This window comes from Coregonus clupeaformis, unplaced genomic scaffold (assembly GCF_020615455.1).
Source record: "Coregonus clupeaformis isolate EN_2021a unplaced genomic scaffold, ASM2061545v1 scaf0043, whole genome shotgun sequence".
Taxonomy (NCBI): domain Eukaryota; kingdom Metazoa; phylum Chordata; class Actinopteri; order Salmoniformes; family Salmonidae; genus Coregonus; species Coregonus clupeaformis.
This window is the reverse complement of record NW_025533498.1, coordinates 917674-1061852: the sequence shown is the minus strand read 5'-3', so window position 1 is coordinate 1061852 and position 144179 is coordinate 917674. Positions and strand designations below refer to the sequence as shown.

The following is a 144179-nucleotide window of genomic DNA, read 5'->3' as shown; positions in this document are numbered from 1 at the left end:
TTGAAAACCCCAATTAAAAAACAACAACCAAACAGCCAGGTCATGAGGACTCCTGATTTCTCTCTTCCCCTTCTGCCTACAGTTTCTTAACTGGTGCCCTTTCCTTGCACAGTAACTACACGGTTCCTCACATTCTCTAGCAAAATGTCCCGTTTTGTCACAATTGTAACACTTCCACTCACTCCTGTCTCCACTATTACCATTTCCTTCTTGTCTGTCTTTGCTACCGTAACCTCTCTTCTCTCCTAGGTATTGACTAATAGTCTCACTGTCTCTAATTCAACACAAAACCCCATCATCCAATGTACTCCCAGCAGAACTGAAAAAAACAAAACAGACTGTGATTTCCAGGACACTGCACCTTTGTTTCTGGCCTCACTATCTCCCCCGGGAATTGGCCCTCCCTCAAGGTCCCTCCCAATCTGCTCTTGGTAAACTGCAAACCTTTTATTGCTTCTGGTTTCATAGGGTATTGCTTCTGATATGGCCTATGATTAGATTTGGGTATCACCTGTACTGGAATTACCCCTTTTATTAATCCTACGTCTGCTGGACCCCGGGACCACAAATGCTCTGGAACTTCTTTTAAGTCTGACTCCTGTTGTTCTGTCAACAGGTATTCCTCTCCTCAGCATCTGCTATTCTCATCTAAATGTACTATCTGTGGATGGGCTGTGTTGATCGCCACTCACAATATTGACCCAATCAGTGATCCTCTTACCCTTGGATACCCACTGGCCCATGTCTTTCCAGTCCTCTGCTGGCTCCTTTGCTGGCTCCTTTGCTAGGGACACATGTGGGCTCCATATTTCCCTGAACAGTCTCTGACTTTGGGGCCCTAGTTCCACCTCCACTACTGCGTGGGTGTTGTCATAATGAAACCATTTCAAGGCTATAGTCCTTTCTGTGGTTTTAAATAATGCTTTCTCATAGATTGCATCTGGACCTGGGTGTTTGTTATACCAGAGAGTACAGTGTAGGTCATCGGGGGACATTTTAGTGGGGCCTGGTACTACATCATCAGCAAGTTCCATCAAGGTTCGGGGAATATCAGTTATTCCCCCCTAAACAAATCTTGCCTATACCAATAACATGGCTCCCCTTCCCCACAGACCACCATATTGTCTCTGACTATGTGTACTTTCATTCCCCTCTCAGCGGAAATGACAGCCACATTCAATTTAGTCATTACATCACGTCCTAGTAAATTTACCCGACACAGCTTAGATATCAGGATGGGTATGGATGCCTCTCATCCTGATTGGTCATGTTTTAGGGTTATTGGGGCTGATAACCTTTCAATAAATTGATGACCAGAGGCAGATCGCACTATGGTTTTCTCCCCATCAATCCTGACTCCATCTGGCTTTGTCTGTTGCACAGATTGCTGTCCTGCAGGCTCCCGTATCACAAAGGAATTTAATTTTCATACCCATTACTGTCAATGTCAAATAAGGTTTCTGTTCCTGTTGAAGTGCTAAGTCAATAGTAGCCAATTCAAACACCTCACAATTTGGATCAAAGGGTTTCTTAGTCTTCCCCCCACTAGTCTACTATTTCTCCCTCAAGGACTAGTCACGCCTTATCTTCCTCTTCCTCACGCTCAAAGCTGGGGGATGGACTTCTCTCTCTCTCTTTTCTCTCTTTTCTCTCCTGTCTGACTTTCTCTGCCCTTGTCCTGTACTCCTCTACCTCTGGCTCTTCCTCACCTTCATCTTCCCTTCCTCCTCCAGCCCCTTCTTCCTCATAGGGAGGTGGGGCCAGTGGGGGGGCAACATTATTCCCCTGCACTCTCCTTCTCCTCCCTACGTATTCATCATCTGGATTTTCTCTCCATGCCTGGTCTGCCAAGTTTGGATATAACCTTTCTGCCCTCTGCTCTGGGGGAGGCACGGAGACCTCAACCTTCACTTCTCTTTCCCTCTCACTCACTTCTCTTTTCTTCCTGCTCTCCGCTCCATCTTCCTCTTCTTTCTTGGCTCTGTCCTGTCTGTTATTCTGCTCATGATGGATTGCATGTCTCTCTGAGGCTATTACACAATTCAGTTATTTTCCCAACATACTCTCCGTGATCGGCCCATGGCAAAAGTGTCCTCTGGGCATCCCCTGAAACCCACTGCCCTCCAACGGCAGCCCAAACCTTACTATTCCTGTTTTGGGGTGGGTCATTCCTTCTACCGCTCTGGCCACGTCCTCTGTGTTCATGGCCTGTCTGCTAAATGGCATATTATTATTATTACTGTATACATCTAAGGTTGCTGGGGCCCCTTTCATTCCCCGCCAATAGATTAGGTAAGGCTATCAGTGGGTACTGGGTCCCTCCTACTCTCTCTCTCTCTCACTGCTTATTTCTCCTTTACACACCTTATGTATCTGTTTAAGCATGGATTCGAGTTTATCTGTGTCCAGACGTCCCTCAAAACCATACCTCTCCCTCCACCTGGTTACATAATGGAGATTTCTTCTATCCCTGGATTCCATTTTAATTACATCAAGTATTTCTCGTCCCCAGTAAATTCTGGGACCTCTTGTGAGGATTTGCCCCCCCCATGGTTGGTACTGTTAAAAATCCCTTAGCCACCTCTTCTATTTAACAAGTCAATTTAACAAGTAATTCAAAATAGCTTCACACAACAACACCTTGAATCACCCCTTCCTGTATATGTAATCTTGACTAGTCCCCCAGAATTATCTCATATTTTACAGAGGGATTGATCCCCACAATGTAATCTTGATAATTCCTGACAGTCTCATACAACAGGAATGGGTTCTCCCCTCCTCTATACAACCACCTGGAACCACCCCTCCCTGTATATGTAGTCTTGACTAGTCCCCCAGAATTATCTCATACTTTTACAGAGGGATTGATCCCCACAATGTAATCTTGATAATTCCTGACAGTCTCATACAACAGGAATGGGTTCTCCCTCCTCTATACAACCACCTGGAATTATTCATGTGACTCTTGAGCAAACATTAGGTCTCACACGTATACAACCTTACATGATTATTGGTGTTATATCGGTAACCTGGAGTTTATAAGGCTCCAGAACGGATAGAGTTACAGCAAAATCTACAGTTGTTTGTGACTTTTGACTTTACTAATATTCTATTTCTCACACATGCTATTTTAATTCCTTCTGGTGTACTTTTTGTATTTGTTTAACCCAGATTATTTGTTGACTGTTCAATAATCTCTTACAGGTTCCATCCCATAGGTGTACTTTTAATAGTTACTTCTATTTCAACACCGGGTAGTTTCTTTTGGTAATGGCCTATTACCGTGAATCATTACGGACCCACCACCAGGTTTACTAGTCCCCCAGAATTATCTCCTACTCTACGGAGGAGTCTATCCTCACAATGTAATCTTGATAATTCCTGACAGTCAACCCCACATTTCACTTAAAATGGCCACGCATTGATCAATTTGCTACTTTTCAATATTTTAGCAAGTTCTCAAATCAATTTCACCAAGTAATGAATAAAGACTACTGACCTTATCCTTGCAGCCGAGATTCAATGTAGGTTTGGATTCCGTCACCATCTCTGTCATTAATCAGGTGTCCTCTGGCCTGTTTTAACCCTTAATGTCAAAGGGCAGGACTTTCTATTTACGAATGTATCATTCGCCCGTCGACGGTTTTCAGAGTTACCTGGAATGACAGAAACAGGGTATTGAAGTCCGGCTCAGAAGGACCAAGCTGTTATGTGAATTATTTAACAAACTATTTTAGTGTCTCTGTGCGTCTCCCAAAAGGTTGTAAGTCTTTTGGGATTTAAGTAACGGCCAGAGTCCCGGTCTGCATAGTCAGAGATATTTATTCATTGAGAATTCTGCCATCACAATTTCAGAGTCCATCTTTTATACTCATACGTCATACAAAAATAAATCCCTCCCCTCTGTAGGCGGGCTGTAGTTTTCCACTCTAAAACTGCTCTACTGACCTTCAGTTCACACACACACACATGCATTCACACATACATACATACACACACACACACATATCCTACTCCCTGCATTACTCAGTTATTGCCGTTCTCACAATATTATGCACCATGTTTTCATAACAGTTTCTCCCCTCCCTAAATTGGGAGGCCTCTTTATCTTAGTTTCTCAGTTGTCTTTGTTGTCTGGCCTAACTCTTACTCACATTGCTAAATAGTGGCTCAATGCCATAGCCTTTACTGGTCCTACACTCACACATTTCTAACACATTATACACAGTTTCAGGGTGTAATAATTAGTCATTAATAATTAATCTATCACCATCACTCCCCTGAATGGGGGCGGGGTCCGATGGAATTGGATGGCATAACCCTTCTGCAGCGTCTGGTCTAGCCAGCGTGAGAGGGTACAGCTTCGCCGCCACTCCCAGCAATGCAGAGAAAGCGGGCGAGCGCGAAGCTGTGGTACATTCAGTAGGAAGGACCTGTATTCCTCGATGGCCCTTGCCGCCACTGTTCCCCAGCACTGAGGTGGTGGAACAGCCCAAGGCGGGCCTCCCGTGAAAGGGAGAGGAAACATCAGCGTGTTCTGAGAGAGACGGGGGCGCCAATACGTTGGTTAAACCCGTAACCGTAGTATTCCGGCCCTCCGTGAACGCAGCACAGGCCTGAACTGCACTGACTGAGGCATTAGCCTGAGGCAGAGCGCCATCCCCGAATAGCGGTTGCGCCATCATGCCATTATCTGGCTGAGACTGCATCCTGCTATGTGAGACACTCACTACAGTACTCCTAGGAGTCTGTAAGGTGAGGTCTTTATGAGGTAACACAAGGCGGCGCCTTGATACCTTCTTAATACCTACCTTATGTGTGTGCTCAGCAACGCACCCATGGTGGGCTGAGCTACACACAGAGTGGTGAGAGAGAGAGAGAGAGAGAGAGACGGTGAAGGGAACCGAACGCTCTCGGGTGCATTATGGAAGAAGGGCTCTTTTGTGACAAAGTCAGGTGGAGCCAACTCTTTATTACATGCAACAACAACAAGAACATCCTCTTCAACACCCTTCGCAGAAGGGTGGGGGGAAATAGTGGGCACAGTCGACCTCGTCGCCGCGCCATCTCCTATTTTCTCCCCCACATCCCGTCATGTACGACGTCTCTTTTGGCTACCCTTGGGTTGCCATGTCGATGTCCTGATGACTTCCCTCGCCGGCGGTATCACAGGGGGCTCAGGTGCTGCTGGGGGGCGGGGCCCTCTCGCCTGCTGCTTGAAGCCGCCGTCTGGCGCCGTGCATGCCGCCTCGCAGTAGAGCCTGCTCTACTAGAGGCGGTGGGGTTCGATAGCCTCTGCGTCACGTGGCCTGCTCTCCCTGCCAATGGCAGGTGTCTGGCCAGCTGTTTCCTCTCCTCATCTAACTTGGAAAAACGCTCCGTCGCTTCCTTGACGGCTACTCCGAAGAGTCCGTCTCTAGAGAAGGGGGCGTTCAAGAGCGACGCTCTATCAGCTTCCTTCATGGTCGTCAATGTCAACCATAGGTGTCGTTCCACAGCCACCAAAGTGGCCATGGACCTCCCCGCACAGACAGCCGACGCTTGCGTCAGATGGAGAATAGCGCCAGAAATTCTGGCCGCTTCTTCCACTTCCTCCCTGCCGAGCTCAGTCTTACCCGTCGTTAGACGGGACAGAGAGGCCGCTAGGAGGGCAATGTTATTGGCTGCTGCTACAGCCTGGGCTCCCAACGTGAAAGACTTCTCTACCAGCCGTGCTGTGAGTCGGTCTTTTTGCGTTGGTAGAGTGGCCTTCTTGGAAGAGGGCCAGGGACTCGAACCGGCACGAGATACGCCGCTAGGGCGCTCTCTAGCCTGGGGATTCCCTCCGTGAGGCCCTGTTGCCTTCCCTCTACTCTGGTAAATGGGAGATATGCCCTGGCCGGCGAACACGCCTCCATAGGCGCCTCCCATGAGCCCTCTGCGTATTTAGCCAATGAGGGCATTGCTGGAGCCAAAGAGTCAGCCGCCCTTCTTGGTCTGGAATACGGGCCACCCTCCATCATATCCACTTCTGGTACGGCAGGAATGGGGGGCAGGGCTATTTCTAGCCGTGTAGCAGCCCTCTCAATAAGCCCAGGGAAATCTGAGCGTAGAGAGGCCGCTGCGAAAGACAGGGCTTCTGACATCTCAGAGCCCTTGTCTTCATCGCCCAGGGAAGAATAAGACCTCTCACTCTCCAGAGGAAAGGGGGTCTTAAAAGTCTGGGTCTTGAGACTGGACTGTTCCATAGGAATGTCCATCTCTTCACCAACAGCCCTGTCATCCCCAGAGTCAGCCTCTCCAGATGACGCCTCAGAAGCTGAGGCCAGAACTGAGAGCACGTCCTCTAGGGGAATATCCTCCCTAAAAAAATTGCACCGCTGCTTCCTCTGCTTCAAAGGAAGGAGGGCGCAGCTGGCGCATTTAGGGGGAACGCTGATGCCATCCTTGGCGTGCTGTGGACCCAAACACACGAAACATAGGTCGTGGGGGTCCGCAGCTGTCAAGGAGGCACAGCGTCATTGAGCTCTGAAAATAGCTTTTGGGGGTGAAAAATCTCCTGGTGTGCTCATTTAGGACGACGTCGATGAACTGGAAAATCGACGGCGTTTCTTTGTCCTGAGTCTTCTCTTCGTCTCTTCTTGGCTTCTTCAGTCTAGTCCAGTCGCTGAAGATAAAGGGAGGCTGATTGAGGGGAAGCGTCCCCTCTTATAGGGACACCTGTACTCCTATTGGCTGCAGGTGTGTGCATAATTTTGTCTCAGGCTGTTGCTGCCTTAGGGCAGTGGGTAAACCAATAGGAGCAGAGCTCCCCTATGGGGCGGAGCTCCACGATATAGAACCACTGTGGTTATTATTTTGATGTAAAAAGGGCTTTTGTAAAATACATTGGATTGATTGATTGTTTGCTGTGCTGCATGCTGTGTATTCACTAACTGCCTGAGTGATGGGACATTTTTATAGTATCTAAAAAATGTTGGTGTTTATTTAATCTGCATCTTAACTTCTTAAAGTGGCAATCAGCAATAGAAACAATAACAAAGTGTACTCCCTGTTCCTCTTTCGGTAAAAAGCTGAGGGATGGGGCTGGAGAAATGTAACCACTCTCAAATTCATAGACAGAGCTATAGATGCAAGGACTGACCATCCATGATATCAAAATTATAGTTTTAACCATGTTTTGAGGCTATATTGTGTTTGTTTACATTTTCTTTGTTTACAAACTGAGTAAAACAAGCTTATATTTTGGGTTCTGATGGGGTACGACAATTAAACTAAGCTCAGGCATTTATAAGTTAGATTCTTCAAGAATCAATGGTTACATATAATTAATTTATAACTGCAAAAATTGATGTAGCAACTGCTGATTGCCCCTTTAACATTTACATTTACATTTACGTCATTTAGCAGACGCTCTTATCCAGAGCGACTTACAAATTTATTATTTAAGGTATACTACTGTTGTTTGTCTATTGATCTTGTGCATGAGGGAAAGACTTGCAATCACAAGCCTTTCATGTGAATCCTCTTCTTGTTTCATTGGAACTTGTAAAAACACCTTAATAACCCTGTAATTGACTATGTATTTTTGTAATCCTGTTTCAATGAACTGTTTCCACTACCATGTACCCAGTTTGCTTTGGATAAAGGCGTCTGCTTAATGGCATATATTATTAAAGTCTCCTTTGACTCTGCCAACTAGCTGCCAAGTGTAGTTACCATTCCTTTCCAATAGAAAGCAGCCAACGCTAGTTGAAGTCACTACTCTAGCAACAGGGACAAGGGGTTAGTGCGTGTTGAAAGTAGGATTATCTTCAAAGCAAGTTTATCTGGTTATGCTTGAACCTGTTGTTGTAGTGGACAAGCTTTAGGCATTAGGTCTATGTCTTGAAAATTTTTACTGCAGGCTAGATTTACTAAATTAACTGGTTTTATTCAAACTCAAACCCTATGTAAATGCCTCGTGCTTCTGGGTATGCGCGCCCTATGGAAGAAACGACACACGCAGGGATGACACCCCATACACCTCGTCCAACTCTCCCTTGTGCCCATAGGGTGAACTGGCGATAAACTGCCAGCCTGTATGCTCTGCAAACAAAATCATAAGAAAAGTTAGTCTGATACCGAAACTAAATCACAATGTATTTATAATGTGCACGCCCCATTATTGGTTCGAATGAGATTTCATGAATCATGATGCTGTCTGCTATTCGAAGGGTGAATGTGTTACCGTCGCGCCAAACATCGCTGGTGATAAATATTGTTATAGGATACTGATTATATATATTGAGCACCTACCCACTACTGATATTAACCTCAAAAATGTATAATCAAGCACCATTTGAGCAATTATTTAACTGGCATACTGGCTGCTGACTAGTGACACTTCCAATAAATACATCGCCATCCAGACAGACTGACAGGAGCCTCTGACTGGATGTAATACAGCCACCATCCGCTGGGATTTTGTGCTGTATCGGCACCATCTCTCTACAACACACACACTCATACTCTAGCCATTATCTGGTAGCATCCGGACTCACACCAGTTTGTGTCACCGCTACGCCGACACTCTAGCTGAGGTGTTTCAGGCGGCATATCTGTGTTGTTACTGCTACGAGAACGAACTCTGATCTGGGGCAAAGATCGGCTCAAACATGAACGGCTTCAGTAGGTTTATTGGCTCCCTAACTAACATTATTTCATTCTCTGTAATAAACCAATTCTCAGACTCGGAGCTACTCGGTAAATTCAGCCATTTTTGGGAGTTCCACATTTTCTCTCCTGCCAGTGACGCAACAATGACAATATGGCGATTTACAGTTACAGTTAGCTGGCATTCTAAATCCTAGTGTTTCCATTCCCCTTTAACAGTATTGTAATGACCCAGCTGGGTCATAAAGTAAAAGAGAGACGGGCACCAGGTGTACAGGCAGAACACAGGTTTATTCCTGAATGGGCTATTGTTCAGGCCACAGCCCACGCCGCTAAACCTCGAACATTGTCAAAGTCGCGTCAATTCAAATCTGGTATTAGGAACAAAAGAGGTCAACACGACTTCTAAGATATACTAGTTATTTTAATTAATGCAAAAACCTTCAATGGTAAATATGATGTTTCGTATATACGGGCTCTCTGAGATACCTCGCAGGGCCCCCCAGAGAACTAAAACATTGTTCCAGATTCAATACTCAAATACTCTGACAGAGGGAATTTCCCACTTCTCTGCTGGCCAATTAGAGTAGAGACTTGAGCGTGGTTTAAACTTACTCAGCCAATCCATTGATGCACCCCTGTTGCCAGCCTCTTCTGTTACCAGGCATACGTTCATCATAAAAACCTGTCATAGTGAGAAGAGCCAGCTCCCTTAGCTCCCTTAGACATCATTCCTACGTCCAAGGAAGGTTCACAGATCACAAAGAACCAGTATAGTCTAGCATTTGGAGACACAATCCTTATCTCATTTTACCCCCTAAAACAGCTCTTCACATCAATCACAGCCTTGCCAGGTGTCACAACCTACATTAGCCCAGTCAAGAATGCATTCTTTCTAAGTTAGTCATCCCATCAATTTAGGAGAATAATTAATCCCCAATAATCCCCCTTTTCACACCTAATAAGGTGTGATTCAAAAAATAAGAAAACACAGATTGTCATTCATTATAATACAATACAAACAAAAAGAAAACACTTTTATTAATAGGCCATAATGATACTAAAAAATTTAAACCCTCAGTCCATCTACACCCAACTTGCAAATTGTTACCAGTCATCAAAGAACTTCCAACCATCACATAAGGAAAGACAAACATTCACATGGTTAACTTGATTAATAAAGCATAAAACACAGGATTAATAGAACACAAAACATAAGACTATTAAAACATAAAACACAAACAGAGAAGTATATTTTGGCCCCCTTTAGAAACCCTCTAGTGTCACTCCACCAAGCCTGGTAGGTCATATCCTTAATTCCTTAGGTCGGAGTCCAGGATTGGGCCGTATCTCACCATCTGTTGGGAAACCACCTTCTCCATCTCCTTTCTCACCAAACCTCAGACACAGGAAATAAGACAACATCCACAAAGAACAAGTATACCCATAGAAGCTATAACTTCACCCAGAATAGTTACAACAATAGTTTTCCATTTATCAAATATGTTATCAAACCAACCGTTTATGGAGCTATCAATACCAGAGTTCTCAGCCAGTTCGTTCACCAGCGTAGTTACTCCCCTGAAGCTCTTTTGTCACTGACCCGTCCGGTGCTATATTGTTTGAGGATGAAAATACAGCACATAGATCCAAACAGAACACAAACTCCGCCCCGCTCAGCCAAAAGCATATCTAAAGCTATTCTATTCTGCCATGTCATTAAGCTAGTTGCCGCTGTCTGCTCAGCTAATCCCTTTATTGCATCACGAGTGTGGTTTATAAATCTTTGCTGGTTATAGTAAATATAATTCATCCAATCTACGTTTTTATTAATTGTTGACCATCAGAAAATACTTGATTCAAACCCAGCTACGATCTGATTCCTAGCTTTGAATTGTTCTGGAACCCCTCGAGTTACTCCTATCCCATCACAGGATCCTTTCATCAAAGGATCCCGGGAGGAGGTCTTACTTTCTACGTGACAACTCACCAGTCTCTGACACGTTTGATTGTTTACATATGTAGTTGAGTTCACAATCAGTTATCACCACACAACCATCAGATGTCAGCACGGGCCTGGTTTTGGTTCCTAAAATCCTCTGGCTGCAACAAAGAGGAGAGATTAGTCATGTTCTCTTTCAGTTGTGATATTCTCTGTGTAGGAGCAGAGCTAAGATGCCCTACTCTGTATCCTATCTTACTAGTCCTAAAAAACAATTAGAATCCCCTGAGACTTCAAACGTAGGCAACCTAGGTCGGAATGACTTTGTTATCGGGGGATACAGATAGTTCAAGTTACTACAAGACTCTTTCACCACATTCCCAGGTGGCTTGCATGGAGGATAAACCTGTTTTTGCGTACTTCAGACTTTCAGACAGTACCTACCCTTCTATGGGTCACACTGCCATTTCTGGTAATTCCCTACTTTCACTATACTACACCTGTCCCTAAACTGTGTATGGAGATTTACATATCCCCCACGCTCTCGATATGAGCAACTACATAGTCCCAGGATGTACATGGTGACATACATATGGTGATGTCCTCCCCTAAAGTCCCTAAACTTCCCCTTTCCCTACGTCTAGCTGTCTCCTATGCCTTCGTAGACTGTGCTCAGGTATTATTTTATCAACTTGTTTTAGGTTAACTACTACTTTTGGCTGATCAGAAGGGTTTGAGTGTGTTAGGAATATGGCCCCCACAATCAGACAGCTACCTACCGTCAGGAGACCTGTGAATCCCCACCCTCGCCCTGAGAACATGTCAGACGCCAACCCATTGCTTCACCTTCTACCAAACTCACACAGGGATGATCAGACAGGGTAAGGGAATCTTCGTTAAGGAGCCAACCCCCGAGCCCTAGTGGTGATCGGTTCTTTCTCCTAACTCTATGTTTGTTCATCAGGTGTAACTGGGTTTACCTTTTTGCAGTGTGTGACATGCACCCAGGTAGATCTAATAGGACTTGATAGGGCCCTTCCCAACAGGCCTGCTTCCAGTTTTTCTTCTTTTAGGGACTGGATCCACACCCAGTCTCCTGGTGAGATAGAGTGGGTCACCTTCTCCTTTAGTTCACCTGTGGGGCACAAAACCTCTGACATACAGGTGTGGTTAATAAACTATCTTCACACATACATGTTGAGCTCTCAATTTCTATTTTTTTATTTATTTATTTTTAAGTATCATTATTATTTAATCCTATCATTATTATTTAATCCTATCACTCCCCCTTTTTGACACATGATTTGCCCATGTGTCAATATTACCACCTTTCTAAACCATCCCTTAGGTAATTTATCATCCAATTGCCATGCCTTTCAATTTTTGAGATTGTCTTTTGCTTCTTTATTGCTCCTCCCACTTCCTTTTTCTTTTATGGCAGCTAAATTCAACTTTCATCCAGTTCAGAATCAATTAGTAATCCAATCTTCAATCTCTTATCTTGTAAAAACACTCATGTTTAGTTCAAACTCTGTTCTACCCAGGTTCTCCCGGGCTTGACCTGAAGACTGATTGTTGGACATGACAAGTCCATTCTTAGGTCACCTAAGTCTTCTGTCTAGTAACAAAGAATAAAAATCTCTATGTTCATGATTAACCCAGTTATATCTAATAGCCCACCAAAAAAACCCTCATCATCTTTAAATCACGACCAATGTCATATCCCTCGTTACTCTCTACCATTTGGATAACATCCCTGATGTATGAATGCCTCCTTAGAGTTCCAAATTATTTTACCATGGGCTGCCATTGCCTTCCCATAGATAAGATCACTTAATTTACCTGTATGCAGTACATAATGGAGTACCCAAGCTTTACAGCAGTTTATCATTACCAAAAAGCTCATCATTTGTTTTTTGTTTTGGCGCTTCAAGTATAGCAGTTTTCCTGGATGAGTTTAACATTCGCCCCTCCTGTGTTATAGTGTGTCCTAGGTAAATGACCTCGCTCTGCCAAGGAAGTTTATTTTTTGCCCACTTTGTGTCCCTGTTCTGCCAGGAAGGTTAACAATTGGATTGTATCCTTCTTACATCCCTCCTGAGTGGGATTAGCCAATAGAATATCATCTAGATAAACTAACATTTGGCTTCCTTCCCTAGGTTCAAACTTTCCCAAATTCTTAGTTATAGCCTGGACAAAGATTGTAAGACTTTCCGAGTAGCCTTGAGGTATCCTAGCCTAAGTCCATTTCCTTCCCTGAAAATTAAAGCCAAACCACCCCTGACTATCCGGATGAACTGGGATACTAAAGAAAGCATTAGCTAAATCTATCACTGTAAAATAGGAGTTCTCTGGTTTCAATTGGTTCAGCAATGTATGTGGATCTGGTACTCATGGAACTCTGGGAATTATATTCCTATTAACCCCCTGCAAGTCCATGACCATCCTCCAGTCGGCGCTAGGTGCCTCCTTTCTAACAGGAAATACTGGAGAGTTGCATTGTACCTCATCTCCAGGAATTATCCCCCCTCCCTTAAGTAAATGCTCAAATGTAGGTGTTATCCCTTTTATTGCTTCTGGTTTCATAGTATATTGCTTTTGGTATGGTCTATTATCGGATCGAGGAATCACTTGTACTGGAGCTACCCCCTTAATTAGTCCTACATCTGCTGGTCCTTGTGACCATAATTTGAACGGAATTGCTGCTAACTCAGCCTCCTGTTCCTGAGTTAAGAAAATCTCTTCCTGTCATCCGTTAAAACTTATCTCCAGGTGGACCCCGGGCAGGGTTTTTGCTCTCCAATTTAACTTTCTTCTATATCTCCCAGTGTAGTGGCCATACTGATCCCCATTTGGTGTATTCTGCCAGTCAGTAATGTTTTTCCCCTGTTTTATCCAGTTACCTAGTGATAACCATTCCTTTGATTACTGCATCTTATTCCATTAATTTATGTTCAAATATCCCCCAACAAACCGTTCCATCCTATAGCATAGTAAACACCACCCATGATCTGTTGAAAATCCCCCTAAATTCAACATAACAACCCTTTATAAACATCATGCTGGGTGTTTTTTTTATTTATTTGAAAAACCCAATTGAAAAATAACAATCAGAGATAGTTAGGCTCAACTTAATTTGGTAGCTCCCTCTTTTGACCTAAATACTGCCTAACTGAGATGAGCTAATCTCTTTCTCCTGGTTATAATCTAAAGATGGTAATACACACAAAACATGATATCCCCAGTCTTAACCCATCAATAATTGTTTGTATCAATCTAATTCCTCCTAACTAATCCATTAAACCACTCAAAATTCCTCGAGTATACAATGATTATTTAATTGATTACCCTAACTCTGCTACATGTGATCTCATCTCAAATGATCCATTATCAATTATTTGTTCAACCCCCTAGGAAAATCTGTCTCCCCTTCTATTGTTCCTGTCCCCCCTGTAAATGTCATATTTGAGTTTTAGGCAATACAATCACGGTTACATCAAATGTTCCCTCATTTAATGGTATTTTCTTCCTAATATAACTTCCCTAATGAGATTAAATCCCCTGCCTTCCTCTACTATCCTTATATCATTACTGGATCAATGATAATAACTGTAATAACTATCAATAATCATTGTAATAACTATTTCACATTAAATTGTGTCTTTTTTCTGATAATGTTAATTGTAGCCTATTCCATCACTTTAGTTTAAAATATAAGTTTATGTAACAAATCCATAACCCACCACAGGCTGGCGCTATTCCCCCATCACAACAGCCAATATCACTTGCATCCACTTAACCAAAATACATTATCGTTCTAAAATGTACCAAAATTTATATTTTCCCGCTAAACCATTTCAGTTCGCTATTCAATTTATTTAACTGTTCTCTCTGATTATGCCCTAATTAATAAAACAAATACTTGCTATCGTTGATTAGCATACATTTAATGATGTTCCTACCATCTGAACTGTACTGTCTCTCACCCTCCCCTTGCTCCTTCGGGGAGAGCGCATGGTAACCTTATAACATATTTTCATAGACTTTTCTAGAATACTTCTATTTAAGCTATCTAATTCAACCTTTCACATTTCTCAATCCACATAGTAATCTAGGTATATAGCCCCACTGCGAAAGCTTTGTCTACTGTCCCTACCTGTGTTCGAACCAGGGACATCGCCAGTCACTCCACACCATCTGCGATGCTCTCAAAGTAACTACTCCCAGTTCATAGAGCAAGTGACGTCACCAAATGAAAATCGCAGTAGCTTTCACCTCAGCAAAAAACTCTCTCTCCCTTTGATTCCCTATTCCCTATTCCCTATTCCCTATTGAATAAGTTAGTTTTTCTATTTAACCCCAAAACACGCTACAAATAGTCCATTCAACATTACCAAACTAAATACTCCATCGTACTCATTCAATCAACACATCAGCAGTGGAATTTACACTCATAAATGCAGATTGTTACTCCATGCCTTGAAATTATGAATAGATTTCCACCAATAGTACCATTAATGATCTCATCTTACCCTCTGACACAAAATGAAGTTCCCTCACTGTAATACGTTAGCTCTACCATGATAATTAGTTCAATTTAACCCTCTATTTGCTTTGTACTATATTATACATTACGTCTAAAACAACATTTACTTAGTTTATTCCACCATCACATGATCCAACAACGCCACAACCTTAAACTCATATGGGGCGGCAGGCAGTTTAGTGACCAATAGCGCCGCGCCAACAACCGAGAGGTCGCCGGTTCCAATCCCCGAGCCGACCAGGCGAAAAATCTGCCGATGTGCCCTCGAGCAAGGCACTCAACCCCAATTGCTCCCATAAATCGCTCTGGACAAGAGCGTCTGCCAAATTACCAAAAATGCAAATGTAAATATTCTCTACTTTCTCACCCATGACGCACGTCTGCGTTCGGTGAGCAAGTTTAGAACATTCTCTCGTCAGATACCCACATGCGTTCCCAGCCAACTGCCAGTCTTTTCTGGCTCCAAAAGCCACACTTTCGCTCTCTCCAGCCCCTCCCCTCGCAACTCTACTTTTTGAGGAGCTGTGAGGAGCTGCTTCTCGTCCCAGCACGCCTCCAATATTCCGCCGTTACTCAAAGCACTCTAGTCTACCCACTTAAATCAAATAATTCCCACCTAACTAGTTAAAGTTGGTGCACGCCACATCCAAACGACAAACCGAATCATTTCAGTCCAATTGTTCAACCAGCACTTTGCACGGTCAAACATCAAATGCCAAATCAAACAACAAACCAAATAGCCCAAACCAAGCACCCAAAACCAGTACTATGCTATGTCAAACATCAAACATCAAATCAAATACTAAACCGAATTGCTTCGACACAACTATTCAAAAGCAGTATTATGATATGTCAAACATCAAATCAAATACTAAACCGAATTGCTTCGACACAACTATTCAAAAGCAGTATTATGCTATGTCAAACATCAAACATCAAATCAAATACTAAACCGAATTGCTTCGACACAACTATTCAAAAGCAGTATTATGCTATGTCAAACACCAAATGTTATATTTCAAATATATCAATTCAAACGTTTTAGTTCAGTCACACTCATTCATCACTTTTCATTTCATGTTTTCGATTGTCACTGACGGGTTATATGGTTTGAGTAACCACAAATCCAGCATTTATTCCCAAATTATACAGTTTGGACAGTCACAGACGTCTTAATATACAGGTTTATTATTTTTAATAACCCCTATTCACTATTTTATTTCGTCTGTGATCATTCGCGCACTCATGCATACAACAACACCCAGTGTCCCCCTGACTCTAACCGTATCTAGCCTTCTGATACGTGTCAGTAGCGTAACACTATCTAAAATGTAAGTGCCCGTTATGATCCTAGCCATATCTCAGTGGATATGTGCCACAACGTTACACTTTGATCAATTAATCCCTGTATCTCACAGTTCCACCATTTGTGGTCCAGAGACTTCAGTATCTTCCTTGATCCTAGCCATATTTCTCTGAATATGTGTCAAAGGAACAATACTCAACTAAAATTTTGGCGCTCCTCTGATCCTAGCCATATCTCGATGGATATGTGTCAGTAGCCAACGCCCTTAGCCAATAATTCCCTGTATCTCTCCGAACCTTAGCCGTATCCTCGCAGTTACGGACCTTGCCGGTAGATGTCAGCATTGTCTCCTGAACCTAGCCGTATCCATAGTTACGGACCTTGCCGGTAGATCAATACTCTCTGGTACCATGGTTTAAACATCACATTTATCACAGGTTTGCATGTCACAATATTGTGCTTATCTACTCATAATAGTTTCATAATTTAGTTCACTTACATCAGACAGGTGTTTCACAAAATTAATTTGGATAAAGCCAATGTGCAGATCTTTAGTTATTTAACAATAGGTATCTGCTTACCTTTTTAGAAGCCCGGGCAGTTTGTGAAACACACGGTTCGATGAAAGAGGTGACCAAATGGGCCGGACATTTACCCAGCGAAGTCCCTTCTACCAGATCGCGTCGGGTGTCACCAATTGTCAAAGTCGCGTCAATTCAAATCTGGTATTAGGAACAAAAGAGGTCAACACGACTTCTAAGATATACTAGTTATTTTAATTAATGCAAAAACCTTCAATGGTAAATATGATGTTTTGTATATACGGGCTCTCTGAGATACCTCGCAGGGCCCCCCAGAGAACTAAAACATTGTTCCAGATTCAATACTCAAATACTCTGACAGAGGGAATTTCCCACTTCTCTGCTGGCCAATTAGAGTAGAGACTTGAGCGTGGTTTAAACTTACTCAGCCAATCCATTGATGCACCCCTGTTGCCAGCCTCTTCTGTTACCAGGCATACGTTCATCATAACAACCTGTCATAGTGAGAAGAGCCAGCTCCCTTAGCTCCCTTAGACATCATTCCTACGTCCAAGGAAGGTTCACAGATCACAAAGAACCAGTATAGTCTAGCATTTGGAGACACAATCCTTATCTCATTTTACCCCCTAAAACAGCTCTTCACATCAATCACAGCCTTGCCAGGTGTCACAACCTACATTAGCCCAGTCAAGAATGCATTCTTTCTAAGTTAGTCATCCCATCAATTTAGGAGAATAATAAATCCCCAATAACATACACAAATATAACATGTCAAGTCAAGGGTCCCAAAACAGAAGAGAGAGAGATGAGACCATAACCCCTATTTAAGCATTCGAAAACCCCGCGGGATTACCCATCATACCCCCCCAACCTTTCCATCTGTCCTGGCATATTTAACCCCTGCTAGCACCCATGAGAACGATAACACACCCACGAACACAGAACACGTTACATAGCCCCCTCCTTTCTAAACCCTAGCCCCTAGGGTTACAAAACAAAATCCTTAAAACGACCTGGAGGTCGCATCAGTCTCTTGTGCCTCCCCTTGACTCTCACTGGTGGACCCCCAGAACACTAATCTGCCCCAATGTCATTTCCAGCGCCCTCCGAAGAGGCAGCCCCCGTTCCAGGCTCAGGTTGCGCTAGAGTCTCCTCGCTAGACTGTCCCCGTGTGCTCACATTAGAGTCCTCACTTCCATTCCCTACCGTTTTCCTCCCTCTGTAGGGCGCCAATCGGTCCCGGTGGACCACCACCTTCCTGCTCCGTGGGGGAACCTCCACCCGGTACGTCACCTCCCCCACTCTCTCTATCACCAGGCACGGCCCCACCCAGGCACTGTCCAGCTTTGGGCACCGCCCCTTCTTGCGCGTGGGGTTGTGAAGCCACACGCGTTCTCCCGCTCCAAAGTGCCTCCCCCTAGCACGTGAGTCATAGTGCCGCTTTTGGCGCATTCCTTCGTTCTCGAGTTGCTCTCTTGCGAAGGTGTGAGCCGCTTCTAACTGGTTCTGCAGACGACAAACATAGTTCGGGCCAGGCAAAACCCAGTCTTCGTTATCAGGAGGGTGGCCAAACGTCAGTTCGGCTGGGGTGCGCAACTCACGACCTAACATTAGTAGCGCTGGGGAGCACGCAGTCGATTCTTGAACAGCCGACCTACATGCCATAAGAATAAACGGTAAGTGGGTGTCCCAATCTCTCTGGTGTTTTGAGGTAACGATAGCCAGCTGTTGTGCTAATGTTCTGTTAAATCTTTCCACCAGCCCATCACTCTGGGGGTGAAGCGGAGTAGTGCGCGTCTTCTCCGCGCCTAACCGTCTACACAACTCTGAGAACACCCGTGACTCAAAGTTACTCCCCTGGTCGCTGTGTATAGACTGTGGCACCCCAAACCGACTGATTATTCCCCCTACCAACGCATCAGCTACTGTTTCTGCCTCCTGGTCTGGGAGAGCGTAAGCCTCTGGCCACTTGGTGAAGTAATCCATAGCAGTTAGAATCCACCTGTTACCGCTGTCTGTGGTTGGAAACGGTCCAACTATGTCTACCCCCAGTCTCTCCATGGGCTCCCCTACTGGGAATTGTTGTAGGAGGGCGTGTGACTGACCTGGAGGTCCTTTCTTAGCAGCACATTCGTCGCACTGCCTGCAAAAGTCCTCCACATCCCTCCTGTGCCTAGCCCAATAGAAGCCTTTACGTACGCGCTTTAACATTTTGGAGACCCCAAAATGCCCTGTGCCTACTCCCCCGTGAAGCTGCTGTAACACGCTCCCTTGCAGCCTTTTGGGAACCACTACCTGCCACGTAATTTCTCCTGTAGCTGGCTTTTTCCACCCCCTCTGGAGCACTCCCTCAGCCACTCTAAGGACTGAGAACTTAGCCCACAGTCCTTTGGTGACTGGTGATAGAGGGGCTACTTCCCCCCACGGCGGTAGTCTTCTCTCTTCCACCCACCCCAGCACAGGACGCAGCTCCGCGTCCTCCTCCTGGCGACGCCTCCACTCCCCGACGTCCACAGCCTCAAGCTCCCGGCACTCTGTCACCCTCAGCTGACTCACCGTGGCGGTGACTCCCTCCTCCATGCACAGTTCCCTCTCTCGCTCCACCCGTTTGGCGCAGTACCCACAGCCGTCCTCAGCACACGGGCGGCGGGACAAGGCGTCTGCATTGCTGTGGCGAAGGCCGGCCCTGTGCTCCACCTGGAAGTCGTAGGGTTGCAGCTCCTCCAACCAGCGGGCGATCTGACCCTCTGACTCCTTGAAGGAGAGAAGCCACTGCAGGGCAGAGTGATCCGTCAGCACCACAAACGGCAGGCCCCCCAGGTAGTACTTGAAATGTCGTACTGCTGCCACGACAGCCAAAAGCTCCCTCCTTGTCACGCAGTAGCGCGGTTCGGGTCTGGTGAGGACAGGACAGGGGCCTCCACCAGGGCACGTTTGAGGGCCTCAAACGCCCGCGGGTGCACTTCGGTCCACTGAAAAACAGTGTCCTTCTTGAGAAGGTGGTTCAAAGGAGCTGCTATCCCCGCAAACCCTTTCACAAACCTACGATAGTAGGATGCCAGACCCAGGAAGCTCTTAACCTCTTTTTTCCCCCTTGGAATTGGCCACCCCCTCACAGCCTCCACTTTGTCTGGCATCGTGCTGATGCCCTCACCACCCAGCTGATGACCCAGGAACGCCACCTCCCTTTGCATGAAATGGCACTTTTCCGGGTGTAATTTTAGCCCCGCCCCCGAGATCCTTTCCAGCACTCGCCTAAGTGCCCCCAGTGCCCCCTCAAACGATGTGCCGTGCACCAATATGTCTTCTAGGTACACGACACACTCGTCTCTCGGAACCCCCGCCAGCACTCTGTCCATGAGCCTCTCAAAGGTGGCAGGAGCATTACAACGCCCGAAGCACAGCACCTTGAACTGCCAATGGCCCCTATCCGTGGAGAAGGCAGTTTTTTCACGTGCCCCAGGCGAGAGGGGCACCTGCCAGTAGCCACTGCGCAGATCAAGGGAAGAGAACCACGAGGACCCTCTGACGTGGTCTAGCGACTCATCGATCCTCGGTATGGGATAAGAGTCTTTAGTGGTGACAGAATTTAGGCCCCTGTAGTCCGCACAAAACCTAAGTTTACCCCCTTTCTTAGGCACCATGACGACCGGCGCGGACCATGGGCTATCTGATGGCTCAATGAAATCAGCCCGCAACATGTCAGCAATAGCTGTGGCTGCTGCTTCCCTCTTGGCAAGGGGAATGCGACGGGCCAAATTTTAATGGGTTGGTTGTCCCCAGTGTCGATGTCGTGCTGAACCAGGTGCGTTTGCCCTACCTCATCTTTCCCCCAAGCGAAGCTATCTTTAAAGTCAAACAGCAGCTGTTTTAACTGTCTCTGGTGTCTCTCATCCAGACCTTGGCAGTTTTTCAGCCACACAGCCTCAACGGCGTCGATAACTTCCTCCTTCCCCCCGTCGGGCTGATGGGGTGAAGGAGCCAGTGTGTTTTGGGCTACTGGGCTGCCTGTGCTTGCACCATTATGGGGAGTGAAGGTCGTTGCCGCCGGAGACAGCTGCTGGGATGGCACAACGACCAAGGGAGAAGCCGGGACGACCAGTGGAGTTTCGGCAAGCTTGGAGGAAGACAGAGGGACAGCCCTGCCCCCTGCTGGCCCTCCCGAAGGCGACATTCCCACTGTGGGCCCCCCCGACAGCCTCAAAGTGCCCGAAGCTAAGTCCAACTGAGCCCCACAGTTTTTCAAAAAGTCCATTCCCAGTATACAGGGGTCCTGTACCGCTGCTACCCACACCGGACACCCCACAGTTCTCCCCCCCACAGTCACAGACAACCGACACTTCCCTAACATGGGGGCTAGCTCCCCTGTGACAGTCCGTAGCTGAACAAGGGTCGGCTCCACCCACACCCCAACAGGTAGTATGTCTGGTCTCACCAGGGTTACTGTAGAGCCCGTGTCGTCCAGGGCCAAACATTCCACCCCCTCTACCTTGACGATGACATTGCAGAAGTCCCCAATGGTGGTACGTCCCACCACAACTACCGGACTAGGAAACACGGTGGCAGCTACACCCTGGGGAAGCAGGTCCCCACCCTCTTGCCTGCGCTGCTGGGTACCTCTTCTGCTTACTGTGGGTTCGGGGGCGGAGGTTTGGGCCCGCGCTGCCCCCTGCGCGAGAACCCGCTGTCGTTTCCCTGGTGACGGGAGAATCTGCCACACTCCCGCTGAATGTGGCCAGGCTGGCCACAACCCCAGCAGACAATGGGAGTTGAGCTGACACTGCGATGTTGTCTGGAGCCCCTCTCAATGACAAGTGAAGCGGTCTTGACTAACCCGCCCAACTCGTCGACCCACTCTGGTTTGGTGACCCCCGGCACCCTGGCCGCCGCTGCTCTCACCTCTGGTTGACTGGCAACCTCCACTCCCTCACCCCAGATCAGCTCCCTCTTCCTGGCTATCTCCATTGCAGCCCGCAGAGATGCTGGGTCCGACATCTGAACATGCTTACCCAGTTCGGTGGGGGAGAGCGCTCTAATAAAACTGTCCCGTGCCAGCTCGTCTTGCACCCCAATCGGCATAGTTGCATAAGCCCGCCTGGTCAGGCTCAGAATATCACTTGCCAACGCCTTTAATGATTCCCCCTGAAGTCTCTTTTTGTTACTCAGTTCAATCCGCAGCATGTTGGGCTGTGCATCGCTGCCGAAACGGCCCCCCAATGCCTCCACTAGCGCACCGTAGTCGCCCCTCTCATCCGGGGCTAGCGTTAGCAGGCATTCCGACGCCTCCTCTGCAAGGCTCAGGGCAAGCTGTAACCCTTTCGTCTCGTCAGACCACCCCCCGGCTCTAGCCAACAACTCGAATTGAGTGAAAAAATCTTCCCATTTACCTTGTCCATTGAACTTTGGAAGTTTAGCCGCTACCGTGGCTAATGGCAATAGGGCGCTGCCATCTCTGTTTACATAAGGAGGCCCAGCCATTTCCGCACGCGGTGACGTCGATATCTCCGTCGCCGTGACGTCTGTTCTGGTCGAGCGGTTTGAAGGAAAACCCGCCCGTTCTGCCATCTTGCTGACTGACAATTTAACTTCCACCATGTGGCTCTCCAGCTCTTCTACAGACGTCGTCGCCTGACCCTCCCGACCGGATACACCCGAGTCCACAACGGACACTTTGTCCGACTCTTCCTTAATTTCCCGCCTCGCCCCGATCATCATGACCGTAGATGCGAGTCACGCTAAAGCTAACCACGGCCTATACTGAAACAGCTAACTCGCCTAATCTCGATCTATCCCGTCGTTCGAAAGCACTTCTGACACCAATGTAATGACCCAGCTGGGTCATAAAATAAAAGAGAGACGGGCACCAGGTGTACAGGCAGAACACAGGTTTATTCCTGAATGGGCTATTGTTCAGGCCACAGCCCACGCCGCTAAACCTCGAACATACACAAATATAACATGTCAAGTCAAGGGTCCCAAAACAGAAGAGCGAGAGATGAGACCGTAACCCCTATTTAAGCATTCCAAAACCCCGCGGGATTACCCATCATACCCCCCCAATCTTTCCATCTGTCCTGGCATATTTAACCCCTGCTAGCACCCATGAGAACGATAACACACCCACGAACACAGAACACAATACCGGGTCGTTACAGTATATTTAGTGAATGGGCAAGCTAAGGATGTTGATATAAGTCATGACATTAGGAAAAGTGTTAATTTCCAGCGAGTGTATTTGATGGGTTACGTTTCTGTAGCTAGCTTGGCTGTTTAGCCACTTTGGTAGCTGCTAGCCACTTTGGTAGACCGAAGAGTGACACAGTGGCCCCCTGTGGAAGAAATCTTAACGTTACTACAACTTGATATTGAACCCTGTTTAAAATGGGCAGTGTTGAGGTGGTACAACTGACAAAATTAGGGCTTTTAACCTATTCCATTTTACAGGTAAACATGCTTGATACATTACCTATTTCCATATAGGCTATCTATTTGTAAAAAAAAAAAAAAAACGGGTCATTATTAAATCTGTGAAATTATTTCATTGAGTTTTTATATGTATCATTTTTATTCACTTAGCTACTTGTTCTATTGTTGTTACGTTGTCGAGAGGTTAACCAGCAATTAAGCATTTCATGCACTGTGTACTTATATATATATATATATAATGTGTATATGACAAATAAACAAACTTTAACTTAGAAGGGAAGGGGGAGGGCAGCCAGAAAGAGATGGGAAAAGATGGCCAGCTTTGTGGTTAGATTGTAGGTGAACAAAACGTTGAAAATACAGGTAACTGTCAAAATAAAGGAAACACCAACATAGTGTCTTAATAGGGTGTTGTGGAACCAGAACAGCTTCAATGCGCCTTGACGTAGATTCTGCAAGTGTCTGGAACTCTATTGGAGGGATGTGACACCATACTTTAATGAGAAATTCCATCATTTGGTGTTTTGTTGATGGTGGTGGAAAAACGCTGTCTCAGGTGCCGCTCCAGAATCTCCCTTAAGTGTTCAATTGGGTGGAGATCTGGTGACTGAGACACACACACCCTTTAAACCCCAAATGCTCCTGAAACCCCTCTTTCAAAATCCCTGAGATTTCTTCTAGCCATGGTAGCCAAAATAATGGGCACCTGGGCATTTTTATGCATGATCCTTAGAATGATGGGATGTTAATTGCTTAATTAACTCAGGAACCACACCTGTGTGGAAGCACATGCTTTTAATATAATTTGGATCCCTCATTTACTCAAGTTTTTCCATTATTTTGTCAGTTACCTGTACATAGGCCCTTAAATTATGTGTCCTCAAATGTTTTGTAATCTAAAAATCGCACATTAGCTGGTAGAACTGACAAAATGAAATGAATTAGAAGCTAGGTTTCCATCCAATTGGCAACAGATTTTCATGCAAATATTCTAAAATCAGCAGCCGACTAGGTGAAAAATCTGTCGATGTGCCCTTGAGCAAGGCACTTAACCCTAATTGCTCCTGTAAGTGGCTCTGGATAAGAGCGTCTGCTAAATTCCTCAAATGTAAAATGTAAAAATGTAAAAACAATATGGGCATTTTCCCAGCAGAGATGTGTTTCCATCAAATTGACTTGTTGTGGATAAAATACTGTGGGTGATGATGTAGTGCACATAAAAATAACTTTGCGGTTAAATTCCCATGTACCGAATAAAAAAATACTAATTAAATGGGTTTCCATCGCATTTTCAAATCTACTGATGGTTTTGTCACAAAACAATTGTGCGTTATATAGCGAATGTGGCCACTCTGGTATTGGCACGTGCGCTCTAGCCAACAGCTCGCAGATACAGTGTGGGCCTCCTGTAGCTCAGTTGGTAGAGCATGGCGCTTGCAACGCCAGGGTTGTGGGTTCGATTCCCACGGGGCCAGTATGAAAAATTTATGGATAAGATCAAATCAAATCAAATCAAATCAAATTTTATTGGTCACATGCGCCGAATACAACAGGTGCAGACATTACAGTGAAATGCTTACTTACAGCCCTTAACCAACAGTGCATTTATTTTAAACAAAAAAGTAAGAATAAAACAACAACAAAAAAGTGTTGAGAAAAAAAGAGCAGAAGTAAAATAAAGTGACAGTAGGGAGGCTATATATACAGTAAAATAAAGTGACAGTAGGGAGGCTATATATACAGGGGGGTACCGTTGCATAGTCAATGTGCGGGGGCACCGGCTAGTTGAGGTAGTTGAGGTAATATGTACATGTGGGTAGAGTTAAAGTGACTATGCATAAATACTTAACAGAGTAGCAGCAGCGTAAAAAGGATGGGGTGGGGGGCAGTGCAAATAGTCCGGGTAGCCATGATTAGCTGTTCAGGAGTCTTATGGCTTGGGGGTAGAAGCTGTTGAGAAGTCTTTTGGACCTAGACTTGGCACTCCGGTACCGCTTGCCGTGCGGTAGCAGAGAGAACAGTCTATGACTAGGGTGGCTGGAGTCTTTGACAATTTTGAGGGCCTTCCTCTGACACCGCCTGGTATAGAGGTCCTGGATGGCAGGGAGCTTTGCCCCAGTGATGTACTGGGCCGTATGCACTACCCTCTGTAGTGCCTTGCGGTCAGAGGCCAAGCAGTTGCCATACCAGGCGGTGATGCAACCAGTCAGGATGCTCTCGATGGTGCAGCTGTAGAATTTTTTGAGGATCTGAGGACCCATGCCAAATCTTTTTAGTCTCCTGAGGGGGAATAGGCTTTGTCGTGCCCTCTTCACGACTGTCTTGGTGTGTTTGGACCATGATAGTTCGTTGGTGATGTGGACACCAAGGAACTTGAAGCTCTCAACCTGTTCCACTACAGCCCCGTCGATGAGAATGGGGGCGTGCTCAGTCCTCTTTTTTTCCTGTAGTCCACAATCATCTCCTTTGTCTTGGTCACGTTGAGGGAGAGGTTGTTGTCCTGGCACCACACGGCCAGATCTCTGACCTCCTCCCTATAGGCTGTCTCATCGTTGTCGGGTGATCAGGCCTACCACTGTTGTGTCGTCGGCAAACTTAATGATGGTGTTGAGTCGTGCCTGGCCATGCAGTCATGGGTGAACAGAGAGTACAGGAGGGGACTGAGCACGCACCCCCTGAGGGGCCCCCGTGTTGAGGATCAGTGTGGCAGATGTGTTGTTACCTACCCTTACCACCTGGGGCGGCCCGTCAGGAAGTCCAGGATCCAGTTGCAGAGGGAGGTGTTTAGTCCCAGGATCCTTAGCTTAGTGATGAGCTTAGAGGGCACTATGGTGTTGAATGCTGAGCTGTAGTCAATGAATAGCATTCTCACGTAGGTGTTCCTCTTGTCCAGGTGGGAAAGGGCAGTGTGGAGTGCGATAGAGATTGCATCATCTGTGGATCTGTTGGGGCGGTATGCAAATTGGAGTGGGTCTAGGGTTTCTGGGATTATGCTGTTGATGTGAGCCATGACCAGTCTTTCAAAGCACTTCATGGCTACAGACGTCAGTGCTACGGGTCGGTAGTCATTTAGGCAGGTTATCTTAGAGTTCTTGGGCACGGGGACTATGGTGGTCTGCTTGAAACATGTTGGTATTACAGACTCAGTCAGGGACATGTTGAAAATGTCAGTGAAGACACTTGCCAGTTGGTCAGCACATGCTCGGAGTACACGTCCTGGTAATCCGTCTGGCCCTGCGGCCTTGTGAATGTTGACCTGCTTAAAAGTCTTACTCACATCGGCTACGGAGAGCGTGATCACATAGTCGTCCGGAACAGTTGGTGCTCTCATGCATGCTTCAGTGTTGCTTGCCTCAAGCGAGCATAGAAGTGGTTTAGCTCGTCTGGTAGGCTTGTGTCACTGGGCAGCTCGCGGCTGTGCTTCCCTTTGTAGTCTGTAATAGTTTTCAAGCCCTGCCACATCCGACGAGCGTCAGAGCCAGTGTAGTATGATTCAATCTTAGACCTGTATTGACTCTTTGCCTGTTTGATGGTTCGTCGGAGGTCATAGCGGGATTTCTTATAAGCGTCCGGGTTAGAGACCCGTTCCTTGAAAGCGGCAGCTCTACCCTTTAGCTCAGTGCGGATGTTTCCTGTAATCCATGGCTTCTGGTTGGGGTATGTACGTACGGTCACTGTGGGGACGACATCATCGATGCACTTATTGATGAAGCCAGTGACTGATGTGGTGTACTCCTCAATGCTGTCTGAAGAATCCCGGAACATGTTCCAGTCTGTGCTAGCAAAACAGTCCTGTAGCTTAGCATCTGCGTCATCTGACCACTTTTTTTATTAGCCGAATCACTGGTGCTTCCTGCTTCAGTTTTTGCTTATAAGCAGGAATCAGGAGGATAGAGTTATGGTCAGATTTAACAAATGGAGGGCGAGGGAGAGCTTTGTATGCGTCTCTGTGTGTGGAGTAAAGGTGGTCTAGAGTTTTTTCCCCTCTGGTTGCACATTTAACATGCTGGTAGAAATGAGGTAGAACGGATTTAAGTTTCCCTGCATTAAAGTCCCCGGCTACTAGGAGCGCTGCATCTGGATGAGCGTTTTCCTGTTGATTAATGGCCTTGTACAACTCATTCAGTGCAATCTTAATGCCAGCATTGGTTTGTGGTGGTAAATAGACAGCTATGAAAAATATAGATGAAAACTCTCTTGGTAAATAGTGTGGTCTACAGCTTATCATAAGATACTCTACCTCAGGCGAGCAAAACCTCGAGACTTCCTTAGTATTTGATTTTGTGCACCAGCTGTTGTTTACAAATATACACAGACCGCCGCCCCTTGTCTTACCAGAGTCTGCCGTTCTGTCCTGTCGATGTAGCGTATAGCCTGCTAGCTGAATGTTATCATTGTTGTCGTTCAGCCACGACTCCGTGAAACATAAGATATTACAGTTTTTAATGTCCCGTTGGTAGGATAACCGTAATCTTAAATCGTCCATTTTATTCTCAAAAGCTTGAACGTTGGCTAATAGGATTGATGGGAGAGGCAGTTTACTCGTTCGCCGTCGGATCCTTACAAGGCACCCGGATCTGCGTCCACGATATCTCCGTCTCTTCCTCACGCGAATGACGGGGATCTGTGCCTTGTTGGGTGTCTGTAGAATATCCTTCGCGAACGCCTCGTTGAAGAAAAAGTCTTCGTCCAACGCGAGGTGAGTAATCGCTGTCCTGATATCCAGAAGCTCTCTTTGGTTATAAGAGACGATGGCAGAAACATTATGTACAAAATAAATTACAAATAACGCGGAAAAACACACATAATAGTACAATTGGTTAGAGGGCTGTAAAACGGCAGCCATCTTCTTCCGGCGCTGTATAGGCTAGATTATGATGTTATTATGGACAAAAGAGCAAAATCATTTTAATTTGTCAAACGGCAGCCAAACATCGATCATCATGTCAACAGAATAAGACCCTCGATATTTATTGGTAAGGAGCATCAAACTCATCAAGCCCATCATTTATTTAATCTGTAGTCTAATAAACTGCATGCTTTCTCGAGTCGTAGTGGGAGGACCACATATGTCATCGAGTGACTCCAAGTTTACTTCGATATGATGGTTATTATATCAATATTTGCGCATAACAGCATTTCCACCACTTTTTCTCGCATAATACATTACGGACACAAAGAGTTCCCACCTTGTCTAGCGTATTTTGTTTTGTCAACATTTGGAAACTTTACTGACAAAATTTCTGTTACCATCAGGCCTGTTGTGACATTTGTACTTTACTCACATAAAAAGGTTGGATGAAACCTGGTTACTGAGGTCTTATTCCATTTTACAGGTAAAACGTCTTTATATTCATATAGGGGCTACCTAGCTTCTTATCTGTACCATAACGTGTAAATAGGATTATTTTGGTCATAAGATCAGTCTCGTCCAAAACGGAGTTTTGTGAGACATGAACGTGACTGCATCACAACATAAATGAAGGTTGGGTTTGTTTCAATCCTGCCCACATGCCTACAGCTGGCAGCACACAAGTTATCATCAATTCGAAGTGCCGCTGCATGCGACCTGATCATAATGCATGTGGTAAATTTGGCTTGACTTTGAATATCCCTATAGGGCTCGTTAGGGACCATCTGTAAATTACACAATGTACATGGGACAATATGTTAACGTTCCAATAGCTCCAAATTTCAATGACTTAACTTAACAAGGACTTAACCAACTATAAATTGTAGAAATTCATATACAAATATTGAAAGCACTTAATGAGAACTAAAATGTGTGCAACATGAAAATATTTTCTCATTTAGATTATATCATTTATTGACGGTCGCTAACTAGCTCCAGCGATAAGCCATCCAAAGTCAGTCAGGTCACACACCAGCCGGCTGAAGCTAATTGTTGAAACAATTTGGCTAACTCTTCCCACCTGCGAACACACACACGAGACACCCACATCAAACCACAACCTGAAACCAACTCACATTTGAATTCAGTCATGGCCGCTAGCATTTAATTAACCAAATCTAAAGACGAGGCCAAATCAGGAAGTGCAGTCACCCTTTAAAACAAACTAATGACATGTTGCACCTCTACCTTGCAGATGAGCCAAAGAGGACTCATCTTGTTGCGCTGTGCTTACTTGAACAGGAAGGTGGCGCGGCGTTGCTTCGTGGGCAAATTTTGTCATCAAACTTTGTCATCAAAGTCTGGCATTCTCTGGATTTATGGTGCTTTCAAGACAACTGGGAACTCTGAAAAAAACAAGGTTGAATCATGATGTTAGTGATCTTCAGGTCGGAGCTCTAGAAAGAGGCCCGAGATCCCGACTTGGAATTCCAAGTTGGATGACCGTTCAAAAGGTATTGCATGGCCAATGTTGAATGTTTATCCGTTTAAGCTTGGAAAAGAGACCCTTAAACCCTGGGGTCTTGAGTGGTGCAGCGGTCTAAGGCACTGCATCTCCGTCACTACAGACCCTGGTTCGATTCTCAGGCTGTATCGCAATCCGGCCGTGATTGGGAGTCCCATAGGGCGGTGCACAATTGGGCCGGGGTAGGCCGTCATTGTAAATATGAATTTGTTCTTAACTGACTTGCCTAGTTAAATAAAGACTTGGACCACACATCCACTGAATAGCGATTGCAAAGCAATGCTTGCCACTGATTCCTTCCAAACCTTCATTGTTGAATTTGCGATTTCCTTACTTGTTGTGTAACATTTAAGTAAAATGGCCGATGAGCACTAATACGTTTTATCTATAAATGTACATTTTAGTCATTTAGCAGACGCTCTTATCCAGAGCGACTTACAGTTAGTGCATACATGTTTTGTTTTTCTCATACTGGCCCCTCTGGGAATTGAACCCACAACCCTGGCATTGCAAGCATCATGCTCTACCAACTGAGCTACACAGGGCCCTAATTTCTCTTCATAATTTCTCTTCATATGACAAGGATTGTCGACTTGATTCATGATGATGACTGCTAGCTAAGATTTTGAAAGTATGATGTAGACATAAGTCCAATCAAGCTACTGTAGAAATAACGTGATTTGACTTTTTTGGTTACTACATGATTCCATATGTGTTATTTCATAGTTTTGATCTCTTCACTATTATTCTACAATGTAGAAAATAGTAAAAATAAAGAAAAACCCTTGAATGAGTAGGTGTGTCCAAACTTATGACTGGTGCTGTATATATATATATATACACTGCTCAAAAAAATTAAGGGAACACTAAAATAACACATCCTAGATCTGAATGAATTAAATAATCTTATTAAATACTATTTTCTTTACATAGTTGAATGTGCTGACAACAAAATCACACAAAAATTATCAATGGAAATCAAATGTATCAACCCATGGAGGTCTGGATTTGGAGTCACCCTCAAAATTAAAGTGGAAAACCACACTACAGGCTGATCCAACTTTGATGTAATGTCCTGTGATGTCACGAGAGGCTGTGTCCTGGAGGGACGTTACATCCCCCTGAGATGGCTGCAAACCCAGACAGCTATGGCTCCATCTGCTGGTATGGTCGGGAACTCCAACCCTCTATGGCCAATCTTCCCACGCAGCTGAAACCAATCAGGAGCTGATGAGCTGAGGGTTTGTTGAAGGGAAGAGACACGGTCTCCAAGCTGGGCTCTCTGGAGGACAAGAGTGCTGCACGTCCACTTCCATGAGGAATATAAGGATTTGGAGATACTTACCTTTGGGAAATACTCACCTTTGGATATATGCACCTGTGGAAATACGTGTGGGACATTTGGAAGGACGTTTTGCTGGGTTGGCCACTAGCTGCAACGTGGAAGACAGTAAGACTGGGGAAAAGTTATTTGAGCGAGGGAGAGTTATGATTTTGGATGTGGAAGAGACATCCTGAACTGTTAACCCTTAAGAGCCACCAGAGAACAGTATTGTGTTATACTTTCGTTAGTTTCCCAAGACCTTTAATAAAATCCTTGTTTTGGTTGAACCTGGTCTCCTTGCACTACTTGAGCAATCCCGCTGAAAGCTGTGTAGCCTCTCGTGACATCACAGATGGTGGAGAATACGGGCACGCTCAAGCGTTAATAGTGCATGTCAGAGGAGGATACCGAAGGTTTGATCACCCAGTTTTCCAAGTTGGCCGTAGGCTCCCCGCCGACTGAAATGGAGGACATATTGAAAGCCCTTGTTGCTGGCCAGCAAGCCCAGATGCAAGCAAACGTGGCTCTCTTGGAGGAGCAAAAGAAAGCCAACCTTCTGAAGGCAGAGGAATTGCAGTTGCAGAGACAGAGGGTGGTCCAAAATACCCGCCCAATAAAGGCAAGTGACTTTATATCTAAGATGGGAGCTACCGATGACATTGAGGCATACCTGCATGCATTTGAGGCCACGGCCACTAGGGAAGCCTGGCCCAAGCAACAGTGGGTTGGTCTGTTAGCCCCCTTTCTAACCGGGAAGCGCTGAATGCTGTCCGGGACCTGGGCCCAGACCAGGTTACTGACTATGATGCCCTGAAGTCTGAGATCCTCAGCAGATATGGACTCACAAAGTTTGGTATGGCCCAGCGCTTTCACAGCTGGACCTTCCAACCAGACCAACCTCCTCGGGCGCAGATGCATGAACTTGTCCGAATCGCAAGGAAATGGCTGGATCCGCAGAGGAATACAGCAGCGGCGGTGGTGGAGGCCGTTGTGGTGGATCGTTACCTCACGCGCCCTGCCTTATGAGGCAAAAACGGTTCATCAGTCAACAGGCCTTGACCACGGCTGATCTGACCGTGGAAGCTGTGGAAAAGTACCAGGCCACAGCGGAGATGCTGAATGCTTCCCGAAAAAGACCCCAGGAGTGCGGCCCCACCACAAATGGGAAGAACCCGTCCAAAGGACCCCAAGGTCTCGAACCCAGCCACGTCAGGACTTATCCCGGCTCCAGGGGGAGCCAGAAACCAGGCGGGTCCAAGAAGAGTACACCAGGAGGGGGAAACTCGACAGTGTTACCGGTGTGGGGAGATGGGACATATCTCCTGGCAGTGTGGGAAACCAGCCGATGAACCTATGCCCACTGCGGAGTCCTCCAGCTCAGCACCCACACACCGTGTTGCCTCGCTCTTGGGAGTCGTAGATGGCGGCCCAGATCGACCCCCCACCTGCCCGGTAACTGTGAATCACCATGATGTGGAGGCCTTACTGGATTCTGGTAGCCGGGCCACCCTGGTGCGTAAGGATTTGGTGGGCCCAACGTGTCTGACCCCGGGGAAAGTCCTCCCAGTTTCCTGTGTCCATGGGGACACCAGAGAATACCCCATTACTGAACTTACAATGACCAGCACACGGGGAACCATACACACGACGGCGGGGGTGGTTGATTCCCTCCCCGTCCCTGTCCTAATTGGACGAGACTGCCCAGCCTTTACCCACTCTGGAGAGAGTCTCAGGAGAGGATAACCCGAGTACCTCGGAAACGGAGAGGCAAGACTCATCCTGGGAAGGCTCCGGTGCAATCCTCCGAGTTACTCACTCCCGCCCGGGCTCTGATAGGGATGGCAGGTGCCCAGACCGACACCGAGACTGGTCCGGATACGGGGAGAAGAGAACGCAGCCCAGGAAAGTGCTCCGTTCTCCAGTGAAGAAGACGTCCCAGGCACCCAAGAGCTTCCCCCTCTCACAGGCCAGTATGGTACGGCTCAATTACAAGATCCTACTCTTGCAAATGCCTTAAGAAATGTGCAGGTATTAGAAGGTGTAGTGTTAGGTGATAAGACAACCCCTACTTACCCCCATTTCGCAGTAAACCGGGGGTTAGTATATCAGATAGTCAAGAAAAATGAGGAAGTGCATGAACAGCTCCTCGTGCCACAGCCCTATCGGGCCACAGTACTCAACCTAGCCCACACACACCCGCTAGGGGCCCACTTGGGGGTAGAGAAGACTAAGGAAAGAATCATGCAACGTTTCTTTTGGCCAGGAGTACACAAAGAGATAGAGAACTACTGCCGTAGTTGCCCTGAGTGTCAGCAGGTTGCGCCAAAGCCCACATATAGAAACCCGCTCATTCCCTTGCCCATTATCGAAACTCCTTTTTGAGAGGATTGGATTAGACATAGTCGGGCCCTTACCGAAAAGTGCCAGGGGACATCAATACATTCTGGTCATTCTGGACTATGCGTCCCGGTACCCGGAGGCCATTCCGCTGAGGAAGGCTACATCCAGACAAATCGCCAAGGAGCTGTTCCGTCTCTCAACTAGTCTGGGAATCCCAAAAGAGATATTGACGGACCAAGGGACTCCATTCATGTCCAGGGTGATGAAAGAACTCTGTGCTTTACTGAAAATCAAACAGCTGAGAACCTCGGTCTACCACCCCCAGACAGATGGCCTAGTCGAACGTTTTAACAAAACACTAAAATCCATGCTGCGGAAAGCGGTAGGGGAAGATGGGCGCAACTGGGATCAGCTGTTACCATACATATTATTTGCGGTGAGAGAGGTACCTCAGTCTTCTACTGGTTTTTCACCCTTTGAGCTCTTGCTTTCCTACAGACCCAGAGGACTGCTCGACATCGCCAAGGAGGCCTGGGAGGAGCAGCCATGCCAACAGCGGACACTGATCGACCATGTAGGGGCTATGAGGGAGAGAATGAAGGCCATCTATCCCATGATGCGGGAACACATGGAGGCCAGTCAGCGGCAACAGCAAGCCTCCTACAACAGATCTGCTCAGCCCAGGGAGTTTAAGCCGGGGACAGAGTGCTGGTCCTGGTGCCAACCGTTGAGTGCAAATTCCTGGCAACCTGGCAAGGACCATATGAGGTCATTGAACGCATGGGAGAAGTAAACTACAAGGTGAGGCAACCAGATAAAAGGAAAACTGAGCAGATTTATCATGTTAACCTTTAAAGAAGTGGCACGCCAGAGAGGCGCTGTTCAGCTCTCTACCCCCACAGAGACCCAGGAACCGGCGCGAGAAGAGGTTCAGCTGGGTCCAAATCTGTCCCCACATCAACGACAGATGGCCCTGGAACTCGTGGAGCAGAACCAGGATGTCTTCTCCTCCCTTCCCGGTCACACAGAGGTGGTCCAACATGAGATCCGCACCATGCCTGGCCGAACGGTAAACCAGCGCCCGTACCGCGTGCCAGAGGCTCGTAAAGTGGTTATACAGAAGGAGGTAAGGAAGATGCGGGAGTTGGGAGTAATCGAAGAGTCCCACAGTGCCTGGGCAAGTCCCATCGTACTAGTTCCCAAGCCAGACGGTTCAGTACGATTTTGTAATGACTATCGAAAGTTGAATGAAGTGTCTGAATTTGATGCATACCCAATGCCTCGTGTCGATGATTTAATAGACTCCTTGGGGCATGCTCGTTTCCTAACCACTCTTGATCTCACAAAAGGCTACTGGCAGGTGCCCTTGACCCCGGCGTCTAAGGAGAAGACAGCCTTTGCCACCCCGGGAGGGGCTCTACCAGTATACCCGACTTCCGTTTGGTCTCCACGGGGCACCTGCCACGTTCCAACGCCTGATGGATCGAGTCCTTGCGCCCCACAAGAGGTACGCAGCGGCTTATTTGGATGATGTGGTTATACAAAGTCAGGATTGGGCCAGCCACCTACCCCGGGTACAAGCGGTGCTGGATTCGCTCAGGGAAGCAGGGCTCACGGCAAACCCGAAGAAGTGCAAGGTGGCCTTCAGTGAGACAAACTACCTGGGGTACACCATTGGGCGGGGTTGGTCAAACCACAGGAAGCCAAACTGCGGGCCATACAGGACTGGCACGCAGCCCATCAACAAGAAGCAAGTAAGGTCATTTTTGGGCCTCGCTGGCTACTATAGACGCTTTATTGCAGATTTTGCTACCATAGCTGCACCGTTGACGGAGCTGACGACCAAACGCCACTCACGAATGGTGAAGTGGAACCCTGCGGCGGAGGCGGCTTTCCTCAACCTGAAGCGAGCACTCTGCTCCAGTCCGATCCTGGTGGCACCAGACTTCAAGAAGGAATTCATTGTCCAAGCGGATGCTTCGGAGGTGGGTCTGGGTGCTGTCCTCACCCAGGCACATGACGGGAAGAACATCCCATTCTCTACCTAAGCAGAAAGTTACTTCCAAGAGAGAAGAACTATTCAACGGTGGAGAAAGAATGTCTGGCTGTAGTCTGGGCCCTGGAGTCCCTTCGGTTCTATCTCCTGGGCCGACGTTTCATGGTGGTATCTGATCACGCCCCTCTGCAGTGGATGGCCAAGAACAAGGAATCAAACAGTAGAGTAACCAGATGGTTTTTGAGCTTGCAACCGTTTAACTTTTCTGTTGTCCACAGGGCTGGCAAGCACCACGGAAATGCGGACGCCCTCTCCCGGCGTGATGCCTTCTTCGCTGCCTTTACCCCGACGAGGACGTCGGTCCCGAGGGAGGGGGATGTGTGATGTCACGAGAGGCTGTGTCCTGGAGGGACGTTACATCCCCCTGAGATGGCTGCAAACCCAGACAGCTATGGCTCCATCTGCTGGTATGGTCGGGAACTCCAACCCTCTATGGCCAATCTTCCCACGCAGCTGAAACCAATCAGGAGCTGATGAGCTGAGGGTTTGTTGAAGGGAGAGACACGGTCTCCAAGCTGGGCTCTCTGGAGGACAAGAGTGCTGCACGTCCACTTCCATGAGGAATATAAGGATTTGGAGATACTTACCTTTGGGAAATACTCACCTTTGGATATATGCACCTGTGGAAATACGTGTGGGACATTTGGAAGGACGTTTTGCTGGGTTGGCCACTAGCTGCAACGTGGAAGACAGTAAGACTGGGGAAAAGTTATTTGAGCGAGGGAGAGTTATGATTGTGGATGTGGAAGAGACATCCCTGAACTGTTAACCCTTAAGAGCCACCAGAGAACAGTATTGTGTTATACTTTCGTTAGTTTCCCAAGACCTTTAATAAAATCCTTGTTTTGGTTGAACCTGGTCTCCTTGCACTACTTGAGCAATCCCGCTGAAAGCTGTGTAGCCTCTCGTGACATCACAGTCCTTAAAACAAGTCAAAATGAGGCTCAGTAGTGTGTGTGGCCTCTACGTGCCTGTATGACCTCCCTACAACGCCTGGGCATGCTCCTGATGAGGTGGCGGATGGTCTCCTGAGGGATCTCCTCCCAGACCTGGACTAAAGCATCCGCCAACTCCTGGACAGTCTGTGGTGCAACGTGGCGTTGGTGGATGGAGCGAGACATGATGTCCCAGATGTGCTCAATTGGATTCAGGTCTGGGGAATGGGCGGGCCAGTCCATAGCATCAATGCCTTCCTCTTGCAGGAACTGCTGACACACTCCAGCCACATGAGGTCTAGCATTGTCTTGCATTAGGAGGAACCCAGGGCCAACCGCATCAGCATATGGTCTCACAAGGGGTCTGAGGATCTCATCTCGGTACCTAATGGCAGTCAGGCTACCTCTGGCAAGCACATGGAGGGCTGTGCGGCCCCCCAAAGAAATGCCACCCCACACCATGACTGATCCACCGCCAAACCGGTCATGCTGGAGGATGTTGCAGGCAGCAGAATGTTCTCCACGGCATCTCCAGACTCTGTCACGTCTGTCACATGTGCTCAGTGTGAACCTGCTTTCATCTGTGAAGAGCACAGGGCGCCAGTGGCGAATTTGCCAATCTTGGTGTTCTCTGGCAAATGCCAAACGTCCTGCATGGTGTTGGGCTGTAAGCACAACCCCCACCTGTGGACGTCGGGCCCTCATACCACCCTCATGGAGTCTGTTTCTGACCGTTTGAGCAGACACATGCACATTTGTGGCCTGCTGGAGGTCATTTTGCAGGGCTCTGGCAGTGCTCCTCCTGCTCCTCCTTGCACAAAGGCGGAGGTAGCAGTCCTGCTGCTGGGTTGTTGCCCTCCTATGGCCTCCTCCACGTCTCCTGATGTACTGGCCTGTCTCCTGGTAGCGCCTCCATGCTCTGGACACTACGCTGACAGACACAGCAAACCTTCTTGCCACAGCTCGCATTGATGTGCCATCCTGGATGAGCTGCACTACCTGAGCCACTTGTGTGGGTTGTAGACTCCGTCTCATGCTACCACTAGAGTGAAAGCACCGCCAGCATTCAAAAGTGACCAAAACATCAGCCAGGAAGCATAGGAACTGAGAAGTGGTCTGTGGTCACCACCTGCAGAACCACTTCTTTATTGGGGGTGTCTTGCTAATTGCCTATAATTTCCACCTGTTGTCTATTCCATTTGCACAACAGCATGTGAAATGTATTGTCAATCAGTGTTGCTTCCTAAGTGGACAGTTTGATTTCACAGAATTGTGATTGACTTGGAGTTACATTGTGTTGTTTAAGTGTTCCCTTTATTTTTTTGAGCAGTGTATTTTTTACATTGTTTGCAAACTGATATTTGAAACGTATTAATGCCAAAATAACACGTAAAACAGGCAACAACAAAAACAAAACGTTTATTGTTATGCTCTGCCCCACCTGCCCTGAATGACGGGTCGCCACTGCACAGGCCCAAAACAATTTAAGTTACCCCTTGATCGTTTTAGATTGCAAAGAGACACACCAGACAAGACACACACAGCAACAGAAGAATAGGATATACAGTAATCCCTCGTTTATCGCGGGGGTTACGTTCCGAAAATGACCCGCGATAAGTGAAATCCGCGAAATAGAAAACTTTTTTTTTTTTACAATTAGCAACTATTACATGTATACAAATACAGTGACTCACGTGTAGGCCGTTTCACTGCTCTTCAGACTGGGCCGCTGCATCCTGACTGCGCTCTGCAGTGTTCTCTTCTTCTGAAGCCCGCGGTGCAGGTGTGTTTGTTCGGGAGAAGAACATAGTGATAGGCAGCTGTTGTCGCTCTTTTTCTTCTTTGCAAAAAGATCCTTGTACACCGACATGCCACCATCGATTACGTTGGAGAACTGTAACGAACGGCTCATCAAAGGGTCCCATTCCTCAGCTACTCGCTTAAGTTCAGTGGCCATTCGCACCATGGTTGCTAAGCGACCAAGCGTTAGTCCTTCCTCCTCATCTCTCGTGTCCTCTTCTCCCTCTTCTCTTTCATCGTCGCTTTGTGGCTTTGTCATTTCTGCCAGCTCTGCATCGGTCAGCGGCTGTGCGTCTCCATCAATCAGGGCGTTTATGTGCATCCGGACTCATGTCATTAAAGCCGTCTCCTCCAATCTGTTTAGCCAGATTCACAGCTGTTTCTACGGCAGAGTGGTGGACCTCGTCAAGCGAGCCTCCGGTTGCGTTTTGCACTGCCTCTGGCCATAGTTTTTTCCAGCAGGCCTTCAGAGTTTCCGTTTTCATTTCCTGAATGGCCCTCTGAATGTTTTGGAGACACGATGCGATGGTGTATCCACGCCAGTAGTCCTTCAGTGAGAAATCTTGATCCGAGTCCATAGCGTCCAACAAGATGTTGCAGGGTGTTGCGCGTATAGAGAGCCTTGAAAGCACGGATGACTCCTTGGTCCATGGGCTGAATCAGGGATGTAGTGTTTGGCGGCAGAAATTCGATTTGCACACCATCATATGCCAAATCATTACCGTGACCTCCGGCGTTGTCAAGGAGCAGAAGCACTTTAAAGTCCAGTCCCTTTCCTCTCAAATAACACTTGACCTCCGGGATGAAACAGTTTTTGAACCAATCCAGATTGAGCGCTTTTGTCATCCAAGCCTTTGCATTGTACATCCAGTAAACAGGCAAATCATCCTTATTTTTGTTTTTCAGCGCCCTGGGATTTTTAGACCTGTAAATCAGCCCCGGTTTAATCATGAAACCTGCGGCATTTCCGCACATAGCCAGGGTCAAACGGTCTTTGTGAACTTTAAATCCTGGGGCTTTGGCTTCTTCCTGCATGATGAAGGTGCGGGAGGGCATTCGTTTCCAAAATAAGGCAGTCTCATCCATGTTAAAAACTTGTTCGGGCTTATATCCCCCTCCTCAATGATCGCCTTGAATTTATTGTTCACGAAGGCTTCTGCCTCAGCGGTATCCGCAGACGCCATCTCACCGTGCAGACAAACATTTTTAAGTCCAAAGCGTTTCTTAAACTTTTCAAACCAGCCCTTGCTTGCATTAAATGCGCTTGGCACTTTGTCAGCAGCACTTGCTGGGGGCCTGGCATCCTCTCCCACTGTGTCAGCAGCACTTGCTGAGGGCCCGGCATCCTCTCCCTCTTCCCCGTCACTGACAGCAAAGTTTTCATACAGCATTCTCGCTTTTGTGCAGATAACGTTTGTATCCAGGGTTATGTTTTTTTTCCTGCAGTCATTAGTCCACAGAGCTAATGCCGTCTCCATCCGTACCATGGTCTTGATGCGGACAGTTACAACCCTTTTTGCATTCGTATTAAAATTGACTGCTGCTGTCGTCCTTATGTTTTTTTCCTCCTTCTTTATGTAACGAACGGAAGATTCATTGATTCCGTAATGGCGAGCAACGGCTGCATAGCTTTTACCTACCCTTAGCATGTCCAGAAGTTTAACTTTATCTGAGATAGGTAGCATCTTCCGCCGGTTTGGGCCCATCCGCAGGTGCTTTTGTCGGTCCAGGCCGTTTGGCCGACATTATGGGTTTAGGAGATGTTCGAAATTACAAGATAATTTGGCCAACTTAATGTAAATTTGCCAAGCTGTTTTATGTACGTACACATAACTGCACGAGACGACAAAATGATAGCACAATTCGTAGCATGTTTTGATACAAGAAGCGGGAGTGAGTTTTTAGCGAATCAGAATGCAGAGCACAATGCACCAACAAAAAAAAAATGCATTATGAAAATCCGCGAAATAGCGAATCCGCGATAAGTGAACCGCGAAGTGGCGAGGGATCACTGTAATGGAGAGCCACACCAGAATATGATATGATGGAGAGAGACACCAAAAGAACAGAACAGGCCATAACAGAAGAGGATAGACAAAGGAGACAGTAACAAGAATCTGAGACGGCAACAGACAAGACACAGACGGCAACAGACAAGACACAGACGGCAACAGACAAGACACAGACGGCAACAGACAAGACACAGACGGCAACAGACAAGACAGAGAAAGTGACAGAAGAGGGCAGATGGAGAGAGAACAGAGGCGGGTTGAGCACACAGTAGACTGTATGACTTCAAGCTGCTCTATAGACTCTAATTAGTTGTATTTATTTGCACAAATTATAACAGGTGACATACAGACAGTAAAAAAGTAAAACATGGTTTACAACCAGGACAGGACGAGAGAGGAGGCTAGACAAGAGACATCAACATAGAAGACTAAGAGACAGCAACAGAAGAGGACAGACAAGAGAGACAGCAACAGACAACACAGAGAAAGTGATGGAGAGTGTTTGAATGTTAAATAACGAGGCAGAGGCATTGATGCGAGTAACCAGTCTTGTTCAGTATATTGCAATACATCCGAGTATCTCAAGTACACAGGTAAAACACTGGAGTTGCAGTAATGAACATTTACCAACAGATGGCATCATTGTGCCATCTTCCACCCATAACAGAGAGAGGCAGAGGGGTGAGCACACAGTAGACTATCACTTAAAGCTGCTCTGTAGTGTTTTCGGGTACTGTTAAGCCGTGTTCACATTGGCAGTTTGAAGTGAGTCAAATCCTATTCATTTGCAGATCCAATTCAAATCTGTTCTTTTTCCTGCAGTATGAACAGCCAAAAAGCACATGGAATCTGATATTTCATACCACCTTTGTAGGTGGTTTGAAGTTAGATAAAAATGTGATTCCTGGCCATATGACTTGTGTCTGAATGGTTAAATCTGATTTATTTGCCCTCAAGTGGTTTTTAGACTGGCATATTTGGCATATCTTGTTGCTTGCTAGCTACACTGTTGACAGTCTGACAAGAACATGTGGGAGCTAACTAGCTTGTTAATTGTTAAGAATGTGCGAGAAAGCGAAACAGCTACCTAACTAGCTAGTTGACTGCTGTGGCTAGCCAAAAATGATTTATTTTGAAAGTTGCATCATCTTAACCTTTGAGGCTTTAAAATTGTTCTTACACCATGATTGTGAACATTCAAAGCAACTGGGAAACACCCATGGCAGGCATTGTTGTCACCTTAGCTTGCTACATAATTTCTGAGTGATAGGAAGCACGAGCGCCACCACCAATCAGCCTACACCACTGCGCAGCGTAGCCATGTCAACAAATGACTGCTGTCTGAACACACACATCCGATTTGGTCACTTGTAACTTGCTGTTTGGACAGTCAGTAGACCAAAACGGATTTGAAAAACAAAACTGATTTGAGCATTAAGGCCTGCAGTGTGAACAAGGCTTTAGATTCTTTAATCAGTTTGTCTTATTGGACAGGTCAGAGTCTATGTTTTAAGTTGTTGAGTGGTATGGAGGTTTTTGGCAATACACTGTAGATGTATGTGTTCCAGGGTAGAGTGTTCCAGAGTAGAGAGACCCACAGTTGCTACTGTAATTTAGTACTGGCAGTGTCTGCTGTGGCAGGTGGGAAAGTGCAAGTTACCTGAAAAATAGCTAATCTCTCAATGTTCATCTCAGTGCACCAAACTCATGAATTTAGCTGTTGAAATTCCTTTGCCCCCGGACCCTACTACTGGCTTTGGGCTAAGCTCCCAATGTCTTCAAATCCTAGAAACAACCCTGCCTCTGGGGCCTGTTTGGTGTCACACTTTTTCCCCAGCCCCAGCTAACACAGATGACTCCAATAATCAACTAATCATGATCTTCAGTTTAGAATGCAATTAGTTTAATCAGCTGTGTTTGCTGGGAATGGGGGGAAAGTGTGACACCACTCTGGGCCCAAGGACTCTAGCAAAGATTATGGATATACTGACAAGATACATGTCTCTCTGCCCTAACAATGGGAGTTGTTGTCCACAAAGCGGCACAGCTGGCTGTCTAGCTCCCGCCTATCCTTTCTTTGGATTGGTGGATACATCTCATTATTGTAATCCTTTTTTGAATATTCAATGAGGGTTGTTGACGTCAACCGCCTGTATTCAATGGAGAGAGATGCTAGGCTACCAGCCTCATTCCATGAATATGTATAGCCATCTCGAGACAACTCCGATATAAATATTTTATTCTCAAAGTTGCCGGGATGTCACGTGTCCTACTTATATCAGTACATTCTTAACAACTTAAGCATTACAAAACTTATATTAGATCAAATAAACCTCAAGTAGAAACTAAGCCATTCATTTTTTTGATGACCAAATTCGACACTCTCATTGACCTCCATACAAAAATTCCTTGCTTGGCGGGCGAAACAACGAAAAATCGCTGGATGGAGACAGATTTTCCGCCGAGTTTGGTCTCTCTTCCTCTTCCTCTCTGACTATAGTTGCCCATCCCTGCCCTAACCCCTCCTCCCAATGGAACGTCTCGTAATCTACCAGAAGTTTGTTGGGTGAAAGTGTATAATTTTTGTAATGGTGATAAATATTATTGTTTTAATTAGTCTTTGACCTCTCCTAGACACCTGTCTCAACTTCCCATGTAGATTGATGTCTTCTGGTTCCATATTACCATCTGCTGGTCAGTGTTTTACCCTACATCCATTCTAATAATGGGGATACAGCATATTGTAAAAAATAATATTTTTGCTATTGTACGGTGTTGGCACACTAAATAATATTATTCTAACAACCTCAGAGAAGTTTTCAGAGCAGCTCAGTAAGAGGGCCTGTTAGACAAAAACAACACACTCTCATCCAGTTTGATCAAACCAATTCAGGGTCAAAGCCTTTATTATTTACACTCCAGACACATAGGTAAGTCAGTGATGGTCACTTCACTTTTTTTCCCAAAGCTCGTCATTTCTTGGTGGCCCTCTGTGACGAGGAGGAGAGGCTCAGTGGAGCACTGGATGGTTGGGGGGCCCGGGGTTGGCTTCTTAGGGGGCCTGGGGCCATAGCCGCTGTCTTTAAGCTGGTGGCAGGGGGGGCAGGGGGTGTGGGGTTGGGGGCAGGAGTGGGGGCAGGGGGTGGGGCGGGAACGGTGAAGCAGCCCCTTTTGTGCCACTGCATGTCGTGCACTCGTCGGACGGACTGGATCTAAGGCGCCGTGGCTCCCCAGTCGTTCCAGTGCTTGTAGTCTCCGAGCTCAAATACATACTGGCGGCCCCTGTAGCCTGGGAATATGTAGCCCACCCACCTAGGGAGGATAGGGGAAGAGGAACATACAGTCATAATCACATTTATGATCTCAATGATTTGTAGAGGTGTTGAACTATGAACTTACGTTCCATTCAGAGCCTTTACACTGGCCACACGGTCCGGAAGCCATGGATGCACAGGTTGGGTACGTCATCGTCCACAATCTCCATCTTCCTCCCAGCGTAGCCTGGTTTGTCGAACAGGTGGAGTTTGTGATCTGCACTGTCCTGGGGAGGAACAAGTCAGAACGGGTTGTGGTTACGCTTTGTTTTCCACAATGCTATTTAGTTGGTGTTTACTTTGAAGGACGGGAGCTACTGTAGATTGGACCAAACTTGCAAGCTTATTATGGGAGATTATAAAAGTCCTTCAACATTACAATCCGGCAGTAGGTAAAGGCCAGTTCTGGGAGACTTCAGTCCAAACTGGGAGAGTTGGCAACCCTACTTAACTATAAATAACCTGGCTATTTATAGACAGAATAACTTTTTGGTCTATTTACCCTTTAGCTTGACTAGTCTCAGATATTGCCGACCTTGAAGCAATGTAAGCCTATAGGCAACGGCACAAGGTCTGGGGAGGATGTTGGCTTTTCTCTGACATTTCAAAATACAGTGGGGAGAAGTATTTGATACACTGCCGATTTTGCAGGTTTTCCTACTTACAAAGTATGTAGAGGTCTGTCATTTTTATCATAGGTACACTTCAACTGTAAGAGACGAAATCTAAAACAAAAATCCAGAAAATCACATTGTATGATTTTTAAGTAATTAATTTGCATTTTATTGCATGACATAAGTATTTCATCACCTACCAACCAGTAAGAATTCCGGCTCTCACAGACCTGTTAGTTTTTCTTTAAGAAGCCCTCCTGTTCTCCACTCATTACCTGTATTAACTGCACCTGTTTGAACTCGTTACCTGTATAAAAGACAGCTGTCCACACACTCAATCAAACAGACTCCAACCTCTACACAATGGCCAAGACCAGAGAGTTGTGTAAGGACATCAGGGATAAAGTTGTAAACCTGCACAAGGCTGGGATGGGCTACAGGACAATAGGCAAGCAGCTTGGTGAGAAGGCAACAACTGTTGGCGCAATTATTAGAAAATGGAAGAAGTTCAAGATGATGGTCAATCACCCTTGGTCTTGGGCTCCATGCAAGATCTCACCTCGTGGGGCATCAATGATCATGAGGAAGGTGAGGGATCAGCCCAGACCTACACGGCAGGACCTGGTCAATGACCTGAAGAGAGCTGGGACCACAGTCTCAAAGAAAACCATTAGTAACACACTACGCCGTCATGGATTAAAATCCTGCAGCGCACGCAAGGTCCCCCTGCTCAAGCCAGCGCATGTCCAGGCCTGTCTGAAGTTTGCCAATGACCATCTGGATGATCCAGAGGAGGAATGGGAGAAGGTCATGTGGTCTGATGAGACATAAATAGAGCCTTTTGGTCTAAACTCCACTAGCCGTGTTTGGAGGAAGAAGAAGGATGAGTACAACCCCAAGAACACCATCCCAACCATGAAGCATGGAGGTGTAAAAATCATTCTTTGGGGATGCTTTTCTGCAATGGGGACAGGACGACTGCACTGTATTGAGGGGAGGATGGATGGGGCCATGTATCGCGAGATCTTGGCCAACAACGTCCTTCCCTCAGTAAGAGCATTGAAGATGGGTCGTCGCTGGGTCTTCCAGCATGACAACGACCCGAAACACACAGCCAGGGCAACTAAGGAGTGGCTCTGTAAGAAGCATCTCAAGGTCCTGGAGTGGCCTAGCCAGTCTCCAGACCTGAACCCAATAGAAAATCTTTGGAGGGAGCTGAAAGTCCGTATTGCCTAGCGACAGCCCCGAAACCTGAAGGATCTGGAGAAGGTCTGTATGGAGGAGTGGGCCAAAATCCCTGCTGCAGTGTGTGCAAACCTGGTCAAGACCTACAGGAAACTCATGATCTCTGTAATTGCAAACAAAGGTTTCTGTACCAAATATTAAGTTCTGCTTTTCTGATGTATCAAATACTTATGGCATGCAATAAAATGCAAATTAATTACTTAAAAATCATACAACGTGATTTTCTGGATTTTTTTAGATTCCGTCTCTCACAGTTGAAGTGTACCTATGATACAAATTACAGACCTCTACATGCTTTGTAAGTAGGAAAACCTGCAAAATCGGCAGTGTATCAAATACTTGTTCTCCCCACTGTATATATTTGTTCTTTTACAGACAACTCTCCCAACAAATCACAAGTGTGGATAGGCAGGGCTTAAAATGTCCTCTGCCTGGGGCCTCCAAATCACTAAGTCCGCCCCTGTCTCTGTCCCAACTGATGCCCTACTTGTACAGACATTTTAGCTGGAGCATTGATACATTGCCAGGAGCAAACCGTCTGTCAAGAGAGACTATATATAGCTTGACAGTCTTGTCTTATTTTGTCTATATTCTCTCTGTATATTCTGTTTATTGTACAGCGTTTCACCAGGTCAAATTCCGGAAACATGTAATGATACGTTGTGAATTAAGTTGATTCTGATTGTAATTATAATTCCAGGGACTGACCACTCAGAGTGGCCTGAAGGACAGCAGGCAGTTGGTCCAGGTGCTCCAACGAGGATACTCTCCCTTCTTCAGGACAAACTGCTCCCCGCCAAATGCCTGGCACTCAAATGCTACCCAGCTGAGAACACAAACGTTATTGCACTTTACCAATTGGTTGTACATGAACTGATAGTTGTGAGATAGTAAATGAAAGGTAATTGATAAGAACTGTAAATGTGATCGAAATGTATATACTGTATAGAATAGGAATGTAATTTAATTGTCTAGAGACTGAGGTTGGATTAAATAAGGGCTGTCAGTGTCATAAGAGGCTGGGAGTAGTGGAGAGACAGGTAAACAGGAAGTGGCTAAGAATGAGGCATCATGGAAAATGTAGGAAATCAAAATCGTTGACACTTACGGTCCAGATTCCACAATGACAGATCCCACCTTCTCACATCCCTTCTCAATCACATCCTTACACTCTGCAGACAGCTCCAACTTCTTCCCATGGAAATTCTCCAACTCAAACACCACCACCTGCAAGGCAAGCCAGGGAGAGGCCCAGGTCAGTGGTAAGTAAGCCATAATACATAGTGTAAAATAAGCTAAACAACAAATTCAACATTAGCACAAACTGCATAGGCCTACAGGTTGCACAGTTCTAATTTAACAATGTACTGTTAAGTGCAGTGTAATTGTGCTGTACTTGCTTATGTCATTGTAAATACGTAGTATCAGTGACCCTTCATAAAAGTGGGACAATGGGAACACTAGGATATAACTATATATTTTTTAAAGTCCATTGACACCTTGTAGCTCTGGGGTGAAGTTTCCCCAAAGTTGCAGATCTAGGATTAGCTTCCCCTTCTGCCTAACACCCACCTTGCAAATTCACCCTACACCCACCTTGTAGGTGGCTCCTGCCCCTCCTTGGCTCTTTCCAGCTGCTCCGGTGCACCCTGCTGCTCTGACATTTTCCCTCATCATTCCAAAACATTCCCAAACACAGTCAGTCACTTAGCACAATGGCAGCACAGCACCCTCCCTCCAACAGGGACTATAACAGCTAACTCAGAGGTGGACTGTGCCGTGGTCACTTTATGTCTGGCCAACGACGATCCAGACTTGAACTACGCCGATGAGAGCAGGGGTTAGTAGGCCGAAATGTAACCTCAGTAGTGAGCCATGAGCCCCCAAAAAACCTAACAACATTATTCATAAATGCATAAGATCAGCAAGCCTCTGCTGTTGTCCAGTGCCACATTTGGCATTCGAGTGCAATCAAATACTGTAGTTTTTGCATGCACGAATACTCCAATAATGTATTGTGTCATTTTGGAGTCACTTTTATTGTAAATAAGAATATAATATGTTTCTAAACACTTCAGGATTATCCGTAATCATGGTAGCATTCACATTAATGTAGAAGCGTTTAGAAATATATTATATTCTTATTTACAATAAAAGTGACTCCAAAATGACACAATACATTATTTACCATTAATTTCTATTGGGCACCAAATAATCTGAAACACAACCAAAACATACAGAAAATGCATCCAACAAATGTTTATTCACATTTATTGCGTGCTATTGTGATGAGTACTGAGTATACGAAGAGGCAGGACGCAGACGCAGGAATTAACAAGGTCAAGGTTTACTTAAACAATGACAAAGAGAAATAACAAAGATAGAAGACACAAAGCTAAACAATCACACACAACATCATCCAGAACAGTCCAGGGCTAAATAGGGGTGGTGATGAGATGATGAGGTGCAGGTGCGCTGGAAGTGATTAGGGTGCTTTGGGTGGTGCGCTCAGACCGGTGGCTCAGTAGACCGGCAAATCAGATGATTCGCCGGAGGGGAGCAACGGGAGGAGACATGACAGTACCCCCCCAACGAATGGCCCTCTGGAGATAGACCTGTCCGGCCCTGTGGAACCACTCGTCGACAGCGGGTGCGTCGGTGTCCAAGGGGCCAGGGCCGGCTGGTACCCCAGGACGCACTGGAAGGGAGTGAGCCCCATGGAGGAATGAACAAGGGAGTTCTGGGCATATTCTGCCCAGGGTAGAAACCTCGCCCACTCACCCTGCCAGTCCTGACTGTGGCAATGAAGAAACCTCCCCAGCTCCTGGTTCATGCGCTCCACCTGCCCATTCGACTGAGGCCTATACCCGGAAGTGAGGCTGGCCGTGGCCCCCGATCTTCTCCAGGAAAGCCTTCCACACTCGGGAGGTGAATTGGGGGCCACAGTCCGAGACGATGTCATCCGGAAGTCCATAATGCCAGAAGACCTGTTGGAACAGGACCTCAGCGACCTGAAGGCCAAAAACTGCATGATTTGGAGAACCGATCTACGACCACCATGACTGTGGTGAAGCCATCAGAAAGTGGAAGGTCGGTGACAAAGTCTATGGACAGGTGTGACCATGGTCGCTGAGGCACTGGGAGAGGAACTAGTTTGCCTGCCGGCTGTTCCGAGGTATCTTTGTTTGGGCACATACGGAACAGGAGTTGACATAGCAGGAGACATCAGAAGCCAAGGTGGACCACCAATATTTTGGGGCTAGAGAATGCAGGGTGCGCGTAATACCAGAGTGCCCTGCCGTAAGGGTAGTGTGCACCCAGATCAGCAGACGGTCACGAACACTGGTGGGTACATACACGCGTCCCGGAGGGGCGTTGGCAGGCGCTGGGTCCTCCTGAGCCACCAGGCAGATGTCTTTGTCCACATCCCAAACGACAGGTGCAACGATGAGAGACGAGGGCAGGATAGGACCTCCCAGATCCTTCCTTTCTCCGGTATGGTGCATCCTGGAGAGTGCGTCGGCCTTAACATTCTGGGATCCTGGTCGGTAGGACAGAATTAATTGGAAGCGAGTGAGAAATTGGGCCCACCTGGCTTGATGAGAGTTCATCCGTTTCGCTGCCCGTATGTGCTCCAAATTCCGGTGGTCAGTAAGAATCCGGAATGGATGGACTGTGCCCTCCAGCCAGTGTCTCCATTCCTCCAGAGCGAGGACCACCGCTAACAGCTCCCTGTCTCCAACTCCATAGTTCCTCTCTGCGGGGGTAAGCTTTTTAGTGAAAAAGGCACAGGGATACATTTTCTCTGGCTTACCGTGCCGCTGGGAGAGGACCGCACCCATGCCCTCCTCCGATGCGTCCACCTCCAGAATGAAAGGACAAGACGGATCTGGATGTTTTAGGATGGGCGCTGTGGTGAACCTCTCCTTCAGCCTCTTGAAGGTAGCGTCATCCTCAGGGTTCCAGGCCAGCTTCTGAGGCCCACCCTTAAGGAGAGAGGTGAGCGGGGCGGCTAAGGAGCTGAAAGACCTGATGAAACGCCGGTAGAAATTAGCAAAGCCCAGGAAGCTCTGTAGGCCCTTGATGGTGGTGGGAACTGGCCATGACCTGACGGCGTACATCTTCACTCCTTCCATGAACACCCCTGAGGGCTGATCCGGTATCCCAGGAAGGAGATTCACATTTCTCCCCCTTCACCAACAGGCTATGTTCCCGGAGGCGGAGTAGGACAGCTCGGATGTCCCTGACGTACTCCTCGAACGTAGCCGAGTAGATCAGGATATCGTCGATGTACACCACCACCTGTCTACTCAGCATGTCCCAGAACACGTCATTGACGAAGGACTGGATCACAGAAGGTGTGTTGGCGAGGCCATAGGGCATGACGCAGTATTCATAGTGGCCTGAGGTAGTGCTGAATGCCGTCTTCCACTCGTCTCCTTCCCGGATTCGGATCAGGTTGTAGGCACTCCTAAGGTCCAATTGTAGGCCCCTCGTAGCTGCTCGACGGCCGACGGAACCAGAGGGAGGGGGTACCGGTACTTGGTGGTGACTGCGTTCAGCCCCCTGTAGTCAATGCATGGTCTCAGTCCTCTGTCCTTTGTGGCCGTGTCTAGCGGGGAGAGGGGGGACGGCGCCGGTCGGGCACAGCTTTTTTCACTGATTCTGGGCTAGATCAGCAACGCTTCGCACCCCAGCCCGACCGACCCAGCCCTTAGAGCCAATCCTTATCCCGAAGTTACGGATCTGACTTGCCGACTTCCCTTACCTACCTTGTTCTAACATGCCAGAGGCTGTTCACCTTGGAGACCTGCTGCGGATATGGGTACAGCCCGGCGCGAGATTTACACCCTCTCCCCCGGATTTTCAAGGGCCAGCAAGAGCTCACCGGACGCCGCCGGAACCACAACGCTTTCAGGGGCTTGGGCCCCTTTCTCGGGGCGAACCCATTCCAGGGCGCCCTGCCCTTCACAAAGAAAAGAGAACTCTCCCCGGGGCTCCCGCCAGCTTCTCCGGGATCGGTCGCGTTACCGCACTGGACGCCTCGCGGCGCCCGTCTCCGCCACTCCGGATTCAGGGATCTGAACCCGACTCCCTTTCGATTGGCCGGGGGCGACGGAGGCCATCGCCCCTCCCTTCCGAACAGCGTTCGCCCATCTCTTAGGAACGACTGACCCATGTTCAACTGCTGTTCACATGGAACCCTTCTCCACTTCGGCCTTCAAAGTTCTCGTTTGAATATTTGCTACTACCACCATTGTGTCCATCACACCGCCCCTCAATAGGGCTGCCACCCGGGCCGACCACACTCACGCTGCCACCCTGCCAGTGGCCCGAAGGTGGGCACACACAGACAGCGAGCCAAGAGGATTGAGAGAGATCAACCCCACTCAGCACTACTGGCCACACCCAGCTGCCCATCTGTCTGTCTGTCCAGCTTTCCATCTGTCCGCCTGTTCACATCTGCCCGCCATCTCTCCCTCTCTTTCTCCTTTCTCCTTCATCTTCTACCACGTTCACTCTCACGTAGTGCATTTTCTTTACTTCTCTCTTTTCATATTTTTCATCACCCTCTCTTTTATTTTCAGCCCTTGCTTAATCCTTTAAGTTTCTTTCCTCCTCCTTGTCTGACCTCTTACCCTTTTTCTCTCCTTCAATCTCTCTATTCACCTCATTCTCTAATCTATGTGTGACACTGTTTACCTACTCTTCAAATCAAATGTTATTTGCAACATGCGCCGAATATAACAGGTGTAGACCTTACAGTAAAATGCTTACTTACAAGTAGTTTTAAGAAAAAAATTGTTAAGTAAAAAATAGATCAATAAAAAATAATTAAAGAGCAGCAGTAAAATAAAATAACAGTAGGGAGGCTATATACAGGGGGTAACGGTACAGAGTAAATGTGCAGGGGCACCGGTTAGTCGAGGTAATTGAGGTAATATGTGCATGTGGGTAGAGTTAAAGTGACTATGCATAGATAATAAAAAGAGTAGCAGCAGCGTATAAGAGGGGGTTGGGGTGATGAATAACAGACATAAAGCCTGCAAGGATTTGACTGTCTGCAGCAGCCAATAATTGCTATGTCATTATGGGGTATTGTGTGTGGATTGATGAGGGAAAAAAACTATTGAATCCATTTTAGAATAAGGCTGAAACGTAACAAAATGTGGAAAAAGTCAAGGGGTCTGGATACTTTCCGAATGCACTGTAGCTCTATGCTCACTCCTAGTTGTATATAATGTATGTTAACTTTATTTAAACTCTGTTGTTTGTATTCTGTCTCTAAATGTTGTCTATCACTAGCAGCACCATATCCCCAAGTTAAATTCTGAGTATGTGTAAATGTACTTGTCGAATAAAGGTGATTCTGATCAGAGAATGTTTATTATTGTTAATGCAATTACAATAGTCCCTTGCCCAAACATACCAGAATGCAAATATGTAAAATGATCACTACAGATGTAGGATCTTAATTTGAGCCAGTCTGCTACAGAAGGAAAAATAATCCTGCAGCAACAGGAAATGTGAATTATTATGTGGATTATAATACATTTTTTGTAGGGGAAAATCAAGTCTGAAATGTCAAAGTGGAAATTGCAAACTTCAGAAGCCTTTTTAAACTTCAAATATAATACATTGCATTGCAGGAAAGTTTCCAGCAACTGGGTCAAATTAAGATCCTACATCTGTCCCACCTAGCACATAATGTTCTGAGAACCATCCCAGCTAGCACATAACATTCTGAGAACTACTGTATATGTTTCTTAGAGCTTGGTGAGAGCGTGGTTGTCCTATGGTTATTTTGCATACAACCTTCCCACAACTTTGGTATTTCATTACTTTAACAGAATGTTTCCTAAAAGTTCAAACATTCAGAGAACGTTAAGAAACAACGTTTTTCTGTGGGAATTTCAGTACATCAGCATAACGTTTTCTGCATGTTTCCTCATGGATCTATTTAAAGTCATGTTCTCAGAACATTAAGAAAGCTTTCCATAAAAACCACAAGAAAACATTAGTAACATTCAAAGAACGTTCTAACAACAAAACACTCTCTAGCCTCCGTCTTGTTAAGTGTGTTCAGGTGTGTTGGCTGCGCCCACTAATTGGCCGTACCTGATCTTAATGAGTGCTTGTTTACATTGAAATGGGGTGTGTTTTGAATAGACTAAAATGAACAGCTTTGTTTCAGTTTAAAAAAACATGGCACGCTAGCGCCATCCTGGTGGAGCAGTGGACTAATAGCATGGATAGAGAACAGAAGATCATAGGTTTGAATCTTACTGGCGCCATGCCACAATGAAATAGGAATGTGTTTGCATGATTAATGCCTAAGCAAATTAATTTTGCTTAGGTATCTTTGCTTGGAGTTCAGGACAGTTAACCCAAACTGAGCTAGCAGTGTTATTAAAAGTATTTTTTAAACATTCAGTGAACGTTTTAAGGAAGTTTTTCAAAAACCTCCAAATAACATTTACATTTCGTTCAAAACATTCACAACATTTAGAGAATATTCTCAGAACATTATTTAATTACCTTCAAATAACCTATAATTTCTGTTCTCAGAACGTTAATAAAACCTCCCAGGAAAACTTTCAGGGAACCATAGTAAAATGTTCTCAGAACTTCCCTGCACCCTAAAAATGAACGTTCCCAGAACAGGCAACATTTTTACTTCCGTTTTCAGAATGTTAAAAAAACTTGACCAGTAAGGAAACGTATGGCTTCGTTCCCAGAACAAATGGGAAACCAAAAACGTACATTCCCACAACTTCCATGGAACCAAATGTGCTAGCTGGGTCTTAGAGGTTGGTGAGAGCATGGTTGTCCTATGGTTATTTTGCATACAACCTTCCCACAACTTGCTGGGGAAAAAATAGCACATTTAAGGAACTTGACAAAAAAATGTTTTTCTTGGTATTTCATTACTTTAACAGTAATGTCAAATATTGTTACATTTAATTTAAATTTTGGTGATGTTTTAGGAACGTTCTCCAACTGGTTTGACATTTGGGAATGTTGACAAATATTTAAGAGAACGTTAAGAAACAATATTCTTCTGTGGGAATTTCAGTACTTCAGCATAACGTTTCCTAAAGGTTTCTATTTAAAGCCATGTTCTCAAATTGTTCCTAGAATGTTAAGAAAACCTTCCATAAAAACCACAAGATAACGTTCATAGAATTGTTTTAAGAATGTTATTTAAAAACATATACATTCTGTTCTCAGCTTTAACAAAACTCTCTTTAGCCTCTATCTTGTTAAGTGTGTTCAGGTGTGTTGGCCACGCCCACTAATTGGTGCTTGTTTCCTTTGAAATGGGGTCTGTTGGAATAAACAAAAATGAACAGCTTTGTATGCATAACAAAACATGTAATGCTAGCTCCATCCTGGTGGCGCAGTGGACTAACAGAGATTATAGGTTTGAATCTCATTGATGGCGTGTCACAATAAAGAAATTCATGTTTTTGCATGATTAATGCCTAATTAAATACATTTCCATGTGTCCTATCTCTTCTTGGAGTAAATAAAAAAGTGAACTGAACTGTTATTTTAAAAGCATGGGAACCGGTTAATAATGTTATTTTACAAATTGTGGATTTTTTTTTACCAGTCCCACAAAAAACACAATAAAGTGCCTATGCAAAGCCCTCCCTCTGTCACTCAGAAACTTCTTCCAGTGTCTGCCTGCCAGGTGAAAATATTTGCCAGTGTGTGTGTGTGTGTGTGTGTGTGTGTGCGTGTGTGTGCGTGTGTGTGTGTAGGCTACCTCCCTCTGAAGCATGTAGCCTACTAAAATACAATTTATGCTTGATCCGATGTGGTCAGAGTATGGAGGTTGTGACGCAATGCAGAGCTTCCGGAGGCATGCAGAGGCCAAATTGAGCTCTGTACCGCATCACTGTGCGCCTCTCAAATTATGTAACAATGCTGAGGGCTCCGTATAGCTCCGCATTAACATGAGTGGTTGACGGTAGGTGGGGGCGAGGCCCTGTATAAACACAAACTCACTTCCTTGACAACAGCTTTGCTCAACAGCTCTGCACTGCTCTGTGAAGCGCAAGAAGTATAAATGCCCTGACTTCTGCAGAGGCCGTATCTCATTAAGACAACTACCTGAAGTTCAAAGAGATTCAAAGTTCCTCCATAGAAGCCGCTACTCCTTATGTATAATTCTGTGGGCCTAATTTAGATAATGCATGTCATAACAAGATGACATGCATAACAAGCCTCCTCCACCCTCTCTTGTTATCTCCCCACCAGCAAAATGTCAGTCGCATCTCTCACCCTACACTCTTTCATCACTCATGTAAACAACTATAGCTTGCCAGCTCCATAGCAAGCTGCTCTGTCTGCACCAATTGGTGAAGTAATTTAATGTTGAGCTTAATGTAAAAAATAAAAATAAAACAGAAAGGAATGATATAAACTGGTACTTTTATGGGGTTTGAACCGGTTCAGAACTTTATTTTGTTGGTCGGAACAGTGGAACAGAACGAAAACAATTATGGTTCTATTAAGAACGAAACGATTGGAAAATAATTTTGCTCCAACCCCTGATTTAAAAAGTCTTGAGACATTCAGTAAAGGTTTTAAGGAAGTTATTCAAAAACCTCCAGACAGACATCCTCCTCCCCTTTTCCTGTTTGGATAGAGTAGTGATAATATCGATTTATCTAGCAGATGCTTTTATCAAGAGCAGCTCATCCGAGCAGCGCGTGAGTGCATAACATAACAGAGCAGAGAAACAGACGGGTTAGTTCAAAACAAGAGATTAATTGAGAAAGAAGGAGAGTTCATGGCTAGGTGGCAAAACATGTACAATTCAAGTATGTCTGTGAACATCGCGGTATTGTGGATATTTGTGTACATGACCTAAACACACATGGTAATTATGTCAAGCGAATGTGGAATGCAAGTATGGATGGATGGAGAGAAACAGTCTAGAAAATATAGTGGCCTGGGATAAGAGGCACTTGTCAAAATGTTGCAAATTAACAGAAAAAGGCATTTTGAGTCGACTCCTTGAATCATCTTTGTTTGTGTGTGTGTGTGTGTGTTGCAAATAAAGTGTCTACATGCTCATAGTTCCTTTGACAAATAGAAACGTGGAAAAGGATAGTCACAATGCAGGGAAGTATCTTCATCCATAAAAAAAGTGAGTTTCTGAAAAGGCACATGATTGGAGTCCAGCCCACAGCTGTGTTTGTCACAGGGGTGTTTGTCAGCAGCAATAACTGCAGTAGCAGTTGGATGATCTCCATGTCAATGGTATCTCCTAGAGGTAAACAGAAATCAAATATCATTTACATGACACAGATAGGGGGCATATGTTAATGTGATAGTTCACTCCAAAATTAAATTGTGTCTGACATCGTCAATCTGCAAACTTAAAGATGTTGTCTGGGATCTTAAGCACAACAAATTCGTAACATATTTTACGAATTGGATTCGTAACATATCATACATATTGCAACGTTTTTTTTTAGCAGGACATAACATATAATACAACATAGATGATGTAGTACACAACTGGATGACACAGTACACAACTGGATGACATAGTACACCAAAGTGAGCACCACTTTCAAAACTACTGGCTGAAATTATACAAAAGTTCTGGAGCATCACTTTAACAAACGTTAGGCTTTCTTTGGAGTTAACTATCACTTTAAGGTGTGGATAGAATTGGAATGTGATCAGATATGGATTTCGTTTTGTAATATTAGGTGTAAAATTGGGTCCATCCCCTCACCCTGCCCTGCTCAGCTAGGCCTCACTGTTGTATTGACTCGAGCGCTTCTTAGACTTGAGTTCTCGCAGCCATGAAGGAGACGTGTCCCCCCTGAGGGTCACACAAACAAAGATCAAACGGTTTGCCTTGCAGCTAACTATTGTAGCTAATAGCTAACTAATGTAGCCAGGTAACTATGAAATCTGCATTGCTTGTTGTTATATCATATTGTTCTTTTTTTCTCATTCACATTTTGTTGCTTCATGTTGAATAACATTTTAAAAAATAGTCAAAATACTTGTGTGGTTTTATGCTAGTAACATAAGAGCAGCATGTTGGGAGTAAACTTACCCTCCACCTTTGTTCCCTACAGGGGGCAGCACTCGTGATGCCCCGGGGAGGAAGGAGGAACGTCTGGGAGAGCGGGAGAGCTGAGAGGGGGACGGGGCAAGTCTGTCCGTCTGACGGTCTGTGTCTACTCCTTCACCTCCACCGGCTCCACCACCTCCTCCACCTCTTCGCTTCTTCAGTTGGGCCTAGGAGAGCCAGTGATACATTTAAGATATGAACAAGTCATATTATAGACATTTTTGATAGTACAGGAAAACCCTTACTAAGCAAAATCATATTGGTCCTGCACTGTAAAAAATATTTCTAAATGAATGTTGTCCTGATTCCTGCTGTAAGAAATAACTTGTAAACAATCACACTTGTTTTGTTTATCATCCAAAATGCACTTTCTATGGTGCAGGAAATTAGTTGTTTTTCCACATGCAGTGCAGATGATCAGCAGTGCAGGTTTGATTGAATTTCAGCCTTAGGGTGCGTCCCAAATTGCACCCTATTCCCTATATTCCTCAAATTCTAATCATGACCTCCAAGCCAATTCCACTGCTTTTTTATGCTTCCCTTCTAATCAGGGACCGATTTAGACATGGGACACCAGGTAGGTGCAATTAATTATCAGGTAGAACAGAAAACCAGCAGTACTTCAGACCTCCAATGTAGGATTTGAATACCCCTGCCCTATATAATGCACTACTTTTTATACCAGAGCCCTGTTGGCCCTACACAGGGAAAAGGGTGGCATTTGGGAAGCACCCAGTGTTTCAGGTTGTAAAATAGGGGCGCTGAGAGCATGTACCTTGAGGGCAGATGGGTCCATTCCAGAGAAGAGGGCTATTCTCTGGGGCTGGGAAGGTGGTGAACAAACCTCCCTCCCTCTGGGCTGCTCCTCATCAGACTCACAATCCCCCCGTGTCAGCGAGTCCACCTTATCTGCAAAATGGGTAAAACAGATGGTTGGTCTTGTGTGAATTACCTTACATGAGGGATGGTTGTAATAATCCTTAAGCCCTACCTTCTAGCCACTTGTGTGTATCTGAAAGGATGAGATTGGTGTAAGTTTTCCACCTAGCCTATCAGAGGGCAAGGTGTAGCTATTACCCTTTTTCCTAGAACTATAGTGCATGGGGAAGGTCAATCCTATGGGTTGATATGGAATTGTCTCCTAACCTGAGGAGTCATAGAACCTCCAGTCGTGGACTGGGTCTTCCTCAAGCATTACTGTGGTAGAGCTCTGACGGACAGTTCGAGGGGGGCGGGTTCGTCGACTCTTCCTCAGCTCTGCCCTCGCACGCAGAACACTGGTGTCCAATAGAGGGGCGGAGATCTGTATGTACACACACACATAGGAACAAGCAAAATCAAGTACTGTATAGCCTGTAAATGCTTACATGCCTAGTGGAAAGTACCAGATAGGCCTTGACAAGAGACTTACATCAGGAAAGGGTAATGGGTCCTCTGTTTCTTCTAGTGGAGACGTACTGTCAGGCTCATCTGGTGTGATGACAGGCAAGACCTGGTCCTCTGTTTCTTCTAGTGGAGACGTACTGTCAGGCTCATCTGGTGTGATGACAGGCAAGACCTGGTCCTCTGTTTCTTCTAGTGGAGACGTACTGTCAGGCTCATCTGGTGTGATGACAGGCAATACCTTGTCCTCTGTTTCTTCTAGTGGAGACGTACTGTCAGGCTCATCTGGTGTGATGACAGGCGAGATCTGGTCCTCTGTCATCTGCGGACTGAGGATGTGGGGAATTCAAAAGAGATCAAAACATAATTCAACTACAAAAGCCCAAAAGATTCAGGTTGGTGGGCAAGATATCTGAACTTAGTATATAAAAAAAGTTGACAAACATAGACAAATAAAAGGGATTTCCAAGTATTTGGGAACTTGGGAGCTTTCGTCCACTTTGTTGATATTTTTCTGGTACTGCAATAATTAATGTGGGTATACCAAACCATTGAGATGTGCCCATTTTATATACTGAACAAAAATATAAACGCAACATGTAAAGTGTTGGTCCCATGTTTCATGAGCTGAAAAAAAAATCCCAGAAATGTTCCATATGCACAAAAAGCTTACTTCTCTCAAATGTTGTGCACAAATTTGTTTACATTCCCTGTTAGTGAACATTTCTCCTTTGCCAAAATAATACATCCACTTGACAGGTGTGGCATATCAAGAAGCTGATTAAACAGCATGATCATTACACAGGTGCACCTTGTGCTGGGGACAATAAAAGGCCACTCAACACAATGCCACAGATGTCTCAAGTTTTGAAGGAACGTCTGAGACCAGCCACCCGGACAGCTGATGAAACTGAGGAGTATTTCTGTCTGTAATAAAGCCCTTTTGTGTGGAAAAACTCAGTCTGATTGGCTGGGCCTGGCTCCCAATTGGGTGGGCCTATGCCCTCCCAGGCCCACCCATGGCTGCGCCCCTGCCCAGTCGTGAAATCCATAGATTAGGGCCTAATGAATTATTTCAATTGACTGATTTCCATATGAACTGTAACTCAGTAAAATCGTTGAAATTGTTGCATGTTGCATTTATATTTTTGTTCAGTATACACTACCCTGAAATGCATTTAATAAACCAGCAGAGGTCAGAAGAAGCCATACGACTTTTCCCTGTCCTATCCTGTCTCTTCACAGCAGATAAAGAAGAGGAGACAAGGTAAGGAAGCTACTTAAGACTATTAAGATAGACTCGTATCCTGTCTTCTCACATCAGAACAGGTAAAGGAGAGACGAGACCAGGAGAGGGCGCTACTTAAGAATATTGAGCTGCACCCTACTATACTTATCACTACTATAGGACTATAGTATGGTTCCCCTGTTTTGCAGTGCACCCACCAGTCATCCTCAGACAGTCTCGTGTCACAGCCCCCATACTGCTTGTCTGGCTCTCCACCAATCAGAGCCTCTGTGTCACGTCCCTCTCCTGCCCCTACACAACACCTCAACTGGTCCTGGGGGGGGGAGAGAGAGAAAGAGAAAACAGAGAGGGACCATTATCAAAAATGTAGGTAAGTTTCGTGGAGAAGGACACTTTGCCGGGAGTAGAACAGATACTGATACTCAGCTGACACTCAGAGGGCCGATATAATGCTAATGTAAGGAGCATTGCATGTATGCCGACCTATTTATGATACCTGTATGATGTACACAGAGTGTACAAAACACTTTCCATGACATAGACTGAACAGGTGAATCCAGGTGAAAGATATGATCTCTTATTGATGTGACCTGTTAAATCCACTTCAATCAGTGTATATGAAGGGGAGGAGACAGGTTAAAGAAGGAATTTTAAGCCTTGAGACAATTAAGACATGAGTTTGAGTGTGTCAAGAACTGCAACACTGCTGCCTTTTTCACGCTCAACAGTTTCCCGTGTGTATCAAGAATGGTCCACCACCCAAAGGACATCCAGCCAACTTGACACAACTGTGGAAAGCTTTCAACACCTTGTAGAGTCCATGCCCCAACAAATTGAGGCTTTTCTGAGGGCAAAAGGGGGTGCAACTCAATATTAGGAAGGTATTCATAATGTTTTGTACACTCAGTGTACACTACCAGTCAAAAGTTTTAGAACACCTACTCATTCAAGGGTTTTTCTTTATTTTTACTATTTTCTACATCGTAGAATAATAGTGAAGACATCGAAACTATGAAATAACACATATGGAATCATGTAGTAACCAAAAACGTTTTATACAAATCAAAATATATTTTATATTTGAGATTCTTCAAATAGCTACCCTTTGCCTTGATGACAGCTTTGCACACTCTTGGCATTCTCTCAACCAGCTTCATGAGGTAGTCACCTAAAATGCATTTCAATTAACAGGTGCGCCTTCTTAAAAGTTAATTTGTGGAATTTCTTTCCTTCTTAATGCGTTTGAGCCAATCAGTTGTGTTGTGACAAGGTAGGGGGGTATACAGAAGATAGCCTTATTTGGTAAAAGACCAAGTCCATATTATGTCAAGAACAGCTCAAATAAGCAAAAAGAAACGACAGTCCATCATTACTTTAAGACATGAAGGTCAGTCAATATGGAACATTTCAAGAACTTTGAATGTTTCTTCAAGTGCAGTCACAAAAACCATCATGCGCTTTGATGAAACTGGCTCTCATGAGGACCGCCCCAGGAATGGAAGACCCAGAGTTGCCTCTGCCGCAGAGGATAAGTTCATTAGATTTACCAGCCTCAGAAATTGCAGCCCAAATAAATGCTTCACAGAATTCAAGTAACAGACACATCTCAACATCTGTTCAGAGGAAACTGTGTGAATCAAGCCTTCATGGTTGAATTACTGCAAAGAAACCACTACTAAAGGACACCAATAAGAAGAAGATACTTGCTTCGGCCAAGAAACAAGAGCAATGGAATGGAGAGTAGAAATTTGTCCTTTGGTCTGGAGTCCAAATTGGAGATTGGTTCCAACCGCCGTGTCTTTGTGAGACGCGGTGTGGGTGAACGGATGATCTCTGCATGTGTAGTTCCCACCGTAAAGCATGGAGGAGGAGGTGTTAGGGTGTGGGGGTGCTTTGCTGGTGACGCTGTCTGTGATTTAACCAGCATGGCTACCATAGCATTCTGCAGCGATACGCCAGACTATCATTTGTTTTTCAACTGGACAATGATCCAACACACCCCCAGGCTGTGTAAGGGCTATTTTACCAAGATTGCTGCATCAGATGACCTGGCCTCCACAATCCCCCGACCTCAACCCAATTGAGATGGTTTGGGATGAGTCGGACCGCAGAGTGAAGGAAAAGCAGCCAACAAGTGCTTAGCATATGTGGGAACTCCTTCAAGACTGTTGGAAAAGCATTCCAGGTGAAGCTGGTTGAGAGAATGCCAAGAGTGTGCAAAGCTGTCATCAAGGCAAAGGGTGGCTATACAGTGAGGGAAAAAAGTATTTGATCCCCTGCTGATTTTGTATGTTTGCCCACTGACAAAGACATGATCAGTCTATAATTTTAATGGTAGGTTTATTTGAACAGTGAGAGAGAATAACAACAACAAAAAATCCAGAAAAACGCATGTCAAAAATGTTATAAATTGATTTGCATTTTAATGAGGGAAAGAAGTATTTGACCCATCTGCAAAACATGACTTAGTACTTGGTGGCAAAACCCTTGTTGACAATCACAGAGGTCAGTCATTTCCTGTAGGTGGCCACCAGATTTGCACACATCTCAGGAGGGAGTTTGTCCCACTCCTCTTTGCTGATCTTCTCCAAGTCATTAAGGTTTCGAGCCTGATGTTTGGCAACTCGAACCTTCAGCTCCCTCCACATATTTTCTATGGGATTAAGGTCTGGAGACTGGCTAGGCCACTCCAGGACCTTAATGTGCTTCTTCTTGAGCCACTCCTTTGTTGCCTTGGCCGTGTGTTTTGGGTCATTGTCATGCTGGAATACCCACCCACGACCCATGTTCAATGCCCTGGCTGAGGGAAGGAGGTTCTCACCCAAAATTTGATGGTACATGGCGCCGTCCATCGTCCCTTTGATGCGGTGAAGTTGTCCTGTCCCCTTAGCAGAAAAACACCCCCAAAGCATAATGTTTCCACCTCCATGTTTGACGGTGGGGATGGTGTTCTTGGGGTCATAGGCAGCATTCCTCCTCCTCCAAACACAGCGAGTTGAGTTGATGCCAAAGAGCTCCATTTTGGTCTCATCTGACCACAACACGTTCACCCAGTTCTCCTCTGAATCATTCAGATGTTCATTGGCAAACTTCAGACGGGCCTGTATATGTGCTTTCTTGAGCAGGGGGACCTTGCAGGTGCTGCAGGATTTCAGTCCTTCACGGCGTAGTGTGTTACCAATTGTTTTCTTGGTGACTATGGTCCCAGCTGCCTTGAGATCATTGACAAGATCCTCCCGTGTAGTTCTGGGCTGATTCCTCACCGTTCTCATGATCATTGCAACTCCACGAGGTGAGATCTTGCATGGAGCCCCAGGCCGAGGGAGATTGACAGGTCTTTTGTGTTTCTTCCATTTGCGAATAATCGCACCAACTGTTGTCACCTTCTCACCAAGCTGCTTGGCGATGGTCTTGTAGCCCATTCCAGCCTTGTGTAGGTCTACAATCTTGTCCGTGACATCCTTGGAGAGCTCTTTGGTCTTGGCCATGGTGGAGAGTTTGGAATCTGATTGATTGATTGCTTCTGTGGACAGGTGTCTTTTATACAGGTAACAAACTGAGATTAGGAGCACTCCCTTTAAGAGTGTGCTCCTAATCTCAGCTCATTACCTGTATAAAAGACACCTGGGAGACAGAAATCTTTCTGATTGAGAGGGGGTCAAATTCTTATTTCCCTCATTAAAATGCAAATCAATTTATAACATTTTTGACATGCGTTTTTCTGGATTTTTTTGTTGTTATTCTGTCTCTCACTGTTCAAATAAACCTACCATTAAAATTATAGACTGATCATTTCTTTGTCAGTAGGCAAACGTACAAAATCAGCAGGGGATCAATACTTTTTTCCCTCACTGTATATATGATTTGTTTAACACTTTTTTGGTTACTACATGATTCCATATGTGTTATTTCATAGTTTTGATGTCTTCACTATTATTCTACAATGTAGAAAATAGTAAAAAATCAATAAAAACCCTTGAATGAGTAGGTGTTCTAAAACTTTGGACCGGTAATGTATGTATGATGTTATCTGATGTATGATCTTTGCTACGGTATCTGTATGATGTTAACTCTTATCAACCATCTTTTTGTAAACTGAAAGATTACATCAAATATGCTTGTCCATATTTTGTGGAGTCTTGTTCAGATCTTCCCCTGAACATGGAGAAGAGAAGGAGATGCAATAGAACGGTGTTGGGGAGAACACACAAAGCCAAGAGCGGTAACTACAACAGCGAAAGAAAGAGGTTGAACAACCAGCCAAGCATGCCTCTTTTAATGAGCTGGACACAGAGGGTACACTGTCCTCCACAAACACCACACGAGCACGCACAAACACACACACACACACACACACACACACACAAACACACACACACACACAGGCACACACACACACACACACACACACACACACACACACACACACACACACACACACACACACACACACACACACACACACTGACACAGTCACACAAAAACACATTCTTTGAACCTCACCTCACACTAGTGTTTGTCAAGGCGCACATGCCAATCTACTGTCGTTTTTATGTTACCCGGCAACAAAAACAACCTCACTGGGAGAGGAACGGCTTTTGATTTGGTAAACATCTTCCTTCATAACTACTTTACTGCCTTGTGCTGATTGATTGGGTGAGTCAGGCTACACACACACACAGAGAGAGAGAAAGATATTATCTCAGTGTGACTTCATTTGCACAATGCTTCATATCGTGCTGCGTCACTCTGGTCTGGGTGGCCTTCTCACTGTGTGGCTGAATGAGCCTCTCTCAGCGGATTTGCCTACAGTACAGTAGGCTATGGCCTCATAGAGGAAGCACAGTGACAGACAGGAGGACTGGGTGTACTTCGGCTCCGTCTCCAATGGCAACCTGTTAACTATATAGTGCACTACCTTTGACCAAGGCCCATTGGGACAGAGCCATATGGCCTTCACATCCCTGTCTGATACACTACATGTCCAAAAGTCTGTGGACACCTGCTCGTCGAACATCTCGTTCCAAAATCATGGGCATTAATATGGAGTTGGTCCCCCCTTTGCTGCTATAACAGCCTCCACTCTTCTTGGAAGGCTTTCCACTAGATGTTGGAACATTGCTGCAGGGACTTGCTTACTTTCAGCCACAAGAGCATTAGTGAGGTCGGGCACTGATGTTGGGCGATTCAGTGTTCCAATTCATCCCAAAGGTGTTCGATGGGGTTGAGGTCAGGGCTCTGTGCAGGCCAGTCAAGTTCTTCCACACCGATCTCGACAAACCATTTCTGTATGGACCTTGTTTTGTGCACGGGGGCATTGTCATGCTGAAACAGGAAAGGGCCTTCCCCAAACTGTTGCCACAAAGTTAAAAGCACAGAATTGTTTAGAATGTCATTGTATGCTGTAACGTTAAGATTTCCCTTTGGTGGAACTAAGGGGCCTAGCCCGAACCATGAAAAACAGCCCCAGACCATTATTCCTTCTCCACCAAACTTTACAGTTGGCACTATGCATTCGGGCAGGTAGCGTTCTCCTGGCATTCGCTAAACCCAGATTTGTCAGTCGGACTGCCAGATGGTAAAGCATGATTCGTCACTCCAGAGAACGTGTTTCCACTGCTCCAGAGTCCAATGGCAGCGAACCCATTTCATGAAGCTCCCAACAAACAGTTTTTGCCCTGACGTTGCTTCCAGAGGCAGTTTGGAACTCGTAGTGAGTGTTGCAACCGAGCACAGACAATTTTTATGCGCTACGTGCATCAGCACTCAGCGATCCCATTCTGTGAGTTTATGTGGCCTACCACTTCGTGGCTGAGCCGTTGTTGCTCCTAGACGTTTCCACTTCACAATAACAGCACTTACAGTTGACCGGGGAAGCTCTAGAAGGGCAGACATTTGACGAACTGACTTGTTGGAAAGGTGGCATCCTATGACGGTGCCACGTTGAAGGTCACTGAGCTCTTCAGTACGGGCCATTATACTGCCAATGTTTGTCTATGGAGATTGCATGGCTGTGTGCTCAATTTTATACACCTGTCAGCAATGGGTGTGGCTGAAATAGCCAAATCCACTAATTTGAAGGGGTTTCCACATACTTTTGGTCATGTAGTGTATGTATAGTAGCAGGGATAAATTACCAGAGTTGCATTGGCAGCTGTATAGCAGTCCAAAAGGCAGCTAACCGTTGTTTACATAAAAAGTTACAATGTCAAATAATGTGGGCAGTAATAAGTAAGGAAATTATGATAGCATATACACTGAGTGTACAAAACATTATGAACAACTTCCTAATATTGAGATGCACCTCCCCCTTTTGCCCTCAGAACAGCCTCAATTCGTCGAGGCATGGACTCTACAAGGTGTCGAAAGCGTTCCACAGGGATGCTGGCCCATGTTGACTCCAATGCTACCCACAGTTTTGTCAAGTTGGCTGGATGTCCTTGGCTGGTGGTGGACCATTCTTGATACACATGGGAAACTGTTGAGCATGAAAAACCCAGCAGCGTTGCAGTTCTTGACACAAACCGATGTGCCTGGCACTTACTACCATACCCTGTTCAAAGGCTCGTAAATCTTTTGTCTTGCCCATTCACCCTCTGAATAAAACACACAATCCATGTCTCAATTGTCTCAAGGCTTAAAAACCTTATTTAACCTGTCTCCTCCCCTTCATCTACACGGATTGAAGTGGCTTTAACAAGTGACATCAATAAGGGATCATAAGGGGGGAGGGAGTGTTACAAGTCAAGACAGAGCAGGTAGTACTCTGCAGTCACACCTCATTTTAACATCTGTGCTTCACAGTAAAGTTATTGGGGGGCTCAAAGCCATCCAGACTGAAAAAGGACCTAATGCTAGCTAGCATGTCCTCTAAACAATGCAGCGATAAATGACACATACACACATAGACACACACAAACACACACCAAAATACCCATGCACGTATTCAGACATTGAAAAAATATATGCAAGGAGCCATACTCGCTTCCGAGAAAGAACTGAGTTTTAAAAAAGGCACTCAAATAATTTCGAGAAACTCACACACACTAGTGGTTATGGAGGTCATATTGCTGCACCCTGAAGCGTTCTACCTTTCTGCAGGTCTACAGCACAAACTACACCATGAGCTCTATTACAGAGATATAAGCAATGAAATACAGGTGTGTGGTTCTGCTAAATGTGTTCTGTAGTGAGAGGAATAGAAAGACTATACATTGACACGCAAACATGGGCCTTGAGTGGCGTGTGAGGTTAGCATGAGCAGAATTTCATAGCAAGGAGCATACACACACACATACACGCCCACAGACACACACAAACACACACACACACACACACACACACAAACACACACACAACCGTGCCTACACAAGCCTCTGAGGGGTGAGAAGAAGGATAGGAATAAGCAAAAAGAGTTAGAAAGGTGATGGAGGGGGAGAAAGAAGTGGAGGTAGTGGCCCTACGGACTATTGAGGGAATTAAGCTGTTTGGCTAAGTAACACTTTTAGGTCTATGTTCATTCTAAAAACAGTCTGGTTCAAGAGCAGATAATGACATTGTTCAGACGGGTTCTCTTACAGCGCTGGTGTCTGCTGCCCGTCTACGTAGCCTCATCCGCTGGTGACTCCGGACTGAGAACAACCTCAGGGATCGCCGGCTCCGGGAGGCAAAGCTACGCAGAGGAGACACGGCCCTCTGGAACCTCCCGCCCCCACCTTCTCCCTCCTCCTCCTCTTCCTTCGCCTCTTCCTTCTCCTCCTCCTCCTTATCTTCTTTCACCACCTCATCCTCCTCATCATCATTTTTCCAGACTAAGTTCAGTGCCCCCTGTAGGGAACGACGCATGCTGCCCACCCAGCTAGAGACATGGACCTGGGCGGATGACAGTTTACCGTGCAGGGACTGCATGGCTATTGGCTACCACCTTGATGATGCTGAGTGGTCACCGTGGTGACCGGGTCACCATGGAAACCAGCGGAACGTGCTAACCAAGGGTCAAGCCTGTTTTGGGTTGGATTAAGGAATAAGGTTTGGGGTGTGGAGGTTGAGAAGTCCCCCTTCCCTGGCTGTGTTTTATTTACTTCCTGGTGTCAGACTGCAAAGGTCAAAAATGGCAGCGGTAGAAAATGTCCTCCTCACGGAAAGTCCACAGGAACCAGTCCAGTTTGAGTTAATTAAAGTCCAACATAGGTCCAAAGTGAAACAACTCTTCCTCTTTAGCCCTGTCAGTCATGTGAACTGGCTGCCCATGTGTTCTGAATACAACAAAACTCTCGTCTAACACCTCAGGGCTCACCACAATGGATGGGACTAGGAACACCTGAGCACACACAATGACAGCTAGACTCTGTCAAACACTAAGAAACAGTCTGAAAGTAAAAACACACTGTACGTTATCAATCTATGATTCCTGTTGCATCTGATAAACAATATAATAAGGAAAATAGTCTATGTTCAATGCCAAACCCAGCCAGCCTTAAAGATGGACTAAATAGCCTTTATCTACTCTTCATCTACGTACAACTACTTCAGCTCTCACATGTTCTTTATATATTAAGTATCTTTCTCTCTCTCTTTCTCTCTTGCTCTGACACGTTCCCTTGTTCACACACCAAACCTGTCTGTCTCTCCCGCAGTTAAAGACCCCGGAACTCCCAGGTTCTCTCAGACCATTCCTCACGTTTCTTTTTAAAAAATGGGAAAACCAGACGGGAATCTTGACTTCTCCTGGTATCCATTCATGCACAGCCAGGTGAGTTGAGCTTAATTCTCTGCTTTTATCTCCACAGAGTTGAGTGAACGTTCCCGGTGTTCCCAGAGAACAACAAACAAAGCTGGGCTCTGTGTTAGGAAGGAAGGTGGAAAATCCCATGGGAAGGTGAGGCTGGACCAAGGTGCTGCTCTGCTGTTGCCTCCGTCTCGCCCTTTATGCTGTAGGTAAGGGCAGGTGCCGGAGTCAAAATCTGCATTTTTCAGGCTAGGGGAGGGAGAGAGAGAGAGAGAGACAGAGCGAGACAGAGGGAGAGAGACTGAGTGAGATAGGAACAGGGAGAGAGATATAGAGTTATGTGGAGAGAGTATGTGAGGTAGGAGAGAGAGAGAAAGGAAAGAGAGACTGTGTTTGTGTATGTGTGAGAAAGACAACGGGGGAAGGGGAACTTTCCTGTCAGTTGATGAGCCCTACCTCTCTAGCAGTATTGCTTTCACTGTTTGTGTGTGTGTGTGTGTCTGTGTTTGTGTGTGTGTGTGTGTGTGTCCATGTTTGTGTGTGTGTGAGATAGAGGAGAGGAGAGGGAGCGAGCTAGAGAGAATGAGAGAGGCACTCTCTCAGCAAAGGGAGGGGTGACAAGGGACAGAGGGAGAGAGACAGAGAGCAAGAGCTAGCTTGTCGTACCATGTATGGTATTTATGAATTGCTATCATGAGAGAAGTGGGGTTGTTGAACAGTGTTGATGGATGGAGGATGGGGGCAGGATTCTAATATCTTATTAAGTTATGCATGCATACCTTCCACTACTACATACTGTCCATCTAACAGTCAGTCAGTCAATCTGTCAGTCAACCCATCAGTTAGTCAGTGAATCAGTCAGTCAGTCAGTCTGAACAGCCCTTTCATGGTTGGCTGCTCAGCCTGTGTTTGGAGAGCAAACATTCGGACTCTCTGACACTCCGCTCTCTCAGACCAGAAATAGCCTTTCTCCTTCTAGCTCTTACTGGGGAAACCTGACTCACCTTAAGAAATCATAAAGATCATATTAAATGGAAAATACTGTTTTAGCTTCACAGATTTGTTGTTTAGTTTTATATTGATTAATTACATCCTATACAGATTGAGCATTGATAAGGGGATTCACTAGTAACACAATTTCTGTCCTCTTTTGACAATGCTCATTATGAACTTTTCAAATCTGCATGAAACCAGTGAAATGAGTGAGGGATATAATATAACTGGACTCACAAAGGTAACTTCAGCTTTTGTACCAGTAAATATAGTTTGGTTATTTAGTACCATCTACTGGACTAAATGGTAACTCACTCATTCAAATGAAAGTGAATTGAGGAAGTGAGCTAAATATAAGGAAAACATAGACTTGGATAGACGGCTCACGTGCCACAAAGCCTGTTTCAGCATGGGCAGCGCCATTGAGGACTTTCACCATGTTTAAGTAGTCAACTGGATGGGACTTCTGATGGGTTAATGAAAAGATGACATAATCCCATCCAAATCAGCAGGATGGATCAGACAATTAATTACACTCCTGAGCAAAAATTATATGACTGCAGGTGGCAGTAAATCACCAAGCTTTGCTTTATACCTGTTCAGACAACACACTCCAGGTGTCAGTATGGACCCTTTGTTTGTTTACTGACTGTCAAAATAACTCATAGAAGTAGAAGAAGAAATTGGAGAAAGCCTTCAATGGCTCTGCCCAAGCTGTCACAGAAACAATTATGGCTAAGAAGAGCCCATGATCCAACAATTAAGGAAAATGACAAGTACAGTGGGGTAAAAAAGTATTTAGTCAGCCACCAATTGTGCAAGTTCTCCCACTTAAAAAGATGAGAGAGGCCTGTAATTTTCATCATAAGTACACGTCAACTATGACAGACAAATTAAGGAAAAAAATTCCAAAAAATCACATTGTAGGATTTGTTATGAATTTATTAGCAAATTATGGTGGAAAATAAGTATTTGGTCACCTACAAACAAGCAAGATTTCTGGCTCTCACAGACCTGTAACTTCTTCTTTAAGAGGCTCTCTGTCCTCCACTCGTTACCTGTATTAATGGCACCTGTTTGAACTTGTTATCAGTATAAAAGACCCCTGTCCACAACCTCAAACAGTCACACTCCAAACTCCACTATGGCCAAGACCAAAGAGCTGTCAAAGGACACCAGAAACAAAATTGTAGACCTGCACCAGGCTGGGAAGACTGAATCTGCAATAGGTAAGCAGCTTGGTTTGAAGAAATCAACTGTGGGAGCAATTATTAGGAAATGGAAGACATACAAGACCACTAATAATCTCCCTCGATCTGGGGCTCCACGCAAGATCTCACCCCGTGGGGTCAAAATGATCACAAGAACGGTGAGAAAAAATCCCAGAACCACACGGGGGGACCTAGTGAATGACCTGCAGAGAGCTGGGACCACAGTAACAAAGCCTACCATCAGTAACACACTACGCCACCAGGGACTCAAATCCTGCAGTGCCAGACGTGTCCCCCTGCTTATGCTAGTACATGTCCAGGCCCGTCTGAAGTTTGCTAGAGTGCATTTGGATGATCCAGAAGAGGATTGGGAGAAAGTCATATGGTCAGATGAAACCAAAATATAACTGTTTGGTCAAAACTCAACCCGTCGTGTTTGGAGGACAAAGAATGCTGAGTTGCATCCAAAGTACACCATACCTACTGTGAAGCATGGGGGTGGAAACATCATGCTTTGGGGCTGTTTTTCTGCAAAGGGACCAGGAGGACTGATCCGTGTAAAGGAAAGAATGAATGGGGCCATGTATCGTGAGATTTTGAGTGAAAACCTCCTTCCATCAGCAAGGGAATTGAAGATGAAACGTGGCTGGGTCTTTCAGCATGACAATGATCCCAAACACACCGCCCGGGCAACGAAGGAGTGGCTTCATAAGAAGCATTTCAAGGTCCTGGAGTGGCCTAGCCAGTCTCCAGATCTCAACCCCATAGAAAATCTTTGGAGGGAGTTGAAAGTCCGTGTTGCCCAGCGACAGCCCCAAAACATCACTGCTCTAGTGGAGATCTGCATGGAGGAATGGGCCAAAATACCAGCAACAGTGTGTGAAAATCTTGTGAAGACTTACAGAAAACGTTTGACCTGTGTCATTGCCAACAAAGGGTATATAACAAAGTATTGAGAAACTTTTGTTATTGACCAAATACTTATTTTCCACCATAATTTGCAAATAAATTCATAAAAAATCCTACAATGTGATTTTCTGGATTTTTTTTCTTCTAATTTTGTCTGTCATAGTTGACGTGTACCTATGATGAAAATTACAGGCCTCTCTCATCTTTTTAAGTGGGAGAACTTGCACAATTGGTGGCTGACTAAATACTTTTTTTCCCCACTGTATGTTTTTCAGACAAAAATCTCTCTCTACTGTAAGGCCTTTTACCGTTGGAAAAAAATCAATCACAGTTCCGGTCTACGTAAGGGGTGGCTCTCGCATAGGCAGCTGGGTCTGGTCTACTTAGTTCATTCGCCACGCAAGCACCAACCGCTTTCTCTATCGTCTTTGACTGTATCTTCATGTAAACACGATATAGTACTGTAGAATGAGGAAGTAAGGCAGAAAAAAAGATAGCCCCACAACAACAGAAATCGTGTGAATCGCTGTTGAAGGTAGATTACTTAGAATTTGACTTATTGGAAAGTCCTGTTCTGCATTAGTCAGCCTACAAAAATGTAACATTGAAGCTGAACAGCATGTTTGCTACACATAAATGCTGTGGTTGTGTCAATACAAAGAAACAGGAGCTGTCTCCATATAATGTATGTTCAAAACATTGCGTAGGTCTTGGTATAGCTTGACTTCTTTAGTGGTGATTTCATGCTCTTCTCAGCGAGTAGAACGGGATTGATATTCTCCAGTAAAGCTACACTCTTTGTGGTGTGACTCTAAAGAGATACATTCCTATTTAGCCATGCTACCTGCCCTGACATCTATACTTCTCTTTCACAATTAACAAAAGTGTGACAGCTTTCAATTTACAGTATAGCTCTTAGTACTTCTATGAGCCAAAAAGATCACCCATTGAAGCCTCAGGCACGACTCACACATTTCTCTTTTAACACTTCTTCACCAGTTTATCCCTATGTATCCCTACACAATCTCTTCTCTCTCTGTCTTCCGCCTTTATACCTCCCCCATTGATTGGCCTATCCTTCCTGTATCTCTCAATGTCCTTTTTCATATCTACAGTACCAGTCAAAAGTTTGGACAAACCTACTCAAGCCAGGGTTTTTCTTTATTTTTACTATTTTCTACATTGTAGAATAATAGTGAAGACATCTAAACTATGAAATAACACATATGGAATCATGTAGTAACCAAAAAAGTGTTAAACAAATCAAAATATATTTTATATTTGAGATTCTTTAAATAGCCACCCTTTGCCTTGATGACAGCTTTGCACACTCTTGACATTCTCTCAACCAACTTCACGTGGAATGCTTTTCCAACAGTCTTGAAGGAGTTCCCACATATGCTGAGCACTTGTTGGCTGCTTTTCCTTCACTCTGCGGTCCGACTCATCCCAAACCATCTCAATTGGGTTGAGGTCGGGGGATTGTGGAGACCAGGTCATCTGATGCAGCACTCCATCACTCTCCTTCTTGGTAAAATAGCCCTTACACAGCCTGGATGTGTGTTGGGTCATTGTTCTATTGAAAAACAAGTGATAGTCCCACTAAACCCAAACCAGATGGGATGGCATATCGCTGCAGAATGCTGTGGTAGCCATGCTGGTTAAGTGTGCCTTGAATTCTAAATAAATCACAGACAGTGTCACCAGCAAAGCAGCCCCACATAATAACACATTTTTTTACATTTTAGTCAGTCATACATTATTATTTTTTATATAAAAAAAAAAATGTAATCATACATAACACCTCCTGCTCCATGCTTTACGGTGGGAAATACACATGCGGAGATCATCCGTTCATCCACACCGCGTCTCACAAAGACACAGCGGTTGAAACCAAAAATCTCAAATTTGGACTCCAGACCAAAGGACAAATTTCCACCGGTCTAATGTCCATTGCTCATGTTTCTTGGCCCAAGCGAGTCTCTTCTTCTTATTGGTGTACTTTAGTAGTGGTTTCTTTGCAGCAATACGACCATGAAGTATATTGTATATTGACAACCAAATGTACCGCGACACAAAGACTACTCCATGGCTATTCTGAAAGTTCTAATAGAGGAGTCGAATAATGGAACACCCAATACTAGTCATGGTAGGGATTGTAATAATAAAACATATTTATAGTAGGTATAGTAATTTATAAAGGGATAAGACAGTATTACAAGAAAAGATAACAAGCTAAATAATACATCTTCAAATACAACTAAATTAGAACACAAGTACTCAATCTGTCACGGTTTCGGCCGAGGCTGCCTCTCTTCCTTGCTCGGGCAGGCTTCGGCGTTCGTCGTCTCCGGAATACTAGCTGCCACCGTTGCATGTTTCTATGTTCGTTTGCTTTTGTCTGTTTGTTGTGACACCTGTTATCGTTTAGTGTAATTAGTGTCCTATAAGTTCTCGTTGTGTTTGTCTAGTGTTGTGTGTGATTGCTTTATTTCTGTCGTGCGTTGCTGGACGTGTATACTATATCGCTCGGTTGAGCTATTCTCCACTGTGTTGGAGCGTTTGACGCACCTGTGTAGTGCGCCCGTTTTGTTTTGTCGCCTACGTGCGGAGTTTCGCCTTCGGGCAAGTTTGTTCATTTTCCCTTGTGGATTTTCACTAAAGTCTTTTGGACTGTGCGTCGGTGTCCTGCGCTTGATTCCACCACTACACCCACCTACAGCATCACTGACAAAATCACACACCATCCGAGGCTGGGAGACCCGAGGGACTTCTCCACCGCCATCCTCCCTGCCAGCACCATCGGCAAGTCAGCCCATTCCCGCTCCGGAACCCAGAGGAGTTCGACTCTCGCTCCCGAGGGCCTACGATGGGACCGCGGCCGGGTGTCAGGGATTCCTTCTCCAGGTGGAGCTTTACCTGGCCACCGTGCACCCGGCGCCCTCGGGACACGAGCGTGTCCGCCCTGATCTCCTGCCTTTCCGGGAAGGCGTTGGAATGGGCCAACGCAGAGTGGAGGAGAATCGACGCGAACACCATCACCTACGACGAGGTTCTCCCGCCGCTTCAGGGCGGTGTTTGACCATCCCCGAGGGGAAAGCGGCGGGGGAGGCCGTCTGGTCTGCCTCCGGCAGGGGAAGAGGAGTGCCCAGGAGTTCGCCTTGGAATTCCGTACTCTAGCGGCGGATGCAGGGTAGAATGAGCGGGCTCTCACCGATCACTACCGATGTAGTCTACGCGAGGACGTCCGTAGGGGAGCTGGCCTGTAGGGACACCAGCCTCTCGTTCGACCAGTTGGTCAACATGTCCATCAGGCTGGATAACCTGCTAGCTACCCGCGGACGTCCCGAGGGGGGTCCGTCCATTTCACCCTCCAGCGCCTCCGAGCCGTGCCCCATGGAGCTCGGGGGCGCTGGCGCTAGAGAGAGGAGGGGTCGGCTTACGAGGGGTCCATCTCCTGCACCAACTGTGGTCGGGGAGGACACACCGCGGCTAGGTGCTGGGGATGGCCTCCTAGGGGAGAGGACGACAGGTCCCGCACTGGGGAGTCCTTCCAGGTGAGTAGGCGCCCCACTCACCCAGAGCTCTCTGTTGCACATTTCTGTATACCTGTGCGTTTTCCACAGGTAGCACCTCATTCCCAGCATAAGGCGCTGGTAGATTCAGGCGCGGCTGGGAATTTTGTTGATAAGAGTTTTGTTTAGCCTTAGGGATTCCCCTTCTTCCTGTTGACGTCCCCTTCCCCGTTCATGCCCTAGATAGCCGTCCGTTGGGTGCGGGCTTGATCAGGGAGGTCACTGCGCCACTTAGGATGTGTGCGCAGGGGGGTCATCAGGAGATGATCCAGCTATTTCTGATCGACTCGCCTGCGTATCCGGTGGTGCTGGGCATGCCCTGGTTGAGTACCCATAACCCATCTATTTCGTGGCAGGAGAGGGCTCTGATGGAGTGGTCTGCCCAGTGTGTGGAGTCGATGTTTAGGCGTTTCCGTAGGGGCTACCTCGGTGGAGAGTCCAAACCAGGTGCCCGCATTGCACGTTCCCCCTGAGTATGGGGATTTGGCTATTGTGTTCAGTAAGTCGAGGGCGACGCAGTTGCCTCCCCCATAGGCAGGGAGATTGTGCGATAGACCTCCTGGCAGGAGCTGCGCTCCCACGGAGCCATGTGTATCCTCTGTCTCAGGAGGAGAAGAGAGCTATGGAGACGTACATAGACGAATCTCTGAGACAAGGATACATACGGCCCTCCACTTCCCCTGCGTCCTCGAGTTTCTTTTTTGTGAAGAAAAGGATGGAGGATTACGCCCGTGCATTGATTACCGTGGTCTCAATCAGATCACGGTGAAGTACAGTTATCCACTCCCGCTGATTGCGACCATGACGGAGTCATTGCACGGGGCGCGTTTCTTCACTAAATTAGATCTCAGGAGCGCGTACAACTTGGTGCGCATTAGGGAGGGCGATGAATGGAAGACAGCCTTTAGTACCACCTCGGGCCATTACGAGTATCTCGTCATGCCATACGGGTTGATGAACGCTCCTTCAGTTTTCCAATCGTTCGTGGATGAGATCTTCAGGGACATGCAGGGGCAGGGGTGGTCGTGTACATCGATGACATTCTCGTGTACTCGCCTACCCGAGTCGAGCATGTGGCCCTGGTGCGCCGAGTGTTGCGGAGGCTGTTGGAGCACGACCTGTATGTCAAGGCAGAGAAGTGTCTGTTCTTCCAGGAGTCGGTCTCCTTTTTGGGTTATCAGTTGTCTGCGTCAGGGGTGAAGATGGAGGTAGACCGGGTGTCGGCCATGCGTATTGGCAAACGCCAACCACTGTGAAGGAGGTGCAGCAGTTTTTGGGGTTTGCGAATTATTACCGGAGGTTTATCCGGGGTTTTGGACAGGTGGCAGCTCCCATAACGTCTCTTTTGAAGGGGGTCCGTCGTCTGCAGTGGTCAGCCGAGGCGGACAGGGCGTTTGGGAGGCTGAAGGACCTGTTTACCTCGGCCCGGTGCTGGCGCATCCGGATCCCTCTTTGCCATTTCAGGTAGAGGTGGACGCGTCAGAGGCCGGTATAGGAGCCGTGCTGTCGCAACGGTCCGGCGCGCCACCTAAACTCCGCCCCTGTGCCTTCTATTCCAAGAAGCTCAGTCCGGCGGAGCGAAACTATGACGTGGGGGACAGGGAGCTGTTAGCCGTAGTACAGGCCCTAAAGGTGTGGAGGCACTGGCTTGAGGGGGCTCAACACCCTTTCCTCATTTTGACGGACCACTGTAACCTGGAGTACATCCGGGCAGCGAGAGGGCTGAACCCTCGCCAGGCGAGGTGGAATATGTTTTTGACCCGGTTCACATTTAAGATCACGTACATCCCTGGGTCACAGAACGGTAAGGGCAGACGCACTGTCTCGGCAGTATGACACGGAGGAGAGGTCCGTGGGAGCCCACTCCCATACTGCCGGAGTCGTGTCTGGTGGCACCGGTAGTGTGGGAGGTCGATGCTGAACTCGAGCGGGCGCTACGCACCGACCCTAGTCCACCGCAATGCCCGGAGGGTCGGAAGTACGTTCCGCTCGAGGTTCGGGATCGATTGATCTATTGGGCTCACACGTCACCCTCCTCTGGACACCCTGGTATCGGCCGGACAGTGCACTGTCTTAGTGCCAAGTACTGGTGGCCCACGTTGGCGAGGGATGTGAGGGTTTATAATAATAATATAATATACCATTTAGCAGACGCTTTTATCCAAAGCGACTTACAGTCATACGTGCATACATTTTTTTTTTTTTTGTGTATGGGTGTTTCCTCCTGCTCAGTGTGCGCCCAGTGTAAGGCGCCTAGACATCTGCCTAGGGGTAAGTTACTACCCCTGCCCGTTCCACAACGACCATGGTCTCACCTCTCGGTGGATTTCCTCACTGACCTTCCTCCTTCACAGGGGAATACCACTATACTGGTCGTTGTGGACCGGGTTTTCTAAGGCCTGTCGTTTGCTCCTATGCCGGGCCTTCCTACTGCCCTGCAAACCGCGAAGCACTATTCACCCATGTGTTCCGGCACTACGGGTACCCGAGGATATTGTGTCTGATCGAGGTCCCCAATTTACCTCCAGAGTCTGGAGAGCTTTTATGGAGCGGTTGGGGGTCTCGGTGAGCCTCACCTCGGGTTACCACCCGGAGAGTAATGGGCAGGTGGAACGCGTGAACCAGGATGTGGGGAGGTTTCTTAGAACATACTGCCAGGATCGGCCGGAGGAGTGGGCAAGGTACGTTCCCTGGGCCGAAATGGCCCAGAATTCCCTACGCCATTCCTCCACTAACCTAACCCCTTTTCAATGTGTGTTGGGTTACCAGCCGGTTCTGGCACCTTGGCAGCAGAGCCAGATCGAGGCTCCTGCGGTGGATGAGTGGCGCGCGCGCTCGGAGGAGACATGGAACGCTGCACACGTCCACCTGCAGCGGGCCCTCCGTCGTCATAAGGCGAGCGCCGATCTCCACCGCAGTGAGGGACCGGTGTACGCACCTGGTGATCGAGTCTGGCTCTCTACCAGAAACCTGCCCCTCCGCCTGCCCTGTCGGAAACTGGGTCGGCGGTTTGTAGGGCCATTTAAAGTCCTGAGAAGGTTGAACGAGGTGTGTTACAAATTACAACTACCTGTTGAATATAAAAGTATTAACCCCTCGTTCCATGTGTCTCTTCTCAGGCCGGTGGTAGCTGGCCCACTCCAAGAAAGTGAGATCAGGGAGACTCCTCCGCCCCATTGGACATCGAGGGGGCACCGGCGTACTCCGTGCGGTCCATCTTGGATTCGAGACGTCGGATGGGGGGTCTCCAATAGCTAGTGGAGTGGGAGGGGTACGGTCCGGAGGAACGGTGCTGGGTGCCGAGGAGAGACATGCCGTCTCTCTGACGGAATTCCATCGTGGGCACCCGACGCACCCTGCTCCGCGTCCTCCTGGTCGTCCCCCGAGGCCGGAGTCGGCGCACGTCTGGAGCCGCGCTCAAGGGGGTACTGTCACGGTTTCGGCCGAGGCTGCCTCTCTTCCTTGCTCGGGCAGGCTTCGGCGTTCGTCGTCTCCGAATACTAGCTGCCACCGTTGCATGTTTCTATGTTCGTTTGCTTTTGTCTGTTTGTTGTGACACCTGTTATCGTTTAGTGTAATTAGTGTCCTATAAGTTCTCGTTGTGTTTGTCTAGTGTTGTGTGTGATTGCTTTATTTCTGTCGTGCGTTGCTGGACGTGTATACTATATCGCTCGGTTGAGCTATTCTCCACTGTGTTGGAGCGTTTGACGCACCTGTGTAGTGCGCCCGTTTTGTTTTGTCGCCTACGTGCGGAGTTTCGCCTTCGGGCAAGTTTGTTCATTTTCCCTTGTGGATTTTCACTAAAGTCTTTTGGACTGTGCGTCGGTGTCCTGCGCTTGATTCCACCACTACACCCACCTACAGCATCACTGACACAATCAACATAGTGGAGATAAAAACATAGCAAACAGAAGACATAGAAGGCACAGTGTGGGGATATGTGTGGATGAATTATGATGGAAGGTGTGGTGTGCGTTTTGGTGTTTGAATAAGTGTGGCGTTACGTGAGTGAGAAAGGAAATGGTTGCATATCCCAGAACCAACATGTGTCTGTGAGCAGGGGTTGTGAGAGAGAGCTTTCAATTTTGTGCAGATGAAGGATATACATTTTAAAGTATAGATCTAATATATTTTTTATTGTCCTATCATGATGGAACGATCCCCAACCCTATATCCTAGACACCCACCTGAGCGACCCATACACCAAAGAGAAGTCCCCATCTGTTTTATGGACCTGCTGTGAATTGCCTATATGCAGCCTGTCACGATCGTTTATAGACGGGACGGACCAAGGCGCAGCGTGATATGCGTACATGTTTATTTTTCAGAATAAACACACTGACAAAACAACAAACAAAACGTGAAGTCCAAGGTACACAAAACAAACATACCTAACACGGAACAAGATCTCACAACCTACTAGTGCCAATAGGCTGCCTAAGTATGGTCCCCAATCAGAGACAACGAGCGACAGCTGCCTCTGATTGGGAACTACACCGGCCAACATAGAAATTCACATACTAGAATATCAACATAGATATACACCAACATAGAACATACACACCCTGACTCAACATATACGAGTCCCCTGAGTCAGGGCGTGACACAGCCAAAACAGGAAAATAAATGCGGATTCTGAGCCTGCCTGGCAGGGTTGGTCCTACAAAGCCAGAGCCCCCTGATGGGAGAGCATTATATACAAGGAAATTCTCAAAGCTGCTAATGAGAATCTTGATGACCTTGTACCTAGCCGGTGGGGATTCCGGTGGGGTACCCCCACCCAGGTAGTGGCAGTGCTGGCAACACTGGCTGCAGTAACCCATGGGGAGGGGGTCACACTCGGACAATCAGAGAGGGGGCTTATCATTGTGGCCCAAGTGGCACAAAATAATCAAAGGTCTGACTGCACGGAGATGCTTGGGAAAAATGATTACAACGGGGGACCAAAGTGTTTGTGTCTCAGGTGAAGAGGGTGGATCTGATCTCCATCACCTAGGACTTGACATAGATTAAATAGATTAATCAAATCTCACATTGTTTTCAATTTCTGCTCAATCTTGCATGCTTTCTCAATCAGCTGTACTGTATATGCATTCGTAAATCAGGTCCTTTCTTGAGTTGGTTTCTGGGATGTAACAACCGTTGAGCATCTGATTTTATGGTTGATTGTGGAAGAAAGGGGTTGAGTGTGTTAGAGTATGTGCGTGTGTGTTTATCCCACATCTGTTGCAAGGGGGTAAGGATGTTAGGGAGAATATAGGATGAACCACAATAATTGTTTGCTAAAATAATAATTGCTTGTCAAAAATGAAATGTAATACATTGGCAATCCGGGTTATATGTTAAAATCCTACGCATGAACTGCCGACATTATTACGCATATTAATTGATAATGATGGAAAATAAGATATGCAAGATATTTGAATAGATATATATTTTTTAATAGTTATATATATATTGAGGTGACAGCATTGGAAATGCTTTTGGCGGTTAACCTGCTTCTGTTTTGTGGGTGGCACTGTGTGCTGTTTTCTATTGGATGGGTCCTGGCCTCTCGGGGCCCAAGGGATTCGGAGGGACGGGGGTGGGATGCCGATCACTGGGATGACGGCTCAACTTGGGATGGGGACGGGCTTTAGCGGGGGAATTAGTGGAGAACAATTGGAGGGTTACTTAGTAGCAATTCAAATATCATGGTACAGCCATATGGACACTCAATCATTACGGTATTTTTTATTGGTAAATTTACAAACGTATATAATGATAAATAGACTTGAAACTTGTATCTCATTATGGTGTATGGTGAAATAAGTATAGCCAGTTCTAATTGTAATGGCTTAGCAGATAATAACAAAAGAAGGACAATATTTACATGGATCAAAGAGAAGGAATATAATATCTATTGTTTACAGGAAACTCATTCAACAATTCTAGATGAAGTTGCGTGGAAAAAGGAATGGGGGGGCAAATATACTTCTCCCATGGGAAAAGAAACTCAAAAGGGGTGATGATATTAATTAATAGTAATTTCGATCCAAATGTGCAAATTGTCCAAATAGATACGCAAGGTAGATGGATTATTTTAAATATGTTATTGGACCATAAAGAGATATGGCTCATTAACCTTTACGGACCAAATAATGATGATTCACACTTCTTTGACAATATATACTGTATAATAAATTATCAACCCTGCAAGCAATTCAAGACAATATTATTATGGTGGGGGATTATAATACTGTTTTAAATAGGTCAATGGACCGTAAAGGAAATCACACCACAAACAATCACCCTCATGCTCTTAAGGAAATCGTGAATGTCATGGATACATTAGAACTAGTAGATATATGGAGGCTTAAATATCCTGATCTAGTGAGATATACATGGCGGAGACTCAATCAAGCTAGTCGTCTTGACTTCTTTCTTATGTCATTCTCGTTGGCACCAAAAGTTTAAAAAGTGTTGATAGAGGACAGAATGCGGTCGGACCATCATATAATTGGCATATACATTACTCTTACTGAATTTCCACGTGGGCGGGGATATTGGAAATTTAATCAAAGCCTATTGGATGATAATTTATTTTTAACTAGGACTTTATAACTGATTTTTTCCGACATAAGATAGGTACAGCAAATCCCCTTATTGTATGGGACGCCTTTAAATGTGCCTTTAGAGGCCATGCAATTCAGTACTCATCTCGAAAACAAAAGCAATGTAGGTCAAAAGAGTTTATACTAACAAAGGAAATAGAAGGTCTAACAGAACAGATAGATGGCAATAAAAACTGTAACATAGAGGCTCAGAATAAATTAGAGGAAAAACAAAAAGAAATGGAGAAACTTATTCAAGAAAGATCAAGTGTAATATATTATCAAAATAAAGCAAACTGGATGGAATATGGGGAAAAATGGACCAAATTCTTTTTTAATCTTCAACATAGGAATGCTACCAAAAATAATTTAATGAAACTGGTTATAATTGACGGAGTCACCCATGATTCACCAAATGATATTTTGAAGGAGGTAACAAAGTACTTTAAGCATGTTTTTGTTTCAGTCGCCTCCATCTCCTCTAACTGAAGCTAATTGTAGAGATTTTGTAATGTAAAATTAACAGCCATACAGAAAGACTCATGTGAAGGTGAAATTACAGAGGAGGAACTTCTGGATGCAATTAAAGACTTTAAGTCCGGGAAAACTCCAGAGTTGGATGGCATACCAGTCGAGGTATACCAAACCTTTTTTGATATACTAAGAGGACCGTTATTAGCATGTTTAACCACTCCTATGTAAATGGTAGATTAGAGAAGAAGGTCTGATTTCATTATTACTGAAACAGGATACAAGTGGAAAATATAAAGATCCAGTCCATTAAAAAAATTGGAAGCCCCTTACACTTCAGTGTTGTAATGCAAAAATTCTAGCAAAATGTATAGCGCATAGAATTAAAAAGGTATTGTCGGACATTATTCATTCTAATCAGACAGGTTTTTTACATGGAAGATACATTGGAGATAATATAAGGCAAGTACTGGAAACAATAGAACACTATGGAAAATCTGGTAACCAGGCCTGCTATTCATAGCAGACTTCGAAAAGGCATTTGATAAAGTACGACTGAGGTTTATATATAAATGCCTGGAGCATTTCCATTTTGGAGAATCTCTTATAAAATGGGTCAAAATCAAGTATAGTAACCCTAGGTGTAAAATAGTAAATAATGGCTATTTCTCCGAAAGTTTTAAACTGTCAAGAGGAGTGAAACAAGGTTGTCCACTATCGGCATATCTATTTATTATGGCCATCGAGATGTTAGCTATTAAAATCAGATCCAACAATAATATCAAGGGATTAGAAATCCAGGGCTTAAAAACAAAGGTGTCATTGTATGCCGATGATTCATGTTTTCTTTTAAATCCACAACTAGAATCCCTCCACAGCCTCATAGAGGATCTTGATACATTTTCTAACCTCTCTGGATTACAACCAAATTATGACAAATGTACTATATTACGTATCGGATCACTAAAAAAAACATTTTTTACATTACCATGTAGTTTACCAATAAAATGGTCTGATGGTGATGTGGATATACTCGGAATAAATATCCCAAAGGAAATAAATGTGATCACTCCAATACATTTTAATAGAAAGTTAGCAAAAATAGATAAGATCTTGCTACCATGGAAAGGTAAATCCCTGTCAATTTGTGGAAAAATCACCCTGATTAACTCTTTAGTATTATCCCAGTTTACCTATTTGCTTATGGTCTTGCCTACGCCTAGCGAACAGTTTTTTAAATTATATGAGAAAACAATATTCCATTTTATTTGGAACAGCAAGCCAGACAAAATTAAACGGGCCTATTTATATAATGAATATGAATTCGGAGGACAGAAATTATTAAATATTAAAGCATTAGACCTATCACTAAAAGCTTCAGTCATACAAAAGTTATACTTAAATCCGAACTGGTTCTCTAGCAAATTAGTACGTTTGTCTCACCCAATGTTCAAGAATGGCTTTTTTCCCTTTATTCAGATTACAACCTCTCACTTTCAGTTATTTGAAAAGGAAATAATCTCCCAAATATCACTATTTCTAAAACAAGCCATAGAAAGTTGGTTGCAATTTCAATGTAATCCTCCAGAAACGACAGAACAAATAATGCAACAAATATTGTGGTTAAACTCAAATATACTAATTGACAAAAAACCTATTTTTTTTTATACACTGCCGATTTTGCAGGTTTTCCTACTTACAAAGCATGTAGAGGTCTGTAATTTTTATCATAGGTACACTTCAACTGTGAGAGACGGAATCTAAAACAAAAATCCTGAAAATCACATTGTATAATTTTTAAGTAATTAATTTGCATTTTATTGCATGACATAAGTATTTGATCACCTACCAACCAGTAAGAATTCCGGCTCTCACAGACCTGTTAGTTTTTCTTTAAGAAGCCCTCCTGTTCTCCACTCATTACCTGTATTAACTGCACCTGTTTGAACTCGTTACCTGTATAAAAGACACCTGTCCACACACTCAATCAAACAGACTCCAACCTCTCCACAATGGCCAAGACCAGAGAGCTGTGTAAGGAAATCAGGGATAAAATTGTAGACCTGCACAAGGCTGGGATGGGCTACAGGACAATCGGCAAGCAGCTTGGTGAGAAGGCAACAACTGTTGGCGCAATTATTAGAAAATGGAAGAAGTTCAAGATGACGGTCAATCACCCTCGGTCTGGGGCTCCATGCAAGATCTCACCTCGTGGGGCATCAATGATCATGAGGAAGGTGAGGGATCAGCCCAGAACTACACGGCAGGACCTGGTCAATGACCTGAAGAGAGCTGGGACAACAGTCTCAAAGAAAACCATTAGTAACACACTACGCCGTCATGGATTTAAATCCTGCAGCGCACGCAAGGTCCCCCTGCTCAAGCCAGCACATGTCCAGGCCCGTCTGAAGTTTGCCAATGACCATCTGGATGATCCAGAGGAGGAATGGGAGAAGGTAATGTGGTCTGATGAGACAAAAATAGAGCTTTTTGGTCTAAACTCCACTCGCTGTGTTTGGAGGACGATGAAGGATGAGTACAACCCCAAGAACACCATCCCAACCGTGAAGCATGGAGGTGGAAACATCATTCTTTGGGGATGCTTTTCTGCAAAGGGGACAGGACGACTGCACCGTATTGAGGGGAGGATGGATGGGGCCATGTATCGCGAGATCTTGGCCAACAACCTCCTTCCCTCAGTAAGAGCATTGAAGATTGGTCGTGGCTGGGTCTTCCAGCATGACAACGACCCGAAACACACAGCCAGGGCAACTAAGGAGTGGCTCCGTAAGAAGCATCTCAAGGTCCTGGAGTGGCCTAGCCAGTCTCCAGACCTGAACCCAATAGAAAATCTTTGGAGGGAGCTGAAAGTCCATATTGCCCAGCGACAGCCCCGAAACCTGAAGGATCTGGAGAAGGTCTGTATGGAGGAGTGGGCCAAAATCCCTGCTGCAGTGTGTGCAAACCTGGTCAAGACCTACAGGAAACGTATGATCTCTGTAATTGCAAACAAAGGTTTCTGTACCAAATATTAAGTTCTGCTTTTCTGATGTATCAAATACTTATGTCATGCAATAAAATGCAAATTAATTACTTAAAAGTCATACAATGTGATTTTCTGGATTTTTGTTTTAGATTCCGTCTCTCACAGTTGAAGTGTACCTATGATAAAAATTACAGACCTCTACATGTTTTGTAAGTAGGAAAACCTGCAAAATCGGCAGTGTATCAAATACTTGTTCTCCCCACTGTATATACACTGCTCAAAAAAATAAAGGGAACACTTAAACAACACAATGTAACTCCAAGTCAATCACACTTCTGTGAAATCAAACTGTCCACTTAGGAAGCAACACTGATTGACAATACATTTCACATGCTGTTGTGCAAATGGAATAGACAACAGGTGGAAATTATAGGCAATTAGCAAGACACCCCCAATAAAGAAGTGGTTCTGCAGGTGGTGACCACAGACCACTTCTCAGTTCCTATGCTTCCTGGCTGATGTTTTGGTCACTTTTGAATGCTGGCGGTGCTTTCACTCTAGTGGTAGCATGAGACGGAGTCTACAACCCACACAAGTGGCTCAGGTAGTGCAGCTCGTCCAGGATGGCACATCAATGCGAGCTGTGGCAAGAAGGTTTGCTGTGTCTGTCACCGTAGTGTCCAGAGCATGGAGGCGCTACCAGGAGACAGGCCAGTACATCAGGAGACGTGGAGGAGGCCGTAGGAGGGCAACAACCCAGCAGCAGAACTGCTACCTCCGCCTTTGTGCAAGGAGGAGCAGGAGGAGCACTGCCAGAGCCCTGCAAAATGACCTCCAACAGGCCACAAATGTGCATGTGTCTGCTCAAACGGTCAGAAACAGACTCCATGAGGGAGGTATGAGGGCCCGACGTCCACAGGTGGGGGTTGTGCTTACAGCCCAACACCGTGCAGGACGTTTGGCATTTGCCAGAGAACACCAAGATTGGCAAATTCGCCACTGGCGCCCTGTGCTCTTCACAGATGAAAGCAGGTTCACACTGAGCACATGTGACAGACGTGACAGAGTCTGGAGACGCCGTGGAGAACGTTCTGCTGCCTGCAACATCCTCCAGCATGACCGGTTTGGCGGTGGGTCAGTCATGGTGTGGGGCGGCATTTCTTTGGGGGGCCGCACAGCCCTCCATGTGCTCGCCAGAGGTAGCCTGACTGCCATTAGGTACCGAGATGAGATCCTCAGACCCCTTGTGAGACCATATGCTGGTGCGGTTGGCCCTGGGTTCCTCCTAATGCAAGACAATGCTAGACCTCATATGGCTGGAGTGTGTCAGCAGTTCCTGCAAGAGGAAGGCATTGATGCTATGGACTGGCCCGCCCATTCCCCAGACCTGAATCCAATTGAGCACATCTGGGACATCATGTCTCGCTCCATCCACCAACGCCACGTTGCACCACAGACTGTCCAGGAGTTGGCGGATGCTTTAGTCCAGGTCTGGGAGGAGATCCCTCAGGAGACCATCCACCACCTCATCAGGAGCATGCCCAGGCATTGTAGGGAGGTCATACAGGCACGTGGAGGCCACACACACTACTGAGCCTCATTTTGACTTGTTTTAAGGACATTACATCAAAGTTGGATCAGCCTGTAGTGTGGTTTTCCACTTTAATTTTGAGGGTGACTCCAAATCCAGACCTCCATGGGTTGATAAATTTGATTTCCATTGATAATTTTTGTGTGATTTTGTTGTCAGCACATTCAACTATGTAAAGAAACAAGTATTTAATAAGATTATTTCATTCATTCAGATCTAGGATGTGTTGTTTCAGTGTTCCCTTTATTTTTTTGAGTAGTGTATATAAACATGAGAGATTGGAAGTGATGCAGACAATTACATTGATGGAAGTTACAATCTATCTGCAATATTAAGCTGATCTACCCCCTAAAAAGAAAAAAAGAAAAAAGAAAAAAGAAAAAAAGTAACTGTCTCCATATAATGTATGTTCAAAACATTGCGTAGGTCTTGGTATAGCTTGACTTCTTTAGTGGTGATTTCATGCTCTTCTCAGCGAGTAGAACGGGATTGATATTCTCCAGTAAAGCTACACTCTTTGTGGTGTTACTCTAAAGAGATACATTCCTATTTAGCCATGCTACCTGCCCTGACATCTCTATTTCTCTTTCACAATGAACAAAAGTGTGACAGCTTTCAATTTACAGTATAGCTCTTAGTACTTCTATGAGCCAAAAAGATCACCCATAGAAGCCTCAGGCACGACTCACACATTTCTCTTTTAACACTTCTTCACCAGTTTATCCCTATATCCCTTTATACCTCACCCATTGATTGGCCTATCCTTCCTGTATCTCTCAATGTCCTTTTTCATATCTACAGTACCAGTCAAAAGTTTGGACAAACCTACTCAAGCCAGGGTTTTTCTTTATTTTTACTATTTTCTACATTGTAGAATAATAGTGAAGACATCTAAACTATGAAATAACACATATGGAATCATGTAGTAACCCAAAAAGTGTTAAACAAATCAAAATATATTTTATATTTGAGATTCTTTAAATAGCCACCCTTTGCCTTGATGACAGCTTTGCACACTCTTGACATTCTCTCAACCAACTTCACGTGGAATGCTTTTCCAACAGTCTTGAAGGAGTTCCCACATATGCTGAGCACTTGTTGGCTGCTTTTCCTTCACTCTGCGGTCCGACTCATCCCAAACCATCTCAATTGGGTTGAGGTCGGGGGATTGTGGAGACCAGGTCATCTGATGCAGCACTCCATCACTCTCCTTCTGTCACGCCCTGGCTCTGGGGACTCTAATATGTTGAGCCAGGGTGTGTATAGTCTATGTGTGTTCTAGGTTTCACTTTCGGGTTTTGTAGATCTATGTTGGCCAGGGTGGCTCCCAATCAGAAACGGCTGTAGCTCGTTGTCTCTGATTGGGAGTCATACTTAGGTAGCCGTTTGGCACTCATTCTTTGTGGTTTCTTGTTCGTATTTGGTTTGTGTATTGCCATTGACTGTCACGTCATCGTTTTGTTGTTTTGATCGTGTGATCATTTATATAATAAATATGTTCACCTTCAACGCTGCGCCTTGGTCCTCTGTTCCCGACGATCGTGACAGAAGAAACCACCAAGATTTGACCAAGCAGCGTGTCCAGGAGCCATCGCCAGGGAGATCCCTAGCAGATCTCCTTCGCCTCCTCGACTGGGTCAAGCCGAGTGAGGAAGAGAAGGGCTTGACATTGTGGCAGAAGGGCGAAAGGCTGGCGAGGGACATGGAGACCTGGTCCACGGGTAGGAGAGACGGCCAGAAAATTTTTAGGGGGGGGCTAACGCCGTGGACGACGGGCCAGCAGGAGACCGCGGCAGAGCGGCCCAGCGGATTGGCAGAGGAGGCCGCCAGGTTACGGGGGCCACTGGTCGAAGAGGGGGTGGAAGGTGTAGAGGCACGGCGAGAGGTACTGGGGTGTGTTACCAGTCCGGTCCGGCCCATTCCAGATCCCTGCGTAGAACCAGTGGTGTGTGTCCCCAGTACGGGTCCGGCCTGTTCCTGCTCCCCGCACCAAGTCAGTGGTGCGCTCGTCAGCCCGGCTCGGCCCGTTCCTGCTCCCCGCACCAAGTCAGTGGTGCGCCCGTCCAGCCCGGCTCGGCCCGTTCCTGCTCCCCGCCCCCCAAGTCGGTGGTGCGCCGTCAGCCCGGCTCGGCCCGTTCCTGCTCCCCGCACCAAGTCAGTGGTGCGCTTCGTCAGCCCGGCTCGGCCCGTTCCTGCTCCCCGCACCAAGCCAGTGGTGCGCCACCGTCAGCCCGGCTCGGCCCGTTCCTGCTCCCGCCCCAAGTCAGTGGTGCGCCCGTCCAGCCCGGCTCGGCCCATTCCTGCTCCCGCACCAAGTCAGTGGTGCGCCCGTCAGCCCGGCTCGGCCCGTTCCTGCTCCCCGCACCAAGTCAGTGGTGCGCTTCGACAGCCCGGCTCGGCCCGCTCCTGCTCCCCACACCAAGCCAGTGGTGTGCGTCGTCAGTCCGGCACGGCCCGTGCCTGTTCCACCGGTGGCTGGTCCGGCACCGGTCAGATGCTTCACGCCGGAGCTAGAGCAATCCGCTCCACCAGTGTGCAGTCCAGCTCCGGCCAGCGGGGCCAGACCGGACCAGGGGTACGTTGGGGGGTTGGAGAGGGAGCGGGGAGCAGGCCCGGAGCCGGATCCGCCGCCTAAGCGGAGTGCCCACCCGGTCCCTCCCCTGTGGTGTTTGGTGGGCGCGGTCGGAGTCCGCGCCTTTAGGGGGGGGTACTGTCACGCCCTGGCTCTGGGGACTCTAATATGTTGAGCCAGGGTGTGTATAGTTTATGTGTGTTCTAGGTTTCACTTTCGGGTTTTGTAGATCTATGTTGGCCAGGGTGGCTCCCAATCAGAGACGGCTGTAGCTCGTTGTCTCTGATTGGGAGTCATACTTAGGTAGCCGTTTGGCACTCATTCTTTGTGGTTTCTTGTTCGTATTTGGTTTGTGTATTACCATTGACTGTCACGTCATCGTTTTGTTGTTTTGATCGTGTGATCATTTATATAATAGATATGTTCACCTTCAACGCTGCGCCTTGGTCCTCCTCTCTGGTAGACGATCGTGACACCTTCTTGGTAAAATAGCCCTTACACAGCCTGGAGGTGTGTTGGGTCATTGTTCTATTGAAAAACAAGTGATAGTCCCACTAAGCCCAAACCAGATGGGATGGCATATCGCTCCAGAATGCTGTGGTAGCCATGCTGGTTAAGTGTGCCTTGAATTCTAAATAAATCACAGAGAGTGTCACCAGCAAAGCAGCCCCACATAATAACACATTTTTATACATTTTAGTCAGTCAAAAATATTTAAAAAATCATACATAACACCTCCTCCTCCATGCTTTACGGTGGGAAATACACATGCGGAGATAATCCGTTCACTCACACCGCGTCTCACAAAGACACAGCGGTTGAAACCAAAAATCTCAAATTTGGACTCCAGACCAAAGGACAAATTTCCGCCGGTCTAATGTCCATTGCTCATGTTTCTTGGCCCAAGCGAGTCTCTTCTTCTTATTGGTGTACTTTAGTAGTGGTTTCTTTGCAGCAATTCAACCATGAAGGCCTGATTCACACAGTCTCCTCTGAACAGTTGATGTTGAGATGAGTCTGTTACTTGAACTCTGTGAAGCATTTATTTGGGCTGCAATTTCTGAGGCTGGTAACTCTAATGAACTTATCCTCTGCAGCAGAGGTAGCTCTGGGTCTTCCATTCCTATGGCGGTCCTCATGAGAGCCAGTTTCAATTGATGGTTTTTGCGACTATACTTGAAAAACGTTCAAAGTTCTTGAAATGTTCTGTATTGACTGTCCTTCATGTCTTAAAGTAATGATGGACTGTCGTTTTTCTGTGCTTATTTGAGCTGTTCTTGCCATAATATGGACTTGGTCTTTTACCAAATAGGGCTATCTTCTGTATACCCGTCCACCTTGTAACAACACAACTGATTGGCTCAAACGCATTAAGAAGGAAATAAATTCCACAAATTAACTTTTAAGAAGGCACACCTGTTAATTGAAATGCATTCCAGGTGACTACCTCATGAAGCTGGTTGAGAGAATGCCAAGAGTGTGGAAAGCTGTCATCAAGGCAAAGGGTAGCTATTTGAAGAATCTCAAATATAAAACATATTCTGATTTGTTTAACATTTGTTTGGTTACTACATGATTCCATATGTGTTATTTCATAGTTTTGATGTCTTCACTATTATTCTACAATGTAAAAAATTGTAAAAATAAAGAAAAACCCTTGAATGAGTAGGTGTGTTCAAACTTTTGACTGGTAGTTTATGTCAAACAGCTAAAAGTGGAGCTATGGCTATTCGAATTCCCTCCCTGTATACAACCCTTTTCTTTTTTATATATACATTTTATTTATTGATTTTAGATCACAACAGAATCGCAGCCAAATATATATATAACCTAAAAATAAAATAATTATTAACTTAAACAGGCCAACAATCAGCATTTCACAAGACAATGTAATTGGTACTATGGTACATGTAATTGTATATACAACCCTTTTCTAGTAGAGAAATGCATTGAGTGAAGGTAAAATGAAAGGAAGACAAAGAAAGCGATAGTGATGGAAGGGAAGTGAAATATTCTCGATCTCTCGTACTTTCTCTTTCTTGCTCACACACGCATGCAAGCACGCACGCATACACACAAAGTGATTGTTGGTATATTTGCCCAAAATAATTTCCTCATGAAAGAACCACTTTAGTATTTACGTATTCAAGCTCTAAATTCTGTCAAATATCCAATGTGTGTTGTAATACTGTCTCTTTACTGCATGGGGGCAGCAGAGAGCCACAATAAGTTATTACTCAATGACAAATTCTCATTCAGTACGAAATCATAAGAGGTGAATGAAATACCACCAAGACCAAGTGGGCATTGTCATTGTGTGTGAGTGTATGTACCGGTGTGTATTTGTATTGTGTGTGTGTGTGTGTGTGTGTGTGTGTGTGTGTGTGTGTGTGTGTGAGAGACAGAGAGAGATACAGAGAGTCTGTGTATAACTACACACCCCTTGAACCAACACCTATTTGTACCTATGGTTATATTGGTAGCAGGCAGGGCAGGTAGTGAATAGGTGCTGGTTTCAGGGCATGTCAGTATCATTACACAATGACACACCTTGATCCAACTATTTACAGTTACACACACACACACACACACACACACACACACACACACACACACACACACACACACACACTGCCTTCTTTAGCAGTGACTTCATACCTGTTCCTTTAGCAGGTAGAACCACATTAAAGGGATACTTTCATATTTAGCCAATAGCCATGTAACCTGCCTTGAGATTTCATAATAGCTTGTAGCGCAGAATTAAATATAAAAATGATATGTATCTCTATGGCTTGTAGCTAAACTACCCCCATAAATGCCTTTATGTGGATTCTTATGCCACTGAGTGTAATCCTTCTTAAAAGCAACTGTTTGAATATTCAGAGCTTGTTGTTTCTGCTCATCTATAGTGTCAGCCCTAGCTATGGAAACACAATTTCCCTAGTATACCTCCAGGGTTTAAGCCAATGGAAAGTCAGTCCACACCGGTGTTGGAAAGGAAAATGACCTAGGCCATTAAATACCCTTTTTGTGGTATAATTTTCATGTTTTCTACCCAGTTGACATTCCCCTTGCTTACCTCCTCCGTGTCCACGCTGGTGCCCTCCTCCTTATACTTCTCTTCCTCCTTCTTTTCCTTCTCCTGCTCATTCTCTGTCCCATCCTTTGGGGTGGGGACTCCCCCCTCTAGGTCCCTCTCGGCTGGGTGAGGTTCGACGCTGACTGGACTCTCTTGGGATGGCTCCTGGGTGTCAACAACGGTTCTCTGGAGGTCGTTTTCCGAGGGGCCCAATGACCCAGGCTCCTCTGTCCCAGGGGAGGGTGACTCGACCTGGGCACGGTCGGCGAGTAACCTGGCCTGAGACCCCCACCTCCGGGGCTTGACGGAGAAATCATCATAGACCATCTTGATAAGAGGCTTCTCCTCTTTGACAGAGAAGTCGTCGTAGACCACCTCGATGTGAGGCTGCTTCTCTTCCTTCGGTATGGGTTCTATGATGGGGACGGTAGTGGAGGGAGAAGGAGGCTCTGGCTTGGGAGGTTGGTCAGGTTTAAGAGTGATGAATTGGATTGGGAACTCTGCTTCTTCTTTATCCTGCTCTTCTTCTCTCTGTCTCTCATCTTTTACTCTAAGCTTCCCCCTCTCTCCTTCCGTTACCTGTCTCTCCCTTTCCATCTCCAGTTCTCTTTGTCTTTCTCTCATCTCCTCTTCTTTGCTCTTTCTCTCTTCTTCCTTTTTCTGTCTCTCCCTTTCCCTCTCCACTTCTCTCTGTCTTTCTCCCTCCTCCTCTTTCCTATCTCTCTCTTCCTCTCTCTGTGTCTCCTTTTCCCTCTCAAGTTCTATTTGTCTTTCTCTCTCCCTGTCCTCTTCTTTCCTCCTTCTCTCCCTCTCGTTCTCCTTTCTCTGTCTCTCCCTTTCCTTCTCAAGTTCTATCTGTTTTTCTCTCTCCCCCTCTTCTTTCCTCTTTCTCTCCCTCTCGTTCTCCTCTCTCTGTCTCTCCCTTTCCTTCTCAAGTTCCATCAGTCTTTCTCTCTCTTTCGCCTCTTCTTTCCTCTTTCTCTCCCTCTCGTTCTCCTCTCTCTGTCTCTCCCTTTCCTTCTCAAGTTCTATCAGTCTTTCTCTCTCTTTCGCCTCTTCTTTCCTCTTTCTCTCCCTCTTTTCCTCCTCTCTCTGTCTCTCCCTTTTCTTCTCAAGTTCTATCAGTCTTTCTCTCTCTTTCTCCTCTTCTTTCCTCTTTCTCTCCCTCACTTCTTCCTCTCTCTGTCTCTCCTTTTCCCTCTCAAGTTCTATCAGTTTTTCTCTCTCCTCCTCTTCTTTCCTCTTTCTCTCCCTCTCTTCCTCCTCTCTCCGTCTCTCCTTTTCCCTCTCAAGTTCTATCTGTTTTTCTCTCTCCTCCTCTTCTTTCCTCTTTATCTCCCTCTCGTTGTCCTCTCTCTGTCTCTCCCTTTCCTTCTCAAGTTCTATCAGTCTTTCTCTCTCTTTCGCCTCTTCTTTCCTCTTTCTCTCCGTCTTTTCCTCCTCTCTCTGTCTCTCCCTTTTATTCTCAAGTTCTATCAGTCTTTCTCTCTCTTTCTCCTCTTCTTTCCTCTTTCTCTCCCTCACTTCTTCCTCTCTCTGTCTCTCCTTTTCCCTCTCAAGTTCTATCAGTCTTTCTCTCTCTTTCTCCTCTTCTTTCCTCTTTCTCTCCCTCTCTTCCTCCTCTCTCTGTCTCTCCCTTTCCTTCTCAAGTTCTATCAGTCTTTCTCTCTCTTTCTCCTCTTCTTTCCTCTTTCTCTCCCTCTTTTCCTCCTCTCTCTGTCTCTCCCTTTCCTTCTCAAGTTCTATCTGTTTTTCTTGCTCCTTCTCCTCTTCTTTCCTCTTTCTCTCTCTCTCTTCTTCATCTCTCTGTCTCTCCCTATCCCTCTCCTCCTCTCTCTGTCTCTGTCTCTCCATTTCCCTCTCCATTTCTCTTTGCCTTTCTCTCCACTCCTCTTCTTTCCTCTTTCTATCTTCTTCCTCATTCTGTCTCTCCCTTTCCTTTTGATTCTCCAGTTCCTTTTGTCTTTCTCTCTCCCTCTCCTCTGCCTGTCTCTCTTCTACCTCCAGCTGTTTTAATTTTTCCACTTCTGCAAGTTTTTCCTCCTCTTTCACCTTAGCCTCCATCTCGTTCCCTATTTGATCAACCACTAGCTCCTGTTGTGTCCCTCCATCTTCCTGTCCAAGAAGTCTCCCTACTGTTTTGTAGAGTGGTACCTCCTCCTCCTCTCCCTCCTCCTCTTCCTCATCTTCATCTTCATCCTCCTCATCCTCTATCCCAAAATGTCCTGAGCGAAGTAGGGTGGAAGCCTTGTCCTCTCGAGGAGCTAGCTGAACGCTTTTGCTTGTCGCCAACGACCCCCCAGTGACACTCAACACAGGGTGAACTCTGACAGGGAATGGTTGAGGGGCAACATCCACCCTCTGATTGGATGCCTGAACAGGAGGTGTGTCTGCTGCCCAGTCTTTGATTCGCTGTTTCACACCTACAGAACTGTCTGCTTGTTTCATTGGACAAGGTACTTCCTCCCTCTTGGTCAGAGCCTCTGGCTTCAAGGAGGAGTCCAGTAGCAGACTGATCCTCCGTTGTATGCTGCTCCCTTTCTTTACTCCTTCCTCCTTCACCCCTTCTCCATCCCTCTCTTCCTTCAGTGGTGCTGAGTGCTCCGGGTCAGATGATGACCCTGGTGAATCAGTGACCTTCTCCTCCTCTTTGGCCCTGAGGACTGACACTTTGGGGACTGCAGTCTCTCTCTTGGTCACCTGTTCCCATTCTTGTTTAGCTGGTGGCTGTGAGGAGAGTGAGAGGCCGGCCGACTCAAACCTGGAGGTGAGCTCCATGGACAGCCGCTTCCTGCCTCCTCCCCAGCGGGCTGCCTGATCCTTCCCAGAGTGGCGCCTGACGACCGCAGGGGTGGGCTCACTCACAGTGTTTTCAGACTGCGGTTGAAGAGGAGTTGAGGTGACCGATGGTGATGGTACAGCCTCAGTTCCAGTGGTGGAGTGGCCTGTATCAGAGTCGCCATGTTCATCCAGTTCAGATAGACTGACTTGATTTGCCTCTGAGGTTCCAGTTGGGTCAGATGTGGTACTAGCTGGTGGCTCAGATGTTGGGGTAGTAAGGGATGTGGAAAGAGCAGTTTGGTTTTGTTCAGTGGTGTGGGTCGAGTCAGTTTGGGGTGTTATGGCTGAAGGAGCTTCGAGAGCATTGGTCAGTTCAGGTATCGTGGTGCTCTCTCTATCAAGTTTCACAGCGCTGCTTGAGTCAGACACAGGGGCACTGATAGGCTGACAAGGCTCTGGTTTGCTGGATGTAGTGGGCATGGTCTGAGACGGCTGTGGAGTCGTTGTGAGTGTCTTTGGGGCTAGGATGGAGCGGAATGTGGTGTTCCTCTGCAGTGAGAAGGGTTTGGGAATCAGGCAAGGTTTGGGGCCAGGCTCAGGCTTGACACCTGCATCTCCTGCTTGGCCCACCTCACCAGAGTCCACGTCCACACGAGCTGCCATGCCCTCACTTCCTTCCTGAGAACAGAAAAGCGTATGGAAAAGGGGAAGACAGGATAGGGGAGTGGAGCAAAGGAGAGTGGTGGAGAGAAAGAGAGAGTTGGGCAGGAGAGGAGAAGGCACAGAAGGGGAGAGGGAGGGGGAGGAGGACGTGAGAAGAGAGGAGAGAAGAAGAAATGCTATTTTAGGCTATTGGTGCTACATGAAGCCAGGTAGAAAACAAATCATTGGCTTTACTTCACATTAGGCTGTCACTCTGCTCTCTGTGAAAAATACTTTTACCATATCATATCAGTATCACTTTGGTGATACTCAGGGTTGAAAGCCAGTCGGTTTGGTTCTCTCAGGCCAAGCTAAAAGAGGCTGGTTGGGCTAGATTTTTACAGAGGAAAAATACCTCTAAAAAAGCTACCTCTGACACCGTAAGCTACCTTACCTTAATACCTACAGTATTATTGTTATGTCAGTGAAATAAATGTCAATGGACTGACAGTTGTTATGCTAAATTCTACATCATGCATAACAATTCACTTATTTTAGTGAGGGATTTGCAACCAAATACAAATCTTTAGCACTGTATTCACTTAACCCTGTGAGACCCACAGTTGCAAAAATGCAATGCTTCCTAAATTGCATCCTGTACAGGTCCTAAACTAAATAATCATGTCAAACACAGTGCATCTCCTTAGGCCCAGGTGTATATCTTAGTAGTATTTGTTGTGTGTATGATTATTGTGGCATCATTAGCCTCTGAAACATTAGAAACCACAAGGCGCTTCAGAGGGTATACGTGCAGCTGAACGCACCATTGGGTGTACACTGCCTGCCCTACAGGACACCTACAACACCAGGTGTCACAGGAAGGCCGAGATAATCATCAGGGACCCCAGCCACCCAAGCCATGCCCTGTTCTCCCCGCTTCAATCACTCAGACACAGTCAGTACAGGAGCATCATAGCAAAAACTGGAAGACTGGCCAATAGTTTCTACCCTCAGACCATCAGGCTGCTGAATAGCCACCACTAGTCAGATTTTCACTGTACCCCGCAATCACACCTGCAACCCTGTACATGTGACTATTAAACACTCTGAATCTGAAACCTGTCCACTTGTCTGAGACCACACTGGTCCCCTACACAAGCATATGTAGTAAGCCATCCATGAAATTTTTTTTCCAGTCTTCTCTAAGATGTAGTGATTATGTAGAAAATAAATAATCGAGAAACACACATTCTGAGCCAGAGCTAGAGGTAGTTTTGTAAGTATTGCAAAAAGGCAACATTGGGTTTATTAAAGGGTTGCTAAACTCATGCATAGGGCCACATTTATATATTGATATACAAGTTAGAGAGATTGTTTACCTTCCGAATTCTGCAAATACGGACAACCAAATACTTCAACATGAACTTTGATGTTCCCTCTAGACATTCAAATAACAAAAATGAATATATATATTTTTTTTAAATAGTGGTTTATGAAGTCAGAATACTACCATTGACGGTCATTCATTTTATGGTAAAGAAATAAGACACATTATCTTTCCAAGTTCAGCCAGAAAGGACAACCAAATACAACTCAAAGTAAGTTAGATGTTCTCCATATATAGAAAACCCACAAAATAATTGATGCTTTGAAAAATATATGTTTTTGATAGCAAAATACAAAAATATGGATTGGTCAAGATGATACATTTTGCTATTTCAGACAAATTAAGACTTAATTTTAGGTTAATATACCATGACACAATATTTTCCATCACCTGTCAATGATTTTGATCCATTTTTATGTGATTTTTATAGAATTTCATAGTTTTCTTAGCACAAAATGTTCATAACATGGGGGGCTAGTATGAAAAATTAAAAAATAAGGTATGCACTCACTAACTGTAAGTCGCTTTGGATAAGAGCGTCTGCTAAATTACAAAAAAAAGTTTTTAAAATGTAAGCCCAGTGTTGCATAATCAGAGGTCTATTACAAGTATTTCTGAAGGGTAATATTATTTTGAATCTATGTTTGGGTTTTACAGAGTTAAAGATGATTAATCTTATCCTTATAATCACCTATACAGGGACGATCTACAAAAAGTGCTGTTGTTTACCCTCAACTAAACAGTGACAGTGTTCCTTTGCCATGATATTCATGATTTAATCTCAAATCTAAATAGCTTTTATATCTGATTGATTCTAGGATAGCTGATCTCTATGCTATAATAACTTTTGTATTGAGTTGTTTAAGGAAGCTGTTCTGATTTCTAACCATTCTTGGATTGACACTAAAGAGTCAAGCCAGGTTGTTTGGTCGATTTGTGAGTGAAGTCATCTGATTTGAATGGAAAAAAAACACAAATGTGTCCCAGTTGCGTGTTGCACATCCTGTCTGGTTCTTCCTGTCAGCTGTCAGTGTAGTATAAACCAGTCCAACCACACTCTATAGATTAAGCACTTTAAAACCATGTGAGGAGCCCCAAGGTCTGACTGGGAGGCATAGGGGTGTATCCCAAATCCCACTGGGCAAAAACTGGTTGAATAAACATTGTTTCCAAGTCATTTTAAAAAAAGTGGTGATGTTGAATCAATGTGTAATTTTCGTCTTTTTTTCACCCAACTTGCAACCTAAATCCAATGACATGGTGAAACGGTTTGTTGATTTCACATTGAAATCACGTTAGTTGACAACTCAACTAATTGCAAATCAAAACTAGATGTTGAACTGACGTCTTTGCCCAGTGGGATGGCACTCTAATTCCCTATAAAGTGCACTAGGCTACATTTGACCAGAAAACGACTCTGCTCCCCTCTCTAGCCCCGTCATTATAGTACTGGCACTTAGGGCTCTCATCAAACTGGGTTTCCACTTTTAAGGACAGGACAGGTTTCGATTGAATAGGGCTCTGTCACATAGTAAGATACGATCTAATGGGAAATGTTTGCAACATACTCACTTCTTGTTGTAAACAAATGGTAAGGGTCACCACTTTTAGTCAAAAACTATAGTAGCCCATTCTGATATTTGTATTATCTATGATCTATTCCACCCGATATAATAGATCGCAAAAAATACTGTGTTTGATACTTCTTGTATTCGCAATTCCAGAACACCTGTAACTGAGCTCCCACCAGTCTCAAATATTTGTGTCTATGTTTGCAGTCAGTCCACCAAAGAAAATTCGAAAATACACTCTACTTGCCAAGTCTATCTTTTGCAGACTGATATTTAAGACACGTATTTTTTTGTTATACAGAACATATAATAAAGTATAGCGCCATGTTTGGTTGTAAGAAAAACTAACGAAAAAACACCTCATTTGACTCTGTAACCTTTAGTTGGTATTAATAAGTGACCAATAAATGCAGCACACAATGAACTCACTGTCGTTGAACTATAATAAAAGTCCCGGAATGACCTCCTGCTACATTAAGATTCCTGATAGTGAAATTGTTTAATATACCTTTTCCTTGTTGCATATCTCTAGCCTATACTGTCAAATTAAAAGCGTTTTATGATTAAATAGAACTAACGATAACGTAGGTGTTACTGGAGTGGACGTATTGCTGTGATCAACTGACAACTCAGGTGTTTTATATGAATAGGCTTGAGACTTTACCTGTTATCTTTAGGATCTCCAGATTAGAATATGTGTTGAACAGAGGCTGTTTGATAAATTTGTCTCCGTCTCTCTCCAAAGTCATTCAACATCCCACACAAGAATACTATTGTGCCACAGCGAACGATAGTCCGCGACAGTCCGCGACAGTCGTTAGAGCGGGAGTCCGAACAGATCTGTCCCTCCCACAGGTGCTGCTGCATGACTGACTGGACAAACAGGTTTGATGTGAATTGAACAAGAGCCTAGAGAAAAGGGTTAAATTTACAGTTCAAGAAGCTCAAATTTCCCCTCATTGTTGATGGTGATTTTGGTTTTGCCTACTTTCTTGCGCCTCTGACCACAATTTGCTAGTAAGCTAGTTAGCAGTAGTTAGTAGTTGCAGTTTTGAAAGTCTAATTAGTAGGTCTATGGCTATAAAACATAGGCTTGAGTTGACAAATAGGCTACAGCCTTAGATTTCCGGCTGGGGTAAAACAGTATGGGAGAGTGGGGTAAGTTGAGCCATTTTTTACATTCAGCATCGCTCCATCATGGGAAATATTGTATTCTTTCTAACAAACATATCTCCATATGTTTCAGGATGTTGTGTATCCCTGGAAATAATCAGAATTCATGGCCATTTCCAAGAAACAAGGGTGGCTCAGTTTACCCATTTGGCTCAACCTACCCCATACTCCCCTACAGCATCCTAAAACTCAAAAAGCAGGCTCTTCCAGAATTAATGCGAGACATTTTACAGATTGTGAGTTTAAAATATTGAAGGACTGTTAATCAGTGGGGGGTGAAAAAAATAAAAAATAAATAGGCTATATGTGATTCGAATGCCTTTGGCCACTGCATAAATCGAATTTTGGCGAAAATCTCTCCAAATGTCCTTTGCGCAAAACTCCGAGTGTGCGTTTAAAAGCAAACAGGTGTCGCCTATGCAAGGTGTGGTATGTGGTGCACATCCTGCCCCTAGTGGTATTCCTTTGAAAGTCCGTCTCACCTCCACTTTCTCTCTGACCTGTTGTCATGGCAACTGTAAAGCGTGCGCTTACAAAAACAAGTGCTTGACCCATCGTCAGCGAGAAGCGGGGGTTCTTCATTCGACATCTACGACGCCATCTTATTGCTTTGAGCGAGGTAGACCGAGACAAATAGACAAGGTTGTCATCACTGGTAATTATGAGCGGAGGTAAAGCGCGCATCGACCCGCCTGTTGCTGCTGAGAATGTCTCGAGTACCGGTCACAGTTCCGCGGCTGCTGCGCGGGAGCGCAAGCCAGGTGGAGGGGTTCTGAAGAGACTCAACTCTCGGCAAAGCCAGGTGGATAGTAGGCCGGTCACAGAAGACGATCTTCGAACACAAGTTGGCCACATCACCCCTGAACAGGTCCTAAGATTGCGGGTTGCTACTCGGGGTAGGCTATATCTATTTTCTGCATGATATTGGCCGTGGTTGGCTGTTTATACAAATGGGTAGCTAGCTACAGGTTCATTTACATACAGTGGAATTTACATAACTGGCAAGCTATGCCTGTCTATTTACCTGAATAGCCTAGTTGCTGTGACAAATCAGAGATTGTTAGCTAGATCACATATACTGAACAAAAATATAAACACAACATGTAAAGTGTTGGTCCCTTGTTTCATGAGCTGGAATAAAAGATCACAGACATTTTCCATAAGCACAAAAAGCTTATTTCTCTCAAATTCTGTGCAGACATTTGTTTACATCCCTGTTAGTGAGCATTTCTCCTTTGCCAAGATAATCCATCCACCTGACAGGTGCAGCATATCAAGAAGCTGATTAAACAGCATGATCATTACACAGGTGCACCTTGTACTGGGGACAATAAAAGGCCACTCTAAAATGTGCAGTTTTGTCACATAATACAATGCCACAGATGTCTCATGTTTTGAGGGAGCCTGCAATTGGCATGCTGACTGCAGGAATGTCCACCAGAGCTGTTGTCAGATAAATGAATGTTCATTTCTCTACCATAAGCCGCCTCCAATGTTTTTTTAGAGAATTTGTCAGTACGCCGAACCGGCTTCACAAATGCACACCACGTGTAACCATGCCAGCCCAGGACCTCCACTGGGGGGGGTTCTGAGGAGTATTTCTGTCTGTAATAAAGCCCTTTTGTGGGGAAAAACTCATTTTGATTGGCTGGGCCTGGCTCCCCAGTGGGTGGGCCTGGATCCCAAGTGGGTGGACCTATGCCCACCCATGGCTGCGCCCCTGCCCAGTCATGTGAAATCCATAGATTAGGGCCTAATGATTTTATTTCAATTGACTGATTTCCTTGTATGAACTGTAACTCAGTAAAATTGTTGCATGTTGCTTTTATATTTTTGTTCAGGAAAGACAGATAGATATATGAAAAATGTATGCACTCACTAACTGTAAGTCGCTCTGGATAAAAGTGTCTGCTAAATGACTAAAATGTAAAATGTAAATATATATATATATATATATATATATATATAGATAGATAGATAGATAGTAGATAGATAGATAGATAGATAGATTTTATTGCCCTTTAAAATAGTAGATCTTTTAAGACAGCCACTGACCACCTCTACTGTCTGTCCATCCCAGGGTACCTGTGTAAACCAGAGGACAACATTTTCAACATAGATTTCATCCGCTTTAAAATCAGAGACCTGGAGACAGGGACTGTGTTGTTTGAAATCGCCAAACCACCTCATACGGGTACAGTCCATATTCCCTCTCAGTATGTGTGTGTGTGTCAGTGTATCACTACTGTAGTATGTCTGAGAAATATCCTGTATTTGTGATGGATCACCGTGCCATTGGTTAAAAAATACATTCTGTGTGTTGTTGTGTCTTTGACCTCAGAGGAAGATGAGGAGAAAGGAGAGGGAGACATGAGTGCCGGACGTTTTGTATGCTACCAGTTCACCGCTGCATTCCTACGACTGAGGACTGTGGGAGCCACGTGCGTATACTCTCTCTCACACACTCACACACATAAACACACATGCACACACAGTACTTATTGTATGTTGACACCTTTCTCTGTCTGTCAGAGTGGAGTTTACGGTTGGTAACCGGCCTCTGAACAGCTTCAGGATGATTGAGAGGCACTACTTCAGGGATCACCTCCTGAAGAGCTTTGACTTTGACTTCGGCTTCTGTATCCCAAACAGCCGCAACACCTGCGAACACATATACGAGTTCCCTCAGCTGTCTGAGAGCTTGGGTGAGTGTCACATTCCATCCATCAATCAATGTCCCCGTTTGAAGCACTTTGTGACTGATGTTTTTGTTTTTGTGAAAAGTACTACATAAATAAATTGTTTTGAGTAAATAAATAAAACATGTACATTAAATTTATGTGGAAATGCAATAATTTACTGAAGGAAATGTGCATCACCTTTTGAATACATTTTCCAGACATATTGTATTTAGCAGTAGTATATGGATGAAATACAGAATAATATGTTCCATGTTATGTTATGTTCCCTTCCAGTTCATCAGATGGTGGAGCATCCCTACGAGACGAGATCGGACAGCTTCTACTTCGTAGACAACAGACTGGTCATGCACAACAAGGCAGACTACTCTTATAACGGGGGCAGGCATTGAGTGTCTGTGTGCCTGTGCGTGCGTGCATGAGTGTGTGCGTGTGTGTATGTTTGTGTGTGTGCTGTGCCAAAGCCTATACTCACACAAACAGACTCTCACGCGAGTGTTGATTACTGTAAGTTAAACAAACTTTATTGTCATGGCATAGCTGTATAGGCTAGTATGGAAAAGTTTAAGAACAGCAGGACAGATCCACATTAGAGCCATATAGACTACTGGCAGTAGTATGGCAACCTTCTGACATATAGTGCTTTGTCTCTCTCCCACCAAAAATGAAATGTGTCTCAGCTAACCAAGTGATTTATGTTAGTGTGTAGTTGAACAGTTGATGTACTGTTCACTACTTGGCTTTTAGGGGGAGTCATACCCATAAAGGACCAGACAATGACTACACACATACAGAGAGACTGACAGGCAGATAGGCAGGCAGACAGATGTAGAAACAATCTCCCTCCCTCGCTCTCTCCCTCCCTCTCCCTCTCTCTCTATTTCTCTCTCTCTGTCGTTACCTGCTGTGCCCACACGCCACTCTAGATGTATTAATAAGAGCGGAAGGGGGAATACACCCATCCACCCACGTACTCACACACACACACACTCACTGTCAAACACTCATGCCAGCTCACTCACATACAGTGCCTAGTGAAAGTCTACACACCCCTTGCTTGTCCCCGGCAGGGACTGGGGAGTTTGTCAGAATCAAAATAAATATGAAACAAGCAAAGTCCAGGTAAAAAGTTAGAGGAAAACCTGCCTCAGTCTTCTGAATACCCTGGGATAGAGTTTTATTTTACAATTACACCAGAATGGCATTCAAAGTGGTGTTGAGTGTTCCTGAATGGTCCAGTCTCAGTCCTGACTTAAATCTGCTTGAAAATCAGAGATAAGGTTTGAATATTGCTGTCCATCAATGATTCCCAACCAAATGTACTGAGCTTGAGCAGTTTTGACAAAAAGGATGGATATATGTTGCCCTAAGAGTTGTGCAAAGTTGGTAGAATCGTATTGAAAATGGTGGTCCTCTGTAGCTCAGCTGGTAGAGCACGGCGCTTGTAACGCCAAGGTAGTGGGTTCGATCCCAGGGACCACCCATACACAAAAAAAAAATAATGTATGCACGCATGACTGTAAGTCGCTTTGGATAAAAGCGTCTGCTAAATGGCATATTATTATTTACAGCTGTAGTTGCTTCCACCAAGTATTAACTCTGGGGTCTGAAGACACCTTATGTTCTATACTTTTTCTTTCACTTTGAAAATGTGGCGCAGGTTGTGTAGATCAGTAGGAAATAAAAACAAAATGTAATCTCTTTTTTAAATATTTAATTTTAAGGCAGAAAATGTGACAACTGTGCAAGGGGTGTGTAGACTTTCACTAGCACTGTACTTTCACCACACCCCCTCCCAGGGAGACCCACTGCAGCATGTCTCCTGAATGTACTTGGATTCAAATTCAACTTTATTTATAGTGCATCCAACGTGCAGGTCCAATAACATACTTCACAAACAAGTTGATCAGAGGAAGGACTCCTACATTTACAGTCAAATCAGATTCATAACGATATAATCAAAAGCAGTAACAGACAGGTATTGCAACTGAAACTTTTATGTACATAATTTATCATGTATTTTTGGTGTCCTTCTGTGTTTTGACAGGCACTTATAAATATAACTTAGTATTATATTTTTATTTATACAAACTGAGAAGACAGCCCTGGTCAGAAAATTGTCAACAATTATATGTGCGGTCATATAGGATACAGTGCTTTACCCAACTCTTGATTGTATTAATATGGCAGGTTGACACTATTTATTACCATGTTTTATCATGTTATAAAGTAAAAAGTTGTAGTGTTTTTGATTGTTTCCTCAAGAAACACCAAAACCGCTTGAGGCATCAAAATGTGTGAAATATGTGTGGATTTGAGGGATATTGGTGATAGATCTTTGTTAGAGATAGCTAGAAATCAAATAGTGTATCCTTTTGTGTTTTGTAAACTACTGGTGTCCAGGGTTAAGTGTATACTTGTATTTTTTTTTTTTATGTCAAGAATAAACACATGTGAATTTTCAAATTCGTTTGATGAGGTGCAGCAGTATGTTTCAGCAATGTCATTAATTAATTCATTCATTCATTCATTCAATCTGTTAAGAAGTTACCAGGAGAGTGAGCGCCGCCCTTCCGGGTTTCCTAGGTAGAAAACAGTGGCAGGTGTTGGCCACGAGGAGGAGTCATGTGACAAAGAATCAAGGGAGAAGAACCTGTTTTGGTTTGGGGAATGGAAACTACTACAACAACAATAACTAAATCACAGATGAACAATCTGTTGAATGATTAATAATACAAAACCATTGATTCTTGAATAATATAATTTTAAATGCCTTATCCTCAGTGGTGTAAAGTAACTAAGAAAAAATACTTTGAAGTACTACCTAAAGGAAAATTCCACCCAAAAACGATCTTTTGGTATTTGTTCATTAGTCCATTGTTGAAATCGTCCCAAAATGTTTTGCATGTCAGCAAGCAAGTTTTCAAGATATATCACTTTCAAAGTACAGAAATACAGCCGGTATGATGCATTTCACATCATATGATGCAAAACGTAGCATCATATGATGCAAAATGCATTATACTGGCTGTATTTCTGTATTTTGAAAGTTATATATCTTGCTGACATGCAAAACATTTTGGGACTATATGAACAATGTACTAATGAAACAAATACCAAAATATCGTTTTTGGGTGGAGATTTCCTTGTAGTTTTTTTAAGGGTATCTGTACTTTACTATTTATATTTTTGACAACTTTTACTTTTACTCCACTACATTCCTAAAGAAAATATGTACTTTTTACTCTCATACAATTTCCTTGATACCCAAAAGTACTCGTTACATTTCGAATGCTCAGGCAAGACAGCAATATGGTCCAATTCACACACCTATCAATATAATGCATTGTCATTCCTACTGCCTCTGACTCACTAAACATAAATACTATTTTTGTAAATGATGTCTGAGTGTTGGAGTGTGCCGGAGTGTGCCCCTGGCTATCTGTAAATAAATAAAAACAAGAAAATTGTGTCAATAATTGTTTGCGTAATATAAGGAATTTGATGTATAGCGTTTACTTTACATTTTAACTTTTACTCAAGTATGACAGTTGCATACTTTTCCCACCACTGCACTTAAGTAGATTTTAAACCAGATACTTTTAGACATTTACTCAAGTAGTATTTTACTGGGTGACACTTTTACTTGAGTCATTTTCTATTAAGGAATCTTGACAAATGACCATTGAATACTTTTCCACCACTGCTTATCCTATCATAACCCGTTGATAACCCAAAATGTAAGGTTGTAAAAATTGGATTTAGACGTAGCTTATTATTAGAAAAAGATGGCAAATACTGATTATGTTGTTAATCTGATACATGGAATGTTTTCTAGAATGACACATTTTTTTATACAGAATGGTGTAGTCTATTCTGTGATTTAATGGAACACTTACTTATCCCCAGCTGTGTTAGTCCTGTGTGGTTTTAAACAGAACGTCTTTCTCCCTCTCTATTTTCTTATCTGAATGTACAGCTCTACATCTCCCCCATTCTCAGTTTCCCTCTCTCTTTCCACCTCTCTTCAACTCTTGTCCAAATCTCATTCTCTTTCTCTTCCCTCATCTCCTATTCCTCTCTCCTCCCTTCTCCTCTCTCTTGCTCGGGCTCTGTTTTTCCATTCTTTCTTCCTCTCTCACCTGGTAACCAGACCTCTGGAGAGAAGTGTTGAGTTTCCACTTTCCCAGAGAAGAAGACAATCTGAGCCTCACAAAAGCCCCACAATGGCGCATCAGCAACACTGTACCTCCCTGTCTCCCTACCCTGCCTCTCTCTCTCTCTCTCTCTCTCTCTCTCACTCTCGTTTTCGCTCTCTCTCTCCTGTCACTCTGTTAAATTGTTTTAAGTTAATTATATTACATTTATGTGAATTGTCAAACATTCGTTCTATCTGTTTGACGTTTACCTTCATGTTGCACTTCCGGTTCGGCCCACAAGATGGCCCCTCCAGCTGAACTGCTCCTTTCAATACTGAAATGTGATCACAGATATTACATTGAATTTTGCTAAATGAGTGACCAAAATCTAAACTGCTGAAGAGTTTCTGCTCCTGCTGATTTTGTCATCTGATATTTTCTTACTGGTGAGGTCACACAAAAGGCTTTGCCTGAGGGCCACTTGGCCACGTTACCATGGTGAAAGGGGGTTAGATGTAAATATACAAGCTCATGCTACATGTTGGAATACACACCAATTACAGCATGAGTTACCTCTCTCCCGTCTCTCTCTCGCTCTCGCTCCTACTCACACACACAGACACACACACACACACATACATACACTACCGTTCAAAAGTTTGGGGTCACTTAGAAATGTCCTTGTTTTCGAAAGAAAAGCAATTTTTTGGGCCATTAAAATAACATCAGATTGATCAGAAATACAGTGTAGACATTGTTAATGTTGTAAATGGCTATTGTAGCTGGAGACGGCAGATTTTTAATGGAATATCTACATAGGCGTACAGAGGCCCATTATCAGCAACCATCAGTCCTGTGTTCCAATGGCACGTTGTGTTTGCTAATCCAAGTTTATCATTTTAAAAGGCTAATTGATCATTAGAAAACCATTTTGCAATTATGTTAGCACAGCTGAAAACTGTTGTGCTGATTAAAGAAGCAATAAAACTGGCCATCTTGAGACTAGTTGAGTATCTGGAGCATCAGCAATTGTGGGTTCGATTACAGGCTTAAAATGGCCAGAAACAAATAACTTTCTTCTGAAACTCGTCAGCCTATTCTTGTTCTGAGAAATGAAGGCTATTCCATGTGACAAATTGCCAAGAAACTGATGATCTCGTACAACGCTGTGTACTACTCCCTTCACAGAACAGCGCAAACTGGCTCTAACCAGAATAGAAAGCGGAGTGGGAGGCCCCGGTGCACAACTGAGCAAGAGGACAAATACATTAGAGTGTCTAGTTTGAGAAACAGACGCCTCACAGGTCCTCAACTGGCAGCTTAATTAAATAGTACCCACAAAACACCTGTCTCAACGTCAACAGTGAAGAGGCAACCTTCTAGGCAGAGTTGCAAAGAAAAAGCCATATCTCAGACTGTCCAGCTTAATCTTTTCTTTTTATTGGCCAGTCTGAGATATGGCTTTTTCTTTGCAACTCTGCCTAGAAGGTCAGCATCCCATAGTCGCCTCTTCACTGTTGACGTTGAGACTGGTGTTTTGCGGGTACTATTTAATGAAGCTGCCAGTTGAGGACCTGTGAGGCGCCTGTTTCTCAAACTAGACACTCTAATGTATTTGTCCTCTTGCTCAGTTGTGCACCGGGGCCTCCCACTCCGCTTTCTATTCTGGTTAGAGCCAGTTTGCACTGTTCTGTGAAGGGAGTAGTACATGATAAACTTGGATTAGCAAACACAACGTGCCATTGGAACACAGGACTGATGGTTGCTGATAATGGGCCTCTGTACGCCTATGTAGATATTCCATTAAAAATCAGCCGTTTCCAGCTACAATAGCCATTTACAACATTAACAATGTCTACACTGTATTTCTGATCAATTTGATGTTATTTTAATGGACAAAATAATTGCTTTTCTTTCGAAAACAAGGACATTTCTAAGTGACCCCAAACTTTTGAACGGTAGTGTACATACACACAGAAAATCAATCAATCAAACAGCAAATCAGGACACTGTCAAACTGTAGGCTTCTGAATCAGATAGTTCAATCTGACCCTTCCCCATAAACCATAAATCAATAACCATGGACTTCTATATAGGGGTCGTTGATTGGCATCTGCCATTTCTTTCACCCCTCTCCCTTCTGGTTGGGATCAGTGCAGATGAAGGAGAGGAGAGGAGGCCACTGTTGATTATTGAAATGCACCCCCATGTCTGTGCTTTGGCAGGGGGGAGCGGATGAGGGGACAGTCATATCCTATAAATAGCAGGGAGGTATGGCGTTGATAGGCCCTGTGGATGGAAGTGGGGGGTGGGGGTGGAAAAAGGATTAAAAGAGATACAGGGCCATATTCTGAAGTGTGTGTCTTTGGCGAAGGTGCTTTGTAAATGAGAGCTGTAGATTTTGCCACCGGGCAAAGTCTTTCCCCCAAAGGTCCCTTTGGGGGAGTTTCTGATCTGATGGACTATTAATGTTGTTTGGGGGTTGATCTATCACTTGTCCATTGGTCAAGACCACAATATTCTAATTTAGACTCCACATTGACCATGTACAATGGCCAAAGACATTGTCGTAATGTTAAATATGTAGTGATGGGCGTCTACATGGTTACTATGATGTCTAGAAAACGGACATTTTCTGCACTTATGCAACGGTTAACCAACGTTAATTGTACTGATGTATAATGTTTGTACAACCATGGTACTACTGCTTTAAAAGTGGATGCATGCCCAAGCCTGAAAGTTACCATGAACCACACAACCCTCAAAACTAGAGATTTATTAAATCCTTTTTCAACAAGAAAACTCCATCTATCAATATAGCCTTCCTTTCCAAAGATAGCAATTGTAACGTTATAGCTCATGTGCAAAATACTCAAAGGGCAGCTAATAGTGCAAAAGGAGGTTGATCAATGTGTAGAAATGACATCATCAGTGAATTGTGAGTTGGTTGGGAGAGACTATAATGCAATAAGTAAGACAACGATGGATGTAACGTTTCCCTAATGGTGCCTTGTTTCCCGTAGCCATTGTCTTGGTGGTAACTTTGTATTGACAAGCTGTCCGTAAATGTTAGGCCTGTGCTAAATTGTAACTGGAAGCCTCTGTTGTGACTGTGTTGGAGTGTGTTGTGTGTGTCACTCCCAGTTTCTTATTTTGAAATAACTAAAATAGGCACCCAGTTGTCTGAGTAAAATAATGTGTAAATAAACCCTTTTCCCCCCACCCCTTTCCTTTCTCCCCCTTTGCTTGTACTTCCATATACTATTAATCATTTTTGAAAGTATTGTGCTTGTGAGATTAAAGATGTATCAAAATGAATAGAAACCAGCTAAACCTCTACCATTGTGTTGAAGCTGTCTGAAGCATTCCTCGAAATTTCACCCTTTCTCTCGTTCTCTCCTCCCTTTGTCTCGTTCCCTCACTAAACCCTCCCCTGGGGATGGAAGGATTGTCATACCAGGAGAACAGAGGTGGAGCTCTGCCCTAGCAGCATACCAGGAGAACAGAGGTGGAGCTCTGCCCTAGCAGCATACCAGGAGAACAGAGGTGGAGCTCTGCCCTAGCAGCATACCAGGAGAACAGAGGTGGAGCTCTGCCCTAGCAGCATACCAGGAGAACAGAGGTGGAGCTCTGCCCTAGCATCATACCAGGAGAACAGAGGTGGAGCTCTGCCCTAGCATCATACCAGGAGAACAGAGGTGGAGCTCTGCCCAAGCAGCATACCAGGAGAACAGAGGTGGAGCTCTGCCCTAGCAGCATACCAGGAGAACAGAGGTGGAGCTCTGCCCTAGCAGCATACCAGGAGAACAGAGGTGGAGCTCTGCCCTAGCAGCATACCAGGAGAACAGAGGTGGAGCTCTGCCCTAGCAGCATAGGTGTGCTTGTTTTTTTCGCTCCTTTTCCTAAAGCCTTCCCTTCCTCCTCTTGCCACCTGCCAGGTGAACAAATACCCCGATCAAAGTGAATGACTTCTTTCCTCTTGGTGTCCTGTTGGTCTATTGGCTTCCTCCCCGATACCCAAGGCAAAGGCTTCCTGGCGTGCCATGAACCTACAACGCAGTGGCATTGGCCAAGTGATTTGTGAGGGAAATCTCTCACTCAGCAGTAATTTCCATTTCCCTGCCTCTGTTCATTTACATGGCAGAGGTGCAAGATTCTACGAAGGCTTGCCCAGAATATCAAATCTTTACAACACCTGGAGAAGTTTGGAACATCTCAGTTCAACCACATCAATATTGTAACGACCTTAACCCAACACCTAGTGACCTCGTCAAGAGGTTTGGACCTCTTGGCGTAATGGTTAAGGCGTTGGCTTGACAGTCTCTGGACCTGGGTTTGAGTCCCGGTCAGGGTTCCCCCCAAATTTGCTACAATATAACAAAATGATCTCGTAATCTGTGCTGGCCTGCACAGCATTTATGTATTGAGAACACACCCAAAGCCATAGAACTTATGGAACCTATTGCCTAGCCACTAACACACCCAGTGATTTTTTTCAGATGGCCAAAAGTTGACACCGCAGCAGCAATCCCAAACTCCCTTCAGGGTCTCTCTGAGAAGGTCCCAAGACCTAAAGGGTCAAAGTTCATGGTTGAACAATAGGCTTCCCACTCTGGGTCAGTTGTGATCAAGAAAACTAATATACAGAAGAGTCAGATTGGACAAACTATCACTGTGTTTGGAGTTGGTGGAGTGACAGTAGGAGAGAGAGAGAGAGAGAGAGAGAGAGAGAGAGAGAGAGAGAGAGAGAGAGAGAGAGAGAGAGAGAGAGAGAGAGAGAGAGAGAGAGAATAGCCTCTTCAATCAAAGCTGAAGCCATTTTGGTTTGGTGAGGTTAACAAACCAGAGTATGAAGAAACCATAACCATATATTTGTCCAAATTACTGAATCAAAAATAAGTAATCTGTTAGAGGTCTCTTAAGGACAAAAATGCATGTCATGTAGAGGTTAAAAAGTGTAATGACTGAAGCTGACATTAATAAAATATAATATTGCTCAAATAACTGAGAAAAACTACAGTCATTTCTAAAGGAAAATGAGTTAGTCAAGTGTTATAACACACAGGTGTGCGTGCGTGCATCCCATCCCATTCTTGTTCATTCAAGTGTTGCTGAAGAGCTTCAAAACAAGTGGACAAAGGTTGGACATGGCATACCTTACTGTAAGTCTTAATCTTTCTCTCTACTGTTGTTATAAGAGCCTGTCTTTTGTACTGATGAGATCTATGTTTGCCTTCTCTCTTCTTTGGCCCATTTTTACTCATTCCCCTTTACTTATTCATATATACTAATATACTTTCCAAGTGTCTCCCTCTCTCCATCATATCATATCTAGCATCTAGTCCCATCACTTTCCTTTGCAAAAATGTTTCCTACCTTTCTCCTCTTGCTTGTTTTCCTATCACTTTCACAACTCATTCCTTCCCCTCCCCCTCTCACTCCCTCTCTCTCTCTCCCTCTCTTTATTCAGCCCCATTGATCATGCAAGCAGAAATGTATCACGCCCACTGCTCCAGTCAGTCAGGATAGGGCGCTAGCTAGGCTCTGTCCAACATACTGTTCTCTCGCCATGGTCCACCACCCCCCCCGCCAGTCCCCCTCGCAACCGTTTGACACACATACACCCGACAGCACGTCTCGTGAGGCTGCACATAAACAGCCACCACTCATTATTGTGTGTGTGTGTGTGTGTTTGTATTAAGTGCAGTTTGATGCATTGGAGGTATTGTAAACACACACGTTTATGTGTGGAAAAGGAGAGATTCTGGAGTAGAGTTTTTAGTTGTTGGAGCCCCCTTTCACTCTCTCACTGTCCTTTCTCTTTCTTTCTCTCTTTCTCTCGTTCGCTCTCTCTGTCACACATTCAGTGTTTTGATGCATTAAATGTTGCCTATTTCAAAGGCAAAAGGTAGCTTGCCTTGACTTGTCCCTGTAATGAACATATTATGTAGGCTATAGCTCAATGTGAACCTTTCAAATCTGCACAGTAAATAGCAGTAAACAAACTGCAGTTTTGACCAGTACACTTTGACAGTTCAGCTAATATACACATAGCTGGTAGGTAGCTAGTCCCCTGTAGCTCAGTTGGTAGAGCATGGCGCTTGGAACGCCAGGGTTGTGGGTTCGTTTCGCACGGGGGGCCAGTATGAAAATGTGTGCATTCACTAACTGTAAGTCGCTCTGGATAACAGCGTCTGCTAAATGACTAAAATGTAAATGTAGTATAACAGTAATCCTTCTACCCTCCCCCACCCCCCCATAAAAAAAGGGGTGGTTGTCCCACTGGCTATCCTAAATTGAATGCACCAATTTGTAAGTCGCTCTGTATAAGAGCGTCTGCTAAATTACGTAAATGTAGGGTAGTACATGCACCTCACTGTACCATAGGACAGGAGCAGTCCCACCAATGCGTTTAAAGCCCTCAGGTGACCATCTTGGCCCAGTGAAGAGGGTAGCCTACTTAGGGGAAAAGCTGGTAATCTGCCACTTAGTTGGTTAAGGCAGTCACATGTGCGGTCACGTGGGGGCATGGACAGGACTAGGGCTGGAGGATATAATGACTTGTGTCCCAAATGGCTCCCTAGACAGTGCACTACTTTTTACCAAAGCCATATGGGATCTGGTCAAATGTAGTACACTAGGGAATAGAGTACCATTTGGGACGTATCCAGGGTGACTTAAAACCTCAGCCATTTGTAAAGAGACAGACAGCCATAGCAACCTGCTGCTGCTGTGACTAAGAACAGGCATGTACAGTTAAAACTGTTCAAAATTAGCAGAGGCAGGGTACTCTGTAGCTTACATACCAGGCCTCTGGCACCCCACGAGCAGAGCGGTTCCTAGAGCAAATGCCTACTATAGGCTTTAGCTCAGCAGGGTAACACAGTTTTGTGGTGTGCAAGAGACACAGGTTGAGGGTTTGAACCCAGTCGTTCACATTGTTGGCACAACCTGGATGGGTCTCTGCAACAAGGAGGTCTAAGGGGGGTGTACTGAGCTGGGCCAATAAAAGCTGTACTGTGCTGTCCTGGTTATGCATCCACAAGTTGCTGTATAGTAAATAGTAAATCATCAGTATGGTTAGGGTCAATGTGATAGTGTAAAAATTATGTATCTATGTCTGTAAGGTGTAGTGTAGTTGTCATGAATCCCTAGGGATTTCCCCATATCAAATCCATAGAAGTGTCATGATGCCACTCCATCCTCTCTCTTAGAAGATGCCTTCCACGTTCCACTGCATTCCCCCCTACTCTCAGATTTAGTCCTTGAATGTACTTCATACTTACTTAAGAGCTGGAGGCCTTATTTTACTAGGCATATACTGTCTACTAATAATCTATTCACAATAGACTTCCTCAAAACTTCCACTATGCACATCATTATCCTTCCGCGGGGAAACATTTCAAGAAAGCGCCATGCCTACAATGCGGTGTGGTGAGGGGCGGGAATCGAGAGTAAGGAAAAGCGAGGGAGAGGCGGAGCCTGCTTGTGTGTATCATTAGTGTGTGTGTGTGTGTGTGTGTGTGTGTGTGTGTGTGTGTGTGTGTGTGTGTGTATCAGCGTGCGTGTGCGGGCGCCGCGCTCGCTCGTCCCTCCTCCTCTAGACAAACCACCCCCACACCCCTCCGCCACCCTGAGTCTGCAACTCACTGCCTTTCCTCACCTCACAGTCAAGAACAGAGGAACGGAATGGATACGGAAGGGAGCCAAAGCAGCCTGTCCTCCGTGGACAACTCCCCCCACGACCCTTGGTAAATCTCCCGCGCCGTCTCACCAGCGCCTTGGCCTTGCTTGCTTCCCTATGTATGAGAGATAACAGTGGATTTGGTTTGTGTGGAGCCGACCGGAGCGCGGAGACAAAAGACAGGCAGGCATGCTTGTTTTGATGTGCTGTGCTCTCCAATGTGGTCCGCTCAACCGTGTATCAATGCCGCTCATCCGGGCAGGACCCTATCACTATTATATTTTTGTCTTTGAGTGAGGAGATAGCTATTGTAACAACTTTTTCTTTCCATTTGGAGAGCACTTGATTACAGTATTTTCTCGTAAGCATTATACCGGCCCGACTTAACCACTCTTGCCTTCACAACATGGCCGATTTCCCCCCCGTTACTTTATTTCAGTTATTGTGTATATAAATCTGTCAATTGCAGTTTGGTTTTAGTGTCTGAGTTCTGTTTTACGGTAATATGTTGTTCTACACTTCTTACTCTCGCCTTTATTTCTCCCATCCAGCAAAATGTTCATCGGGGGTCTCAGTTGGCAGACAACACAAGGTGAGCTGTCCCGCGAGCGACTTTTCAAAGTCCCTGGATGCAAATAGAATGCTTAGATTTAGGCTAGTGTTATTAGCCGTTTTATATACTATGTGTAGAAGAATTCTTACCGTTGTTCAGTGGACTATGTGAAACTCTCTGACGTTTGTAAAACAAAAACAAAAACAGTTCATAGTTTATAGCCTATGCTGCCGAAATCAAAGCTTTCATTCAACGAGGATCAGTAGGCAACGCAGGATTTAGACTGCAGACTGAAACAGCCGAGACGATATGGGATTAACATTGTAAATTAGGACTAGTATAAAATCGTTTTTTAATGTTTAAAACTATTTTATCTTATTTGGGCGGTTGGTTACCATATGGAACACGTTTTTTCTTTTGATATCTGATTGAAGCAGGTGAGAACATCGTGCCTTTTGCAGCGTTGAGGGTGTTTTTGTTTGTGATATCGCATTGTTGCGCTTGTTACAGCGTCATTGAGGCCATTCATTCAATAGAATACAGTGTTATTAAAAAACTCATTGTTTGTAAACTGTTGCCTATAGTTATTTTAAAAGTATAGCCTAATCAGCTTATTTGTATAGCCTACGTTATCACAATTGTGAAGTAACTATGGTCGTATCAACATATTATAACATGGGTTATCAACCATGAGTTGAATAGTCAACGCTTATCCTACTTTCAATGAACGACGTTTCGACAGACAAACAACAACTTGGTCTTGCTCAGTTGCGTTATCTGTCGTTGTAAATACATTATTATCGCCTACATTGAAAGGATTTGGAACACGGTTCGACATCCTTACATATGTTGTTTTTTTACAGAGGGTTTGAATGAATACTTCTGTAAATTCGGCGAGGTGAAGGAGTGTATGGTGATGCGAGATCCAGTTACGAAGAGATCAAGGTAAGGAGGCGTGCGCACCTCACCGTCCTATCATAGGCGCGCTCTCATTGGTTTATTTTCTTTATAGCTGGGGGCGATAGTTTGTGTTTTGTTGTGTCAGCCTGTTATAATTCAAAGGCAATGTTTTTTTCTTCAGGGGATTCGGGTTTGTCACATACATAGACCAAGCTGGTGTGGATAAAGTTTTGGCGCAAAACAGACATGAGCTGGATTCTAAAACAGTAAGTTTATGCTGGCATCCTTATATTTATTTAATCTGATTTTAATAGAAAAGTCAGTTTTATTATTAGGCCTACATGCATCTATGTATTTTATATGGATGCAGTTGTTCTTAGTCAGTCTGTTTCTTATGACATGTTATGCCATAATGTTGTATACCATGTGATGAAAAGGTAGGCCCTGGTAGTAATGTTTGGGGATACTATGGGAGCCTCTCTCCTCCCCTACCACCAAATCCTGGTTTAGGGCAGCCAACATGAAAGGTTCTTTCTTGCTGTTCGTCACCATGGTTACCTGGGGACCGAGACAGGGAGGAGGAGGAGGCTTCAGCTCTCTCTCTCAAACCAAAAAGAAAGAAGAGTTTTAGACCCCAAAAAATGTTAGGGCTGTAAAACATGTAAAAGACCCATGGGCGGCGCACAAGGTAGGGGAGGGTTTGGCCGGCAGGGATGTGGGTTCGTTTCCCACGGGGGCCAGTATGAAAAAACAAACAAAAAAACATGTATGCATTCACTAACTGTAAGTCGCTCTGGATAAGAGCGTCTGCTAAATGACTACAATTGTAAAAAAAAATGTTAAATAAGTTGGGTTGTAACTGATTGTGAGTTCGTAAAACTGTTAAATTAAGTTTAACCAACATTAGAGAACTGTTTAGATTAAGTTAAGCCTACAAAACATGAAGCGGTACATTGTTGTCAACTAGGTCCTGAGTTCAGTCCTTGCCTGTGATAACTTCATAGAATTCTTCATAAAAGGTAAACTCCATAGAATTGGTTATGTCTGTATTTCCCAAACTAGGGGTTGCGACCCATGTTGTGTTGCCTGATTTGAATATGGGGTTGCAAGAGAAACTCAAGAAAAAAAAACGTGCTTGGTTTATAGAACCGCGGTTACTTCAGTAACATCTGGTAACTGCTAGATTCCCTTGTAATAAACAGAGCGATTTCTGTTTTCTTCCTACAAATGTGGCTCTATGTTTTGAATAGTTTAAGCTACAAAATATTATGACCCCATCACTGAAAGATAAGACTCTCAGAAACACGTATGTGTCTTCTGTTTCCCTCTACAATGCACACAAGCCGCGCAGGACTCGTTAGAACAGCGTGTACAAGACCAGGCAATAAATCAGACCTGGGGGGGAGGGGAGAACATAATTATGTAATTTTCATAGCCCCAATTAAAAAAGTTAACATTGGCCATTGATTACATCACCTTTCTACATGGTTGGGTCGCAATTTATTTTAAATATCAAAATGGGGTCGCGGGCCAAAAAAGTTTGGGAACCTCTGGGCGATGTTGACTTCAGTGTTGTAGTACTCGAGACCGGTCTTGTCTTGGTGTCGAACACATTTGTACTCGGTCTTGACTCTGTCTCGTAATTTCTTCCCAAGACCAGCAGAGTAAAAAAACTAATCATTATCAGCTTCCATTCAGTAAGCGCATAAAACTGCTTTGCCAGGCCAAATATATACACTCCTTTCTTGAAACATTAATACCTGCAGTCTTTATATCTAGTATAGACATGTTTGCTCAGTGGCGAACTTATTGGACATAGGCCTTCAGTGTGTGACAGGTTTGTGATGCTGAAAGGACAGCAACCGTAATACCAGCGCACTCATGTAGGAGTGCACTTTTTGTAAAACACAAAGGGCCAGTGACGTAGTGGAGGGTATGCGCTGGTATATGCCGTATACCCACTTTTTTTTGTGCCTATAGTCACTTCTTATTCCCCACTGATGCTTATCAAAGTAGTGTAGTGGAGGTATACAACTTATCAATTATGTTGTACAATAGAGAAATCATGCACAAAGTAGCCTACACAATCACAAAGCACGTGAAATATATTCACATGCGCGCCGCACACATAGCCTAGTTTCACTGGAATATAATCTGCAGGCAGCAAGAGCGCACATCTCTCAACTGGTTTTGACATGGAGCAGCTCACAGAAGAATGACATTGGTAGCCGGTAGGGTAGGTAGGAAAGACGTTTAAACGTATGATATCTACCAGAAAATGCTCACTAAGGCAACAATGGGTATGCAAACCAGGTATTGAAAAAGTTTGGTCCGAAGTCATGGTTAGTGGGCTATTTGTGATGCGCAATTCAGTCATCATGCCCTGTTTGCATCAGGAGCGTAGGCATGGGTGGGCCTGGGTGGACACAGGCCCACCCAACAAGATTGAGCAAAAACAGAAAAAGAAGACATTATTATTACAAAAATACTCCTCAGTACCCTCCCCAAAATATATATTTGTCTTTTTCCCAGACCTCCAAAAGGGTCTCCTGATGTGGTTTAAGCATTGTTGTTGACTTAGAACATCACATTTCTTTTGTTTTTCTATTTTAAAAAGTGTGATTTAGAGAGTGCAAATCTGAAGAATATATAGGAAAACGAATATATATATTCTTCCACACAGGGTGCCTCTCTTTCGCTGGGCAGGCCGTTTGGGAAATTATTAGCAACATTTGAGTATACCAACCTCTCCAGGCACCACTACACCAAATGCAACAATGTTTCACACAGAAGTTATTTTCAAAGAAATGTCTAACAACAGCAAGCAAGCTGCAATAAAAAAACACAGTTCCACTCACCAGATGATGCTAATTTAAAACTTAACATCTTGTTGAAAGTTATTATTGAAAAGGGAGAAGCTAGCAAATTAGCAACAACATCCTCTTCGATAACACCTGTTGCAATCGCTGCAAACTAGCCTACAACAAAATATAGTTAGCTAGACAGTGACTGCTCACTATTGCGCAGTGACCTGTTGGCCTTTGAGAAGGCAGAAGTTTCCATATGTTTTTTGTAAAAACGGTCCCACCCATTACAAGTCAAAATGTGATTGGTTGATTCCACTGTCACTCCAAAATGTTGCCCTAATACAGTTGAATGGCAGATTCCTTCTATCTAGCTTCTGATGGCCTAGCCAATGGCTGACTTAGCTAGCTAGATTTATCTCCCCAGAGACCACTAAAGAAAAATCCTGATTGGATATTTTTTTCTCTTCAGTGTTAACCCTTTCCTTTCCAACAAAAACTGAAGCGATTAAATCCGAACATCATTGAAAAGAATAATGTAATTAGAATTATTATTGTTCTTGTAATTATTTTATAAATCCTTGGCCCTTCTCTGAAGGTGTAGAAGGCCCTCATTGAGTGGCTCTATTTTCCCTTAGCATGTATGTTTTCACCATTCTGAATGTCTAAAGAATCTATATGTTCTTCTGAAATATGAACACAGAAATACTGGACATTTTGAACTCTTATTTGTATTTATTAAGGATCCCCATTAGTTCCTGCCAAGGCAGCAGCTACTCTTCCTGGGGTCCAGGAACATTAAGACAGTTATTTACAATTAAAAATATTATTGGTGTCAATTTGACAAAATTACAATCATGGTCTTGAATTGGACTCACATTTTTCTTAGTCTCGGACCCCTTGTCACCCTCTCGGTCTTGACTCGTTCTCGCCCCCCCGGTCTTGGTATTAAATCGGTCTCGCTTTAGGTGGACTCGACCACAACACTGGTTGACTTGAATGGAAATGTCAGTTCTATTCAATCTAATTCTATGGATAAGACTAGTCTTTGAAGAAACCGGTGATGCCACACACAGTAACATAACCGTTGATGATGCTTGTGTCTAAACACTTGTTTGTTGTTGATGGCCTACACAAAGATTGATTGCTGCTAATGTCAATATTTCAATGACTATACAAGGTGTGAATATGTGTCTGTGTGATTTTGTGTTGGTCATGCATACAGCTTTGTCAGCAATGGATGTTTCTCCATCCCCCACCCCCTCGATACACACACTCTCACGTGTGCACACAGTACTATTACCACCGACACACACACTGCCTAGCCCTAGAGGGATAACATTTGACAGTGAAAGGTGAGAGAGAGGGGGAGGATAGAAGGCAAGTGTGGTTACATGACGCAGGTCTGTTGCCCTGGGTGAAATCAGTCACATCCACAGGGGACATAATGGTGACTCCACAGCCTAGTGGGACTTTTGTCTCCATATCAACTCTCTTTTAGCATTTGAAGATGAATGCAGCATGTACTGCTGCCACCAATGCAGAGCCATCCCAAGGACAACAGCCACTATGCCATAAAGACATATTTACATTTTTGTCATTTAGCAGACGCTGTTATCCATAGCAACTTACAGTAGTGAGTGCATACATTTGCGTACTTTTTCGTCCTGCCCCTCGTGAGAATCGAACCCACAACCCTGGCATTGCAAGCACCATGCTCTACCAACTGAGTCATACGGCAGTGGTTGTGTAGGACGTTGATTTACAGGTCCTTAGTTACATAGCTTTGACTAAACTAAAACGTGTTTTTCAGTTACAATTAATCTCTTCAATATTGGTCACACTTTATGATCCAATAATATGCCTATTAGAATTTTTCCCAAAGGAGCAAAGCAAGTGCACTGATGTTATAGCTACAGTCTATAGATTCTACAGTAATTACAGTAAAAGTAGGGTTTTTGTGGATACAGTGAACACATTGTCATAACATGGTAGAGATACAGTATGTTTGTGAAGACGTTGAGTTGTATTCATACGACCACCACTCCAAATGAATCACCTGTTCAAGACAGATAAAAATACTATTACGTTAACTATCTTATAAATAGATTGCACCATTTATATCTTGTTGTTTACTTGATCGAGGTGGTAATGTGTTTTTGTGTAACCCCGTTGGTATTTTATAGCCTGGTTGTCGTCTCTGTTCAGCTATTACATTCCACTCCTTGTACACATCTTTTGCATATGACACAAAGAGTCAAATGTTACAGAGACAGGTACTCAGACTAGGTATTTTACGCTTCAGAAATTGTTTGAAATCAGGAGCAGATGTGTGTTGGTTGTCATGGCGATGTATCTGTGGATCCTAGTTACAGTAGGCCTTGTATTGTCAGAAGTGTGTTTGTGCGTGTGTTTCTCAATCTGATCTTTGAATATCTTATGAGCTAGGTGACATTTGAAGACCCCGGGCTCTACTGTGTCGATGTGTGTGTGTAAAAGTGTGATGGTCAATCATTGTGTTACCGTGTCTGGATAACGCAGTGCATAATGTTTAAGAATGAGCGGGGCGTCTGTGATGCTAATGCTAGGCCATAGGTAGGAGGAGGCCAAGCCTCTGCAATCACAGCAGGGTTTGGTTTGGGACATATCACCCTGAAAGGAGGTTGTTGTGGCCATGTTGAGGGTTGAATGGTCTACCACGGCAGGGACACCATTTTTGATTTTATAACAATATTTTGTTTCAGCTCACCTTGTTATGTTTCGGTGTGCTGAAAATGTCTGGTGTGCTGATTTCACATACAGTACGTCAATTGATAAATTGTGTCTCTGTGTAATTGGAAAAAAACATACTCAATTTTGGTGTTCCCGTCTCCCTTACTTTGTCTCTCGCTTTATCTCTCTCTATCTGACTCTATCTCACCTTCTCCCTGCCTATCTATTCACCTATTTCATTCTGTCCTCTTTTTGTACCATCTCTTCTACTTTCCTTGTGCACTTTTACCTCTTGAACACTCCCCGCCTCCATCCCTCCAAACCGTTTTACCCTCTCTCCCTTGTGGATGGCTATTGTTTGACCAGCATGAGATGAGAAGGAGAGTGAAATTCCTTTCTGGAATTAGAAAGAATGTTCCATGCTTTGAGTGTTTTTTTCGATGCTCACCCCATGGAGGGTGAGAAAGAAACAGAGAGAGAGAGAAAGTGAGAGAAAGGCCAAGGTGAATGAGAGGGGTTTGGCAGTAGGAATGGGGGCAAGTTTAAGCACTTTGAAAAGCAGTGACAATACGCTTGACACTGTAAAAGCAAAGAGCTGGGGACAAATAGAAGAGTCGTGATTTATTTTTGGCAACTACTTGATTAGGAAAGTCTGTGTTACCTACTGTAATTCAGATGGAAAACATAGCACAGTCTAATCATATAAAGGACCAAGATGTGTGCGAATAAGTCAAATGTCTTTGATGAACCTTTTACTGCAGTGGGCTAAATCAGGGTCACACAGAGTGATTCTTGGTAGTCTTAACATGGTTATGGGCTTAAGAAAAAGAAGACACCTGTACTATGTCAGATATAGTGGTCATTGACTGCAGGAAAGGGCTACATCATGCAGAGATGTCAAGGGTAGTTTTGCATGAAAATTCGAGTTACTCGCCCATATCTCAAGACGACTTTCATGTTGTTATTGACAATAACAGTATTGACCAATTGAATAGGTTTTTATGAGCGAGGCATATTGGTGATGTTGTTTTGGCATGAAGACAGAGTCCTACTTGTTTGGCTGCTTCAGAGGACTCGGACACAGGGAAGTAGTGTGATGTAGTGCATAGAGGACCTGAGTGTTATTGCCTGGTCTGGAGTAAGACTATCCAGGGTCGTTTTTTATTAGTGCACCTAATGGAAAACGTTTTGTAGCGGAAAATGGAAATGAGTCTTTCTTATTGGACTAGTCCACATAGTCCCAGTTTAAGTAATTTTTCTTCCATTTGATGCCTAATGAACACGACCCTGGTCCCATTTTGACTATGCAAAACAAATATAGTCTATTACTAATAGACTTTAGCACATCAAATCGTCGTCATTAGTACGAAGTAAGTTTGGATTGCATGGATTTCCTATGCACATAGTCAAATTCCAAGCCCACACAATTTTTTTGTGGCTGTTCTAGTCCAACACAGCTAAGTAAACCAATCAGTTCGTTAGGTATGTTAGTCCTGCTGCATTGAATATACCTCATGAAGAGTGTGAGAAAGAGAAAGAACTTTGGTTACACTCTAATATCTTATTTGAAGGTCATAAACTGCTGATTTATGTTATTATTACTTGTAGTTAACCATTGCATTAGATTAATACACAATTATGTTGGTTATGATTTAGGCAGATTACTGGTCCTTGTAACAATGCTTTATACATACATGTATTTACTGATTTTAATTCATACATGAATGGACAATTTACTGATGTTAGTAATTCTAGAGCAGTTTAGTGATGCCACGGGCCTGGTTAAAGTTAGCTAGCAATGCTAACACGGCTCACCAAGAAAAGGCTATTAAATGTTTTTGTCACAAGGGGAAAACTCATTACCGGACTCAGAGCAAGCAAAGAGATTTAGCATGATGACAAAATCTGCTACGCTTGCAAATCTGTTCATTGGATTTGGCTGTGTGTCTGTTCACTAATGGGTGATTGGTCTCCATATGGAGTGAGACCTAAAAATACTAAATATGGGGTGAGAACTAGGTTAGCATTAACATTAGCTGTTAGCACTGCCCCAGGTCATGGCTCTGTGGAGATTAGCTCTCTGGTGGTGACAGGGGCAGAGGAGACGACAAGGGGATGGATGAGAAGATGGAAAGGAGAGAGAGACAGACAGAAAGGCCCTGGTCTGTAATTAGTATGAATCTGAAAGGCACCTAATCGGATTGAAGGAAACAAACTGGTGCTTCTGAAGTATAGCATCATCCCCGAGTGTGTATCTGCCCTCCTGAAGGAAGTAATAAGTCGCACTCACACACACAAACACACACACACGCACACAGACACAGGTTGTCCTAGCTGGGTCTTAGGGGTAGGGGGCCTCATTAGTGGACTTCGTTAACTAATTACTCTGCCATTGTTCAGCAGTGCAGATTGACCCCGATAGCCCAGACCCAAATCCAATCGCTGTCCACAGAGTGACACAATAGCCTAGCCACCTTCCAAATGTCTTGGTATGGCTGTTTCTAAACAGATGTATTTTATGTGTTGAATTATGAGGTGATAGGATAGGATAGCACACTTTCGTTAACTATTTGTGTGTGTTTTCCTTACAAACATTTTGTGAATGAGAGATTGTTAGAAAAAGCAGTGATTTGGTGGATCATATTGTGTGGGTGTGCGTGTGTGTTTTATGTGTTTAACCGCACAATGAGGGTGTGTGGGGTGGGTTGGGGGATCCCCTTTTCCTCTGTGGGCCCATCTGTTTTGTCCTCCTTTTGTCCTGTTAATTAATGAAACCAGAAGGCTGCCTACTGGGCTAGGACTCCCTGCTCACAAACTGGGGAGTTTTTGTTTTAAAATGAATGGCCACGCTCTCTCTTTCCCCTTCTCTCACTCTTTCCCCTTCTCTCTCTCTTTCCCCTTCTCTCTCTCTTTCCCCTTCTCTCTCTCTTGCCCCTTCTCTCTCTCTTTCCCCTTCTCTCTCTCTTTCCCCTTCTCTCTCTCTTCCCCCTTCTCTCACTCTTTCCCCTTCTCTCTCTCTTTCCCCTTCTCTCACTCTTTCCCCTTCTCTCTCTCTTTCCCCTTCTCTCACTCTTTCCCCTTCTCTCACTCTTTCCCCTTCTCCCACTCTTTCCCCTTCTCTCCCTCTTTCCTCTTCTCTCTCTCTTTCCCCTTCTCTCACTCTTTCCCCTTCTCTCACATATTTTCCTCTCTTCCTCGATCTAGGCCTATCTCCCTCTCTCTTTCCTTCCTTTTCACCCTCTCCGGTTTACATTTACGGTACATTTTAGTCATTTAGCAGACATTCTTATCCAGAGAGACTTACAGGAGCAATTAGTGTTAAGTGCCTAGCTCAAGGGCACATCGACAGATTTTTCACCTAGTCGGCTCGGGGATTCGAACCAACAACCTTTCTGTTTCTTGCCAAAAGCTTTTAAAGGGATACTTTAAAGCTCTTAAAGGGATACATCCACAGATGTAGTTTGTAGTTTGAAGGAAGTTGCTAACTAGTGCTAGCACAATTGCTAACTAGCGTTAGCGCAATGACTGGAAGTCATACCCATAGACTTCCAGTCATTGCACTAACGCTAGTTAGCATTGGCTCGTGAAACTACCTCTAACTTCCTTCAAGACATAAAAATTGTATCCACGAGTTCATCTGACTCTGCGAAAGTAGATAAAGGGCCTCATTGCCAACATCCCGAAGTATCCATTCAACCACTAAGCTACCTGCCGCCCTAGTTCTTACTATTTATTCAGTTCATTCTTGCTTTCATTCTATCACTTCCCCATCCCGATCCCGATCCGTAAAAAAAAAAAACATACACACAATAGAAATGTGAAAATAACAGTAGTGCTGTGAGAGTATTATGTGAATGTTGTAAGACTATAACTTTTTATGTTGTTCTCTGCCTTTGCGACATGTGTTGGCGACCGGGTGCTAATGATGATTTGTAATGCCTTCACTTTGTTTGTTTGTTTCAGTTTTAAACATATCTGGATGGGTTTGGCAGTTTGAGGTCTAGTCTTATGGGGATACTTTGGGATGTTGACAATGAGGCCCTTTATCTACTTTCCCAAAGTCAGATGAACTCGTTGATAACATTTCTATGTCTCTGCGTGCAGTTTGAAGGAAGTTGCTAACTAGCTGTAGTGCAATTGCTAACTAGCGTTAGCGCACTGGAAGTCTATGGGTATCTGCTAGCGTTGGGTATCTGTTAGCTCGCTAGCGGATACCAATAGACTTCCAGTCATTGTGCTAATGCTAGTTAGCATTGGCTCGCCGAACTACCTCTTAACTTCCTTCGTACTGGACACAGAGACTTAAAAATGGTATCCATAAGTTTATCTAACTCTGGGGAAGTAGATAAATGGCTTCATTGCCAAAATCCTGAAGTATCCCTTTAACATAAGCCACTCAACAAATAGGCTCTGGTTTGATGGGATCCTTCTCTGCGCTCTAGTATCCATCTGGGTTGTATGTCACAAAGCAAGAAGTCGGCCGGCTAACATTAATAAACACTCAGTTATAACTTTATTACTATCATTCTCTGCTTTGTAACGTACAATATGTTATTAAGTCAGTTATACCATTGCCATTTTAAGTTGTTATTCGCGGTCAAGGATATGTTTCTGAATATTTATGAATGTTAGCTGGGTAATTACTCCTGGTTTCTGGAATAGACCAATTTGGGCTAAACTAAAAAAGTTTTCTATAGAGGCCATAGTGTAGGCCCACATTCACTGTACTATCTATACCTATCTATACCTGTGCTCTGCTTCATTCTAGGTGCTGTAGATCTGTACCCCGTCATGTCTTTATAATGTAAGGATACTAAACAGCATGGCAAGATGTAGCCTATAGCACAACTGTGGTAGTCGATACTTTAGGTCCAATACTTAGTTAGGGGTGTTGGTCCTTTTGTCTTTGTTGTGTTTTTCTATCTTTATGACAAACATGCTTTGTTTTACTGATTTCTGAGCACTGGAGGGAACATGAACATGCTTGATAGGAATGTTTTGAAATAAAATGGCACCAAACTATTGGGATGATCAGGCTCTTGTTTGACCCAAGAAACGATTGTTTGTGTCATGGTGTGATAACTCTGCCACAAGGGCCAATTCAGTGAAGTGTCATTAGACATATGTATCGAGCGACAAATGTGAGATCATCAGTAGAAGTCATGGTTTCTTCCCGTCATGTGGAGTAAATGAGAAGCAGAATTTGAAAAGTCCCGGGTGCTCAACAATCGACCATAGCTGTTGTGCCACCCCTGCTAACGTAGCCATGCTATGTAGTCCCCTTCCGTCGTCAACTGTCCCCTCTGTCACCCTGAATCCAGCTGGAGGTGACGGTCCTCCCTTCCTCTCCGTCCTACACCATGGGGTGAGGAGGAGCCCTCCGTCTCACTCAAACATCAGCCGTTACTGTGTCATTTAGCACATGCTTTTATCCAGAGCGACTTAAAGTATAGTGAGTACATACACTGAGTGTACAAAACATTAAGAACACCTTCCTAATATTGAGTTACACCCCCTTCTGGCCTCAGAACAGTCTCAATTCGTCGGAGCATGGGCTCTACAAGGTGTCAAAAGCGTTCCACAAGGAATGCTGGCCCATGTTGACTCCAGTGCTTCCCACAGTTGTGTCAAGTTGGCTGGATGTCCTTTGGGTGGATGACCATTATTGATAAACACAGGAAACTGTTGAGTGTGAGAAACCCAGCAACGTTGCAGTTCTTGACACACTCAAACCGGTGCACCTGGCATCTACTACCATACCCTGTTCAAAAGCACTTTCCTAATGTTTTGTACACTCAGTGTAGATTTTAGTAGTATGTAACCCCAGCAGGAATGGAACCCACAACCCTGCCATTGCTAGACCAATGCTCATACCAACAGAGCCTCACAAGACCGCGGCCCCTGATTTGACTTGAAAGACACGTGGGAAACCTGAGCCTTTATGCAAATCCTCCACGGCATACAATGCTCTGATTTGAACAGAAGCTTTTTTCTCGAGTCAGACAGTGTTTTCTACAAGTACACACTGTCAACATGAGTCTATTCATTGATATACTGTGTGAATTTTAAGTGTTGTTTTGCTATTGTAGAGTATTATACTGTGATATGCTAGCCTGGTCCCAGATCTGTTCTTGCTGTCTTGTCAACTCATATGGCGTGACCACAGGAGTTTACAAAACAGAACAAGCAGATCTGGGACCAGGCTAGTGGTATGCAGTCTGCCACTACATTGGTCATATAACTCCAGTGTATCACAGGTTGGGGACTGTCATAGAAATGGAATGCAATGCCTTTCAAATACCAGAAAAGCTTTGTATCATAAAGTTTGTATCATTCAAGTTTGTGGTCCATTGTCTTGAACTGTGAGTCACCATTACCTGTATGGTCTCTAAATGTTTTTATCCACCTGTTTCTAACACATCGTCTCTCTCTCTCGCTCTCTCTCTCTCTCTCTCTCTCTCTCTCTCTCTCTCTCTCTCTCTCTCTCTCTCTCTCTCTCTCTCTCTCTCTCTCTCTCTCTCTCTCCCTCTCTGACTTCTCTCTCTCTCTTCCAACTCCCATCTCTCGCTCTCTCTCTCTCTCTCCCTCTCTCTCTCTCCCTCTCTCTCTCTCTCTCTCTTTCCAGATTGATCCCAAGGTGGCGTTTCCTCGTAGAGCCCAGCCCAAGGTGAGTTCTCATCCCTGACAGGGTTAACTCTTGGAGGCCAAGGTGACGTCACAGCCGCCATGTCCCATCAGGGTAGGCCTGCATGCCGCACCAGATTATGTTCCTGTATTCCGTTCACGTGATGAAGGGGCAGCAGGGGCAGCAATCCTCCGTCCCCCCTCACCCCCCACCTCACCCGACCTCTATATGACCCCGATACATAAGAACCAGGGGGCTCTACCAGCCTAAAGACTCATGTACACATCCACACTCATGCACACACTCACACACTGTGTCAAATGAATTGTCTTATTACTGTACTATGCTGTTCCGAGTGCCTGGCAACCCTCCTCCCTAGATATTTTTACTGCTTAACAGATCTTAGATCTTTATTATCTGAAACATCTAGCCATTTCGATGTGCTTTGTGTTAATGATTGTGTGTCCTCTACCTCTGTGTTGTCAGTTGGTGACCAGGACAAAGAAGATATTTGTGGGAGGCCTCTCTGTGAACACAACCATCGAGGACGTCAAGCAATACTTTGACCAGTTTGGAAAGGTAAATGTGACACACTGTCTTAAGATATGTTTGTTGACATGCTTTTGCTGCAAATTACACTACATCAGGGATGCGGCCAACAGCCCCCCCCCTTTGAAGGCCCTCTGATAAAAGTTAGATTTTTTGGGAACTCGTCGCGGTTTCAACTTACTGTTGTGAGGTAGAATAGTAGCACAAGGTGCAATTTCAAAATGTGGTTGTCCATCAATGGTTTGTCTCTTGTTATGTCAGTCCCTGATAGTCACTCAATTAACCCATGTCAGCAAATGTGTTTTAGATTGGTAAGTTAGTCTCGCGGCCAGCTATCTAAACTTGTAGTAATCAAGGTCGATTAGAGCCCGGGGGGCCCCCATTGATGTTGTTAGTCAGTGTCACTCAAATATCATATTAAAAACTGCAAACATTTCTTTCCACCCTATGGCAAAATGTGTAGAATGGCAGGAAATTAGCTGTAAAACTACTAATTTTCCTCTCCGCTCCATGGCAAAATATTTATAATTGCACGAAATTAACTCTAAAACTGAAGTTATAAAATTGCAAAATCTTCTCTCCGCCACATGGCAAAGTGTGTAGAATTGCAGCAAATTATGATGAGTTCAGATTTTTTGTGGCCCCCACCCCCATCAAAGTTGCCCATCCCTGTACTACATGTATATCATGAATCAGTAGTAGTTCTCCATTTTGACATGATCAACATCAAAGTTTCTCCAAGTGCTCTCTCCTTTTTCATTGAATGTCCCCCGTTCACTCTATATCTCATGTTTTCTCTGTCTATTTGTCTCCCTGTTTCTCTCTTTTCGCTCTCTCTTTTTCTCTTATTCCACATTTGGGTTAGAGACAGGGTAAGCGTGGCTAATTTCAGAGAAGAGTTGAAAGGGAGGAAGGAGAAGAGGGATCTCAAAAGAGGGAACACAACAACATTATGTTTGATATTTACTGTCAAAGGGTATTCTAATGGATATTAGCATTTCTGTCTTCCATTTTTCTCCCGTTGCTGTTGTTTGAGTTGCTTCGGCTGTTCAATTTTTCTTCAAGCTAGTTAAGCCTATTTGAATGAAATGCAGTGAAAGGCAAACTCATGCTGGGATGACAGAGGAGTGGATAGAAAGAGGGAAGGGGGAGAAAGAGGGGTGAAGAGAGTGAAGAGGCACCTCCTGGAGAGAGGTAGGGGTACTCAGAAGGGAAGTGTTTTCAAACTGCAGGAGAGAAGAGGAACGCAGACATGTATGAGAAGAACCAACTCTCACTAAAATGTTAGAGAAGTTCCAAATAGGCTGAAGAAAAAGTGGGATAAAGGGATGAAAAGTGGAACAGATTGAAAGAAAGTTGACAAACAGTCTTGAATCAGTGGGAAGGAAGATGTGGAGAGGTGTTAGGGAGAGAACGAGTGAAGAGGTCTGTGCTAGAGAGAGGTGTAGTTAAGGAGGGAGGAGGTGAAGGGTCTCCAATTCTGAACTAATCTAATGCAACAGCTGCTCTTGCCACGAGACCCCCCCCACACACAAAAACACACACACACATACACACACTCCCCATCCCAAAACACACTCTTACCCCCTGCACCTGTCTCAGTCTGTTGCCTTGGTGACCTGCTTTAGCCAATGTCCCTTGGTAATTTAGCAGTATGTCTGTGCGTGAGGCTAATGTCTCACACTCACCGACTTAAAAGAGTGTGTCCTGACTGTCTTGAGCAGCAGTGGACAGAAAACCTTCTAGAAACCTAGACAGAATCAACATCCCCTCAGAAGGGGCTTAATGACGTCACTTTGAGGGGGTAGAGAGAGGAAGAAACTAAAGGATGGAAGAGACTGAGAGAAAGGGGGTAGAGGAAAAAGAGTTCTGGTGGAGGATCCTGTCAAGTATTGATCTCCACATAGGGGATGCTTGGGCCGAATGAAATCTTTGCATATTTCCACATTGCGCTTCCAGCATTTGATTTGTACAGCAGCGTGTCTTGGAGGGAGTTTGTCACTTGATTTAAGAATGGACAGTGTGGCACACTCAACAGAACTGTCAATTTCTTACCATTGTTGTCTGTGCACTTCCAAATTAGGTTGGCATTTAGGCCTAAATGGGGTCAATGTCAGTCTAGTGCAAAACATAAGCCCTTTTTTCTTTGATGTGATTGACCAACCGGATGTAACCATACACTGGTTGCTCAACCGAGCCGATCCCAGCGCTCACGGGCGACCATGTTTGTCTGGGAAGCAGGTCAGAATCCCACAGAGACGCGTCTCGTTTTACGCCCCTGCTTTGCCTGGCCAGAAATCTGCTGTGTTCTGTCCTGGCGTTCCCACTCTCCCATTCCCAGACCTGTCCTCCCAAACAGTACTGGGAAACCATCGGATAGCACTCTGCCTCAAAGTACAGTGCAATAATACCGCAGCACCAGCTTCACTTTGAAGAGTCAGCAAACTATAGGCCTAACTTCATCCTTCCAAAATGGACGAGAGAGAAGGGGGAGGGGTGGAGATAGAGGAAGAGGAAGGGGAGAGATATAGGGGTGGACAGGACAGACGGATAAGTTGGGCTCCAGTCAGCCATGTGAGTTTGCAATTAGAGGGCTTCACTGGACACTTTGTTTGCTGGCCTGTTTGGAGAGATGGGTGGAGAGAGGGAAGGAAAGAGAGCGAGGGAAGAGTGAAACAGAGAGGAGAGAGGAAGGTGGTTGAGGTGAGAGTGTGACTGAAAATGTTCTCAGAATGTTCCTGAAAAGTTCCTTGTCAATGTAACCTAATGAGAATGTAATGTGACATGCTGTAAGGGGGATGCGCTCTCTGCTGGGTAGTGAGTGTGAACCGTGCTGAGGTAAATACAAGACACTATAGTTCAGCCAGATAGTATTAAACTGCTCTGGACACAGTGGACAACAGGTTGTTTTCCTATTGACTTTGTCCTGGAGGCTAACTTTCCTCTCAGACACAAAGCTAGCTTGTCACATACCCTCGTGACTCTGTAACAGTTGGCCTAACACTTTTGTTATTGATACTGACGACAATAAAGCTTACCCACAGCTATAAGCTTCAAGATGTTAGCTAGCCAGTAAATTAGTAAAATTCACTGTTAGCCATCCTCACAGTTCGATAATAGGGCTAAAGGTGGCTATTTAGTGTTCACACCCACATGTGTTAGCCTAATGCTAAAAGGAGCCTACTTGAACATGTAACACACTGCTTATGACAACATGTCTCTGGTGCTGCATCTGTCCACTTATTGTCCCTGTCCCGACTTTGCTGTGTCATTGGGTTTAAAGGACCGGAAGGGTGAAGGGAGAGGAGGGGGGAGGAGGGATATCAAAACTGAATGAAGGACAGTGGGTGGACTGGGGAGGGGGCTGTTTTGTGGGTGTGGGGGGCTATGTGTGTGTGTGTGTGTGTGTGTGTGTGTGTGTGTGTGTGTGTGTGTGTGTGTGTGTGAAAGAGAGCGGAAGAGAGAGAGAGAGATAGAGAGAGAGACTCAGTTGGACTAACGGGTCTCCAACCCTGACCTTTTCCATATTCCATGGACACACACAGGGACACACACCCAGATACATACACTCACACACAAAATCTTTCTCACACATCTTCTCTCACAGGCACACACTCACATGCACAGTTTGTGTAAACTTTGTTGTCAGATTCAAAAAAACGAAATATATTTGTCATATGCACTGCTTTTATGAAGATACCATCAAACGATCTCAAAGGTTAGAAATCAAACTGGAGCTTTCCTCCACTCACATTTCACCCTGTGTTGAGTTTCATTAGACTTCGCTGATAGGTAATGAAAATAGCAATGCAGTCATGCTGTGTGTGCGTGTGTTAGCTTTGGTACTACTGATAATGTCTCTCACTGGCAAAACGTGGAGTAGTTTCACAGTTTCTCTATTAGAGGAGAGTTTGTGCTAACTTTCTTACCAGCAAAGGAGAGTGAAGAGGGGAGGGAGGGAGGGAGGGAGGGAGGAAGTCAGCATGAATAGGGCTGCAGGGAGTGGGATAGAAAAAAAAGAAAAATGGAGTGAGAGGAAAAATGAAAGGGGTGCATGTTGACAAAGCCCCCACTTCTCTTTGTTCTCTCTCTCTCTCCCTGCCTCTCCCTCAGTCTGTCTTTCTGTCCATACAACCCTCTCTCGCTCCCTGCCTCTCCCTCAGTCTGTCTTTCTGTCCATACAACCCTCTCTCTCCCTGCCTCTCCCTCAGTCTGTCTTTCTGTCCATACAACCCTCTCTCTCTCCCTGCCTCTCCCTCAGTCTGTCTTTCTGTCCATACAACCCTCTCTCTCTCCCTGCCTCTCCCTCAGTCTGTCTTTCTGTCCATACAACCCTCTCTCGCTCCCTGCCTCTCCCTCAGTCTGTCTTTCTGTCCATACAACCCTCTCTCGCTCCCTGCCTCTCCCTCAGACTGTCTTTCTGTCCATACAACCCTCTCTCTCTCCCTGCCTCTCCCTCAGTCTGTCTTTCTGTCCATCCAACCCTCTCTCTCTCTCCCTGCCTCTCCCTCAGTCTTTCTGTCCATACAACCCTCTTTCTCTCTCTCTCCCTGGCTCTCCATCAGTCTGTCCTTCTGTCCATCCAACCCTCTCTCTCTCTCCCTGCCTCTCCCTCAGTCAGTCCTTCTGTCCATCCATCCAACCCCCTCTCTCTCTCCCTGCCTCTCCCTCAGTCTGTCCTTCTGTCCATCCAACCCCCTCTCTCTCTCCCTGCCTCTCCCTCAGTCTGTCCTTCTGTCCATCCAACCCTCTCTCTCTCCCTGCCTCTCCCTCAGTCTGTCTTTCTGTCCATCCAATCCTCTCTCTCTCCCCCAAATATTTTATCCTTTTCACTCTCGACCCACACTTTCGTATGCACCAATCCCCCTCCCATCTTTATTCTGTCCTGAACTATCTCTTGCCTTCTCTCTAAGCCCTTTTTTCAACGGTGTCCCCCTCTCTCCATCCCCCCACCCCTCTTTTTGTCTCTCTCTCACACACACTTCTCTCTCTCTCTCTCCCTCTCTCTCCCTCTGTAGTTCTATTCATAGTGAGAGGAGGGTAAATTCTCCTAATTGAAATTCTTTACAGGGTCTCCATGGGAATAGTAAACTTTGTGGAGAGGAGAAGAAAGAGAGAACAGGACACAGAGTTTATGAAAAGCTTATCCCCCCCTACCAAACAGAGAGAGAGGGGGAGAGAATATTCCCTCCTACACCCTTAGAAAAAAGGGTTCCAAAAGGGTTCTTTGGTCGTTCTTCTGTGGAAAGGGTTCTTCATGGAACCCAGAAGTGTTCTACCTGGAACCAAAGGGGTTCTACCTTGAACCAAAATGGGTTCTTCAAATGGTTCTCCTATGGGGACAGCCGAAGAACCATTTTAGGTTCTAGATAGCGCCTTTTTTTCTAAGAGTGTAGAACTTGGGGAGTGAGTTAAACAGTGACTCTTTAACTTCACAGAGAAGAAGGACTGCCTCTTCCTATCTCTTCTCAATCTCCTCTTTTCTCTTTACCTCCCCCACACTCTTTTTCTTCTCCCCTGTCCCCCCTTCTTTCTCTCCTCCTCCTTTGTCACCTGTCACCCCCCTTGCTCCCTTCTGCTTTCTCCATCTGTTGGCCCCCTCTCCTCTCTTGCTCGAAAGGACAGGCCTGAAGGAGGGACAATGAAGCCCCATGCTGTGTAATGGTCTGCGTGTGTGTGTGTGTGTGTGCATGTGTGTGTGGTGTCCAAGCTCATCTCTCAATTCAATTCAAAGGGTTTTATTGGCATGGGAAACGTGTTTACATTGCCAAAGCAAGTGGAATAGACAATCAACAAAAAGGGAAATAAACAAGGGAAATAAACAATCAGAAATGAACGGTAAACATTACCCTCACAAAAGTTTTAAAAGAATATAGACATTTGAATTCTTATATTATTGGCTATGTATATTGTTGTAACAATGTGCAAAATCTTGCTGCTGTGGTGGCACACTGTGGTATTTCACCTAATAGATATGGGAATTTATCAAGATTGGATTTGTTTTCAAATTCTTTGTGGGTCTATGTAATCTGAGGGAAATATGTGTCTCTATACATTTGGCAGGAGGTTAGGAAGTGCAGCTTTCCACCTCATTTTGTGGGCAGTGGGCACATAGCCTGTCTTCTCTTGAGAGCCAGGTCTGCCGATGGCAGCCTCTCTCAACAGCAGGGCTATGCTCACTGAGTCTGTACATAGTCAAAGCTTTCCTTAATTTTGGGTCAGTCACAGTGGTCAGGTGTTCTGCTACTGTGTACAGTACTCTCTGTTTAGGGCCAAATAACATTCCAGTTTGCTCTGTGTTTTTGTTGATTCTTTCCAATGTTTAAAGTAATTATCTTTTTGTTTTCTCATGATTTGTGTTGCTGTCCTGGGGCTCTGTGGGGTCTGTTTGTGTTTGTGTTTGTGAACTGGTTGTGTCTCTCTATCTCTCATAGGTCGATGATGCCATGCTCATGTTCGACAAAACCACCAACAGACACAGAGGTATTGCCACGAAACACCAGCCGACACACACACACACACACAATTAACATTTTACTATGGTGGGCCAAATTAGGGTCACATAGTGATTCTTGGTAGTCTTAAACAAATCTACTTTGGAACAAAAGTTTACAACTCACACACATGGTTATGGGCTTAAAAAAAAGAAGACACCTGTACCATGTCAGATATAGAGTTGAGATGTATTCCATTTTGAGTTTGCATCCCAATATTACACTTTATATACACTACCAGTCAAAAGTTTGGACAAACCTACTCATTCAAGGGTTTTTCTTTATTTATACTATTTTTTACATTGTAGAATAATAGTGAAGACATAAAAACTATGAAATAACACATATGGAATCATGTAGTAACCCAAAAAGTGTTAAACTAATTATTGGAGATTCTTCAAATAGACACCCTTTGCCTTGACGACAGCTTTGCACACTCTTGGCATTCTCTCAACCAGCTTCATGAGGTAGTCACCTGGAATGCATTTCAATTAACAGGTGTGCCTTGTTAAAAGTTAATTTGTGTAATTTCTTTCCTTCTTAATGCATTTGAGGCAATCAGTTGTGTTGTTACAAGGTGGGGGGGGGCAAGAACAGCTCAAATAAGCAAAGAGAAACGACAGTCCATCATTACTTTAAGACATGAAGGTCAGTCAATACAGAACATTTCAATAACTTTTAAAGTTTCTTCAAGTGCAGTCACAAAAACCATCAAGCGCTATGATGAAACTGGATCCCATCATTACTTTAAGACATGAAGGTCAGTCAATACAGAACATTTCAAGAACTTTGAAAGTTTCTTCAAGTGCAGTCACAAAAACCATCAAGCGCTATGATGAAACTGGATCTCATGAGGACCACCACAGGAATGGAAGACCCAGAGTTACCTCTGCTGAAGAAGATAAGTTCATTAGAGTTACCAGCCTCAGAAATTGCAGCCCAAATAAATGCTTCACAGAGTTCAAGTCACAGACACATCTCAACATGAACTGTTCAGAGGGGACTGTGTGAATCAGGCCTTCATGGTCTAATTGCTGCAAAGAAACCACTACTAACGGACACCAATAAGAATAAGAGACCTGCTTGGGCCAAGAAACACGAGCAATGGACATTAGACCGGTGGAAATGTGTCCTTTGGTCTGGAGTCCAAATTTGAGATTTTTGGTTCCAACCACCGTGTCTTTGTGAGACGATGTGTGGGTGAACAGATGATTTCCACATGTGTAGCTCCCACTGTAAAGCATGGAGGAGGAGGTGTTATGGTGTGGGGGTGCTTTGCTGTTGACACTGTCTGTGATTTATTTAGATTTCAAGTCACACTTAACCAGCATGGCTACCACAGCATTCTGCAGCGATACGCCATCCCATCTGGTTTGGGCTTAGTGGGACAATCATTTGTTTTTCAACAGGACAATGACCCAACACACCTCCAGGCTGTGTAAGAAGGAGAGTGATGGAGTGCTGCATCAGATGACCTGGCCTCCACAATCCCCCGACCTCAACCCAATTGAGATAGTTTGGGACGGCAGAGTGAAGGAAAAGCAGCCAACAAGTGCTAACCATATGTGGGAACTCCTTTAAGACAGTTGGAAAAGCATTCCAGGTGAAGCTGGTTGAGAGAATGCCAAGAGTGTGCAAAGCTGTCATCAAGGCAAAGGGTGGCTATTTGAAGATTCTCAAATATAAAATATATTTTGATTTGTTTTAACACTTGTTTGGTTACTACATGATTCCATATGTGTTATTTCATCGTTTTGATGTCTTCACTATTATTCTACAATGTAGAAAATAGTAAAAATAAAGAAAAACCCTTGAATGAGTAGGTGTGTCCACATTTTTGATTGGTACTGTACATCACAGAAGACTGAAATATGACAAAACTGTTTGACATAGAAACACCAGATTTTCGTCAGTTAATTTTATTTTTATTAATGATGAAATCATGAAAAATATTAATAACATTCCACCCATGAGGCCAAAGAGGGTGCTTTTAGTCATTGACTGCAGGAAAGGGCTACATGTGATAATATTCTCTCAGGTCAATTGGCAGACCTTACTAGCGGGTTTCTTGGTGCAAAAGTTAATGTTATGCTGAAACAAATAACACACACATTATCAGACTCTCACACATTGTATAGATAAACACAGACTAATCCTGATACACATTCAATGTTCTTGACAGTATTTTAATGTGTGGGAACTGTACTGGGCTGAGCTGGTTACACATCCACAATAGCTGCTGGAACCATGCTGGAAAGGACTGAAAATAAAATATCTGAGCTAGCAGAGTGCAGGTCAGGTTGGCCCTATAATGTGAATCAGACATCTGAGGTGAGATGAGGGAGGAATAAGTAAAGGGAGGTGAGAAGGGAGGAGCTGGGTTAATTGGTCAGCTCATTTAATCGGAGCTCAGGCGAAAACCTTACCTAATACTCCACACCATCCCCCTTCACCACGACAACAGATTGACAGTTAGGGCACAGCCTCCTGAAGTGTGGGGGAGGGAGAAGGGACAGGTAAGGGACCGATCTAAATTTACTGGGGGGGGAGAGGTGGTCCAAAATAGGGGATGGTTGTCAAACTTTTTATTTTGCTTTGGGGAGGGCTGTGTGTTTTTGGGGGGGCACAGGGGAGGGTAGTGTGTTTTTCCCCTGGTTTACATTCGCTCTTATGCTTGTATTTTCTCTATAAACAATGGCTTGACTTACTTTTGATATTACCCTAGTAAAGGTTAGAAATGTTTGTGAAGGTTTGGTATGGTATGGCTATTAGTAAGCTTTAGCTACTGCAGGCCTATGATATGAAGGCAGTGTGCATCGCCGCTCCAACTGACTCAGACAGTTGAACTTGAGATGAGGAAGACTGTTTTAAGCCTACCAAAGATTCTGATCGAAATGTAACGAATTAGCCTCCTTCTGTATGTCTATATCTGTATAGCAGACATAGCAGCCATCCGACATGAAGAAATACATGTCGATGTCGTAGCATGCCACCAGCATATCTCTATCTATCTGGGGTTAGGCCTAAGCTTATTTTCCTTTCTATATATATTACAGTATATATTTATTAAAATATGAATATCATACAGTGGACACCTAAGCCTTTGCATGCAATGCCCTGATACATTTAGTGCTCAAATCTCTGACAGTTGAACCATGAGGTGGACAATTATTGTTTTAGAAAAGTAGCCTAAACAAAACCCCAAAAATAGGCTGTCAAGTTTTGCATATGCTGCACATCGAAACACATAGAATAGTGTTTTTGTAATTTGTTATAGGCTGTTTTTAAGGACACGTAAATGTGGCTCATTTGGCCAACATCCCTCGTTTATTGATGGCGCTTGCTGCGCCAGGTTGTATCTGAATGCAAATGGATGTCCATTACATTTCTCAAATGTCCAGTAAATTAAAATCTTCCCTGTCATGTTGTCCAGCGCCACATTTTCCTAAAAGAAACTCTGAAATGGCATATTGTTTTTATGAAGATTTTAGAATATTGGCATGAAAATCTGTCACCAATTGGATGGAAACCTAGCTATAGACACCCTAAAGACTCTGGGAAGTGTGCTAGTCCGGTGTCACTTCTTTATGCCTGCACATCATGGTTCACCAGCAGCCCCAAACATCTAAAGAATAAGCTACCAGCTAAACAAGCTTGTAAGAATTGTTCTTAAACTCCCCCCTCATTTTTTTCAACTATAGCTCTGTAATGTGTCTGTATCTATGTAATTGTATATGTATTTATGTGAAGAAAAAAAAAAATCGGGACCACAATGGAAATAAGTCCCCGACTTTACTGTGCAATCCTGGTCACTTTGTGTATATATGTATTTTTTTTACTGACAAATAAAATCAAGCAATCAAACCAGACTGTGCATTGGCCAATTGATAAATGGAAAGAGACATCTGTTACAAAACACCAAAAAGTTTAATGACATTCGGAGATTGTCAGGCCAAGCCTTCGTTACTGGGTAAACCTACATGGTAGGGAGGGATGGATTTTCTGTTTGAGATTGATACAGTCTATTTATTGTGGTTTTGAAAACGCAAACTATGATATTGAAGTGCCCGAAGTTGGTATGCTTTGTTTATTGGTTGTGTGGTGCATTGGTACAGAACCCTGTTGGTGGAAAATTCGTTGCATATATTTTATATACATATTACATGGCATCAACATTTTGAAAATCTGATTTCCCCCTAGCTGATCATTGTCTGCAGCCGGCTCTGATCGTAGTGTAATGAAACAGGCAGAGCGAGTGAGCTCGTCTGTAGTGGTCGGCAAACCCTCAACCTTTTGGCCCGTAGCCCTGCGTGGCATCGACTGTTCCACAAAAGCATGCTGAAGTGGCAAAGTCGATATCAATTTATTTGACAGTACAAGGGGAGGGTGATGTAGAGGGGTAGAGACCAGGTGAGTCTCAATACTTTGATGTAGTCTCCGCTACCTATTTGTTCTGTCATCTGAAAGCGATTGAATAGATGAAAGCAAATAAAACGTTATAATATGCTTCGAGGGAGAGAGAGGAAAGAAGTGTAAATGAGGATAGGAAGAGGGCAAAGTTAAATGGGCTGCATCCCAATCATTAACTTTCTTCCCTTGCCTCCTCCCCTCATCTCCTTTTCTTAATTGGTGATCCCTAACCTGGAAGAACTGGACATGTGAAGTTATGATTGCAGTCAGTTTGATAGAAAATGAAAACATATGGCCATAGTGGAAAGCGAAAGCAGTCTGTCTGTGTTCCTGTGTCCCTCAGGTTTTGGCTTTGTGACCTTTGAGAATGAAGACATGGTGGAAAAAGTGTGTGAGATCCACTTCCACGAAATCAACAACAAAATGGTATGTATGTGGACAACATGTACAGTATGTGTATGTGCGAGTGTGTGTGTGTCAGTGTTGATGGCGAGGAGCGTTTGTGTCTATGTGCAGAATATCTAAAATAATTTGCATTCCTCTCCAGGTGGAGTGCAAGAAAGCCCAGCCCAAGGAAGTGATGTCACCGACGGGTACGGCTCGAGGTCGTGCCAGGATTATGCCCTACGGCATGGACGCTTTCATGCTGGGGATCGGCATGTTGAGTAAGAACAGAACATCAATAACACGGTCATTTAGCCGCCGCTAAACACTCTGGAACAATATTCACAAAGCGTCTCAGAGTAGGTGTGCTGATCTAAGATCAGTTTTGCTTTTTTAATTCACAATGAATACGATTTACATTATATAACCGGGGAGACCTGATCCTAGATCAACACTCCTACTTAAAGAAGCTTTATGAATTTAGGACCAGTACTGGAGAGCAGGGCTAAAGAGATAGGAGGAGAGGAAGTGGGGGAAGGTGTTTCAGTGGGACTCAAGTATGCCATGGCCCACAGTGAAGTCATTGTCTCTTGCTCCACCTACAGTTATGGCAACAGCATGGTACTGAGTTATGGTGCTAGTTGCTACATGCTACATGAGGTCTAATATAAATGCATTAGCATCTCCTTAAGCTGTGTTCAGCCATATCCTGATGGTTTTTTGTTTGTCTCTCTCTTCGCAGGCTACCCAGGCTTCCAAGCAGCTACGTACGCTAGCCGCAGCTACCCTGGCATCGCTCCTGGATACACCTACCAGTTCCCTGGTATGAGCATCACTCTCTGTCGCAATGATTTATGTAGAGGTTTAGTTACAGACGTACATACGACTTGAGTCTTTTATTCATCCAAAGAACTGGCTAGGAAACAATGCATTGGCCTAGTGATCGTAACAGATACATATTGATGTTATTTTTATGTTCGTTGACAAACATATACACGCACACCTACACTTTTTACTCCACGTATAAGCACATATGGCAGAGTCTCTGGCTGCTTGTAGATTTCAGAGAGTTGTATTTTGGATTTGTCATCCTCCTCTCTCCGGTCCTCTTCTCCTCCCCTCTCACGGTAAATGTCATCTTGCCATTTGTTAAAATGTGCTGTACTTCTATCTCCCTCCCCATCACCTAATTTTCTCCTTCTTTCATGTCCACTCTCCCCTCAGTGCTCTTCCTTCCTCTCCTTTCCCCCTATCACCCTTCTCGCCTGTAGTCTCTCCTTTGTAAATTGCTTTCTTGTGTGTGTTGTCCTGTGTGCCTGTTTGTGTGTGCACATGTTCATGTGTGTGTGCGTGTCAATAGACACGCGGATGGTGTATGTAATTAAAAATGCGCTCTCTTGACATTGCTGTTCTAGAATTCCATTTAGAGAGGACCCCCCTTCTGACATCACCCCACCCCTCTGAGCTCACAGGTCAGTCACTCCTCCAGATCTACAAGCAGCTCTCTTTCTCGTTATTAACAAGGCAACAGTGCTAGACTGTGGCGGAATGGTGTATGGCCCTCCTTTTTCCAATCGGGAAGGGTTCAAGCCTAACTTTAATATAAGCACAACTTTTGCAACAAATAAAAAATATTGATGATCACGGAATTGACTGCAGCAATGTTAGGCTTGGATATTTTTTTGAATGGTTTCACCGTCTTTAAAACTGTCAACTACCTGACAATTAATAGTTTGGTGAACTAAATTCACACACTGCCAAACACTGTTAAGGTGACATACTGGTAGAGGTAAAAGAAGACATATGTGAAATTGTCCCTCTCTCCTCTGGCCCTCAGCCATTCCACTGTCAGCCTACGGACCAATGGCAGCGGCAGCAGCAGCTGCTATGAGAGGTAAAGATCATTCTCCTTCATCATTCTGTTTGTGTGTGTCTATCTGTCGTCCATGTGTATGTGACTGACTGACTGTCTCTTTCTCCCCTGTCTCTGTCTCTCTCTCTCTCTCTCTCTCTCTCTCTCTCTCTCTCTCTCTCTCTCTCTCTCTCTCTCTCTCTCTCTCTCTCTCTCTCTCTCTCTCTCTCTCTCTCTCTCTCTCTCTCTCTCTCTCTCTCTCTCTCTCTCTCTCTCTCTCTCTCTCTCTCTCTCTCTCTCTCTCTCTCTCTCTCTCTCTCTCTCTCTCTCTCTCTCTCTCTCTCTCTCTCTCTCTCTCTCTCTCTCTCTCTCACTCACTCTCACTCTCAGGTTCCACCCAGTCGCGTAACGCAGGCTATCTGGGCACCAGCAGCCCTGGGCCAATGGCTGACCTGTATGCAGCAGCTAGTCAGGACTCAGCAGTCAGCAGCTATCTCAGCGCAGCCAGTCCTGGCCCCAACTCAGGATTCGGCCACAGTCTTGGGGTACGTCACTATCAACGAGACAGAACACGGTCGTTGTATTCATTAGGGCACACCGTAGCAAAATGATTCGCAATGGAAAATGAAAATGAGCATTTCTTATTTGACAAGTTCAGGTAGTCCCTCCCTGCTCCAGTCTGTTTTGTTCCTTTTGGTGCCTAATGAATACGACCCAGGGTTGGAATATCGCAAAGAGGGATCTATAAGACTAAAGGAGCCCGCTTAGTGGCATATGGCATGTATCTAATGCTAGGGGAAACCAGGGATTGTGGATTATGGAAGTGTATAGCTGCCAAAATTCGATTTGAAGTGCAAATTGGATAATGACAAATCAATGCACTATTTGCAATTTTGGTTGATCATCTCCTTTCTTCATTTCAAAATATATATCAGCTGCTCTGTCTCTAATAGTATGTGTCTCTCTTCGTTCTCAGGGTCCTCTGATCGCCGCCTTTACCAACGGGTACCACTGAGCAGATTCAGCCAATCACCGGACACGGAAGGAGGTCACTTCTGCTGATGAGCCAATCAACTGCTGTGTGCCTACCCATGGCACAATCTGATTGGCAGCCACAGGTCAATCCCTGCCCCTGGCTCCCCCTGACTCCACCCACCGACTGAAGAAGATATTTTATTTTATATTTTAAACTCCTGTATCCTGTAGTCCTGTACTAATATCACTTCCTCTTCTCAGTCCCTTGTTTCTCCTATCCTTTACCTTCACGTAGGTTTATTTAATTAGATTCCAATGCTGTTTCTTTTTTTAAATATCATTCTGACAGAAAAATAAATGTGAAAACAATGATTGTGGGTTGCGCTCATGGCAAACACAGATTCTGTCAGATTTCTTTTTGATTTATATTTGAGGAATTTTTATTTAATCACAATGTTTTGATGTATTGTCTGCTCCTTTGACCTCCCTTTAATGTGTTACTGAGGTGAGATGGAGAGAACGAGGAGAAGAGAGGGGTAGAGAGAACTGAAATGGTGTGTGGGATGGGGTCTCCTTGTCAAAAGGAGTACCTAACCCATTTTAAACAGTGGAAGAACAAAGAAATGATGTCATTTCCTTTTTTAACAAATGTGTCACAGGAAACATGAAAAGAAAACAAAAATGTATATTTTGATAGTTTTAAAAACAAAACATTTGTAATATTGTTATTAATATTGAACGGGATGATAATAATGATGATAATCGGTAAGGTATTTTATTCCGTAATTGGTTTAGAAAGGAATGTTTTATTTCCTTCCTGTAAAATATTGTATATAGAGTTTGGGGGGTTACTTTGATTGGCAGGCAAGGTTACTATTAACCATTCGGGCGCCATTTTAACTGGAAGTCTTTTTAACTGCTACAACATGTTTTACAGTGGCAGGTCATTTTCTAATTGAAAGTGGCTATCCCCTAAGCATTTGTTTAGTGTTTAGGCCAACAACATGCATGAGCAGGGTTGAAGACTAGATGATATTTGTAAATAAGACGGAATGATAAGATCCTATTCATTAGAAATTGGTTTCAGAGATTAGCCAAAAGTAACAACAAGAGAACATGCTTGAATTTACATGCAGTTGAGTTTCATTCCGTGTCTTGCTGTAAACATTTATTATTGGTATTGTGTGAATTCCAAATCTGCATTTCGTCATACAGCGCTAGAAACAGAGTTGTTTTTTATTTGTGCCAGTAACCTGTTTCTATTGAATCGGGCCCCTTAAAGGCACAGTCTTATCAAGTGACATTAACATAAAAATATAATTACTTGAATGGGGATTCCCATTCTTGTAATTCTAGATCTATTGTCATGACATCCAAGTATCCCTCAGAATAATTTGAATTGGAACAGATGATAGGATGAGGAACAACTTAAATGAGGCCCTGTTTTTATTGGCTATGGTGAGGGTGCATGGGTGGGGTTAAGGGGGATTGGGTGGGCTTTAATACAGCTTTTTGGTGGGATATATTTTGCGCTATTTTAAGTATATTTTGCGCTATTTTCCTTCATTATGTTTTTTCTTTCTTTCTTGGTGTTCAATGTACGGGTCATATGGACCGTAGAAACAAATGAAGGACATACTTAACAAAGCAATTGACTCTTAAAATACTATTACATCATGGTTGTATTTGTCCTCTGATTACTTTTGAAGGTGCGTGTGTCATTATGTGTGAACGTGTGTTTCTGTGTGAGTATGTTTACACGCACAATATTGAGGTGAAGTATGGAACTAGCTACATTTGATAGTTGAGATGCATTTTTTGACTGCCATTTTGGTACTGATATCTTTGCCTGGTTCCATTTAGTCTTAACACCCCGCACCCTATGTGTCCTTTCAGATCATAGGGACTAGGGGTAGATAAATCAAAATGGAATAGGGCCTCTGCCCCAGTCAGTACAGAAAGAGGTGTACACAGACCAGTAGCTG

General features: G+C 44.7%; 4 protein-coding genes and 1 pseudogene across 5 annotated transcripts; 2 read left to right on the top strand and 3 right to left on the bottom strand.

Moving 5' to 3' along the window:
• Positions 1 to 43212: 43212 nt before the first annotated feature.
• Positions 43213 to 47197, bottom strand: LOC123483184 (annotated as a pseudogene).
• Positions 47198 to 54842: 7645 nt separating this feature from the next.
• On the bottom strand, positions 54843 to 92433 carry LOC121577776 (uncharacterized protein KIAA1671). The gene is made up of 8 exons (XM_041891656.2): positions 91861 to 92433; positions 59350 to 59465; positions 57932 to 58232; positions 57667 to 57823; positions 57296 to 57429; positions 56503 to 56687; positions 56173 to 56262; positions 54843 to 55695 (listed from the first exon to the last, which is right to left on the bottom strand). The coding sequence occupies exons 1-7, from the start codon at positions 92185 to 92187 to the stop codon at positions 56187 to 56189; spliced, it is 1296 nt and encodes a 431-aa protein (XP_041747590.1). The 5' UTR covers positions 92188 to 92433; the 3' UTR covers positions 54843 to 55695; positions 56173 to 56186.
• Positions 92434 to 92445: 12 nt separating this feature from the next.
• LOC121578795 (trichohyalin) lies at positions 92446 to 99119 on the bottom strand (the record flags this gene model as incomplete). The annotated part of the gene is made up of 2 exons (XM_041893173.2): positions 98906 to 99119; positions 92446 to 95319 (listed from the first exon to the last, which is right to left on the bottom strand). A coding segment is annotated over exon 2 (2859 nt), but the record flags the coding sequence as incomplete, so codon positions are not given.
• Positions 99120 to 99953: 834 nt separating this feature from the next.
• Positions 99954 to 103542, top strand: LOC121578565 (protein unc-119 homolog B). The gene is made up of 5 exons (XM_041892933.2): positions 99954 to 100310; positions 101495 to 101608; positions 101756 to 101855; positions 101947 to 102119; positions 102390 to 103542. The coding sequence occupies exons 1-5, from the start codon at positions 100076 to 100078 to the stop codon at positions 102503 to 102505; spliced, it is 738 nt and encodes a 245-aa protein (XP_041748867.1). The 5' UTR covers positions 99954 to 100075; the 3' UTR covers positions 102506 to 103542.
• A 10339-nt stretch (positions 103543 to 113881) lies between these two features.
• Positions 113882 to 143036, top strand: LOC121577777 (RNA-binding protein Musashi homolog 1). 2 transcript variants are annotated; one of them, XM_041891657.2, is made up of 14 exons: positions 113882 to 114003; positions 114488 to 114528; positions 115353 to 115434; positions 115571 to 115655; positions 127531 to 127572; positions 128017 to 128109; positions 134514 to 134562; positions 139327 to 139409; positions 139531 to 139648; positions 140110 to 140190; positions 140783 to 140839; positions 141205 to 141261; positions 141610 to 141764; positions 142196 to 143036. In XM_041891657.2, exons 1-14 carry the CDS (start codon positions 113942 to 113944, stop codon positions 142232 to 142234), a joined length of 1044 nt encoding a protein of 347 aa, XP_041747591.1. In that variant the 5' UTR covers positions 113882 to 113941; the 3' UTR covers positions 142235 to 143036. The 2 variants fall into 2 exon arrangements, with proteins under 2 accessions (XP_041747591.1, XP_041747592.1); XM_041891658.2 differs by lacking the exon at positions 140783 to 140839.
• Positions 143037 to 144179: the final 1143 nt, after the last annotated feature.

Bases quoted from the DNA above. Each gene is read 5' to 3' on its own strand.
- LOC121577777 (XM_041891657.2), top strand. From the start codon at position 113,942: ATGGATACGGAAGGGAGCCAAAGCAGCCTGTCCTCCGTGGACAACTCC. The intron at 115,435-115,570 runs GTAAGGAGGCGT...TTTTTTCTTCAG, and splicing joins CCAGTTACGAAGAGATCAAG to GGGATTCGGGTTTGTCACAT. The intron at 139,649-140,109 runs GTAAGAACAGAA...CTCTCTTCGCAG, and splicing joins GCTGGGGATCGGCATGTTGA to GCTACCCAGGCTTCCAAGCA.
- LOC121578565 (XM_041892933.2), top strand. From the start codon at position 100,076: ATGAGCGGAGGTAAAGCGCGCATCGACCCGCCTGTTGCTGCTGAGAAT. The intron at 100,311-101,494 runs GTAGGCTATATC...TGTCCATCCCAG, and splicing joins ATTGCGGGTTGCTACTCGGG to GGTACCTGTGTAAACCAGAG. The intron at 101,609-101,755 runs GTACAGTCCATA...CTTTGACCTCAG, and splicing joins CGCCAAACCACCTCATACGG to AGGAAGATGAGGAGAAAGGA.
- LOC121577776 (XM_041891656.2), bottom strand. From the start codon at position 92,187: ATGGTCTATGATGATTTCTCCGTCAAGCCCCGGAGGTGGGGGTCTCAG. The intron at 56,688-57,295 runs GTACATGCTCTC...TGGCTCTCCTAG, and splicing joins TGGACCCATCTGCCCTCAAG to GCCCAACTGAAGAAGCGAAG. The intron at 56,263-56,502 runs GTAAGTTTACTC...TGTGACCCTCAG, and splicing joins GTAGGGAACAAAGGTGGAGG to GGGGGACACGTCTCCTTCAT.